This window comes from Cydia amplana, chromosome 20, assembly GCF_948474715.1.
Source record: "Cydia amplana chromosome 20, ilCydAmpl1.1, whole genome shotgun sequence".
In the NCBI taxonomy this organism is placed as follows: Eukaryota; Metazoa; Arthropoda; class Insecta; order Lepidoptera; family Tortricidae; genus Cydia; species Cydia amplana.
Window position 1 is genome coordinate 3141891 of NC_086088.1, and position 121896 is coordinate 3263786.

Here is a 121896-nt window from a genome sequence, read left to right on the forward strand (position 1 = left end):
TCTGAAGATATAAGACATTATAAGACGCATATAAGCAAATCTTCGGTCAGAGTATAGCAAAAGTGGCCCGATTTTAGGATATTCTAAGTCCTAAAATCGGGCTACTTTTGCTATACCCCAACCTAAACTGCACTAATTCTTTCTTACGGTGTAATAAATGGGAAAGTTACTTTGTCTGTTACCTCTTCACTCTTAGGTAAAGCACTTTAGACGTAATATTGTCTTCGATTACCGCAAAGTTACTCGTGAGATAAAACTATTAAAACGTATTATATCGCGTATATTGAATTTATACTACATCCCGACGCTTCGAACCCTTTACAGCGTTCGTCGTTAACAGGTGACTGAGGAAAAACTATAATGTGCAAAACTACCCTATAACATACAAAAATAATGAACCATGAACCGTCATAAACTATAAATCAATACGCGATATAATTCGTTTTAATAGTTTTATTTCACCTCAGATGTGTTATGAAGAGAACTTGTTAGTTCCGGGGAAGTTCGTAGGATACTTTTTATCACACAAATAACCATTTTAAAGGGGCCCCCTGATTACCAGTCCGCCGGACGATATCGGCCTGCCAGAGGGCCTACCGCGAACCACGTTCGACGTGTTACCTCCCTGTCACACTTACGTACGAATTTACAAGTGCGACAGAGAGGCAACACGTCGAACGTGGTTCGCGGTAGGCGCTCAGTTAAACGCAAAAGTTGGCTGTTCCGAACAGCTGACAGGCCGATATCGTCCGGCGGACTGATAATCAGTGGGCCCCTTTAGTTACCTAAATATAATAGTACCTACTTTCAACCGTTTGAGTTACCTAAGTATTTACAGAGATGTGAAAAATACTTTATAAAAAGTATTTAAATACAAAATACAAATACTTCCTTGATATACTATTTCAAATACAAAATACAAAATAGTTTTTGAATTTGTATTTAAAATACAAAATACGAAATAGGTATTTTCAAAATACTTTTTAAAAATACAAATACTTTGCGATAAAAGGTACTCTGAATAGTGAATACCTAGTCTGAATTAAAAAGTATTACTCAGAATATCCGAATTGAAAAGACTCTCTTTATTCTTTGAAAACAGTGTGTCAATCAGTCCTCTATCTAAAGTGCAAATTTCTAGTTGTTTGCTCATATTAACCGGAAGGATGGATCCGATGGATGATGGTTTATAACGGACAATTTTTAAAAGCATTAATTTAGATTTGTTATGTTTTACAGCTAGTATAATGCCTCTCGTTAGTGTGATAAAAACGTCTCGTTTGTGTTTCATCAGGGCAGAAAAGTTTGTTCTCCTCTCGTACCTTGAAACCCTCGTAACACTCAAGATTCCCCTTTTTTAACCACTCGCTACACTTGTGATCATGTGCGACGTTACTAAACAGATTCAACAGTTCCATGTTAAAAGAATGAGAGAGTTGCCAGGATTGTAAGATCAGAAGAGGTTGTAACTCCTACCTACATTACCTACTATAAAGTATTTTGTATTTTGAAAATAGAAAATAGGTCACAAAAACTATTTCAAATAAAATACAAAATAGTTTTCTTCAAAAGGTATTTAAATACAAAATACAAAATAGGTATTTTGCATTTTGTATTTGCATTTTAAATACAAGTATTTCAAATAAGTCACATCTCTGAGTATTTACCACTTTTACTTCGTCAGAAAGTTGAAATTGCTTGTGGTTGATAAGCGAGCAGAATAAACGGTCTGCTTAATGTGATGAAAATAAAAGTGTGGCTTTAATAGCTGAACAAAATCAACCACATAATGTGCCATATTTGAGACACTTTTGTGCAAGAAGGTGGAACTCGGTACTTAAACATAGTTATTATATTTTTAACGACATAGGTTGTTAAATTGAAACACGAATGTTTAGAAGTAATAAATTAAAGTAAGCAGCTATTATATCAAATTGTACTTACTGTTTTTAGTATGACTATAAAACGCTTTATTACTCGTATCTTTCGTCGCTTAAACTACGAGACACTTTGTAAGTTTTAGTACAAAAATAAGTGGTTGTAATTCACACGGACTTTACAATAATTGTAATAATTATTAGTACTTTTTATCCACGAAATATTCGGTAAAGAAAATACAGTTCACTTACCTAGTAATATTTATCTACTTATGTTTTCTACTTTAAATTCAATTCATCTTCCCGTTGAACTCACAAATCAATCAATAGTTATCATTTTCAGTACCTTCCCGAAAGCACTAGAAATTTTATTGTAAAATAAAACTAGTCATGTCTTCAAATAATTTAATTACAATAGTAATAAATAGAATAAATTAATCGTCGTTTCGTTTCGTTCGTTCAATCAACAAAAGAATTAAATACAGTTGAGAAATATATCATCCAGGATCTTAACACCTGAACTAGAAATGCACGGTGCTATACATTTTGCAGTTTAATCAGAAAATGGTACTTTAGTATAAGAAATGCAACAATCAATTTCATTGTCGAATTACAAAAAAGTACCATCATTGAAAGCGCTTGCTTTGACCGACTGTCAAATTACAAATAAAAGTAGATCGTTTTCGAGAGCATAATCAACGATAATCGGCTTTCCCTATTTAGTTACTTACTGCAAAATATACCGCGCAGCGCCATCTAGTTCAAAACCTCTCAACGATAGCTCTTCAAATGTTTGAAAGTCACCCACAAAACCGTCTTTTGAGCGTCGGCGTTTATGGAAAATGGCGTCGCTGCGCAGTTGTGCCAACATTGCGTGGCAGCCATAGAGTTGACTGGACGCTGACGCTCGGAAGATGCTAGTGGGGAGGGGGGTATTTGTCTTTTGTTTCATTGCTTCGCCCATCCTCTGTAAGGGAGAGGGGCCTCTCGTTTTCTCCTATGGTGTCCGTGGTGGGCGTAGATGACTTGGTGATCTTCGTGGTCGTCGTGTGATGACAGTTTCTTGACCCCGACGATGGCTGAGAGCATCAGGGCCAATGCTGAGGCGGCTAGGGCCTGGGGATAAAACAAGTAACCGTCAAAACTATTTTTTGACACACATTTTTATAGCCGACTGTTTTTTTCAACTTACTTCTCGAGACCTTTAAAATGAGCCTAAACTCTATGTGTTTGTTTTTCCATCGAAGAGTTCCTTTGGCTACTTTCCGACTGCATCATCAGATCAGCTCCATGTTACAACAAATATTTGCATGCTGTTTGTGGACGGTTGAATTAGGAGAAGCTTTATGTATATGTATATAACAACTGTAATCTGACCCTATTCACGCAAATAAATAATTTATGATTTATAATTTAGCATATTATTACATTATTGTCATGGGAAATATGGAAGTATGCGAAATTTCAGCTCAATCAGCCACCCAAAAGTGGTTCAAATTTAAGTTACAAGATTTGAAGCACCATAGGTTCAAAGAAATATAGGTACGCAGTGAAGCTAAATAAATAAAAGTGTGTAAAAAACTAAGTTTAAGTCTGGGCAAGTGTTCATTGCTGGACCTCCACTGTTTTAGAAGTTAGTACATAGTGCTTATAGGGCTTGTAAAGTTTATGAATAGGGCGGTTATTCACTACACTTTCCTATATCAATGAATGACAAAAATCTAGAACGGTATGGTTATTGTCACAACAATATCTAAAGTAAGTATCCCCACTTGAATTCCCTATTCTAATTAATAACAATGAACCCTCATAATACGGCCTATAAAAATAAAACCGAATTAGTATTCTATGCTGTTAAGGGCCTACTGCAGCCGCGTCTGGCGCTTCGTAAACCACGCCCGCTAGTTCTTCCCTCCCCGCTAACACGCACACATGGAAACGCTTCGCGCCCCACGTGAAGTTTGTGTGACCTTTTAGCACCATCTAACGTTACAGAAGTTAACTACCATTATACGCGGTCGCTGCGGTCGGCCAGAAACTTAAATTCGGAAAAAATTGAAACAGATGGCGTTGTTACTTGTTCATAATAGCAAACAATAAAATAATTAATTCATAAACCTGCATATTTATTGTTGTTTTGGAAGACGTTAACAGCATAGAAGCAGCAGCGTATATAGCATATAAGTTAAGAGTATTGATAATAAGAAAATAGCACAAGAACAGAAAAGAGATTATTTTTGATAAAATATGATGAAAACAGATTTACTTGATTACGCTCACCTGACTTTGCGGTCACTAAATGCAAATTTCAACCTTATTGTTATGGGGTTACAATACCCCTGGGGTTGCAGGCGTCCATAGTCGTTATTATTATAAATGCTTTGGTTGAAATACTTTTTAACCCTCGAATTTTTCATAGGTACAGTCACCTGCAATAATATGTTACTCTTCGACGGCCGCAAAAATATGTGACACGCTCTTATGGCTCTACAAATAAGATCTAACATGATCTACCGCAAAACGGCCTTCGGTGTGTAACATATTATTGCAGCTGACTGTACTCGTATTCATTGTTGTATAGGTAGGTATTAATATCTTTTATCCGATCGATTTGCATTTATTTGAAATAAATCACAGTGTTTAGTAATTATATGTTTTATTGAATAAGAGATTATTTAGTTATGTAAGGAATACAGGGTGCCTTTTTGAAACACTCATTTTTAGGGTTCCGTAGCCAAATGGCAAAATACGGAACCCTTATAGATTCGTCATGTCTGTCTGTCTGTCTGTCCGTCTGTCCGTCCGTATGTCACAGCCACTTTTTTCCGAAACTATAAGAACTATACTGTTGAAACTTGGTAAGTAGATGTATTCTGTGAACCGCATTATATTTTCACACAAAAATAGAAAAAAAAAATTTTTTTTGGGGTTCCCCATACTTAGAACAACTGAAACTCAAAAAATTTTTTTTCATCAAACCCATACGTGTGGGGTATCTATGGATAGGTCTTCAAAAATGATATTGAGGTTTCTAACATATTTTTTTTCTAAACTGAATAGTTTGCGCGAGAGACACTTCCAAAGTGGTAAAATGTGTGTCCCCCCCCCTGTAACTTCTAAAATAAGAGAATGATAAAACTAAAAAAAATATATGATGTACATTACCATGCAAACTTCCACCGAAAATTGGTTTGAACAAGATCTAGTAAGTAGTTTTTTTTTTAATACGTCATAAATCCCCTAAATACGGAACCCTTCATGGGCGAGTCCGACTCGCACTTGGCCGCTTTTTCTGGATAATTTTGAATTTCAATTGTCAGGGGAGCCTACATTATTTTTTAATACATTTTACAACGACAACAAACAAAAGTACAAATTCGCCGTATTTTTATTACCCGGGTCGATCGCAACAAAATAGAAAATCATGTTTTTCAAATCTAAGCGTTATTGTAATTTATCTCAAATAACCAAAAAGTCAATCTGACTAGAACTTAAAAACGAACTGAATTATTTTAATATGTCGATTTTTCTTGGTGACCCAGGAGAATTTTTTTTATCCCATACAAAAAGAGCGTATCCCAATCGCGTATCGGTTTTGGTTTTTACTTATAAGTGTGAAAAATATATTCTACCATATACGAAGGATGTGTGTTTTTTCATGTTTTATGTGTCTTTTTGTACAATAAAGTGTTTTACTGCTACTAATATATCATATTAACGATTAACTAAAAAGGTATTTACATCTAATTTAACTGGTAAATTATTAAAGTCCGCTAAAATTAATATATATTCAAAAAAATATTTGTTAATATGTCCCAAAATCATGGCTCATTTTTTAAGTCTCCTGACTTACCAAACATATCGCAACGAAGGCAAGGGTACAACGCGGCATCGTGAACCTAATAACGTAACGTTTCAGTTACTTTTTTAGTCGCCGACCATTTTATCCGGGGTACGAAAAGAGGTATTAGATCTATCCTGGGTCTAATATGTTATAAAAACATAGTTTTTTGAAAAATGTTCGTAGGTAGTACACAAAATTTACATTTTCTTTTAAATGTGATTTGGGTCATCGTTCTCCCTGGTGACTTTTCTGGTGACCCAAGAGACATCAATTTTATTATGACTCAGGAGACTTTTTTTCTATGCACTTTGATTTTTTTGATGCGCTAATTTTGTAATCTAAAATAACTTTAAACTGCTGATATACTTATATCACTTTGCTGATGAGTGGAAGTGGAATTTAAACTTAATTTATTGTTCTCTCCCTTGACATTTTGGCATACATTTGACATGCTGCAGTGCACTCCTAACGTTAATAAAGACATAATTTTTAGAAAAAGCTTTAGGAAAACTCACTCTTGAGCTTAAAACGATTAAGTCCTTATCATATTATGTTAGATTTTTAGTACAGACCCCAAATCAGTGAAAATGTGTCTTAGCCAACTAAATTTGTCTCTGGGAAAAGTACGATATCCCTAAAAATTGTACGTACATTTCGCATTTTTCTGAAGGAACGGAATTCATAAATTGGGTTATTATTATTTTTTCAGATTATTTGATTGCATTGACATATCACCAAGATAGATAGAACATTTAAGTTACCAGAAGAAAAGCATTTGTGTTCTTTTATACAGTGTGGAAAAAGTAGGTTCGATTCCCGGGCGCGACTAAGCGAATTTAAAAAAAAAAACAACGTGTTGCATTCCGGGAGTGCCGACAGAAGTGAAAACTCAATGACTAGTCCAAAATGTCTGCAGCACTATGTATAAATGACCCATCCTCCTTTCTATTGAAAACTTTTGGTTCCGAAATTGCTGGTCAGTGAGCTTGTTTAAAATTCGAAATTCAAATTTATAGCGTTAATTGTTTAAAATTCGAATAGAAATTGTAAAGTTACCTTGCAGACCTCGCATCTAAATATATTTGGTCATGATATTTTGAGTTTTATTCACCAGTACTAGAGTTCACTTTTATTAGCGATTTCATCAAGATGTAGCTTTATTGAATTATATTTGAGTGATATAAAGTTATAATACTGTGAGATCCTCGTATTTCAGCCCGTACAAGATTATAACCTTTTTCATGTAATGTCATTGAGTTTTTCTTTATTGATTTAAATGCCATCTAAACCTTACGGTCACATGATCGCCTTACACTGTCTCGAGTTTATCATTTTTTCCCCACCTCAAAAAGTGCCTAGCGCCGCTAAAGAAGTTTTCACTTCAAAAATCTTTGAATGCAGTTGTTTCTTTAAAAAACAATAATGTTTCATTTAAGTAAAATGAGCAAACTTAAGGTTTTAAGGCACTTTCCCTCCAGGGCCCATAATTTTTTTCCACCCGGTAGTAGACAACTATTTTTTTCGACTAAATGAAGTTTTATTAGATAAATCGTTGATCACATGGTTCGTTTCACACATCACATCAAATCGTTTGTCATCACAATCAAAATTTGTCAAAAGTAATGAAATTTATGCCAAAAAAACATAAATAAAACATATAAATTCAACACATTTTTTTAATAAAAATCTTTCTCGATGATATAAAAAAGAACATCGACAAATTATGTTCAAAGAATTAATATCAAAACAGATGTCATAATTAGGATTGGCTACTTTAAGAAAGGGACAGAGAGATTTAATCCTCTCGCTCTGCACGTTTTTCTCATTCCTCCTTGTCAAGCCAAAATAAACTATAAAATGATAGTAACACAGTACATTGTAATATTCACTTTTTCCACGGTATCATGTCATTGTAAATTACTTATGTGAAATTGTAGTGGCGTGCGACTTTCAAACCGGAGGTCACGGGTTCGAACCCCGGCCCGTGCAAGTGAGTTTTTGTAAGTAGGGACTTTTTTTAGTGGTACTTAAATATAATAACTTTTCGTATTATTGAAATAAAATATTTTATTCAAACAAACTTAATAATATAATAATTAAAACGAATAATATCAATTAGTTTATAATATTTATTCAATTATTTTAAATTATTTGAGCATGAAACATACTAGATTTATTTTTATCATTACAATAGAAAAAAAGCAAAAAATATATTCTTATAGATATTTTATTTTCAAACAAAAATAAAGCAAAAAGTTACGGTTAGATTCTGATGGCTATATACCAAACAGCTACCGATACATTTCAATATCTGTCGAAATTTCCTAACCCGTTGTAACTGACAAAGAGTATAGATTTCGACGTAGCATGACGTAGCTAAGCAAACACGCACACATGCGTAACATATAGGCCTGTAAGAAGGCACCATCATAGGTTTACCTCCGATTCCGTTACTACTCAATGGAGTTACGACTCAACGTTTATTGGATATTAAAATTTTACGTAATTCGGAGCGCTGCGCGAAGTGACATAGGTCTTACCTCTTTGAGGCACGACGGCCATCTAACATTACTGGCATAAAGGATGCATTTATGACTTTGACGCATGACAGAAAGAGAAACCGAACTGCGTAAAATGGGCGTTTGCTGTTGAATTCATGAAATCAAAAATCGATAATAAATCCATCGGTAAAGGATAATAAGTTAATATTTAGTTCTTTGAAAGTTAAGACGAGATGAAAACCTTTGCTGTAAGGTGGATTGTGCTGGATATGGATGTGTTTTCTAGTTGCACGAAACTAAAACCGAAAAATGAACACGTAAGTTTGGATTTATTTTCTATCGAGAAAATTTTAAGCATTCGTGTTTCGACTACTACGAAATCACTTATCATATAGTCAAGAAACATATATCCGAAAATCACTACTGTTTGTTTCCGGGGCTAGCCACTGCCACGTTTCTAAGATCCTGTTATTTTTCGATGCACGGCCTTAACATGTAATAAAAGTTAATACGACAGTAAATTGCAGTAGGCATAGCTGTCATGAAACAAAGATGGCAGTAACCATTCTGAAATATGACATATGAATATGACATTTAAAACTTTAGCGTTTGGAACACACATCATCACCACACCTTATAAAACAAAGTCCCCCGCCGCGTATGTCTGTTTGTGTGTTTGTTTGTTCGCGATAAACTCAAAAACTACGGAACGAATTTTCATCTGGTTTTCATCTATCGATAGAGTGATTCTTGAGGAAGGTTTGTGTATAATTTGTTAAAGCCGTGCAAAGCCGGGGCGGGACGCTAGTTAAAATATATTTAAAACTGGGTCTTTTTTTTATTATTAAAAATGGGCTTACTCATGGCCACAGACTAGCCGAGGCGAAGACGTGGCCTACGATGGAGCGAGTCTGCCCAGAAGGTGCCTGTTCACCCTTGATTTGAAGGTTGCCGGGTTATATGAGCTCGGAAATATAGACGCCGGCAAGGAATTCCATTCCTTGGCAGTGCGCATAAGGAAAGAGGAAGCAAAGCGCTTCGTGCGGATTCGTGGAATATCTACCAAGTAAGGATGGAAACCTGCCGTGCGTCTAAAAGTCCGATGGTGGACGGGGTGGTGGTTTGGTCTTTTCTTGGTCTATCGCGAATAGGAACAAACTGATGCGTTGCGTATTACAAGTACATAGAGTTAGACCAAGAAAAGTCTGCAGCGCTTTTGATAGCCCACGCAGTGTGTTATTTATACGTCATCATTTCATAGAAGTTTGACGTTTAAAATAACACTTGCATTGCGCGGGCTATCAAAAGCGCTGCAGACTTATCTTGGTCTAACTCTATGTTTATAAACATTCTCACTTTGACCCTACCTTTATTTCCGACGTTTCAACGCAGGGCTATAACCCGAAAATGAAAGTTCGCAAATTGTGAGCATTTTTCTCTGTCACTCTAAAAAGTTAAAAACGCCTCCATTGGAGTAAAAGAGAAAGATCCCAGCAATTTGCGAATTTCGGTTTTCGCGGTAGCCCCTCTGGTTTCACTGGTCGTGGCCGCGGTTAACTGACGTCCCAGCAAAATCTCAAAACAAATATTTGAGTAACTAACCGACGAAAAGTAAGAAAAAGTTGGTTTGTAAGATATTTTTCGAAAACTACCTACTATTTTAACAAAGTGGTTTCTCGTCAAAATAGGTAGAACTAAATCTACCTCTGCAATATAATTTGTGTGTTCGTAAAAGTCATATTGCTGGCCATTTTATTTACATATAAATAACATATATTGTTATTACGCCTGTTTAGGTATAACATCCTCGAGTGAACAATTTAGTTTAGTTGCATCATTATAATTATAGTTCATTCTGCTATTTATTTACTTTTTTTAGTAACGTATAAATTTATGTACTTAAGAGACCATCAACGTGCACACTAGCGCCACTGCTAAATAATCGTGATTATTTAAATTTAACGAAAGATATTTTAAAAAAGGGGGCCGCTACGTACTGTATCTTGTATTAAATTACCTTTTGAATACATCAAACTAGTTTCTATGTTGCTGGATTCATCAATCTATGAACTCAAAACAAAAACGGCCCTTTTAACTTTGGACGCATAGAGTGGCGAATCCAGCAACATAGAAACTAGTCTGATACAGTAGAGTCCAGTTATAACGACGCCCAAGGGACCGCTGACATTACGTCGTACTAACCGGACGTCGTACAAAACGAACTGCCAATTTTAATGTATTTTTTTAATCAAAATAATTATGTACGTCATTTTGTATGTATACTTATGCGACAATCAAAGAAAAAGAAAACATTTCCTTTAATATATTTATTTACGTTAGTATTACAACAGAGAGACTTGTGTGTTTATATGAAGCTACTTTTCAAGGTAGGTACGCGTAGTCAACTCACTCGTCATCCGCAAATTACTCGAATCCCGTAAAATAAAAAGCCGTAATTCTTGGGGATCTAATCCAGCTGACGTTGTTTTATCACAAAGTTCCTATGGCCATTTCCTGTGTCCATAGATCAGCTCGAAGGTATCTACCAAATTATTGCATTGTACCCACCCAACTTATGTACATAATTATGTATGTGAAGTTTAAGCTCAATTGAATGGTTTAATGTTTATGGTTTTAATAAAAAATGGGTTATTCAATAAAAAGTTCCTCAGTCGACGTTCAAATGCTTAAAAAAAAAAAAAAAAAAAAAATTGAATAATGGAAATTGGGTTTTATTTAGTTTTCAATATTACGAAAAGTCGTATGACTATCTCATCTTGCTGCGTATAGGCAAAAGGGGGAGGGGAGTTAGGTGCGCGGGACGGAGTAAGCTTCTTATTCTTACCAACTATTTATTTGTAAAAACTACGTCGCTCGTCGTTGTAACCGGACTTGACGGACGGATTTTGAGTCAATTTCCGTCGTTAAAAGCGATCGGTCGTTATAAGCGGAGTCGTAATAAACGGCTGTACTTTCATAGTAGCTCATACTAAAACCAAACAAGTGCCTATACTTACGTCGCTATAAGCGGTTGGTTGTTATATGCGAAGTCGTACTAAACGGACTCTACTGTATATTCAAAAGGAACTTTAATACAAGATACAGTACCTAGCGGCCCCTTTTTAGGGTTCCGTACCCAAAGGGTAAAAACGGGACCCTATTACTAAGACTCCGCTGTCCGTCCGTCCGTCCGTCCGTCTGTCCGTCCATCTGTCACCATGCTGTTTCTCACGAACCGTGATAGCTAGACAGTTGAAATTTTCACAGATGATGTATTTCTGTTCCCGCTATACCAACAAATACTAAAAACAGAATAAAATAAAGATTTAAGTGGGGCTCCCATACAACTAACGTGATTTTTGATCGAAGTTAAGCAACGTCGGGCGAGGTCAGTACTTGGACGGGTGACCGTTTTTTTGCTTGTTTTGCTCTATTTTTTGTTGATAGTGCGCTCCGCCTCCGTGCGCGAGTCCGACTCGCACTGGGCCGGTTTTTTTTTTAATATCTTTCGTTAAATTTAAATAATCACGATTATTTAGCAGTGGCGCTAGCGTGCGCGTTGATGGGCTCTTAATAATAATATTATAAATATTGTTATTTGTTTTACAGGGTGCCGAAGTTGTTGTTTATTGCTGCGTGCTAATATTGATACCCGATCAAGCGGAAGATTCCAAAATTTAATCACGACCGCAGTAAATGGTCCGAAAGTTGAATCAAGGCCCGAGGATTAAACAAACTTCCTCCCGAGTGAAACAAAGTTTTTCAACTAAAAACCAATTTCAAATGAATTTAAATATTTACTCGTATCATTCAAAATCAATCACTATACCTTAGACGATTACTTTGCCACTCTTGTGGATAAATTGCAACTCTTCTCATCAGTTTGTGAAGTATAAAGAGAGCTTTTGTGATTGGAATTCGTGAAAAAGAAAATGTTTCTATACCTAGTTATAAATCGGCGTATAATATATAAAACTTTCGCGTTTTGAACACAGAGAGAGAGAGAGAGAGAGAGATGTCAGGTAGCTGCACAAATCTTTGTTTAGACATTTTGCTGGGACATCAGTTAGCCGCGACCACGACCTGTGTCGAAACGTCGGTAAATAAAGGTAATAAAATAAATTTCGCGATAGACCCGTCTATAAATGTGAGTTAATATGGAATCAATCGGCAGTTTTTAACCACATTGTAAAAATCAATCAGAATCAAGCAGATGTAACAAAAATGAATAATATTTCATATCTAACTAACAAATGAATCGTGCACTGAGATCGGCCCATTTCACTCTTCACGCCGTCCGCGTAGGTAGGTCACCGCTAAACATCCCTTAAAAACGTCGTAACTCCATACAGAATCCTCCTGAGATATGTCCTTTTGGTGTTAAGTGTATGCAATTATTCACTCTTTCCAATTAAACAGCATCCCAGCGCTTCCACGCACGCGTAATGGCGTGCTGTGTTTCGTATTTGGAATTTCACTATTTTAAATTAATACCTAACGGTTTTATGAGCAACTGGTTACAAGTTTTAATCGATGTCATATCAAATACCGAATTTGTGGAGCGTGAAACTTTGCCTGGGCGCAGAATCAAAAGTTTTCGAACGAAACCGGATTTTTAACTGAAACCGAAGCCCCAGAATCGCATAACCTCTTGTATCTATCAAATAATATTAGCGAACTAACAACTTGTAACTAATAATATTAGCGGAAGTCTCTTCATCGTTGATCCGGCCCCTATTGCTTTAGCGTAAGGCCTGAGTGGAGGCTCGAAGCGGAGCGTTCGGTGGGGCGTGCAGCGTGGCGTCGGGCTCACAAGTGATGTGAGCAGCGTGCACTAAGGCCGCTCCTATACGTTTGCATTTGTTTAACATGCACGCCGCACGCCCCGCCCCGCTGCACGCCCAACTCGAGCGTCCACTCAGGCCTTACACTTATTTGATGCTGGTATAACATATTGACTGTTCTTCTTCATCAACATGTTGTTCTTCTTCTCTTCTTTACAAGCTTTGCTTAGTTTCGAGCTAGTTGATCTGTATAAGATGTCCCCTAAAATTTATTCTTTTTTTTATATTATAGGACATTCTTACACAGATTTACTAAGTCCCACATTTATCAAGAAGGCTTGTGTTGTGTGTACTCAGAAAACAATATATATAATATACAAATACATATATAAATACATAGAAAACACCCAAGACTCAGGAACAAATGCCCTTACCGGCTCATCACACAAATGCCCTTACCGGGATTCGAACCCAGGACCGCGGCTTCACAGGCAGGGTGACTACCCACTAGACCATCACATCAGTAGTCCAGTCATTTTTAGGGTTCCGTATCCAAAGGGTAAAAAACTGGACCCTATTACTAAGACTTCGCTTTCCGTCCGTCCGTCTGTCACCAGGCTGTATCTCATGAACCGCGATAGCTAGACAGTTGAAATTTTCACAAATGATGTATCTCTGTTGCCGCTATAACAACAAATACTCCCATACAACAAACACGATTTTTTTGCTCTATTTTTTGTTGATGGTGCGGAACCCTCCGTGCGCGAGTCTGACTCGCACTTGGCCGGTTTTTTATTTTATTTTATCTTTTGACTGCATTTCCACTGCTCCTCCTTCTTACGCTAACAATAGTATATCGTACCTTCATAGTCAAGAGAGCCACACCACCAAGGCCCACCGCGCCAAGAGTCTTGGCCATCATCAGGCCAAGAAGCGCGATCGAACCACCTCCGCCGCCCTTCCCTCGTCCAGTTCCTGATAAAAAAATCAGTCATGTTTATCCACAGTAAAGGATGACTCACGTTAGACCGGGCCGTGTCCGGGCCGGAGCTTCCGGCGCTTCGTTTTCTATGAAAAGCATCACGTGATCATCTGTCATAGAAAAGTAAGCGCTGGAAGCTCCGGCCCGGACACAGTCCGGTCACGGCCCGGTCTAACGTGAGTCATCCTTAATTCATCGTCATACATTCTGTAAATTGTAGTTCCTGGCAGGGATCGGAACCGGTTTTTTGCAAAAACTTAGAAATAACCATATTCTTCGAATTATTTTATACTCGAAATGTAGGACTCAGTTGTGTTTTTAGGTTACGATTTCGTATTATTAGATTGCCCAATTAGAAATGAAGTAATTAGCAAAGAACGAAAAAATACCGTTTCCGTTCCCATACAAAAAATACCGGTATCCGATCCCTGGTTCCTGGTAATAATCGGTTATGTTTATTGTCATGTCTACAATACATCGTCAGGTGACAACCAAAAATCATTTCTGGCGAAAAAATAATTAAACAAAAATCAACCAAGTTTTGGTAGTATCGTAAGGTTCAAATATTGCTCTGAAATTATTAAATAATAATTTCAGAGCTTAACTTAATTATTTCCTCGAGGTTCCCAATTGTCAAATACTTAGTGTGGACATGAAAAAGAGACCTTTAATTAACATACATACCAAGTTTCAGGACTGTTCTAGAGATTTCGAGGTTAGACCTAATCCGATTGTGCTATTAAGGTAGTACCTAACTAGAGAGTTGTCACCTGATGACATGCAGGCTAATTCGAACGTACCTACACTGACATCAGAACATAGAAGGTAGCATCCTATATAAGTGGTCTACGCGTGCCTCCGTGAGGGACAAAACATTGTAGTAATTAATTTACCTACTTTTAAGTTACATATTAACCAGAGACTGATGACCCCACAGTCAAACTCATTGTTGAGTTTTGCGGGGCTATGATTATAGTTAAGAATATCATTGTACTTTATTAATTAAATAAATAATAATAATACGCAATGCAGCGCTATGATTGGTCGTATTTATTTGTTTGGGTGGGCAACAAATAAATTCGACCAATCATCCATGCTAATTTACGGTGGGGAATAAAAAAAATGTGAGACTGAGACAAGGACAAACAATAATAGCGCTTTCGCTGCTACTCCTACTGAAAGATACAAAAGTAGTAGTAGTAGTAGTAGTAGTAGTAGTAGTAAACTCTTTATTGTTCAAAAAGACATATTAAAAATAACATATAAGTAGTGAGAATGAGAAGTACAAAGGGAAGTATAAGTTTATCCCGTTCTGTCAGTTATCCCCACCACTCATGTCCAATCCAGTTTAATACAAGATTCATGCATCAGAATAACATCTAACTGATATCATTCAGTTATCGTTTATCGTGCATTTCGCTCGTACTACTTCGTACATGAATTGGAGCGGGCAATAACTAAATAACATCGAATAAAGCATCATTCATTCATTAATTCACTCACTCACTCACTCATTCATTCATTAATTCATTCATTCATTCACTCACTCACTCACTCATTAATTAATTAATTCATTAATTCATTCATTCATCATTCAAATAATATATCATTCTGATGTAAGCAGTTTACGTTCGAATTGGCCTGCTGGTACTCGTAACTTACAATTGGTACTTGTTTTTACGAATCATTTACTGTGCGTAATTGACTGTTATAAATTATAACATAATTAAATAAAGTACGTGATAATGATAGTCAATAAACCAGTGTGCCAAACATAAATATTTTATGACATCTTTAATTAACATTTTTTACACATGCACACGGAAATACTGCTAAAGGTGACGTTCGGATTCAGACTGCATCAGCATTACTGCTGTAACAGCGTGACATTACTGCCGACGTCATTGCTGCCACAAATGTCAATGCTAAAGCAATATTTTTTGAAAATAAATAATTATAGTGTATAAAAAATTATAAATAAATTAACATACATTCTTACACAGATTGACTAAGTCCCACAGTAACTTGTGTTGTGGTTACTCAGACAACGATAATTATATAAAATATACAAATACATAAATACATAGAAAACACCCAAGACTCAGGAACAAATATCTGTGTTAATCACACAAATAAATGACCTTACCAGGATTCAAGGAAGATAATATGTTTTTTTAGTCAATGAATGACAGTGGTGTTAATTTTTATTACATATTGTAAAAGTTGTGTAAGTAAGATCAACATTATATTTGGGTCAACTAGTCCGTCCGCTTACTACCTTCTGACCCGAATTTTTGTCCACCGCCATAATTAAAAACTCATAAAATAATAATTTGCACAACGTGACAGGCTTTATTCTTAGATAATATAAATCTTGATCTCTACGATAAGAGATTACTATTTAACTACCACTTCGTGAGGGACAACGCCCCACAAATTGCCATAATCATACAAACATCACCACATTCACTTAAAAGAACATAAGTACCAATGAAAATCAACAAGAAAAATGTCATTTCTTGCGCATCAGAACTAGAAACATCACGCAATATTCTTTACACTATTATTTGCACTAAGCGAATTGCAATTAATTCCTTTGGATCTAACGCTGTCTTGAGTTTGAAAGTCGATTAACGAAATCAAACTTTATAACGATCGATTTTGAGTTGAAAATTAAACGGGAGAAATGCGGCTCTTACAACATTTTTCACCTGTCCTCTTCATTGTAACACGCGACTTTTTTCTTTCGATATTGGAAATCGTCATTGCCATGTTTTTACCCCAATTCGCAGAAATAGAGGATTACATGAGTTGAGGCAGAGTATTGACTTTAAAAGTGAATTGCTTAATTGTGGCAATCTTTGCTAATGTCAGCAAAAAACCTATTAGAAAATATAATGATCGTATAGATAACACGAGATTGAATACTAAGACTAAATTGGTGTTACATCGTTGCAATAATTCTTCTTGACACGATCATTTCGGAGTAAAGTGACGTTGTAAACAATCGTTAAATATTTATAGAGAACATCTTACTTTGTGATGAAAAGTTGACTCAAGTTTAAAATCTTTTAATATGAAACACCTAGTGAAATACTGCGAAAAACACTTGAGAATTGTTGTAGAGAAAGTTCTATATTTATTTAACAACTTTCTGCTTTTAACTCCTGCAAAGTTGGGGGAAAAGGCACTAACTGCCTATCACCACTATCACCAGTCATATTTTGTACAATATCTTACTCTTTATAGGACCCTGATGTAAATTATTATATGCTACAATCTTCCAAAACTAATGATTTTTGACTATGTATTTTTGCGGCTGGTTGTAAGTACATACATGAAGATTAGGCGCCGCCATATTAGTTTTCAATCCGCAGGGGTTTCAAACCCTGGCTCGTACTCAATGAGTTTCATCTAACCTTTGTGTAAAATTGTATATAATTCAGTCACTTTTAGCTGATGAATAACTAAATTTCTGTTAAAGAAACCAGAGAAAAATCTTATAAGGGTAATTTGACTTTACTAAGACGTGACGTCACGTCTTACTATTTCATATGAATCTCCATAACTAGTAGGTATTGTTTTAACCCTTAAATCACGGAATGAGTGACGTGACGTGAATTCAAACCTCCGCGACGCTCAATATTTACTTACTAGAAAAGATTGTGCTTAAGAGAAATAAAAAAATAAAGATGGTCTAAGTTTAAATTTTTTTAAAGTTAATATTTTGGCTTCGGATAACTATGCAATTAAAAATATCAAGTTGGTACTTTCCCAATCGGAGCAACCTATAGCATCAAAACTTTTAACAACTTGGCTACTCTATTCAGAGTTGATGGTGTAATGTGGTGAATGTCCACTTTTAGTGTTTAGCAGTAACGCTTTGGTTTACTGCGACATAAACGCATATTGCTTGTGTCAGCGCAACCTAACGTGTATAAAACAATAGGCATTTAGAGAATAAACGTTCAGAATGTTCTTATACTATCACACATAAGGTGTTTGACTTCTACTCCCATCACCCGCTCGAAACCATATATACAACAGTACTATCTTGTCATCTGATGGCGACCCAGACCAGTGAACCAACAAGGAACTAACACTCAAGAAAGAAGGAAAAATCAAGCAAGAAAAAAAAAGAAGAACCACTTTTTCAACACCAATCCACGAAGTCAGAACCAACCAGCTTATCAAGAATCAAGAACCAACCAACATCAAAAAGCGGAAACCGCGTTAAGAAAATAAATTAAGAAGAACGAAGAGCGCTGTCCAGGGTATCCCGGCTCGCAAATCAAGAGGTGTCCAGGGTTATCCCGGCCCATTTCAAGAGGAGTCCAGGGTTATCCCGGCCCACTAACATCGTCGTAAACAGAGCCAGCCATACGAAGCGTCAAGCGAGCGCCACATGGAGGTGCCAGCTCGCCAGGCCACGCCAGCAGCAGCAAGAATGCCGGTCGCGAACTCGCACCGGACCGGACGAAGACGAAGCCGAGGACGGCCAGCCACGCAGCAATAGGATGTAAATCCTACATGTAATTTATTATTTTAATTATTTTTCTCTAAAAGCCAGCATTTTTTTTCCAATGCAGTAGCAGTCATATTTAAATCATTCATAATTATTAAAGGTTGTCGCTAAACTCAATTTCGTCTCGAGCATAAAAAATTTTTCATAAGAAGTCATAATATAATATTAAATATAAAAGTGTCGAATAGTGTCCTCAATCATGTATGTTGCAATTTATAGCGCGTGCCACACTTTGTGCGCACGTCGACAGAAAACTTAACTAGGCCGCGAGACTTTGCCGCGAGTTAGAATATTTTAATAAGCGATGAATGAAATTTGATACATCGCATAACGATTAAATAATTAACAACTCAATTCAATAAAATTATTTTATTGTTTCTTAGTAATGATTGATACTTTAGCTACGTGTCGGACTGATCACCTGATATACAGCGAAAGTTTGATTTATTACATCATTTTTGGAATTTTGGAAGTTAAATAATAATGTTTAATTTATAGAAAGCTTACAGTACGGTACAATTTTGAGAAGTTTTAAGGAGTTTAGGCACATTTATTTATAAAATGTGACCTCATAGCTAGAGAGCACTAGTCCTTCGTACTTGATCATAGTGTGATATACAGTATCCTCCGTGAAAGTTGTAGGAGACTTATTGTCTTAATGTATTTGTGTCTCTAGGTACAGGCAGAGCCGTACAGCCTGGCCTGATATGCCATTTTATAGAGTTGATAAAGGGTGACCATGCCCTAGGTGTTTATTGAAGAATTGCTATGGATAGCATTGATAGGTGAAGGGTGCGCACAGAGGCGCAACCCAGTTATGTCCTTGATCATAGTCGACCTTATAGGTGTCCGTGAAAGGCTTAACATTTAATACGGCATTAGTTTATTTTATTATCAGAATTATGGGAGATACCGTAACTATAAACAGCGAGAGTGAATATTTTAAAGTTGAATACCAATTGTTTCTAAATGTTTTAAAGTTGAATAGTAAATGTTTTAAAGATGAAGAGTAGGTAAATGTTTTAAAGAAGGAGATTTATATTTTATGAGAAAAGGAAGTAAATTAATATTTTAACGTTTGAGAGATAATAACATTTTAAGTGAAGATAATATTTTCTTATTAACGATATTTTTTTACAAGGACTACGACATTAATACGACACATAAAATCAAGTTAAGTAAAGATTGTTTCCATTATACCTATACAATTTATTAACATTTTTTTTTATTGATTTCAGAAAAAATTGTAAACAAGTAACATGCGTTTAAATTTTTTCTTCTGCCACCCCGGCGGTGAGAGGAACTTTCGGGGGAGGTGTAATGTGGTGAATGTCCACTTTTAGTGTTTAGCAGTAACGCTTTGGTTTACTGCGACATAAACGCATATTGCTTGTGTCAGCGCAACCTAACGTGTATAAAACAATAGGCATTTAGAGAATAAACGTTCAGAATGTTCTTATACTATCACACATAAGGTGTTTGACTTCTACTCCCATCACCCGCTCGAAACTATATACATAACAATACTTATCCTGTTATCTGAATGGCAACTTAATTTTCTTCGACTGTTATGAGGTAAACTTGAAAACCACTGAACTCAAGTTGCTCAAGTATTTCTTGAGGTGAGTGCTCATTAAAAATAAATTGTTAGAGCCTTTCGTAGATTATTTCGGACAAGTAACGTGGCTGAATTGAGCCAAGTAACATGCCATATTTTTCATAGTTCGGTACTTAGTGGAATGTTGAGAGATTTTTAATCGCTATTTGACGCCACAAGCACCATAAGGAAAGTGCAAGAGTCTAGAATTAGGGCAAAATAATAATGAAAATAATGCTAACAGGTGTTAATATTATAAGAGATGTCTTTAAATACTGTGAATTGTGTGCTGTCTATACTATGATTTATACTTAAAATAATTTCTTAGATTTTTATACCTACATATTATTAAATTCGTTTTTAACCAAATTGTTACGTCACACCAGTTACTGTACCCATAGTTTGTGTTAGTCGTAATTATACAATATCATTAAAAATACGCTCTATTTAAAGCTATTGTCTTTTTATTACTCTTCCATATTCATATTCATTCCAGTTTCATGAAAATATGATGGCTATGATGGCTACAGTTCGACATGAAAGCGAGTTTTCGGAACATTTTCCAGTCACCAGCGGTGTCAAACAGGGTTGTGTGATGGCTCCAACTCTTTTTGCGTTGTATTTCTCCACAGTGCTTGAGGACTCACTTCTTGCGTGCTCTGGACAAATACAACTTAGCGTTCGTTCAGACAGAGGTGTATTCGACCTGTCTCGATTTAAGTCTAAAACGAAAACCACAAAGCTCTCCGTTCTCGAGATCCTCTATGCCGACGACGTTTGCTTGATGGCCGATAGCATGGAAGCACTTCAGTCCTACATGGATGCTCTGCAAAGGTCGTGCCTTAGATTTGGCTTAATAATAAGCATATCCAAGACTCAAGTGCTTAAACAACCAGCCCGTAATTGCGAAGTGGACACTTCCGACCTAACTATAGAAGGGAAACCCCTAACCGAAGTGTCCTCTTTCAAGTATCTTGGAAGCCAGATCAGAAAGGATAACAGACTAGCCTCCGAGATCCCGTCTAGGATTGCTAAGGCTGCGTCCACTTTCGGTCGGTTAACGCATCGTGTCTGGGGATCGCATGATCTAAAGCTGCGGACGAAGTTGTCGGTGTACAAAGCCATGGTTCTTCCGATTCTTTTGTATGCTTCGGAAACATGGTGTTTGTACAAAGGCGACATTCGCTTGCTAGACACGTTCCACTTACGTTGTCTACGTTCCATTCTACGTATAAAATGGCAAGATCGCGTTCCCAACACTGAAGTACTTCGTCGCTGCAAGATGCCTGGCATGGAGGCTCTCTTGATGAAGGGACAGCTAAGATGGTGTGGGCATGTTTGGCGTATGAGTGATTGCAGACTACCGAAAGCCGTTTTCTACTCCCAGCTATCAGCTGGTAAACGGAAGCAAGGTGGGCAGCACCTACGTTACAAGGATGTGCTTAAGCGCCACCTAACTGCCTGCGGTATACCACCTGACAAATGGGAGGAGCTTGCTTCTCAGCGGCCAGAATGGCGTTCTCGCGTTAAGTTGAGCGTAAAGAACTTTGAAGACGCGCGTCTCACTGATCTTGATGCGAAACGTCAGATACGTAAATCCCGGCCGAAACCCTCCTACAATTATACTTACAATAGTTCTGGTCAACTTTACTGCCCCACCTGCGATAGAGTTTTTAAAAGTAAGTTCGGCTTTGCCAGCCATATCAGAGCTCACGCTCGTAATTAGCTAGGGTCGCCGTTGCCGATTACGGCATGGATAACTATATATATATTCATTCGATAGAGACAGACATTATTTCAAATATATTAAAATAATTCCAACAATTTCGAAATGCAACCATACAGAATTCACTCAAAATGTTGTGTAATTACAATTACTTTCACTTATGTTACATTTTCACTTACTCGTTGTGCTAACACGTAACTTAATCACTAACACACCGTACAAAACTAAACTCACCTGCACTATTCCTGTAGGTCTCATCAACAGTCCTCAGCGATTCCTCAACAATCTTGCTAATCTTTTCCTTCTCGATCAAACTCGGCAACTTCATTCTCAACTCGTGCCCCTGCAGGAACTTCGCTACCCGAAACAGCGGCGAATCACCAAACCCCCGCCCTTCATCCTCCAAACTATTAGACACTGGTATACTAACTAACTTAACACCATCAGCCAAATCTATGTCACCGTCTAACAAAGCCCCATAAGTTGTCCCAAGGGCCAGCGTAACTAAGAATAATCGATACATTTTCGCCGGTGACTATCCGAGCAATAGGCTAGAAAGGGAGAATAAGACAGTTTTATAGTATAGAGCTTTCAAAAAATAGAAAAAGTCGAGCAGTCGCTGCGCCGTGGGCCTGGTGAGTGTAGAAAGAATAGCTGTGTCATTCTGCAATTTGTTGGTTACACTCTGATTGTGCGACATTGTTTGTGCTGTTAAAGCTTTTAATTGCACAGATTAACATCTAGGTACTTACTAGATTGTTACAGTGCTAGTACATATTACGGGTCAATACACAGTGTGACTATTTTCATTTGTTGTCCGTCAAAAAAGCATTTTATATTGCGATGGACAGCCTTTGCACCAGGAAAAACCAGGAACGGGTCAAGGTCCCTTTCTAACAGGCGACGACCCAGCTCCCGGAGGAAGGTCTTACCCTCAGCACACCAGAATTCCGAAGTATCGACAGCGAGGCCTTTAATGCAAATATAAAAGCTATAAAAGGCGGACTTAATGCCTCATGGAATGTACACATTTTTGTCTCTTTAGTTTCTAAACAAGTTCACTTATTTCGAAATAAATTAGAAACACGTCAATAATAGCAGCTTAATAAAGAATTTCTTGTATGTTTTCGCTAAGATTAATAGGAGACAATATTTTCCATCGCCTCATTAGTTGCCTTTTCTGAAACGGGCAACCATTATTTACTCAAGGCTTGAGTAGCCTCAAATGAAAAGTAACATAATATACGAGTATTGCGTTGTTGATATATCGCTAATTGCCATAATAGTTACCAGTAACAATTGATTTCTTATTAGAAGACATGATTTATTTGGAAATAATGTTTCTTATCTGTCAGAGTTGGTATACTAATAAAGAAAAATGATATAGTTATTTTCAGAAGTAAGTACAATAATTATGTACTTACTTAGCTTAACTGCTCGTGACATCGTCTGCGAAGACTATATATATGTACTTACTAAAAAAAATCTCTTTTAAGTAAAATTTTCCCCCCTTTTCACCCCCTTAAAGGATGATTTTCGGCACGAAAACTATCCTATGTCCTTTTCCGGGACACAAACTGTATTTGCACCTAATTAAATTTAATCGATTGCGTGAAGAGGTAATAGACAGACAGAAATACTATCGCATTTATTATATTAGTTGGGATTTTCAATACTCAAGTAGGTCCTATATTTTCATGCCGGCTCTTCGTGATACTCGTACTAAATTAACAGAGTATTTACAATAACAAATTTAGGTTAAATTGACGTTGCGTATCATAATAGTATTTTATGCAACCGTTGTTTAAGAGGGGTCAAAAAAGGCGAGTGGCGTGGGTAACAATTTGAGACGAAGCCGAAAATTGTTAATAAAGACGCCACGAGTATTTTTTGACTCAGTTAAACAACGTTGCATACAATACTTTTTCTACGACCAAGCACTTACTTTGAAAAAAAAATTGTAAATTTAACAAATATTTTTCATTCAACAAAAATAATACTTAACAAGTGGAATCATATTAGGACATATATGTAGGTAAACAAACCAAACCCGGCCACCGCGCCCCGCGCCCCACGGCTGGTTGGTCAGCGACACCTTCTTGTAACTCATGAGGCCCTGGTACTTGCTCTTAGTTATAGTGTGTCAAAGGACTGTCTTATTTCAAACATAGACAGAGATAATCATACTATCTTTGTCTTACACTAGTACTAGCACCCAAAAGAAAAGGATAAAAATAGTTTTTTTTTGTTCCTATTTACTGACAAATTGGTTTGACCAACTATAAATTACAATTTTGGATAGTTTTTTGGTCAGTGACACCTTCTTGTAACTCATGAGGCCCTGGTACTTGCTATTAGTTAAATTACAATTTTGGATAGTTGTTTTTCTCGATTTTGGCCACAGTAGCCTATGGAGCTACTAACAAGCAACGCTAAGCGGTGTTCGTTTCTATGGATCTTGCTATTACGGGTGTCACATGCGCGTTTCTGACTTCTGAAGCAATTTTATTGTTTCTACTATAGAACCTAATGAATATTTTGTAAATTGGCAGCAATGCACTTAGTACTCATCTGTCAGAGATCTTCTTCCTTATTGGCAGGTTGGCAACAATGTATTTCATACAATATTTTTTAAGTGGTGATTACACGAAGTATCGTAAAAGTACCATAAAGATACTGCGTGTATGCACAAATACTTTTTTGGGGAATAGACTAAAGACTTGTCTTGACAACTATAACATAGGGGTTTAAAGGTGTGTGTACGACCTTTTAAATGACAAATAAAGGTACGGGAGCAGAAAAAAAATAAAAAATGAATCTGACTTCACCTTTATCATTTCATAATTTATCATTGCTTCAGTTGCCAAGTTACTACAATGGTCTAAAACATAGACATATTGATATAAAACATCACCCTCCTTTTGGCTTTGTCGCGGCGTTAAAAATTTTAGAATGGCCCATAAAATTGACGGCAATGGAACCGCGAGCAAAATAATACAAAATGACACGATAGTTTACACTCTCGGATGGGCCTCGTAGAGTTACTGGAAGCGACATGACGGTTGACTGAACACGTAAAGTGTCATTCTATAGAACTTGCTAACTATGTAAGTAAACAAACCGCCATATTGAAACTGTCGAAAAATATGAATTTACTAGTCACTTTTGTTTACATAGTTAGCAAGTTCCATAGAATAACATTTTACTTCGTTAAACGATTGAATGTTTTTTTTTGTTATTGAGATTGAGATTGAGATATTTATTTATAAAATCATAAATAATTTTACACGTCACAAAGCTATATACATAATTATCAATTTATCACTAGATTAAATAATATCATTTTTGGACATCGGCAGTTCTCAACATAAATTCACTTATAGTGTAACAAGCCAAACCAATTAACATTTTCTTAAGTCTACTTACAAATATTGCCTCACTAGCTGAGTTAATGACCTCTTTCGGAAGTGTGTTATAAATTTTTACACCCATGACACCGAGTGATTTCCGCACCTTGGCCAGTCGGCAGCGCGGGACTAGCAGAAGGTGCTCGCCGCGCGTGTTGCGGCCGTGGTTCTGCCCACGAGTTGTATATAGCCCCAGATTAGACCTTACATATTTGCAGGCTGTTAGTATGTAAACACATGGTAGCGTAAGTATTTTGTGTTCTATGAATAATGACTTAGCTGGATAATCATAGGGTTTCTTTGAGATTATCCTTAGGGCACGTTTTTTTAATCTAAATAGTCTATCACATTCAGCTGCAGTAGCCCATAGTTCTACACCTTGAGTTAAAATTGAGTGGAAGTACCCATAGTATGCTATTCTGAGGTTTTGAGGCGTTAGGGATGGCGCGAGTCTGCCAAGGGCGAAGCACGCTGACGCTAGCCTGTCAGAGACCACATCTATATGGGGGGTCCAGGTTAGTCCCGAGTCTATAGTAAAACCCAGATATTTTGCTTGCTCAACCTGGGGGAGTTTTACATTGTTTACGACTATATCTAGTGGACATATACCAGTTTTACGAAGTTGAAAATGCATAATATTTGTTTTATCAATATTAAGTAGCATGCCGTTTGACGAGAACCACTTGGCAATGTTATTAATTACTTTATTCGTTTTTATTTTTAGGTTGTCAAAATTATCTGCGTTAACTATTATGCACGTGTCATCTGCGAACATAATATATTCAGGCTCAGGGCACGCCGTCATAATATCGTTAACTAGTATCAAAAAAAGGTTATTGCCCATCATCGATCCTTGCGGTACCGCACAAGCCCCTACGGGTTCGAGGTTTGACTTCACGCCAAGAACAACGGTGCTTTGCTGTCGATTGCTGAGAAAAGAGGCAATCGTGTTGAGAAAGTTGCCCTCGAAGCCGCATTTATTATGATAGTTTATCTTTTTGGATACCACACATCTTCCTACAAGCCGAAACTACGAGGGTTCGAAAATACGACGAAATGTGCCGAGAAAAGATATATGTACCGCCTTTTGCTCTTTGTCTTGTCCTGGCAGGGTCACGGCCGTGCCCACAAGATTAGGTACATAACTAACATAAATCCTTCGTGCTTTTAAGATAATTATATTATGTATAATACTTAAGCATAGACCAAAATTTCAGCGAAGTTATTTGCGTTACTTCACAGCTATGAATGAATTGAGCCGCTTGCCACATCCAGCGCGCTATGTAATGACGTATTGATAATTTTTGCCGCTGGTTTTCTTCTATTTGCCACCAGTGAGAGTGAAGTCATAGTACTTGCAACAGAAAGTTACCGGACATTGGAGGGACGTTGGAACAGGTGTTATGGTTAATAATCGGGCGAAAGAGGTGAAATAGTAATGAGCACTTACTTTTTTTTGCATTATGATTTTAATGTAAAATCAATTCGGGACTGACTTTTGCGACCAAATTTGTGGCAGCTGAAGTAGGGGAAGCATGTCGGTAGCAACTTCTAGACGATTGTGACTCTTTGCGCGATGATATGGGTAGGTATTTAAAGATATTTGATAAAAAAAGTAAATAATTTACATTCCCAGTTTTGCTTCTTGTTTTTCCATTTGTGTCTGAATTTACCGATTGTGAATAACTATTTTAATCCCAATTTTTTTTCTAATGTATACAAAATAAAATGTGTTTGCGCGTAGTCCGTGAAATGCCTCATTTAATTTATTTTGCTGTCAATTAACTCTTTTTCATTCAAGAATGCATCACTAATATCACTATAGTGCAACATAAAGTAGTAGACATTAAATAAAATGGATGTAATAAAAATCCAAACTAATTTGTTTCCATGTTTAAGCATTTTACATCAAAAATGTGACAGTTACGTAGGAAGTGGCGCCCTCAACAATTTTCTACAATTTCTTGTCGGACTATACACACTTTCATTGGTAACTCCTTCTAAAATAATAGTGTCAGCCATATTAGATGGTCTTGCTTGGTCTACCGCTTTTGATATTATCGGGCCAACACTGTGTAGAGATATTTGAACAGGATAGCATGGTTTCACTTTGGTGTTCATCGGTGCAAATAATTAATTAAAAAAATATCGTGGTACGCGGCCATGGAATTTAATTTCAGTTCCATTTCGTACTTTGTCACATTGACAATAGTATGAGGTCCCTAGCGAATTTAATATGTGTCACTGTGACATGGTTAAAAGTCTTTGACGGTACGATCAGACGATCACACAAAGCATGCAATTGTAGTTTTTAGGGTTCCGTACCCAAAGGGTAAAAACGGAACCCTATTACTAAGACTGCGCTGTCCGTCCGTCTGTCTGTCTGTCAACAGGCTGTATACTCATGAACCGTGACCATGGCAATTGAAATTTTCACCAGATAATGTATTTCTAGTGCGGCTATTATAACAACAAATATGTACTAATAACAGAATATAATAAATATTTAAGCGCGGCTTTCTGGAGATACTCTTTAACGATTTCCACAAGATATGGCTTAGAGATGCAATTCACATCTATTAGATATCTAACTCTATCTAACGTAAAAGTGACATTGGTTGCCCGAATTGCGCTGCAAAAGAGAACTAGTTGAAATCTAAACTATAACGTATCTAGAATAGATCTAGTACGTGTCGTCTCTTGTGAATATCTTGAAGTTCGAATACGGCAGTATGTCTTTCTTTGCCTAAGATCTAGATTGCTAGTCTGTAGCTCAATTAGCTTAGCGCGCCGGGTGCATTCGGCAGACGTACCATGCATGTAAATAGAATTAATAATTTAAATCTAGCCCCTTACTAATGTAAAGCTTGTAGTAGGGTAGTACTTATACACAACATAATATAGTTCTGAAAAAAAAAACAACGGGTTGCACTCAGGGAGTGCCGGCAGAAGTGAAAACTCAATCACTATTGCAAAATGTCTGCAGCACTATGTATAATTGAGGTTAACGCCATCTAGCGTTATTTCGTCGCATTACTTGAAACCCCTAACACATCACTGTTAGTACTCGAGTTATATTAATATCAGTTAGAGCGAAACTCACTAGATGGCATTTAAATCAATAAAGAAAAACTCAATGACACTGAAGTAACCGTTTTTCGATCAGGTCACGTGTCCGTCTTACGGTCACGTGACACCAGTTACGAGTTTGACATTTTTTCCCCATCACAAAAAGTGCACAGCGCCGCTAAAGAAGTTTTCACTTCAAAAACTTGATTTGAACACACAAATACTAATATCCCTTATGTATTAATATATTATGCAAATAGGCCCTTAACATTAAACCATGTTTTTTTTATACCACATAGGTGGCAAACAAGCATACGGGCCGCCTGATGATAAGCAGTCACCGTAGCCTATGGACGCCTGCAACTCCAGAGGTGTTACATGCGCGTTGCCGACCTTTTTTTAAAAACCTGTACACTCCTTTTTTGAAGAACCCCATACCGTAGACCCTCGGGAAAACCTCGGAAGGGAGCTCATTCCACAGCCGGAGCGTCCGCGGGAGGGGAGGGCGGGGGGTTTATGCTGTCTACAGATTACCTATTTGAAAAACATTAGGCACTAATTATTGTCCTCAGTCACGCCTATGTACGCAAAATAGGCTTCTTTTTGCACTCACGTACCGCAAGCCCTTATACATCAAATTTTTACGACTCTGTCACAAATGTCCAAGCAACGTGACCCAACGACTCAGGTAATCATCGTTGCCCAAATCTTGCCATTGCAAAACCGCTCTTACTACATGGTCCTAAAGTCTATCCCCAACACTATCCTTTACAGATTTAGTGGTTATATTGCCATTTCCTTGCCCATTTCCCGAGTGCTTGAGGACACGAGGTCGTCGATCATTTGTCATCGTCAAAATTAACCTCCCAGATTAAACATGCTTTCGTATCAAATGGCTTGGTATATGTAGATAAATTAAGAGGAAAGGGGACTGCCGCTACTCTATACAAACTTAGTCCCCATTTTCCTCTCTAGATATTGACTTTATGGAAAATATTATTTGTCATAATTTAATGTAGGTATATTAACCAAAGCTATGCAACGTTTGACTTTTTAGATTTTTTGATTATTGTAAAAATTAGGAAAACGAAAAACAAATTTCATACAAATTTTTATATGTTCCTAACTCTTATAGTATGTAATTAATAATTCAAAATAAATCAAACGTAGGCGCATAGCTGTGGTTGACATACCTACAACAAATTGCATAAAAATATGTTCAATAAGAAAATGAGGACTACGTTTCTATGAAAAAGATATTTCGCGCGGTCCCTCCACTTTCATCGAAAAGAAGAGCTCATAATATAAGTTTTTTTTTAAATTATAAGTACAACGAATGCTATTATTGATTACTTCAATGATAAAGTAAGGCAACACTACAACAACTACAACACACAAGAGGGGCTTACATTAACTTTATTATAGTTTAGAATATTCCACTTCGTAAAATCTTTAACAAGGAATGTTTAATTCAAGTCATTTATTAAGAAGGTATGGATCTTTTTTGACGATAAATAGGGAGTATTACTGCAATTTTCTGCCAACAAAGTGCAACACTAACACAAACCGTAAACCATAGAGTAACTCATATAGGTATACTATACCATAAACAGTTTTTTCGTAACGAATAAATATAACATTGAATGCATCAATGCGGTATATGTTTACCGGTTTTGGTAGTATGCAGAGTATTTCGCCACGATATTGGTCTAGAAATGAAACCTTTAATAAGAGTCATCGGTTAAGATAAAAAAAATAAAGTGGAATATCAAAGGAGACATCTGTTAAAAAGAATCTTAATTAGTAATAAAGGAGCGTTGGTCTTTAGTCATAAAGTTTGTGACTTACAGAATCTCAAGTAATTAATTTTGCAGAATGTCGTCTTAAATGATAATTTCCGAGGAAATGTGTTTCCTAGTCGAGAAATTGGGACGGGTACCACCCTGGCGGGGAGGCCAAGGGGTTCAAGGCGTTAGCCCGGATTGCTAAAGAATTCGGTTCGAATCCGGGCTTCACCACTTCGTCACTTTTTCTTTAATATATACCATCTATTTCAGTTTATAATTAATTTCCTCTAATAACTTATTTGCCCGACTCCTCTTCTACATGAATGATGCCATGACGCCCACTTCCACTTAATATTGGATCCCGAAAACTTATCTCGTGCGCTCTCACGCAACCGAAGCGGAATATATGGGCAGTTCGGTTGATAAAAGTTTAATGCAGCAAGATTGAGAGGTATTAGGTTTGACCCTTGAACGAATCAAGATTTATTTTATTCGAATCGGGGTCCAACTAAATATTATCTTTTTATCGCCGAGAAAGATACTATTTTTTTATTAAATAAAAACAAATGTTTTAAGATAAAAAAAAGTTAATCAATTATACATATATAATTGGACTAAATTTTGAAGTCTTGTATTTGTTATCATTTCCAAAATGTTTTCTTAGTGTCCAATTTTTTTTAACGCGTAATTATGTATTTAATATTTTAAAAGTAATAAAACAAATAAAAAAAGCCCTTAAAATAAAAATTACAAAGTAAAATTAAAAACTAGAATTAAAATCGAGGAAGCACCTTAAGGCTTTTTGTTATTTGTTTTATTACTTTTAAAATATTAAAATAGAGTGAAATAATTTATTTTGATAAATTGTACTTTTTCTCTACATAAGTGTAACTACATTTTTAGGGTTCCGTATCCAAATGGCAAAAAACGGAACCCTTATAGATTCGTCATGTCTGTCTGTCTGTCTGTCTGTCTGTCTGTCTGTCTGTCCGTCTGTCCGTGTATGTCACAGTCACTTTTCTCCGAAACTATAAGAACTATACTGTTGAAACTTGGTAAGTAGATGTATTCTGTGAATCGCATTAAGATTTTCACACAAAAAAAAAAAAAAACAATAAATTTTTGGGGTTCCCTATACTTAGAACTGAAACTCAAAAAATTTTTTTTCATCAAACCTATACGTGTGGGGTATCTATGGATAGGTCTTCAAAAATGATATTGAGGTTTCTAATATAATTTTTTTCTAAACTGAATAGTTTGCGCGAGAGACACTTCCAAAGTGGTAAAATGTGTGTCCCCCCCCCCCCCCTGTTACTTCTAAAATAACAGAATGATAAAACTAAAAAAAATATATGATGTACATTACCGTGTAAACTTCCACCGAAAATTGGTTTGAACGAGATCTAGTAAGTAGTTTTTTTTTAATACGTCATAAATCGCCTAAATACGGAACCCTTCTTGGGCGAGTCCGACTCGCACTTGGCCGCTTTTTATGTGTAGACACAGAGAAGCACCTCCCTTAAAGCAGGCGCGATTTCGTCGCATCGTTACAAGTAGGTACCTGCAAGTACATGCGGTACCAATTTTGGTGTCTAGCTATAGAAATTGCCGCGCACCGCTACGGAACGGACGCCTGCTCGCGCTTGCGGTCATATCTGTCGTAATAGACGCGTTTTGTTAGACAGTGAATCTTCTGTACCTACCTACATTATAGTACTATTCTTTATTATGTGCTAAAAGTAGATTACCCTGACAGTGCCCGGTAAGGTTTAATTTTAAACAATCAAAATTTAATATACTTATTTAATATGTCTGTGTCTCGCGGAAGTTTAGTTACTAAAATAAGAATTAATTGAGATATGCACAGATCACACTTGTGCTTCTTGTGGGGCCCAAGTGGACAGGCTTGGCCACCACGGCCTTTCCTGCTCCTCGGGCGCCGGCCGCCTGTCTCGCCACGCTGCCCTCAACGATATCCTTAGAAGGGCTCTTGTCAGTGCCGGCGTCCCCGCAGCTCTGGAGCCCCGGATCGCGCGGGACGATGGCAAGCGCCCGGACGGGATGTCGTTAATCCCATGGAGAATGGGCCGCGCGCTGGTGTGGGACGCTACCTGCGCCGACACGTTGGCAGCGTCCTACATTCAAGCAACCAGCAGAAATGCCGGGGCAGCTGCGGACGCCCGAGAGCGAACTAAGGCTTATAAATACAGCTGTCTCGGCGCCAACTACGAGTTCGTAGCTTTTGGCGTCGAGACACTTGGAACGTGGGGTAGAGGAGCGCGTGGGCTCCTTAAGGAGCTTGGTAAGCGGTTAAGGGAGGCAACAGGGGACTCTCGCGCAGGCAGCTCGCGCAAAGGATTGCCATCGCTATACAGCGCGGGAATGCTGCCTGCGTGATGGGCACCTTGCCGAGGGGCCTAGGTTTAGAAGGCAGGTTTTAGGGATTTTCATTTCTTTTTATTAGGTTTAGTTTTAGTTATTTTATTTTATAAGGTACTTAAGTATTAAGTTTGTATTTTTTACGTTAAATACACTTTTTTCCCCACTGCAAAATAAGAATTTAATTAAAACTCCAAATTAATCACATAACATTAAAGCCTAAGAATCTCTAAGACAAATTGCCACAACAACTCAAGTAAATGTATCTTACAAAGTAATAACGGGTTTCACTCCTTTGTTCATTCTTTTATCTTCGTTAAAGTTAGTTATTTAATATAATACATGAATTTGTTATTTAACAGAAAACAATTAGGTATACAGCTTAGGTAGTCTCGTCTGATGTTAGGTTTTCGTTCAATCTTAATAAGGCGTTTCTGTGTTGTGTTCGTCATATTTAATTAATATTCAAGAGTTCAAGAGTTCAGAATTTTCATAAAACAGTAAAAATCTTCGCTTTTTGTTCAAAGAAAATTAAATACATATTGCATAACTATTATTTATCTACAAAAGTGCGACTTAATCGCGTATTTAATTACGCTCTGAGGCTGTTAAATTTAAAAAAAACGCATACTTATTTGAAGAATATGTTTTATTTAGCAAAGAGCATTTCGTGCATACATCAAATAAAATTACGATTAAAACTATAATTAAACACTAAACTAGAAATAAAATAAGGTTAAATAAATCTTAAATAGCACTATAATACCTAATTCTAAAACTGGCCCCTTGCGGCATGCTACCGAAAACGCTGGCAGCATTTCCTCGCTGGATTGTTAAGCTGATACGTTGAGCGTGGAAGCTGCCAGCTATTTGGGCTCCTGTGGCGCAGAGTTCTTATAATGGATAATATAATATAAACTTTTCGGATGACAGAGAAAATTCTAATATCGTTTTTCACGGCAGGGCCTCAGTATTTATGCATGTTTATGATCATGTATTTGGCAATGTTTCAAAACTGAGGACATGTATGTAATATTATAATTATTTAGACTCTCTATAAATTTGTTTATTTAGGTCTTAGCTTCATACTAGAAACGTTATTGCTGCTCCTAACTACACGACGATTGCTTTCCCAAAATTATTGTTTTACAATCTCTATAAATTTTGATCTTGGCTACACGTTTCTGAGCTTGAGACCAGAAGGAGTTTAATTGTGATTTCGTGATTATACAATCATAGCTCATATTTTAAAAAGCTTACGGTATGAAATGGCTTGATAGAATCTGACGATAGCTTATCCCAGAGGATTAATAATGTATCACATTAATTCATATGATAATTATTATTGGTGAAAGATATGGACTATGTTTGATTTAGAGCAGGCTCTCTAGACATAAATAAATAAATAAATATTATAGGACATTCTTACACAGATTGATAAGTCCCACAGTAAGCTCAAGAAGGCTTGTGTTGTGGATACTCAGACAACGATATACATAATATACAAATACATAAATACATAGAAAACAACCAAGACTCAGGAACAAATAACTGTGCTCATCACACAAATAAATGCCCTTACTGGGATTCGAACCCAGGACCGCGGCTTCATAGGCAGGGTCACTACCCACTAGGCCAGACCAGTCGCTAGGCCAGATTGTCGTAACGTAATATTTAGATCGTCCTAGATTCTTGTAGTGATGTTTTTAGGAAGCCTAGGCTACAAGAAACCCGATGTAGTCAGGCTAAAAAGAGGTCTCGCTACCAACACCAGGTCATCAAATTTCTCCCTCAAGTACAATTCTCATGAATTCGCCGTCGAAAAAAAACACCTATGATGGGTGATCGTGATCACGTGATGCTTTCTATAGTGTCTGACGCGGACCGTTCTAAAGTGAACCTGGAAATCAAAAAGAAATCTCTTCTTTCTTTATTTTTTTGGTATTTTTTTATTATTTACTCGTAACGCATGTTAATTATAAGATATAATATTTTGAAAAGATGTGTCCCGCCGAGTTTGTTGCCGGTCCCATATTAGGATGCCCTCCTCTAATTGAGGGGGATTTAAATCTTCTCGAGGCCGAGGTGTAGGGTTGGAGCCGGTGTAGCTTTATTTGACGTTTATAAGCGCATTGTTATATGCCTAATTGAATAAATTATTTTTTATCTTTTTCTTATCTTAAATAAATAAATATTATAGGACATTATTACACAAATTGATTAAGCCCCACGGTAGACTCAAGAAAGCTTGTGTTGTACGTACTCAGACAACGATATATATAATATACAAATACTTAAATACATAGAAAACAACCATGACTCAGGAACAAATATTGCTCATCACACAAATAAATGCCTTTACTGGGATTCGAACCCAGGACCGCGGCTTCACAGTCAGGGTCACTACCCACTAGGCCAGACCGGACGTCAAATCTTATCTTTAAATAAACTTCCATTATTCTACAAGTGATCCAATTTAATACTACTTTATTACCAATCACCCGTATAAAAATGATCAAGTATACCGTCACACCTTGACAGCGAAACGTAAACAGCCAAATACTTTCGATTTCTATTAAAAAAAAACCGGCCAAGTGCGAGTCGGACTCGCGCACGGAGGGTTCCGCACCATCAACCAAGGTTCGCCCACACATGGAATACTGCTCTCATCTATGGGCAGGGGCACCCCAATACCAGCTTCTCCCTCTGGACCGCATCCAACGAAGAGCGGCTCGAATTGTCGACTGCCAGCGTCTTTCGGAACGGCTTGACTCCTTGGCGCTGCGTAGAGATGTGGCCTCGCTCTGCATTTTCTATCGCATGTATAACGGGGAGTGCTCCGAGGAATTGTTCGGATTAATCCCTGCCGCTTCTTTTCGCCATCGCCCTACGCGACAACATTACCATCTTCACCACTTAGATGGTTGGCAGTCCTCAACTGTGCGTTTCTCCAGAAACTTCCTGCCTCGCATAGCCAAACTATGGAATTAACTGTCGCCTGCGGTATTTCCGGACCGATACGACCTTCAAACCTTCAAGGAAAGAGCGTACTCCCATCTTAAAGGCCGGCAACGCGCTTGTAACCCTTCTGGTGTTACGGGTGTCCATGGGCGGCGGTAATCGCTTACCATCAGGTGATCCGTCTGCTCGTTTGCCTCCTATATCATAAAAAAAAATCAACAAAAAATAGAGCAAAACAAGCAAAAAAACGGTCACCCATCCAAGTACTGACCCCGCCCGACGATGCTTAACTTCGGTCTAAAATCACGTTTGTTGTATGGGAGCCCCACTTAAATCTTTATTTTATTCTGTTTTTAGTATTTGTTGTTATAGCGGCAACAGAAATACATCATCTGTGAAAATTTCAACTGTCTAGCTTCTAGCTATCACGGTTCGTGAGATACAGCCTGGTGACAGACGGACGGACGGACGGACAGCGCAGTCTTAGTAATAGGGTCCCGTTTTTACCCTTTGGGTACGGAACCCTAAAAAAGAACGGAATCGATACTTCGACTCGTTGTCTACTTTTTGCTGAAAAAAGTTAAGAAAATATTCGGGCTTTCTATACAGTTGTCAACATTGAAATGCGGTTGAAAGGAACTTAATGCCCTGATTTTAAGGTTGAAAGTTAAAGAGACAAATTATATTTATAGTTGCAAGCGCTACATGTGGTGACTTTGTTACACTTTCACTACAATTACGTAGATCTTGATAGACATATAGCTGTCTCTTTTTAACTTACGTAGATTAAGCATTAATAGCGAAATAATTCGGTTGTAGCTGCAGGCGTTTGAATACCTACATACTTATTTACATTGAAAAATATTCCTTCAATATTCTTTGTCTGTGTAATAAAGTTTAAATACCTAAAATTAATGCTTACTTAGAGGTAATATACAGATACATATTATATGTAGGTACAATTACGCATGAACACCAAATACTTTAAGCCACGTAGTGCATGGTAAACAGATCCTTTAAGGTTATTAAGTTTCCCTTTGTTATGATTTAAGTATCTCAGTAAGAGTTTCCTGTATTTTATGTCCAATTTAGTATATAGTTATACATACTTTAGGTATAATATTTAAAACTTTCGCGCTTTGAATACATAACAACATTAATTACTCACATTTATAGACGGGTCCATCGCGAATTTATTTTATTAACTTTATTTAACGACGTTTCGACACAGGTTGCACTGGTTGTGGTCGCGGCTAACTGATGTCCCTGCAAAATGTCAAAACAGAGATTTGTGCTACTACCCGACGAAAAGTGTATGAAAAAGTTTGGGGTAAACATTACATTTTTAAACCACCCACTTCACATAATGTTAATTATGACCACGACCAGTGAAACCTGTGTCGAAACGTCGGTAAATAAAAGTAATATAATAAATTCGCGATATACCCGTCTATAAATGTGAGTGATTATACTTTAGGTAGGTATGTGGATCTTGCAAAATTGTTAATTCTACAAAATCGCACAAGACTACCCACAAATTACCTTTACAAAAAATGACTGCATTCTTAAATCGCTTCAAGAAAAAAAATATCGAGAAACAGACCGCCAAATAGTAATGTATCAATTCAGCTCTCTCTACAATGACAGATATTGACACTTTACAAGTCATTTTACAAGTCATTAAATTGTGTCTTCAGATTTTCTACTGCTTTCTAAAGGTGCCTTTCGGATTTAGACTACACCACCATTGCTGCAGTATTGCGACAATACCACTGCCGCAAGCGTCAAAAATATTAGAATCTTGTTCTTGTTCTTGAATCTTGATTAATAGGTACCTACTTAAGTAACGGCATAAACGCGAGTGAAACAAGAGCGTTTGAATAACGGACAGCAACATCGATTTAAAAAAAAAACCAAAAATATTTATTTCGTGTGGTTTACACACATAGATATACAGCACAAACATACAAGCAAGCATTACACATAAAACACAAACATATACACATTATAAATTTATACATAGATAATTATTATAATACAGTGATATTAGGCAAACTATAAGCTAACTAACAGCTACCACTGTACGTATCACGCTTGTAGGGGAATGTAGTCCCTCACAGTGGAGCATTATGGGATTTTGACATTTGCGTCAGAATTTTAGTTAGCAGTAATGTTACGCTGCAATACTGCTGTATTCGACTGCATTACTGCAGAAAACGTCAAATTTCATGTCAATTTCTTGATAAGATTACCAGCATTACTGAATTTTATTAAAATTACCGGCATTACTGAATTTTATTAAAATTACCAGCATTCCTGAGTTTTATTAAAATTACCAGCATTACTGAATTTTATTTTTACCAGCATTACTGAATGAGTAATATTGCAGCGTGACATTATTTATTACTGTCGCAAATGTCGAAATAAAATTTGCGGCGGCAGTATAATCGTGCTGCAATACTGATGCAGTAATGCTGATATAATCTGAATACGAAAGGTAACATAATGTATCAAACACGTATTTTATACAATACAATGTATACAAACACAGTAATACTGGCATTAATTGTTTATTTACTGGGACAGTCGTGCTTAAAAAGAGGAACTGCATATAAACACGCAGTGTGGAAGAAGTGGGTATAGCAAACGATTTCCTGGACCAAAGACTATGATGCGCAGAAGCGACATGTAGGCATAGATGGTAGGATCCTAATAGATGTGGTATACACGTGCGTCCGTGAGGGACAAAACATAGGCAGTGCGACACTATGATTGGCCGAATTTATTTGTTGCCCACCATAAACCAGACTAATTTATGGTGGGGGATAAAAAAAATGTGAGACTGTGACAAGGACAAACAATAATAACGCTTTCGCTGCTACTCCTACTGAAAGATGTCTAAGTCCCGTTCGGTCATTTCCTCCCCTCATGCCTGATCCAGTTAAAGTCACTTTTTTTATTCCCCACCATAAATTAGTATGGAATTTGGTGGGCAACAAATAAATTCTACCAATCATAGTGTCGCATCGCCTATGTTTTGTCCCTCACGGAGGCACGCGTATACCACATCTTCTATTAGGATCCTACCATCTATGTAAGCGCCGGACACGGCCCGAGCCAGTGCCATGAGTCACTGACAGAGTGTCAAAACTGACATATACGCTATCGAGAACGTAATTTACTTTCTATACATCTCGTTCGCACTAATATGCGAGTACGAGCGAGATGTATATAAAGTAAATTACGTTCTCGATGGCGTTTATGTCAGTGCCAAACTGACGGTAGCCGTACCGGTCTAACGTGAGTCATCCTTTACTCTCTAAACATATTATATTCTTTGTGAACAGCGACAGCGCGTGACGCACACGCTTAATTGCAACCCTGACTTTGCCCGAGCGAAGTTTCCGTTACCTTACGGAAACGGCCACCGCGAGACAACACACACACACTCACACACTGTTTGTGTACCGGGTTCCGCACATTTAAAAAATGCGCTGTATTACTGCAATGTTCTGCCGCCACTGTGCAGCACTAGCACCCATCGTAAACTGTAGAGTTACTTATACATACAGTGCTGTAAACTGTTTTGTGACAAGTTTTCACAGACAATAAAATATGAATTTTAACTTTTAACAAGCAGATACGTCTGCAACCGATGCTATTAAGCTTAGAATAAATTTAAAAGTGGAAAAATGACTGTCTTTGGTGAGACTTGAACTCACGGCCTCTGGATCGATACTCCAGTGCTTTGCCATCTGAGCCACCAAGACCTCATCCATAGCCAGCAAATTTTTCCACCATATTATGGGTCTACGGGACCCTAGCGACATTTACCGTAAGAGCGTTACACTTCTTAAATTTATTCTAAGCTTAATAAAATATGACACTGATACATCATGGCGGTTTGTTTACAAAGGGGAAGGGAAACCCGAAATCTGCCTCTTTATCGATCGAATATGCAAGAGTGATAGAGAGGTTAGATAACAAATTTTCGACTCTCTCGTTTGCGGTAGACCCTCAAATTGTGAGTAATTATGGTAGTGGCGATGGCGCCTCCTACGCAGTGTATCGCGTAATATTCCCTATTCACCGAGCGTACCTAGGTGTTAATCACTTTGCATGTTTGTACGTTCCAATTTTGTTGAAAGATGGCTTGAGAATTAATTAACAAAGATTTATGAAATTTGGCAGAAATATGGGTCAAAAATAATAATAAAAAAATAAATAAAAATAAAAATAAAATAAAATAAAAATCATTTAGTTCAGACCTTGAGTCCTTACAACTAACTACAAACTAAATTTAACTTAAAAACAAAGTTTTGTACGGAACACTAATAATATGAGCTAGACTATAAACAGTGTTTGACAGGAGCCAGGCACATACACCGGTAATAACTACATACACTCATGTGTATGTAGCCACCACATAATATAGAGCAAAAAAAATATTTATCGAAAAATTTAATTGTTAATTGTGTAAAATAAAAATACACTTAACAATTATTTTACTTTTGTGTTTTATTAATCATTTAGAAATCTATTCGAGTGGAGTCGAAAGATGGTTATATTATAGCAACTACAAATTAAAACGATTTAACTCTATAGAATAGTGATCGCGAAAAATAGAAAGAAAAGTGGCCCGGCGATGGCCGCGATAAAAGCTTTCAAAGAAACTTGTAAAGGCTCTAAATGTGTTCATAGTGATTAAGATATTATTGGAAATGAGGGCTAAGCCAATGAAGACAAAGACTTTTTTATGAACAATTCAGTCAGAAATTTAATTGAAAAAATTTAGTTTTCTTATGAATATCGAGATATTGAAGGGAAAATAAATGCCAATGGATACTAAGCTAAGAGTTAACTCATACCTTAGTTAAGAACCATAATATATTTATATTTGTATGAAGCTATAAACTACTTTATATCTTGTATACATCATGAGAATTTAAAAATTATAGCAATAATTGTAACTGTAAGAAGAAATTCCAATTACATAAAAACATCGTTTTTTTATACAAAACCATTCATAATTTATGGTGACCAGAAAGCATGGGGTTCATAACCCGGTATTTTGTATAATGCAGAAACAAATGTGGTAAAAAATGAAAATAGTTATGTCTCTTGAAGTTACGATTTATGGTACACAGACTAGAGTTTTCACCCTTTTTACACGACTGCCCAAACAAAAAGAGTGTATTGTTTTCAGCGTTCATGTTTGTATGTATATATTTAAGTATATTTATGTGAGTTTCTTTATTCCACGATAACTTCAGAATGCCTTAACCGATTTAGATGTATGATATATCATTAGAATCCTTACGTCATCCCGGGTGACATAGGCTATGTGACGTCATTACAAAATCAATATGGCGGACTTAATACGTCATATTACGCACCCTTAAGAAAAAAAACATCTTGCAAACCTATCGAGTAGGGTATCAAAATGTAGAGCTTTGAAAGACGAGTAATAATATATATGCAACATGTTGGTTTAAGTCTAATTTTGAGAAAGTAAGAACTTTCAAAATATGTTAAGAAAAGCAAATCCCATTAAACCATTTATTATTATTGAATCGGATATTATTGAGGCGGACCCCGGGTCCTCGCGCCCTGCGCGGGGGCACAGCTGGGATTGACACCAGGATGATGATGATGATGAATCGGATAATAAAAGGAAGGTTTTCACCGCCGATCATAATAAAACATAATATAGTACATATTACATTATACTACTTAAAGTTTTTAACACATGTTTTAAAAGCAGCCAAATACCTATGTTCCAATTTGCGCTAATGGAATCGAAATGTGTACATATAACTTATATTTATTAATCGATACGATTGTAGAGTCCGTCTAAGCTAACTCTGCACCTACTTTGACAGAAAAAAGTGTGAAAGTGTCATTAATAACCTATTTTTTTTGTAAAAATCTACATTTCTTCAAAGGCCAAAGGCCGAGCTGCATACCCTACACGAAGGCCTGGGGCGTAAGACAGACCCGGTGCGCGCTTTATACAACATCCCCAAGTATTCTAATTGCAAAGGCCGAAAGCCGAGCTCCTCGCAGGGCCGAAGGACTGGAGCGTAACTAGCGTAAGGCAGGTGCGTGCTTTTTGTAACTTCCCCAAGTTTCTTAATTGCGAAGGCCGAAGGTAATTCTACAGTGTATTTGCAATGACAAAGTGTAAACATCACCGTCGACGGTCCCGTAGAAGGTCCATGAAAATATGACGTTTATAATGACACTAGCGACCCACCCCGGCTTCGCACGGGTTATCAAATTATACACAAACCTTCGCCTTGAATCACTCTATCTATTAAAATTGTTGTTGCGTAGTTTTAAAGCATATATAGGGACAGACAGACAGCGGGAAGCGACTTTGTTTTGTACTATGTAGTGATTTACTCACTTTGTTATGTTGAAGTCGGTGCGAAGTTAGCTTAAACGTATTCTAACTCAGCGCCACTTGCACCATCCCACTAACCCGGGGTTAGCCGGTTAAACTGTTAACCCAGTGTCAAATTGTACTGGCAACCTGGTAGCTCCTGTTTTAACCGGTTCTTTCTTTCAGCTATCATCTTAAGAATAACTAGAACGGTCCGGGTCTGGGCTGAGGCGTCCGTCACAAGGTTTTCTACTTACATAGAAAGCATCACGTTATTACCTATCACCCGTCATAGAAAACGTAGTGTCGGATAATTATGCCTCGGCCCGGATAATGTCCGTTCTAGTGTGAGTCATCCCTTAGGATGTGACGGCTACATGCCAAACTTGGACCAACTTATTACTATATTCTTTGTAACATACTTCAAGGATAATGTAACAGTATGTATAAATAGTCAATACCTATACTTTATCGCCGCGAAGCAGTTTCTCGTAGTTCGAAATAAGTTCAGAGAGGAAAGTTGTGTGCGAGCTAAAGTTCATAAAATGTTTATTTCCTACTTTATTTATTCACTTCTGGGAAACTGTTTAGAACTCGCTGTATAATGACAGTTTTTATTGCTAATAATGTTAGAGTTATGAAAAAAATAAGTTGCCTATATTTTACGGAACAATTTCATTCATTTAGGTACTCTTAGGTATTAATACGACAAATAGGGGTCACCCCCTATAACATTATCTTTTTGTATTTTTTTCTTAAATATGCAAAATTTCTGTGGGTTTCGGAAGAATTTCCAAGATGCTATCAGGTGCAGAACAAATACAGTAAGTTCCGATGGAACCAGTTAGATACGTTGTCTGAGGAACATTGTCGAACTACCTTCCGTTGCGCTCACGCACATTTGTCACGGTATTTTGCATGTGTACGAGTAACATCAGTAGAAAAGTTACAACCGACATTGTCATGGGTTGTTAATTCATAAACAAATGGGATAAACGGTGCGGTAATCAGCATCGTTTCATTTTAGTCTGGTATCACATGTGATGTCTATTTGCAGAACATTATGTGACATGTTTATTTAGGTCGGTTTCAGTCTCGACTAATTTACATTCGTTGCATGTTGATGTGTATTAAAACGAATACTAGGTCGTGTGTAACTACCTATTAATCGACAGAAAATGTACTACTACTACTTACTTGGCTGGTGCGATGATCCAAAATGAGTCTTGGCCTCCAACACAAAAGCACACCACTTTGCTCAGTTCAGCAAAGGTAAGCTAAGCTGGCGTGATACCACTCTGGACAAAAAATGTAGAATATAATATTCTTTTGATGTGATAAATGTAATAATAAAAGATAGTACAAAAAGATAGTAATGTGATTGAAAAACGATAAAAGTAAAATAGTCCATATTTGCTAACAGTACATTCGAAAGTAAAATATCATTCCTGCAGGCCTATTAACGAATCCGTGCGCTTATAACAATTTTTTCGCATAAATTTCGCTTCGATCGACGAGATTGCACCTTACGCACGCGCACTACGGAAAATAATTGATCGCAAACTCGCCCAGTGGAAAGAAAAGTGGTCTAATGTAAATCAACTAGAATACCAACACATGTGAAGGCACCGGCAAAAAAAAAATGCACACACGGACTGGCAGATGCAAGCACCGTGACCGTGGATAAAAATCATCAGCACTGCATTCGAAGACCCATTGACGAACTAACCACCGATGAAGGTGGAGCGGATCAAGGAGTCGTGACCCACAAATGGATTGGTGACTTTAGTGCTGAAGTGTAATGACATTGGTTCAAAATGACTGCCATATTGTTGATCGCTTGTATGGTGGTGGCGCAAGCGAGGGCCGGTATAGTTGAGTTGAACTGCAGTGATAATGCTACGTGTATTGAGAGTATGGCGAGGGAGTTTGTGAGGAGCATGCGACAGCAGCGGGCGGTGAGGGTGTTCGACGCGCTGACGATCGAACCGGTGGCGGTGAAGGGGCTGCGGCAAGCGAGGTCGAGGCAGGGTTTCCTGTCCAGGTTCCTCGAGAGTCACGCGTTCAGCTTCGACTGGAACGACTGGTCGTTCCGGTTGACCAAGCCTGAGGAGAGGAGCGGTGTCGTGGACTTGGAAGTTTACGAGAGCAGAACTGCTAAAGGTAAGTGTTTGAATATAGGTAGAAAATTATAAGGTCAGGTGGGGTAAAAGAAACTATGGGGGAAGGCGGACACTAAAATTGTAGGGAAAATAAACAGAGAATACTTAAATGATAATATTGATACCTAACTAAAAACAGCAATGCAGGGAACAGTAGGCAGCTAACATAAAGCAACAGAAAGAAACAATTCATCATCTATACGAGTAGAAGACAATAAATATTTAGGGCGCAAAGATAAAACAATTAAAATTTGAATCAGTTTCTAATGACTTTCCCAAGTCACAAACCGTGAATTTAAATCTTAATTAAATTGAGGTGTCTAGATAATTTCCAATTTTCGATGTAATTTCGAATTCAGAGAAAATGAGACTTAAATTAACAATACAAAGATTTGAATTAGTATAATATCCCAAAGTTTAACATAGAAAATAATAATTAGCAAATGAAAATACCGTGAACATAAAATATTAATCCGGCTTTGATTGAAAAATCATGCTTCGGTACACATGCCTTGTTATTAATTAAAGAAAGTAATAAATCAACTACACAACTTGTAGCAATTTAAACTTTAATGCATTGTAATAAGATTGTATTTAGATTGAAAATGTTGGTGGTTTAACTTTTTTATAATTGAATGATATTTTGTAAAGCCGGCTGTACATTACCAGATCGTTTTAATTGATATCGTGCTTAGATTTAGAGTTGGATTGGAGGTTTCCAGTTAAGTTTTAAAGACAACGTGCAACTGTCACTGTCGCACTAGTGTGGACGAGTGATAGAGAGAGATGCTACATACGATACGTTTTTGTTTGAAGAAACGTCACTTTTGACACTTGTTTGACACTGACATATCCGATCCATATTGTTTCTATATCTAAAGGGGCCCACTGATTACCAGTCCGCCGGACGATATCGGCCTGTCAGTTGTTCGGAAATGTCAACTTTTTGTTCTGACAGGCTGCTGCTGGAGTTATAATCAGTGGGCCCCTTAATATTTAACGTATCTTAAAGTTCGAATATGGCTGTTTGGAGCGTTAACGATTGGCAGGTTGGCTACGCGACCTGTAAATTGTCAAATTAAGCCAAATTCGGCAAATATTGTTTGCGTTTTTTTTTAGTGTTTTCCGCATACGACACCTTATTTCTTTTTACATATTGACGAAAAAAAAAACATTACAACGAATAAATAAAGTTTTCTTTTCCCAATCAACTAATGACAAACGATAATCATGAAGAAGTAACGCGTTTTTGTATACTTACTTAAATTTTCATAATTGAATGAGGGCTACCGTTTTTGTGCTCACCAGTTGGCGCCACTGTAGATCTAGGTCCAGAAAAACAGATCTCAAGATTCTTCTCTGCCTATTTTTATAAAATCAATACGTTCTAATATACACAAAGGTATTTTAACGTCTAAATTTGCCGTTTTTTCAAACTTTTTAATTTTGCATATATTTTAGTTGGCACTTTTTTTAAACCACTAACGTTTATCGAGCTATATCTATTGTTTACCATGATTAATCAAAGGTAGAGAAAGATTTACCACAATTATGAATGAGGAGTGAAAATTCGCGATAAAAAAAACAACGGGTTGCACTCCGGGAGTGCCGGCAGAAGTGAAAACTCAATAACATTGTAACAGTTTTTCGATCATGCACGTGTCCGTCTTACGAATTTTCAATCTGTCGAATCTGTCGGTCACGTGACCTGTCGGGAGTTTAACCTTTTTTCCCCACCTTAAAAAGTGCACACACGAAATTTTCACTTCAAAAAGCTTGAAACCCCCCGACTATGCGTTTGACATTTTGAAAGACCTCCTAGACTAGACACTAACGTCCCTATCGGCGAAAATAAACATTTCAACGTCATTATCCAATTCCTTGCCAGTTTCCGTGCAGCGCATTTCCTAAGTTTTTTACCTGTCATTAGGTTTCCGGCCCGTGTGTACGACGCTTTACCAATGCCATACCGATGAAATGCCATTCATGCCAACGGGTAATTAACTCAGTTTGCTGTGATATTAGTCTCCGGCTTTCCTCTTGAGGAATTTCCGTTATTACGGATTTTCTATTTCTGTTGTGATCAATTTCACGTGTCCTTAATTGTGCGACAGCTCCGTAATGATTTTGTCTTTTATTAGAAAATAATTATATAATAGAACTAGAGGATATTTATTTAAATAATTACAAATACACCAAATAGGATGCCGCTCAGAATGAATAGTGTCAGGTAAGACACGAAATTGGTTATCAATATACAGTGAAACCTGGATAATTGGAATCTCAAGGGACCGGCAATTTTTTGTCAATTAACCAGGTTTTTCATTTAAGCAGGTCGTGCCAATTAACGAGGTTCAAAAAAATCGTTGTGTCAATTATAGAGGTTCTCATTAATAGAGGTTGCGTTCTGAAAAATTGCTTTTATGGAGGTGCAAATAACCATTGAAAGTAGATTCTGGGGTTTCTGGTCTGTATATTATATAACTTGCACTTTTACACTACTTACATTAATTACTATGTATATTTTCTAAATCAAATACTATGTATATTTTCTAAATCAAATTTTTATTACACCTTATGTGTATAATTGCATGAATTCTATAGTAATTTAAATTGTATTTTTTTTTCCTTATTTTCTCGTAATGCATGTTAATTATAAGATGTAATTATTTTTGAAAATATGTGTCCCGCCGAGTTTGTTGCCGGTCCCATAATGGGATACCCTCCTCCAATTGAGGGGGGATTTAAATCTTCTCGGGGCAGAGGTGTAGGGTTGGAGCCGGTCTACCTAGCTTTATTTGACGTTCATAAGCGCATTGTAATTATGCCTACTTGAATAAACTATCTTTTATCTTTATCTTTATCTTACTGTTTATAATCATTTGGGTTTTTTAAATAATCCCTTGAATTGTAGAAAAAAGTTTTATTGGAATGTAAAAAACATATTATGTTTTTGATTTAGGTAATCAAAACTATTTCACCTCCTAGTCTGTGATAGATACCCAATAAATAAATTTAATTCTGGGTAAAGATTTAAAATAAAATTATCATTGCTATTAAAATATTGTTTCTGCTCTCTACAAGTCTACATTATTTCAATTACAGAGGTCATACTTATAGACTCGTTTCAATAATACCTACAGGTAATAAGAAGAGCTAAAATAAGGGATTTTTTTAGCACAGTGTAAATTATAGAGGTCTTAGTTGCGATGTGGTCAATTACAGAAGTAAAATTACGAAAAGCACTAAAATCTAAATTACAATTATAGAGGTTCAAAAATTTCAATTATAGAGGCCTTTTGGTCTCAAGGGACCGGGACCGGACCTTTGGTTGCAATTATTGAGGTTTTGCATTTATCCAGGTGCCAATTAACCAGGTTTCACTGTAGCTTATATAGGTTATAAATATAGCTTTGGTAAAAAAATCTATTGTGGGTGAAGTGTTACCATAGTACACATTTTAGTGAATTGTAAACACAAATATATACTAGATAAAACAGTATTCGACAATGGTTGAGCATAGTTAATTTTTCTCTTTCTTTAATTATTGTAAAAATATTATGAATGATTAATTACTGCAAATTATTAAAATCTTTTGCATTGCGCGTTATAAACAGTTTATCATTAATTTTGCATTTATTAAATTAGTTTATTAATCACACGTAATAACTAATTAATGTTGCATACCGATGCCAGATTAATTTTCAGTGTACTTACTTACATTTTTCACCAAAACCAAACACTAGTCTCATATAGTACTTACGACTACCCTAAAAATGAACTCTAATTTTTTAAGAAAATGGGTCAAAAACAAAACCGTGTTCGTGTCTTTCCTGTAGACATACACAAAAGTTAAGGGCAATAAAGGTTAATTTTCTTATTTAACCCCTATCCACATGAAAAGGTACTATTTTAACTCCTTTTATTTGGATAAGTATGATAAAATCATTACCTACATGTCCACAGGCTGTTAACTATTGTCCACAGGAGAGAAAACTTGTGTTTCGCGCGGACTGTATAGTTTTCTTCCAAATAGTGTTTGACTCAAACATTAAATTCAATTGATAAAACAAAAGATAAATTTGTACCGGCGCTCAACCATACACTTAGTAATTCTATTGAAAGAACTTTAACTTCAAAAGTCTTGTCTTCCTAGACTTTAAGTCCACAATGCTTGGTTATTTGTGCCAGTTAGTTGCCTATGTTAATGTGACTGTAATGATATAATCAAACATCAATTGAGCGGTTGAGCGGATTACGACCATCTGCCGTATTCGAACTTCAAGATATTCACAAGAGACGACACGTACTAGATCCATTCTAGATACGTTATAGTTTAGATTTCAACTAGTTCTCTTTTGCAGCTGCAAAAGAGAACTAGTTGAAATCTAAACTATTGAGCTCAATATGGGCAACCAATGTCACTTTTACGTTAGATACCTATAGGAAATCGTTCAAGAGTATCTCCAGAATCGCGGAAATGTCAATTTTGACAGGTTACATCTTAAAAAATATCGTTATCGTATCTTGGTGATGTCTAAAAGATGTTATTTCAAAATCCGAATCTGGCCCCATATCACGTGCAGTAAAGCTAACTACTATTTTTTGAATATTAGCCGTTTGCAGATCCGAATTTATAAAGTATTTTATGAGTCGATATTTATTATAGTGTCGATTTTTTTTAGTCAGATTTCGGGAAGTTTTAGTTTTCACTGAGTTACTAAAAAGTATAGTGTTTTCATAACTCAACAATAACGAAATTAATTTTATATCAAGCAGAAACGTCTGTTAACGATGCTATAAAGCTTAGAAAGAAATTAAAAGTGGAAAGATTCACTGTCTTGGCTGGGACTTGAACCCACGACCACTGGACTACTGGACTGGTCTAGCGATCCAATGGTCGTTTTTCCACTTTTAATTTGTTTCTAAGCTCAACAATAGCTTTTTTTCGCAACAACTAAGTGATCTTTTATTTATCCCGCCCAGAATAAGAAGTTATTCAAAGCAACCAAATTTGACTACAAAAGTTGACTACAAAATCAAAATCGCCCCAAAATGATAATAATCTAAAACGGCATAGAAAAGTATTTAATCATGCATTGTTAATCAATCAGTTAATCTTTAATCATCCGTGGAATATGGGTTGAATAAATAATTATCGATAAGCAATCAATTATGAACGAAGATAATAACTAAGTTCCCGTTGGAAGTACGAATTAACGTTCACTTTATTTCGCTCCACTACCCGGTATAAGTAAGTCCGCTGCCGGAACTACTGCTTTTGTATGGAGTCTTTTATATTGTATCACAAAGAAATGCTGTACTTGTAATTTTACAAGCTTTTTATTATTTACTACAGCTGGACTTAAGTTTAAAATTTTACCTAACGGGTAAGCGTCATTGGCCCATCGGCGGAAAGTCGCCAGTCTGCCGGTATTCTACAGGTTGCACTTCGGGGAGTGTGCTCAAGAGCTACACGAGCTTATTCCACCGTCCCCATTCTACCATAGGACTTTTAGACGCACTTGGTAGATATTCCACCAATTCGCACGAAGCGCTTTGCTTCCTCGTTTCTTATGCGCACTGCCAAGGAATGGAATTCCTTGCCGGTGTCTATATTTCCGAGCTCATATAACCCGGCAACCTTCAAATCAATGGTGAACAGGCAACTTCTGGGCAGGCTCGCTCCATTGTAGGCCACGTCTTCGCCTCGGCTAGTCTGGTGCCATGAGTAAGCCCATTTATAAAAAAAAATACCTCTGACGTTAGAAAGGCGGCTAGATATATGTTAATGTCAACTTTAGCCAGATTTCTCCGAGACCACGATGACAACAGCATTCCTCGAAACGTCGGAGTAAAATTTTAAAAATAATTTTACGCGATTAAGTGATATGTATTATAATTATGTACCTATGTTGCTACCTAAATTATGTACTTATGAGTCACACAGATACTTGAAATAAATGCTTTTTAGGGTTCCGTAGCCAAACGGCAAAAAACGGAACCCTTATAGATTCGTCATGTCTGTCTGTTTGTCTGTCTGTCCGTCTGTCCGTCTGTCTGTCCGTCCGTATGTCACAGCCACTTTTCTCCGAAACTATAAGAACTATACTGTTGAAACTTGGTAAGTAGATGTATTCTGTGAACCGCATTAAGATTTTCACACAAAAATAGAAAAAAAACTATAAATTTTTGGGGTTCCCCATACTTCGAACTGAAACTCAAAATTTTTTTTTTCATCAAACCCATACGTGTGGGGTATCTATGGATAGCTCTTCAAAAATGATATTGAGGTTTCTAATATCATTTTTTTCTAAACTGAACAGTTTGCGCGAGAGACACTTCCAAACTGGTAAAATGTGTGTCCCCCCCCCCCCTGTAACTTCTAAAATAAGAGAATGATAAAACTAAAAAAAATATATGATGTACATTACCATGTAAACTTCCACCGAAAATTGGTTTGAACGAGATCTAGTTAGTAGTTTTTTTTTTAATACGTCATAAATCGCCTAAATACGGAACCCTTCATGGGCGAGTCCGACTCGCACTTGGCCGCTTTTTTTTTTTAAAGTCCCGTTGTAGTAAAATAAGTCCCCTTGTAGTACCTAATCGTGAAAGTTTTAATTAATTATTGTGTTACAAGCTTTTATTTAACTTGCGATGTTAGCATGTTTGTACATATGTATATTCGGGTAAATTCTTGGCTTTCCAGGCCAACTATCCATTATTAAACGGAGCTGAAACTAACGTAAGTTGAGTGCGTGAAACTTGAAAGATCGCTCTAAGTCAATACACCCTTTCAAATATTTACTTATGGATCACGCTTGCTGTAGAACAGGCAAATCGGGTGTTTCGGCGGATCTTTTAATAAGCTTTTATTTAACTAGCCCTGTTCGGTATCCTATAAAAAAACAAATGTCGCAAAATTGTATTGAATCGACATCTGTCATCGTACCCTTCCAGTTTGAATAATACTATAGGAGTTTAGGCAAGTCTAGAACCCATAATTTCGAGGTTACACAACAACCACCAAGGTTTTACGAGGTTTAAGTTCTCACCTATTTATGTACCTGTGATGAACGAATAAATAATTGATTGATTGATTGAACATAATCAAATATCAATATTAAAAGTAGGTATAACACATTTTATTATATTCTTTGTTGCTTTTGTCAACAACTTCCCTAAGAAACCATATAAGCGACGTGACTCACGTGACGTAGTTACGTAATTAAGGGTTTTTGCACAGGACGTTATTTGATCGTTATTTCCTCTTTATATGTACAGTCTGCTGCTGCCGAATTTGCTAAGCGGGCAAGCTGTTCAAAATTACTTTGACACGCTCTTATTCTCTTAACAATAACGTCGCGTCAAGATCATTTTAAACATCTGGCCCGCTTAGCAACTTCTTCTGCTGACTGTACGTACTTGTTTTTGTTGTATTGCGAAGAAAGGGATCTCGAAAACGGCTCCAACGATTTCGATGAAATTTGGTAAGTATATGGGGATTTTGGGGGCGAAAAATCGATCTGGCTAGGTCTTATCTCTGGGAAAACGCTAATTTTTGAGATTTTATATGTTTTCCGAGCAAAGCTCGGTCTCCCAGATATTCAGGTTAAAATATAAATGCAGTATTCAATATACTTAGGGTCTTAGGTACTTAGTAGGTACAAAGGTTAATTTCTTAATACGAGTACGACCGCATAATCGTTACAGAATAATAAGCCTTTCACAAACAGATAACAATAAGTACCTAGGTTTTTTCTTGGGAAAACTTATGATTTAAATATCTTTTATAAAAAAAAAATATTCCCAATAACAAGACCAGATCGTTGCTATCTTTATTTTCCTGGAAACTAAAATAAAACATCTAGACACTTGTTTTATTATCCTTTGAGAAAAGTGTCCTACAAATGATTCGGTTAAGTTGTGTTCTAATGTATGGGGAAGACAAACAAATTATAGCCAGCCTTTTATGAATGTTGTATGATACCTTTAGGTATGGTGCTTTACGCACACTAGCGTCCCAAACCCTCCCCCTGCCGCAACCCCCCCTTTTAGTATATGTCCCGGTAAGGTATCATACTTCATTCATAAAAGGCTGGCTATAATTTGTTTTTCAAAAAACACAACTTAACCGAATCAAAAAATAAGGTTATAATTTATTCTAACGCCAACGCCTGAGCAACGAAGTCCTTTAAAAAGTACACATTTCCTTTTATCTTTAGTCTTAGTTTAATAACTGACTATTTTTCCTTTGACAAGCAATTTCGCTTCTGTTTAGATGAAAAATATGGGATTTGCGCGTAGAAAATTCCCGTAATATTTTTCTTACCCTCAGGGAACCTTTACATTATTGTGTTGGTACTTAACATGGCATAAAAATAATATCTGCAAAGATTACCTAATATTTTGTTAAGAAATTTTGCAATTTTTTTTATTACCAATAATAAAATTATAGTATATGTAAGTACTAATCTACTAGGGTATAAAATAAGGATCTTTATAAAAAAGAACAGCTATTTGGGTCATACACAGTCATTTTATTGTATTCAAGAGGATAGTGGACAACCTCTTTTCCATCTCCTATGAAAAATATTTTTACACAGTTTGTTATAATACTAACTTCGTTTACAATACTTCGTTTGATTTTTATTAGCGATTTTTTTCAATTAGGTATTTTAATCAGTTAGGTTTTTAAAATTTGTATGCAGCTTGTTTTCTCCTGAACTCCTAAAGATCGAAATAAGTCAAACGAAGAGGTGTATAGCTATGAATTGTGCACTTAAGTACTTACATAAAAAAAACAACGGGTTGCACTCCGGGAGTGCTGGCAGAAGTGAAAACTCAATCTATTGCAAAATGTCTACAGCACTATGTATAATTGAGGTTAACGCCATCTAGCGTTATTTAGTCGCATTACTTGAAACCCCTAAGTACTTCACTGTTAGTACTCGAGTTATATTAATACCAATTAGAGCTAAACTCACTAGATGGCATTTAAATCAATAAAGAAAAACTCAATGACATTACATGTAACAGGTCCGTCTTACGGTCACGTGATCTCTCGCGAGTTTAACATTTTTTCCCCATCGCAAAGAGTGCACAGCGCCACTAAAGAAGTTTTCACTTCAAAAATTCCATTATCTCAATATTCTGTGAGCAAAATGAAAACTACGTTTGTATCGAGAACCGATCGTCCACTCTCGTCTTAGGGCCACTTGCACCATTAACTAACCCGGGGTTAACCGGTTAAACCATGGAGTTAACATGGTTACCAGTACAATTTGACACTGGATTAAGGATTTAACCGGTTAACCCCAGGTTAGTGGACTGGTGCAAGTGGCGCTTAGTCGTCTTACTTTCTATCGCGTGTCCCCCGACTGTCAGTGAAGAGAGCCAAATACTTCAGCACAATACATCCTGTCATATGTAGTCTACAGTAATTAGTGGGCTGATATTGAATTGTTTAAGCGCTCTTACTGCGGCGCGACACGCGAGCGGTTAGTAGGACAGAAAATATCCGGTACGGCTACCGTAGTGGTATAGACACAGAATAAGTAATAGTATTATCATACACTACCACCTGTACCAGTGGGGAGACACTCCTGACTTCAGGCAAAGTCGGCTCCGTTTGGCTCAGCATTGCTCCGAGCAATAATTAGGGTTGACACAACTTGACGTCCGTGCCTTTCCGTGCACGACGACAGATAAGATAATGACTTGAATTTTGACAACCCTAAACAGCCGAAAGGGATAGTGTTATAAGTTAGAAAGGGATATCATGATTCAACTTCGGTTTTGTAGGAAGTGTCCTTTATGTACGGTAGTATTATTACTTATTCTGTGCCTGTACTGTACTGTGTACATTTCACTCGATAGCGTGACGTGACGTACGCGTTAAGTGTAATTTTGTATGGGATTTTGAGTTTTCAAAACGTCCCGCTTGGCGGGCTGTTCAAAATCCCATACATAAATAGGCATAACCGAAACGCGAACGCTCGTCACGCTATCGAATGAAACTTACACTAGGGGTTTGTATGGCTACCATCAGTTTGGCACTGACATAAACGCCGTCGAGAACGTAATTTACTTTCTATACATCTCGCTCGTACTCGCATATTAGTGCGAACGAGATGTATAGAAAGTAAATTACGTTCTCGATAGCGTGTATGTCAGTTTTGACACTGTCAGCGACTCATGGTACGGGCTCTGGGTTTCTGTTTGACACTGACATAACGCTAACGAATAGAAAACTAATAAACTTGTTCAAATTACTTTACATCCAGACAAATGAAATTGTCAGTGTTACAAGACTAATTCAATAAATCCAATATAAACTCTAAAACTTTCTATCGATACCTTCAAAAGAATTTCAAACCCTATCACATTTAATTTATTTTTCTTATTCCCTCGTAACGTTAGCGTTATTCTGATTTAATAATTTGATACAGTTATTTTTCCATCTTAGACTAGGTCATTTATAATATGAATATAAAAGTGAATATATATTTTATGAATGATACAACCTTGACAAGACTCGCTCTTATTGCCGTGAGATGCCTAATGATGAAAGTTTGGAGTTATGACTCACTGCTTTTCGAAAACACAAATCAGTGTTAATATCCATACCCTGGTTTAACAGGATCAATTTCGTTTGATGTTTAAAAAGTGCGAGGACAGGTGAAATTTAAAATAAGTCGATGTCGATGAAATTATGAAAAAAGACAGCACCGTTTAATCAGTTTAATAGTTTTTACAGTAAAATGAACTGAATTATTATATTTATTATTTTTCATTCTTGAAGTAGCAAGTAGCACGGGCGGGAAAATAATGAATGAAATATAAAAAAATAACATGTCTATGGTTCACTTGTTTGTCAGAGATGACATTTAACATAAGGTTGGCAACAATGTATTTCATACAATATTTTTTAAGTGGTCATTACATGAAGTATCGAAAAAGTGCCAAAAAGATACTGCGTGTATGCACAAATGCTTTTTTGGGGAATAGACTAAAGATTTGTCTTGACATCTATAAGGTAGGGTTTTAAAGATGTGTGCACGACTCTTTAAATGACAAATAAAAGTACGGGAGTAGAAAAAATAAATAATGCAATAGAAGATCCATGAAACGACTTAGCCATAGTTTTTAAACCAAAGTGTAGGGTTAGGAAAGTTAGGGCTTAGGGGCTTGGCTTTCGCCGAGGTCATATAACTTTTTACATTAAAATGTAAAGAGTTGCCCGCCAATACTACATGAAATATTTTTGGTTGGATTTTATTATATCAATATCAAACGCTTGATATATTTTAAAATCAGAATACCTATCTCGGAGGGCAAAAATTTGGCTCAGCATTTTCCCTTTGTACAATCAAGGGGCTTACAATATATTGATATAATATCCCAACTCTTTTCGCCGTCGGTGGGTATTAGAATGACCTTTTTATAGAACGCTAAAAATGTCATTAAAAAGTTTATAAGGGTATAAAGCTGGAGTAAGTATTTATATAATATTTTATGAATGTGTTAAAAGTCGTGCCTTTTTTTTACATTCGTTAACTGAAGAGGATCGTTCTATACATCATCACTGGCTCAGTGACCCAAAGAGGATCTTGGCCTCTGACACAAGAGAGCGCCACTCTGTCCTATTCTGTGCCACTTCGCGCCAGTTGGGTATTTCGAGGGATGACAGGTCTTTTTGGGTTTCGGATCGTTCTATAGCTGGATTAAAAAAAACGGTATTATTTTATATAAAATTTCAATTCGAAAATAAGAGAGGAAGGATTCTTTACAATCTAGAATATCCTCGAAGTCTATAATAAATTAAAAAATACGCCGGTTATCATTTTGTAATATTTGTTTAACCATAACATATTTTTTTATAGCCTATATTGTGTCCCACTGCTGGGCAAAGGCCTCCCCTGTCTTTCGCCACTCGTCACGGCTTTGTGCATGCTCCCGCCAGTCGCCACAGAATGAGTCCAGTCGTTTCGCCATCTCATTTTTGGTCTGCCTCTGCCTCGGGTGATCTGTGGTGCCCATTATAACCATAACATAACATAAATAAAATAACACAGGAATTTCTCGAAAAGCCCGAAATCGACTTTTAATTCAATTCAAGTTTCCACTGAAATTAAATAATAAAATTGCATCTCTAAATGGTTTTGCATGTATTAGAAGTAAATTACATTTTAATGCAATAATCTGAATCTTGTTTTACTACGTTATCACGTTAGAACGGTCCGGGTTTGAGGGCCTACCGCGAACACCGAAGTTCACAAATTGCGGGCATCTTTCTCTGTTACCCTAATTACGCCTTAATTGGTGTAAAAGAGAAAGATGCCCGCAATTTGATAACTTCGGCGTCCGCAGTGAGCGTTCGAGACGTCCGACAGTTCATATTCTATGATGGATGATCAGTAATCACGTGATGCTGTCACGGACTGTTAGACTCATAGTTCCGGAGGTCCGGACCTGAGGAGCTACCGCGAAAACCGAATTTCGCAAATTGCGGGCATCTTTCTCTGTCACCCTAATTACGCCTTAATTGGTGTAAAAGAGATAGATGCCCGCAATTTGAGAACTTCGGTGTTCGCGGTAGGCGTTCTTGACCGACTCTTCCGACAGTATAATCTAATCAATTCTTGTTTATTTATTTATTTATTTATTTATTTGTTTATATATATTTATATATTTCGGGGATCTCGGAAACGGCTCTAACGATTTCGATGAAATTTGGTATATAGGGGTTTTCGGAGGCGAAAAATCGATCTAGCTAGGTCTTATCTCTGGGAAAACGCGCATTTCCGAGTTATTATATGTTTTCCGAGCGAAGCTCGCTCACCCAGATATTTATATTATATGATGGATGATCGGTGAGCACGTGATGCTGTCACGGACTGTTGGACTCACAGAACAAGTTAGAATGGCGATGCGAGCAGGGTACGTGTCGCCGCCGGTTTTGAGCAAACGCTCGCATGCTACTCGCCCGCGCTGACCGAAAATGAAGTAAACATGCCTTTTTGCGCCACAATAACGTTCAGGTTAAGAAGCCAGACGTCAAATCTGTTTAAAGGAGGCGTATCCATTCACTAGGCACACACGTTTTTACTACCGTTGCGCGAGTGTTAGTAAATGTGTAGAGGAACGAGCGGCGACACCGGTTCCGATACTAACTGTGCGCGATAGCCATTCTAATCTCTTTAATATGTTCTGTGGTTGGACTCATAGGTCCGCAGGTTCGGACCGGAGGAGCTACCGCGAAAACCGAATTTCGCAAATTGCGGGGATCTTTCTCTACTCCAATGAAGGCGTAATTAGAGTGACAGAGAAAAATGCCCGCAATTTGTTAAATTCGGTTGTCGCGGTAACTCCTCTGACCGTTCTAGCGTGAGTCATCCGTTAATGTAGCACTTAATTACCTATGTGTATTTATGATCAATTGTGCCATTTATATCGACAACAGACAAATGTACCCTTTGGTTGAAAACGACACAATTAGGCAGTGACAGCAAAAGAGGCAAAATATATCGTAAAATACCTGTAATTTATTACCTTAGAAATTTTGAGATTTGTCACCTTTTTCTGTGTTTGATCCGGTTACCTATTGTGTTTTTCAAAAAAACAGACGAAGGGTAATGTCACGAAAAATGTGCACTGTTTATTCGGTTCAATGTGTCGCCAGAATATATTGTACAGTATAATAATAACGCGAATGTGGGATTTCGTCATATTGCGCACACAGTAAAGTATCAAGCAGTAGATAAATAAGTGCGTTTACAGTTGTAGTGCACACGAACGTGTCTTGCTATTTCAGGCATTCTCGATAGGTACAAAAAGTACTGACGTTGACTGAAATAGCATGACAAATATAAACGTTGCACTACATCTGTACACGTAAATTAAACTCGGCTCGTGAGGCCGATTCAGATTTAAGAACTTGTTACGGATTCGATCTTAGTTTAATACGACCTTGAAGATAATGCTGATTGGTGCATGCAAAAGGAAGAAAAAGTCGTGCATGACATACGCGCCAATCACCAATATTTTAAAGAATATGGCGTTGACATTTGACTTTTACTTAAGACTTGCCTACTTTATACAGCGAGTGATATCAATAAGTCATAAGTCAATATAACACTTTAAACTCTCCTTTCCGTGACCACAGCTGGTGAAACTCAGTTGAAACGTCGGAATTTAAGGTAAAAACAATTAAACTATATCGCGATAGACCCGTTTGTGTAAATTAATAAGTCATAAGTTATTTATTCATAAAGCTAAATTTACACGTCATAAAAGTGGAACATATTTAAATATGCCGTTACCAAATAAACAAAATCCATTTGAAATAAATATATATTTGATTTAAATCCACTAACTGTAATGCCATACGATAAATTATATCACATTTTTCTTTATTTCTTTATTGCACCATGGTAATTAAGATGTTAAAATATAAAGAGTATCTCATGGACCCGGAACGGGTATGGGAGTTGTTACAACTTAAAACTAGGACTAGTGCTATTAAACATGAAATTAATAAAAATTATAATAATTAACATACTTGGTAACTTTCGTTGGTACAAACATCGTAACCATTTTAAAAAAACCGGCCAAGTGCGAGTCGGACTCGCGCACGGAGGGTTCCGCGCCATCAACAAAAAATAGAGCAAAAAAATCGTGTTTGTTGTATGGGAGCCAGCCTTAAATATTTATTTTATTTAATTTTTAGTGTTTGTTGTTATAGCGGCAACAGAGATACATCATTTGTGAAAATTTCAACTGTCTACATGACATATAACTGGTTCATGAGATACAGCCTGGTGACAGACGGACGGACGGGCGGGCGGACGGACGGACGGACAGCGAAGTCTTAGTAATAAGGTCTCGTTTTTTACCCTTTGGGTACGGAACCCTAAAAATGATTCGTGGATGTAAACATTGTAAACGTGGAGCGCTGTTTTAAATTCATTCTTACTCTACTGTGTAACGCCTATTTGCTACGTTATACATTCCGCAATATACAAGTACAATTTGCCAGAACTTTCATCAGCTTCGACGTATATGTTGCTTCGTAAGATTATTTAATTAAATGAATATTTAGTACCTACAATGGCCCTAAGGGCTCATTTAGACGGTGCGAGAACTCGCATGTGAGTTTCATTACATTGCGTCATTTGATCGGTCGGCTGAATTGATGTCACCGCAACGGTCCGCAATGTAACTAAAATCGTTATACGAGTTCGCGCGTCGTCTAAATGAACCCTAAATGTAGCTTTGTAAGCAAGTTATAGTGTGCTGACTTGGGAGCAGTACGGGTATATATTTCAATCAATAAATAAATGAAATGAAATGAAATTTTGTGTTGCTTCTGATTAATACAATCTGTTATTTCATTTGAAATGTTTGTATGTGTTTGCATCAAATATTGCAAACTAAATAAAACCCACTTCCCATTATTAGGTATCACTACACCTAATAAAACAAAGCAAACTCCCTCGCCGTGTCTGTCTGTTTGTATGTAAGTATATTTGCGGTAAACCCAAAAGCTACTGATCGGATTTTCATGCGGTTTTCATCTATCAATAGAGTGATTCTTGAGGGTTTAGGTGTATAAATTGTTAAGGTTTTGTGTAACCGATGTGAAGCCGGAGCGGTACGGTTACCATCAGTTTGTCACTGACATAAACGCCGTCGAGAACGTAATTTACTTTCTATACATCTCGCTCGCACTCGCATATTAGTGCAAACGGGATGTATAGAAAGTAAATTACGTTCTCGACGGCGTTTATGTCAGTGACAAACTGATGGTAACCGTACGGGTCGCTAGTAATGTAATAATATCGTACCATCGAGCTGATCTGATTATGAAGACAGGAGGTGCCCGTAAGTACTTTGGGATAAAACAACGCAACTGTTTGTGTTTGGATTTATTTGAATTGCCTCGATGAGTATTAGTTGAATAAAACAACAGGCAATGTGTTTCCATATAGGTACATTTATTCTGAAGTTGTGCAATAAAGAGGATTTAGATAGATAGTTATAGTATTTTATGCAACCGTTGTTTAAGAGAGGTCAAAAAAGGCGAGTGGCGTGAGTAACAATTTGAAGCGAAGCCGAAAATTATTAATAAAGACGCCACGAGTATTTTTTGACATAGTTAAACAACGTTGCATACAATACTTTTTCTACGACCGAGCGCTTACTTTGAAAAAAATTTGTAAATTAAACAAATATTTTTCATTCAACAAAAATAATTTTCATTTTTTTCATTTTCGTACGCGACCCGGCCACCGCGCCCCGCGCCCCACGGCCGGTTGGTCAGCGACACCTTCTTGTAACTCATGAGGCCCTGGTACTTGGTCTTAGTTAAATTACAATTTCGGACAGTTTTTTTCTCGATTTTGGCCACAGTAGGCTATGGAGACTAACAAGCAACGCTAAGCGGTGTTCGTAGTCTATGGATCTTGCTATATTACGGGTGTCACATGCGCGTTTCTGACTTCTGATGCAATTTTATTGTTTCTACTATAGAACCTAATGAATATTTTGTAAACTTGCACTTGCACTTAGTAGGTACTCATCTGTCAGAGATGACAATTAAAATTAGGTTGGCAACAATGTATTTCATACAATATTTTATAAGTGGTGATTACACGAAGTATCGTAAAAGTACCAAAAAGATACTGCGTGTATGCACATATACTTTTTTGGGGAATAGACTAAAGACTTGTCTTGACAACTATAACATAGGGGTTTAAAAGTGTGTGTACGACCTTTTAAATGACAAATAAAAGTACGGGAGTAGAAAAAATCGTTTATTTGTTTGCTGCAACAACATACATTTTACAAATAGGTAGATTACAAACATAATGAAACTAAATTATGTACAAAATTAACTAATACAAAAAATAAAATAATACTTACACACGAAAAATGGGTTTACCTGCTCTACACTGTGTGCATTGCAGCAAAAACAAAAGGGTTCCGACTCAGCTATACGATTCACTCTACTGAGCATAGCACTGATGATATTCTGCCGGAACCCAGATCACGTACAGTTGTGTAAAAAGTGTGTAGTGTGTTATAAGTGTTCCGAAATAAAATACATAAATAAAACAAAAATAAGAAATACAGTAGCTATAAAATAAAATAAAAGTGAGAAAGTGCGTAGGGTTTGGCTCAAGATCTCCTAGAAAACCTCCGAATTACCGATTACTAGAGCCTGAAATCCGCAAACAAAAAGCCGTGTGGTATCCCTGTTTTTTGTTTTTCAAGCAGTATCTTTTTAGACTGGTGTTTAAAAATTAGCTTATTTTTGAGCCGTCTTACAGGTGGAGGGATATCATTCCAGCATTTGGTCGCGAGATATCGGAAACAATCGGTAAATGCAATCGTTCCCTCATAGAACATTTCTAAGAGACAGCGCCGAGTTGACCTAGTAAGTGCCATGACGGTTGTGAAATGTTGAAATGTTAATTTTGGAAAAGAGATATTCCGGAGTTTTAATATTTAAGACGCCAAAGAGATTTGTACCTATTGTATTGAATTGTATCATAAAAAAATAACATACTTCGCTTGTACTTGTACCTACATGTATTCGCGTGGACGACACTTGACACGTTAATGACACGATTCAAATATCATTCTGATATCACTGTACGTTCGAATTGGCATGTTGTTCAATAATGCCTACGTGCCGAGGGTTGCCTGATTATTGGGGTAAATTTACAATAAGTAGGTATACTCGTTCACTTTATAAATGTATCTGCCTTTTGAACCTACTTTAAAAACTTCTTTACTTGTTCTTAGGAGTACGTATAATATTATGTGGTTAGAAATGTACTTTATTGAACGCATTTTCAAAATATCATATCGCCAGTCATTGCCTTGATATTGCTAAGTAGCTTATATAAATGTTTATGAACTACAAAAATACGCCCTAAAAAGAATACTGAATTTCAAAAAATGTTTAATACTAATAATATTACGATAAATTAGAATATAATAATAATTATACACAATTAACATATTATAGACTTTAAATGAGTGAATCTTTATTGAACAGCAACATAAGTATAAACTAACAATAAAAAGTAACCTAAAATTAAAACTAAAACTACTTCTTATAAAAATAAACTATTACCCCCTTATTCATAAACGTCTGCTGCTAAGTTAATCAGCTGATGATCGTCGTTTGTCCCTCTCTATGGCATAACGACAGATAGGCACCAACGACGATCATCAACTGATTAAGTTAGCAACCGTTTATAAATGAGGCCATAAATCTATATCTAAAGAAGGCCCCGGGGCATAGTGCCAAAGATACTGGCAGCATTTCCTCGCTGAATTGCAACGCGTATACGTTGAGCGAGGAAGCTGCCAGCTCTTTTGTCCCCAGTAACTTCAACCAGACGTTTGGCCGAATATGTAAAGAAATGTAATCTATAGATTTTAAATTCGTTTTTGTTATAATTTCAGATGTTTCGGAGCAAGTACCGAAGAAATCCAACAGCAAGGTCGAAGAAGAAGAGGATAAAACCCCAAAACGAACCGGCCTAAGTAAGTACCATTTGAATTAAAACTTATAAATAAAATAAATAAATAAATATTAAAGGACATTCTTACACAGATTGACTAAGTCCCACAGTAAGCTCAAGAAGGCTTGTGTTGTGGGTACTCAGACAACGATATACATATATAATATACAAATACACAAATACATAGAAAACACCCAAGACTCAGGAACAAATATCTGTGTTCATCACACAAATAAATGCCCTTACCGGGATTCGAACCCAGGCCCGCGGCTTCACAGGCAGGGTCACTACCCACTAGGCCAGACCAGTCGTTAAACTTATAAATAATAAAATTGCCGTAAGACGTAGTTGCTCGGTAGAGTGCCACGAAGGATGGCCGCAATGCCCCGCTGGACAGCAATGCTGATCCGCTGAGCGAAATATTGGCCGGGCTTACCGCGAAAACCGAAATTCGCAAATTGCGGAGATCTTTTACTCCAATGAAGGCTTAATTAGAGTGACAGAGAAAGATGTACGCAATTTGCGAACTCCTTTAGCGGTTATAGCACAGGTCACAGTACAGTACTATATACGTACGCCAGTAGGTGTCGTCACTAATAAAATTGAGATCCCGCTGAAACCAGTGCCACGATTTTCCGAGACATTACGCTGAGTAGGGATCCTATTCTTGCGTTCAAATTTATGTTATGTCTGCACGTCTTTTTTTATGTATTTAGCCTACTCTTACTAAGTATGATATGGCATTAAATAATTGTATTTTCTTTCTTTCTAAAAACTAAACTGATTAAATATTATTTTCTTATACGTCAAGTCAAGGCTCAAGGTATTTAACTTCTTTATTGTAATATTATCAAATTTAATTTGTTGGATATGCTAACGTTACAGTAAATATTAAAATATTCCTCAAGTAAGTATACTAAAAGAAAATATCTACCATAAAATATTCAAGCCCACGTCTAACAATTTCATAACGAAAACAAAGAAATCTTTACAAAGTTTTCATAAGGGGAGGTTACAAAACTCTCGCCATTTTGAAACAAAAGACAATTTTTCTTTTCGACACCGATGACTTCAGAATAGAGTTTTGCGGACAATAGCTGACTTTTTTAAAATATAAATTATATCATAGAGAAATATAGTTAAGACAAGAGTGCTCACTCCATACATCAGTTTTGATACCAAAAAGACTATTAGCATATATAGCATCGAGTAGCGGAACTATCAGTACTGCTACATCTATTGTCAAGTAGCAGTACTGATAGTTCCGCTACTTGATGCTAGATGTAGACACTGAAATTAATAGTATTTTTGGTATTAAAACTCTATGTACTCTATGTATTTTTTTCTCTATGATTATATATATTTTAAAACGGCTTTTTTGCGTTTATTATATTTTCAATGCAAATTCATCGTTCATTTAATTCGCTGTTCGTATTGTTCGCTTCGCCAAAGTATCTATAGCCGTTTTGTAATCAAGAGGATAACGAAGCAAGGAGGGTTGTAGTTTAAAATAGATAACGGTCCCATCGTTTTAATTGGGTCATATGAAATAAGTAAGCACAGAGTGCTCACTCCATACATCAGTTTTGTTACCAAAACGCTTATTATTTGTAGTCGACATCTAGCGTCAAGTAACGGATTTATCAGTACTGCTACTAGCGCTTATATTATGAAAGTAGTTAAGTTTAGTTTGTATTTATAATTATGTGTAAGCTAGTTATAAGAAAAATTGCTACACCCCACCGGGGTCCATGTGCAACTTAACATAATTTGTAACATCTATGTACATACCATGGTTTGCAATAAAGTTTTACTTACTTACTTGACACCAGAGCCCGTACCATGAGTCACTGACAGTGTCAAAACTGACATTTACGCTATCGAGAATGTAATTTACTTTCTATACACCTCGTTTGCACTAATACGCGAGTACGAGCGAGATGTAAGTATAGAAAGTAAATTACGTTCTCGACGACGTTTATGTCAGTGACAAACTGATGGTAGCCGTTCTGATGTCACTGAAAGTGTATTCAACAATTTACACCTAATATTACAAGGAGTTGAAAATAGATTTACGGTTAATCCGGTTATATTCGCTGATAATTGTTGAGCATTAGTCATTTCGTTCGTCGCGACATCTATTGTCAAGTAGCAGTACTGATAATTCCGCTAGTTGAGGCTAGATATCGACTACGAAAATAATACGCGTTTTGGTGATAAAACTGATATATGGAGTGAGCATTCTATGCTTACTTATTTATCTATGATTGGGTTAAAGTTCAAGCCACAGGTCGGCGGGAGAACTTTGATTTAATTAATTGGGTATTCAATTCAGGGATCAGTTTACCTGAAGGTTTTTGAAACAGGTAACCGAAGAACAGGCCAATTCGAACTTACCGTCGTGTTCGAACAATGCTTATAAGATGTCACAGCGATACGATATCTGTCAATCATATCAGCACTACAACGAGTTGTAGTTTGACATGTTATGTTAGCGTCTTCGTGAAATCGATCGCATTCCCTCTTTATCGCACCAATTCATAAGTGCGAGCGAGATTGTCTGCGATCACGCCCGAGGGATTGTTTAGTTTTTACACGACTGCCCAAAAAAAAGAGTGTATTGTTTTCAGCGTTCATGTTTGTATGTATATATGTATGTGAGTTTCTTTATTCCACGATAACTTCAGAATGCCTTAACCGATTTAGATGTATGATATACGTATTGTCACTATTGACAAGGTACAAAATAGGGTCGAAATTAAAATGACTGTACCTATATCACCCACAAACACCGGTCCTACAATAAATCATTCACGATACACTCTGTGAGGCTATGGAACGCGTTGCCATCTCCGCTGAGGCAGTGTCAGTCTGTAGCGTCGCTGAAGGCAAAATTAAAGAGGTTATGGCAATAATATTAAATGTCAATTGAACGACACGTAGGTAGGATTGTGCGGTTATATATATTAATATATTTGTAGGTATTTAAATATATATATATATATTTATTTAAATGTATGTATTAATATTTTTATGGATATATAATTGTTTCGTATATTTATACATGTATATGCCTTTGCACCTAATGCATCGCATCGTATTTAGTTATGTTTCTAGGGTTAGCTACTTCTTTTAAGTCTCGCCGTCATGTACAGTTTATCTTAGTTTGACTACCATTTCATAATGTATCTCTCAGTTACTTAAAGGTTAGCTGGAAGAGATCCCTTAACGGGATAAGTTCGCCTTTGTACACATTTACTGGATTATCTCTGTGTTATGTACTTGTTTTGTGCAATAAAGTGTTTACTACTACTACTACTACTACTATATCACGGGCCCGTTTCTCAAAAGCTTGTAACTTGTAAGTACTACAAGTAGAAGTCCCTTTCTAAAAAGCTGTAAAAAAGTAACATCCGCTTGTATTACAAGTTACAAGCTTTTGAGAAACGGGCCCTAGGTACGTCCAATATAAAATAGCATATTGCACTAGAACCGATGCAAATATTGTACTTTTTCATTATTAGACAGGTAAGAAGTTACATTAGATAAAATAAATTACCTACCTTTTTTCTGGGCATTGTCATGTAAAAATAGATGTCTAAAATTAAAAGGTTATTAACGTACCTAATTTTCTATGCAAAAGAGATAAATACCTATGAAGGGTCGTTATCTTTTTTGTGACAGGAACCTAATTATTAACGTTGCGATAAAACCCTTCCGGGGTCTTTATCTATCTACAATGCTCATTTTGTAAAATTGTGTCGAACTTTTTTTTGAGAAGCCCGGGAGGCTAATTTGAACTGTCCGATTCGAACAATGCTTATAAGAAATCACAGCGGTACAATACCGATCTGTGTCAGGGTCAAAAGTGACTTTCTTCAACCAAAAAACATCACTTTTAACACTGACAGATCGGTATCATACCGCTGTTACTTCTTATAAGCATTGTTTGAATCGGGCCGTTGGGCGAAGAACCCACGTAGCGGCGTGGCACCGCTGCGCGGAAACCTTGTACAGTCAGCAGCAGAAGTTGCTAAACGGGCCAGGTGTTCAAAATGATCTTGACGGGACTTTATTGTTAAGACTTAAGAGAATAAGAGTGTGTCAAGGTAATTTTGAACACCTCGCCTGCTTAGCAACTTCTGCTGCTGGCAATCCACCTATAAAGACTGCTACACGCCGCGCCTCCGTTAATAAATGTCACAGCTGACAGATCACATTAAAAAAATCCAGATCAAATTCATGACCAGTTATTAGAATCAGAATAAGCCTATCTGTTTTTTTGTCGAACGCCTGTTTATATTTTCTTTGAATTTTCCAAGCATAGCACATTGCTCTTATATTTGCGCGGGCATTTCATTACGTTGGAAATTTAAAACTCGCTTATATTGGATTAAATATTTACAATACTTTTCATAAAGAATACATTGTTATTTTTATCATTTTTAATAATACGGAGCATCGTTAAAATAACAAAGTGTAATAAAATGAGATTTTTTTTCAACTTGGTAGGTACCGAATGATACGTAATAGTCAGCGACTAAATCATAAGTAGGTATCCTAAAGGATTAAGTAATGTTTTTAAGGGCCCACTGATTACCAGTCCGCCGGACGATTTCGGCATGTCAGTTGTTCGGAACTGTCAACTTTTTGTTCTAACTGACAAGCCGATATCGTCCGGCGGACTGTTAATCAGTGGGCCCTATTTGATTGTTTTTGGTTGTTTTTTCAACCTAATTAAAATTACATCGAGTAATAATTTGCGAATACATAAATGGTACAGTCTAATGTCATAATTTTATAGACATCGATTTAGACTTAGACTAAAATAACACTTACACAGTCTGTGCTATCAAGATCGCTGCCAAGTTAGCTTGGTCTAATCCTACCATATTTATAACTTTTATAAAATAGGTCCTGACTGAATGTACTGCCCTATAAATACGGTAAAATGTAATTTCCTAAAACTTTTTACGATTGATATTTTCATCTTTTTAGGGTTCCGTACCCAAAGGGTAAAAACGGGACCCTATTACTAAGACTCCGCTGTCCGTCCGTCCGTCCGTCTGTCACCAGGCTGTATCTCACGAATCGTGATAGCTAGACAGTTTAAATTTTCACAGAATATGTATTTCTGTTGCCGCTATAACAACAAATACTAAAAACAGAATAAAATAAAGATTTAAGTGGGGCTCCCGTACAACAAACGTGATTTTTGACCGAAGTTAAGCAACGTCGGGCGGGGTCAGTACTTGGATGGGTGACCGTTTTTTTGCTTGTTTTTTGTTGATGGTGCGGAACCCTCCGTGCGCGAGTCCGACTCGCACTTGGCCGGTTTTTTTATGGCAGCCAAGTTAGGCAATAACTGGCTTTTTACAGTTTCAGGAAATAAAGTTGTCGTATACAGTGCAGTAAATAAATGTTTATGACAAATGAATTTCCTTTTATATTACCTACTCATTTTAGTATGACCGCTGAGTGCGGAGATAAAATTTTAATAATATCTAAAAGGTTTATAAAAGAATATTGTTATTTATCATTTTTTGGAAATGTAATTTAAAAACCATTATGTTCAGCTAAACTTTGTTCCCATATAACACAATCACGTAGGAATTAAACAATTTTATTGTCTATAAGATTTAGATTTAGATTTATTTATTTCATAATATGACATTACATTATAAATTATTCTAAGCTAATCTATACGAATTTATATTATGATCGTCAACTAGGTATATATTATATTACAAATGTCAATAAGTACAGATAAAAATCATCATCAAATATCAATAGGTAGTAAAATAAATTCACCAGAAAGTCAAATAAATATACAATGTCAAATGATAGTATTATTACGGAAAAAGATGTCAATATGGCTACTTATACCTAGGTATCTCGTAATGATCGTCAAATTAAGTAGTTACAAATTACAATATAAGAATAGAGTAATAATTTTGATATCATTATATTAAAATCAATTCATAATATTAGATTATATATTTGGATGAAATTTTAATAATGCACAATCGTCGACAGCGCATCTATAATTAGTTGAGACTGGGGACAGTTGGGGAAACCGTAAACAATTTTTTTTACAATATAAGTAGGTACTACGTAATTTAGTTGAAAATGGACCCTACGACTGGTAAATCCCAATTCAAAGATTATAAAAATTACACTGCCACGTTCATATAATAATTTATTGGGGAATATTATATTTGTCTAATGTTACCTATCCCTCTTGACTTGTCACCAGTTATCCCACTCGACGGTATATTCTGCCGATATTTGGAAACAAAACTCATTCATCGACATTGCTATTAAGTTACATAATTAACTTCCCTCAAAACCATAATATTTTATTACCTGGAAATCGAATACAAACAGTGAAATTAACTTCACAAATGGAATTTGCCTCCAGCATCTTTTAGATTATCTGATGTATTAAGTCGGAATAGAACTGGTTATTCTTATTTAAGTTATTGGGACTGTGCGTATTGAAAGATCTGCCATCTTGTGGCCTAAGTCGGAAACATAAACTTTGACATACACTTCACCTTACTAATGCAGGTGCTGCACCCGGCTACTGTTAACGCACGATACCTTTCCCGTTACAGGTTCTGCCATCTTGTGACGTAAATTAGAAACTTAAGCTTGAAATTATATTTCACGCCAATACACAGGGGGCTCTTATGTCGCCACTAAAACAAATAATGCACGCTCCCTATAAAAGTGATAAATATAAATACATTACATGGAATGGAACTTAAAATGCTAGTAGTAACAACAAAATAAAAAGGATTTGTTCCCAATGACCTTTTATTTATGTAGACGTGTGACGTTCATAGTTGACAAAACTAAAATTTGATCCAACGATTTTGACAACTTGACAGGTTGGCGTCACCCATACGACTAACTAAATATAGGTTCCGTAACCTATACTTAATGGCTCACGATCGTGCTCCTGGTACCATATCTACCTCATTTTACTTACATCTATGTTTGTTCCCTTATCTTCTTCACACAATACGAAATAATACCGGAAAAATGTATTTGAATTATCACCTCTTTCACCTACGCACTCTAAAAAATAAATTGTCTACTTACTTGTTATGGGCGCGTGATAAATCCCTTGACAGAAAGATAACGATGAAATATTACGTTATTTTATTTCCCTTTATTTTATATTTTTGTTATGTCATATTTGGATGCTGATAAGCAATAACGTGTCAACCCACAAAAACTTAAAAAATGAGATGTTAATGCCATATTGTAGCTGGTCCGCTCGATTTCATTTTGCAAAAATGACCTTAGTGGTTTGAAATTTATAAATATTCCAAAAGAAGGAAAAAAGGTTAACACAAATCCGTTAACATGGGTTGTCTGTTTTGCATTAATGGGTTTAGTGCCTTAACTTATTGCAGTAATGGCCAGAACGCGTACTAAAATGTCAATAATGTCTTAAGAGAGGTTAACTCATTATTGCGGAAATCACATTCCATTAGTTCTGTTTTTCCAGAAGCGCTATGAAGGTAAATGTTGCTAAAAATGGCGTTTATAAAAAGTAATTTTACAAATTTAGTGCACAAATATGTTAATTGTTGCGGTTTTAAAGAGATAAATACTAATGCCGATCGAAATAATGTTTTGATTTTTGTTTTGAGGAAAGTTCGCCGAATTCAACTAAACAAAACGGCAGAGTGCTGTAGTTTTTCTAAGCAATTCATTTTAAATGCCAATTTGAATGTATGTGCATTCGTAAAATAATGTTATTTTTATAATTATAATGATTTTAAATAACTTGTTACACTTGAATCATTCTTGCAAATCGAAAAAAATATCATATCAATGCATTATGAGGCTTGATTGATTATTGTAAAACAAAATGTATAGTATGTTAGTATTTAACCACAACAAGTTATGTGCTATTGTGCTATAACATGTTGATTATAAGTTCAAAGGCAATTAGCAAAACTGTGTTAAGTATAATGACACGTTCTTGAGAAAGTTTGACGTCATGATGCAATTCGCAATAAACAAAAAGGGGATTTATGCGACAAATTTTAATTTGTTACGAAAATTATTAGTATGAATTACTAGTATTAATTGTATTTAAACTGACAAATACAACAGTTTAATCAAAATCTTTAATTTTTAGAACAAACACTCAAAAACTGCGAAAAAATCTTTAGACGCCATTTTCTCAAAATGGTGCTTATGTGGGTAAACACATTATTGCTTATCAGCATCCATTTATTGTTATAGCGGTATTACTCGTAGCAATATAATTATAAGTATACAGGATGGTTAAAAAAAGTTATCAAAAAATGACAAAAAATTTTTTTTTTGAAACAAATGCGAACGTGTGTAAAAAATATTAAAAACAATTTGCCGTAGTCAAAATAGTTAAGCACCGTTGTAAACTGTTCCTTTAGCATAATGATATTTGTTTCAGTTTATAAATTATCTAAAGTACTGTGACTAGTTACAAATACAACTCAAAATAAAATAATTGGTTTGTTTCCTAGAAGTTACCTAATATAAAGTTATGGGCGTAATATATATTAAAATTAGAAATAATTCAATAGAAATCCAATCAATCTTCTTGTTGTTTACCAGAAGCGTCCAGAAGTTTTGAGATTGCAAACAAATAAATTTGTTTTTTATCGTTTCATAATAGGTAGGTCTCACACTGTTACACACTCTACAGTTGGAGAGCTATGACGAGTCAAATTTTACCGCAGTACCTACATTTATCAATTTTTAGTGTTCCGTATAAAATTTTGTTCACGGAACACTTTTATGGAATCACTTACTTATATAGACTACTAAATAAAATTACCGACCAAAAGATATTTGAAGGAACTGTCATATGTCCCATCATTCGAAATGGAATCTAAGGTAACTAATTTAACCATCTTCCAAGGATCGTAGCGTCATGAAAATTGGCAGCTGTATGTAGTTCTGATGACATTACAATAATATGGTACGTCGAACTGATCTGATGATGGAGACAGGAGGTGGCCATATAGGAACTCTGTGATGAAACAATGCAACCTAATTGTGTTAGGGGTTTTTAGAATTGTCTCGATGAGTATTAGTTGTATGTCGTAAGAAAAGTACAGTCAGCGATAATAGCTTGTACCAAAAATTAATTTTTGCCAAAAACTTATTTTACAAGCTTTTATTTAAATTTTAAGTATGTAGTTATGTTTGTACGGGCCAAATCTTGCAAGTTAAATTTGAATCACTTCCCGACTTCCAATGAAGCTAAAAATTTGCATAGGTACCTACATATGTATTAAGTCTGGTGACAATGCAATATTATGGTACCATCGAGCAGATCTGGTGATGGAGACAGGAGGTGGCCATAGGAACTCTGTGATAAAACAAAGGCAACCTAATTGTGTTTGGGGGTTTTAGAATTCTCTCGAAGAGTATTACACATAAATTAGTTATTATTTATTTATTTATATGAGCCTAGAGTGTCCCACTGCTGCAAAGGCCTCCCTCCTCCCTTTCCACGTATCCCGGTCTTGACCCGTCTCCCACCAGTTCCTGTCAAAGGCGTCAAGGTCATCTCGCCATCGCCGTCGAGGTTTGCCGCGACCCCGGGTTTGATGTGGGAGCCAATTGGTTGTTATTTTAGCCCACAAATCATCCGGCATACGGCAAACGTGTCCCGCCCAGTCCCACTTCAGCTTGGCGGCTGTTTCAGCTACGTCCGCTATTTGCGTTTTGGAGCGTAGTACAGTCTTGATGGTTAAATTAGTTATTAGTTGCAATTTATTAGTTGCCTTTGGAAAGAAAAGTACAGTCGGCGATAAATTATTCTCAACATATTCTCAACAGCATTCGCACCATATCCACCCGTAACCGGACATAATAACATGCCTAGTTCTCTCGATATTCATACTTCATTTAACCGCTCTTACCCTACTTTCCTTTAACGGGAGCGTAGATCCGTTCGACCGTCACTAATAACTAGGAATATTTCTAGTGGAAATATTTATTAATGAGATAAAATTGTACAACGCGTTTCATGTGGTAGGAATTCGCGTGTTTTGGGACTTTCTGTTCATTAAATGACGGTGAGAATGTTAATAGCACGCTTAGCTTTGAAACTAGGTCAGTGTCAATAATTTTCAGAAATACTTTTAAATTTGCAAGACGAAAACACATGCTATTTATTATTATTAAATGGGTAAAAACTGCCATCATCATCATTTATATTTAAGAGTAAGACTCTTGTTGGTGGAGCAATTTCCATGTTTCTCGGTCCTCTGCCTTCTCTTTGACAGCCTGATACGACACGACGTTAAGTTTTTCCTATATTTGATTCATGTACGCTCTCCTTGGTTTTCCGTTCTTCCTCTTCGCTTCAACTTTCCCTTCTATGATGTTTTTAATAAATTCGTTATGACGTATCAGGTGCCCTTACCATCTTTCCTCTTTGAAAAGCTGCCAATTTATTTTTAAAATTAAGACTAAGACTAACTTGCGATTTGGTTATGTCAACCCTTGTAAATATTTGAAGCCAACGTTAACAATTTTTATTTGTTAGACCAGTAATGAACTGTGGGTTGGTAATGTCAAGCGACAATTATCAGCGTGGTGAAATAGGAAGCTGGTTAATCCAACACATGGGTCAATTTCTGAACACGATTTTTTTTCTGTCCGTGATGAAAATCGCGGGTTAGCATGAGATAATACTTACCATTTTTTTTTTACATAAAGAAGTCACACTTTCACACCGAGTTCCATATGAATTCACTGATTAGTTGGTTTTTAGTGTACACATAAAAATACCTAAAGGCTCAAATTACTACTCCCGTGCCCTGTCCGGAATCTACTTTTAAGCATAATGAAAAATCCTACGAAAAATTCTACATTAGTATCACTAATTTAGTGTCAAATACTTAAACCAGATGATATTTACTATCACTGAGCACATATACTATTAACTTAATTGTGGTAAATAACTTGTGATCGATGTTTAAATTTTGTCCGAGCGCGCGAGTAAAATTTCGTCGGCAAAACTCAAAGGGCTCTGAGAGCCGACGTTTGTATTTGAACCGCCTCGTGTCCCGCCTCACCTGTACTGGCAGTATTCGGCTGTCTCTCAAAGCAAGCGGATGTAAGTCAAGCCGCGGCGTGTTCGAGGAAATCGCGTAAGTATTTCGGAATCCGGGTGGGCGACAATTTTTTTCTAATTTCGATGCCCCTTATAAATTTTATTTTCCACATAGCTTTTCAATGACAATTGTCATATTTAGGAGCCCTTTATGTATCTTTATGTAAGCGATAACATATCAGTTTGGTCAAACACGATTTAAATTTTTGGCGAATTTTTTTATTACGAATTCTAATTTCCGTGCCCTAATTCCCATAGCAAATTTACCTAAAACAGCTGATTAAGTGGCACGGGAATTAGAAAGTATTACATATATTGTCAACAAATCTTTTATTGGGGGCACTGTAAGTTAATTGGCAATGTTTACGTCATATTATTATTACATATATATATAGTGGCATTGAATATGTATTATATGTAATAATAATATGACGTATATCTTTCTATTTTACATTTAAGGAAATCTTAAAGAATGCACAAAAATCTGTGAACGGTTTTTTAGTATAAGAACTATCAGTATAAGTATTATTGTACATACAGGGTGGACCCGAATAACCCGGGCAATTTTAATAGGTACGTAAGGTAAGGTGGGGAAAGACGACACCGGGATAAGACTATCACTTGTATGGAATCCGTGTACTGTTAGTCTTGCCCCACCTTACCTTATTCATTGATCATATTATACATAACATTAAAATATTATATAAACATAAAACTATTTCTGGAATTATTACATATACCTGTACCTAAGGTTACATGAAACAAAATGAATCAAATTTGCAATGTTTTTTTTTTGTAAATTTGACACCTGACAGCGTATGCCGTATAAAGTTTAAATATCTGGGAGACCGAGCTTTGCTTGGATAACATATACCTACCTAAAAACTCAAAAATGCGCGTTTTTCCAGAGATAACACCTAGCTAGATCGATTTTTCATCCCAGAAAACCCTCATATATGATCAAATTTCATCGAAATCGTTAGAGCCAATTCCGAGATCCCCGAAATATATACAAGAATTGCTCGTTTAATAGATTAGTTGTTATAAATTAGCTTTTCTAATACAAGAAAAATTAAATATATCCTATTCTTACTATATTATAAATGCGAAAGTATCTCTGTCTGTCTGTCTGTTATCTCGTCACGCTTAAACCGCTACCGCTGAACCAATATCATGTTGATGATATTTGGCATGGAGATAGTTTGAGGCCCGGGGAAGGACAAAGGATCTGGGGGCACGGCAGTGCCGCCGCCAAGTCGAGCAAAACAAGGTGGCACGGCCGTACCATCAAATCTCAATAACATTCTATCAAAATAACATTTAATTTGAACATGTAGTCTAAGAATTAATTCACTTTAAAATCCCTTAGTTTTGTCACTGGCACAATCACTCACGATAGTCACGATTATCATTATTCTAAGGTACTTCTAGCATACCCACAAGTTCCAAATTTGAAACGTAATTAGGTTTTAGCTTTTTAAGCCAATAAAAATCTAATAATACTGCAATATTAGTCACGTTCTAAAGATCTAATAACTGCATAAAAAAGTTTGTAATCCTATAGAAATATATGCGATAACAAATTTACCTTTTAGTTCTTACAATTAGTAGGGAAAGTAAAGGTACACTACGATGTACGATGTGAGTATGAATAAAGATGTGTATAGTTATGATATGTGTATACATAGTATCAGTATGGTATGGGTATGATTACCTGAAAAGAAGGACAGCCTACAAAAAGAGATGGGATCCTATCAAAAACAATGCATGTAAAAAGCCAAGTCGGTTATTTTAGTCAGTGCCATGGGGTATTAAAACCGTAATACTATTAGATACCTTATTAGGGTTCCGTAGCCAAATTGCAAAAAACGGAACCCTTATGGATTCGTCATGTCTGTCTGTCTATGATAGTCTTACCCCGGTGATAGTCTTACCCCACCTTACCTCATATGTGGTCAAACAATTTTTTGTGTTATGAATTTATGAAGGCATCATATTCGATTTCTTCAGATTAACTTACACAATAACTTCTCTCTGTGCCCCTATTTATTTCATAGTATCATTTCCTATACGGCCATATACCAGATCATACACCCTGTACTTATCTACATGCAGATACATAATGACACTTTTTAATGAATAGTTTTGTATGTAAGGCGGACATGTTTACGCAACTACTCAAAGTATTGTTTTGAAATATGTATATTTTACTAAGAAAGAGAGATTAGTTGCCATTAAAATCAAGGAAACGATTAGTCAAATACGTAGTTTTTAGTGTATCATACTTTCGTAGATTTGTTGTCCGAAACTAAAATTAAAGAAGGTAAATATGTTCGATGCCGCTTCAGTAATGGTTAAAGTATATTATTGTAGATTAAAATATACATAAATAAGAGTTTTAACTACCAAAATAAGTTAAGAAAACAATTCCTGTGCCATGTTCTAATTTCCGTGCTAGTAAAATCTAATTCCCATGGACACACTAATTCCCGTGCCCTGACCAAAATTTTAAATTGAAATAACTTTTATAGTTTTATGAATATTTTTACCCCATAAGAAAATTAATGTTTATTATATTTTTTACCAAATTATCAGCATAATTTTTTTTGTGTAATGTTGGTATTTCAAAATTCCATGGGAATTAGACAAAAATGCTCGTTTGGTGAAATTGACCCACATTGGACTCACTTTTGGTAAGCACTTGAACAAGGAAATCCTTGTGAAATTTATAGACCGAGTGTTAACGAAGGGCTCCGTTTTAGCTTGAGAAAAATGCTTTCATATGCCCGGATGTTTCACAATTCTCAACCGATTCTCGTGAAACTTTGTGAGCAGGTTCGATGATAATTTTTTTGCAGATTCTGTTTTTTTTTTTTTCAAAATGGCGGAGTCATACATTTGTTCAGTTTTAAGAAATGTTCGCGAGGTTCTTCAGCTTACAGAGCCACTAGTATTTATACGTTTTAAATTTATGTTACAGAAAGACGACAGAAGAAGAAGGTACTACAGGCAGTCATCCCACTAATGTTTGGCATGAAGTCAGCCGGCGCGGTCATATTCTCGATGGCCCTGGTCACTGCACTCACGCTGAAGGCCTACGTGGCTAGCAAGCTAGCCCTGATGGTGACTGTTGGCATGGCGATTAAGAAGCTGTATGAGGCTTACGGTCAAGGGTAAGTATTTTTGATAAAAAAAAACTAGAAAACTAGAGAGACAGGCCCACATGCCAATCACTATCGCTCCGTAGCGAACGAAACGCAACTGTCATTGTCACACTAAGGCTGGTTTTAGTGTCACGCGGACCGTCCGTGCGGATCGCTCCGCACCGGACCAATATGTATCAAGTTCAGGGAGCGTTTTAGAGTAAAGCTTTCTCATACAATTGGCGGGTGCGGAGCGATCTGCACGGACGGTCTGCGTGACATTAAAACCAGCCTAATATGGAAGAGTGATAAAGAGACACAAAGCGATTCGTTGTCGAAGCGATAGCGATTGTCACCTTGGCTAGGCCGCCAGGTTTTTAAGGTGCGTCCAAATGTGACTAAAATGTGTCGCGAATGCATTTTCTCGGTAACTACTTAACAAAGTACAGTCACAGATTTGAATTTTCGACCCATCTGGTACTTTATCACAATGATAATCAAAATGAAAGTCGCTATAGTTCGTTTTTTTAGCATTAGAAAAAAGGTAAACAATCTTGATGTGTCTTTTAATTGAAAAACATGTTTTAAAAATAAGTCAATAATCATTTATATTCTTCTGCTTTCATAAGTATAAGTTACCGATTTTTAAAAAGCGTTTTGGACAAGCTTTTATTAGGTCGACCTGTATGTAACTATGTAATGGAATCTTGCAAGTTAAATTTAATCCACTTCCCAGTTTCCGATTGGACTGAAATTTTGCATACACATGTAAGTCGGGTGACAATGCAATATTACGGTACCATCGAGCTGATCTGATGATGGAGACAGGAGGTGGCCATAGGAACTCTGTGATGAAACAACGCAACCTAATTGTGTTAGGGGTTTTTAGAATTTTCTCGATGAGTATTAGTTGTCTGTCGTAAGAAAAGTACAGTCAGCGATAAAAGCTTGTACCAAAAATGAAATTTTTGCCAAAAACTTATTCAATTAAAATACATGTCAAGATCGCTTACCTTCTTTCTAATGCTAAAAAAACCGGCCAAGTGCGAGTCGGACTCGCGCACGGAGGGTTCCGCACCATCAACAAAAAACAAGCAAAAAAACGGTCACCCATCCAAGTACTGACCTCGCCCGACGTTGCTTAACTTCGGTCAAAAATCACGTTTGTTTTATGGGAGCCCCGCTTAAATCTTTATTTTATTCTGTTTTTAGTATTTGTTGTTATAGCGGCAACAGAAATACATCATCTGTGAAAATTTCAACTGTCTAGCTATCACGGTTCGTGAGATACAGCCTGGTGACAGACGGACGGACGGACGGACGGACAGCGGAGTCTTAGTAATAGGGTCCCGTTTTTACCCTTTGGGTACGGAACCCTAAAAAACGAACTATAGAGACATACTATTTCAGTGTGACAAGGTACACATTTGTCTGCACAACGTAGAAAGGGACGACTACAGTCAGCAGCAGAAGTGAGCTAGCAAGGTGTTAACAGAACAAAATTTTGATTACAGAATAAATAAGAGAAAATGTTTTTTAACATCTGCCCCGTTTAGCGACCTACTACTGCTACGGACTGTACTTTATTCATGTCAATAACAAAAAAACCGATGTCACTATTGACGAAATCTTTTATTTTTTTAAGGATAGCAACTACAAGCGTAATACTTTTTGATATCAAAAAAAGCAAAATAAACAAAATAATTTCCAACATTTAATTTTTTTAAGAAATATAAACTAGGTAATGTTAAAATAAATGAACATTAGTCTAGGGCCATGTTTATCAGAGCTCCCGGTGCCGTTCGCTCCAGTCGCTAGCAGTAGGTATATAATTTACCATAAGATTTTTTCACTTTTTATGTACGTAGGTAATTACTCTGTTTATAAACAAGCGCATTAATATTAAAAACAAATCAAAACAACTTATCCCCATGGTGAGTTGCTGAGATGCTGGTCGCACTTCTTAGCTGTAGGTCTGTCAGTGTCAAAAGAGACGTTTCTGGCTGAAGAACTGTCACTTTTGAGATTGACAGAACATTATCCATAGCAAATCTGGATCAAATTAATAACCTGTTGAATACAATCAGAATACGCCTTTGTATTGCAATAGGTAGAACTCCACACTAAGTCTGCCCTGATTTTCATATCATCAAAATATAGAGAAAGACTGAGTCCCGTTTTTGTAAATAATCATGTTAAAAATCGTGAAAGTCAATCATGTTAAATCAGTATTTTGAGCTACATTTTATGTATGGTTTGCTACAAGGTAAGTACCTAATAGCAATGCCGTGTGTAAATGTAGCTCAGAGTAGTTATCATAAATAATCTCAAGACACATGAGTCTGTCAGAATGATGGAGCTAAATTCTTATTAGCGTGGAAACATAACATCCTTCTCACGTGTGCTCATCTGGAATTCGGTATCTCGTAACAATATGAAAAATTTGCATTACATCAGAATGAAAATAAGTTAATTTTTTGAGGTTGTAACAGAAATAACGTTAGAAAAAATGTTTCCGAGTGTGAAAGTAGAACTAGATGGCGTTGTATGGTGCAAACATAGAATTAGCATAGACAAGAACAACTGTCAATCTTCAAAAGTGCGACCAAAAATGAAATGCAAGTGTGTGCGTAAATTGTCTATGTGAGATCAAAAATAGTGATGTCATGTTACAACATATTAATAATCTGTCGGTGTTTGATTGCTTTATCGACTACTTTTTCAAATGTATTATTTTAAACGTTAAAATTCTACGACATTATGATGTATAAAATAAACTAGAAATGCCCCGAATAGTGGTTTTGGCCGAATACCCCTCTCTCGGCCGAATACCGAATATTCGGCATGACATGCGAACATTTTGAGTCACAATTATTATGAAACCTGATCGCTAACAAAGCTCAACCTTAGCTAAGATATATTTTTGTTGAAAAGCATTAATGAATAGAGTCAAACAAAACAGACTCATGATAAAAATGAAATGTTTTTTAATCAAGAAATGCTCAAAAAAGGGTGTTCGTATTTACCAACTTTCCAAGAACACATTATAAATATTCCTACATAGTTTTTGGTTATTTTTATTGTGCAATTGTTCTTTTTAAGTAGGTGCAACAGATATTCGGTATTCGGCCGAATAGTAGGCAACATTCGGCCTAATACCGAATATTCGGCAAAGTGGCCGAATAGGCCGAATACCGAATAGTTGCCGAATATTCGCGGATCAAAATCATTACAGCCTTATCTTAGTCTAACTCTTACTGTGTTGGAAAGTGAAGTTTAAATTTACTGCTAAACATCTGCACCTTCAAAATGGTATAACAATCGTTATTATTTGAAGTCGGTTATAAAGGTTAATATCTTAATTATGTCTCGTGAAGAAATGATTACATAGCTATTAATATACCGACAAGTTATCGATACTGTCATCTGAACATTTTGTCAAGCCCTAGCGTAAAGTAACAGTTTATGTTTTTACACAATATATTTTAAATTATTGAGTAATATGATAAAATATTAGCACACAAAGGAAGAAAAACTTATAATCAACTGTATAAACCGGCTTCTTACACTTTTTATGCTGTTAATTTGACAAAATATCGTTAAGAAAATTTCGCTCGGAATATCATTATTCCTCTGAAATGAGTATTTGCTAGGTTTATTTGGCCCCGTGACACTGAAATCCGGTACACTACAAGACACTATCTTCATTGTATTACTTTATCAAATAGTTTTCTTCCGAATTTGTGTATATTTTTCAAATTGAAAATTACGGTGATACGCTCTTGGCCGTCCGCGGCCGTCGTCAAATTCAAAAATGGTCACGTTTTCTCATTTGTAGTCTAACTCTTTCGCACTCATGCGATGTTCATATACGTGATGGCTTCCCTTTCGCACACTTCAGCTGTCTGTCAAGCGCGAGCGCGAAAATGACAAGTCTGTGGGTGCAAAGTATGTCGTGGGAACATAATTGTCAAAGAGTCACAACTTTTTTCTCGTTTTTTTCTCTTCTACTATTAATAACTCTTTGGTAGGTACGTACATACGTAACTTCATAGAAAAACTATACTGGGTCAACCAAATCTTGTCAGTAAATAGGAACAAAAAAAACTAAACTCATCCTTTTCTTTTGGGTGCTTGTACTCGTGTAAGACAAAGATAGTATGATTCTCTCATAGACTAGGAATCCTCTAGACTGAGCATAGTAACGCTACCCCCTCAGCCACTTATACGGTAGTTTTACTCCATCTTCGAGTCAATCCCGTGCCGTGATTGGTCCGTGTCTTTGAACGGACCAATCACGGCACGGGATTCGCTCTCCTCGTCCCCCCGCACCCCCGTATTTTTGGCAGCATCGGTTTCATGAAATAATTGCCATAAATTTGTGTTTTGTACAATAAAGAGTTTATACATACATACATACATAATTGCTCTAAACTCAGTCTAGAGGATTCCTAGTCTATGGATTCTCTCTGTCTATGTTTGAAATCAAACAGACCTTTGACACACTATATACAGCTAAAAGACAGACAATTATTTATTTTCAGGTGCAAATACCAATAATAATAAAATAGAGCCAAAATAAAAATTTATGAAAATGGGTATAATGAGCTCTCTTTGAAGTAACATATTTACAATAACATTTTAATTACAATTACAAACATCTGATGCCCGTAGCTTTCAATAAACTACAAAGAATATCTAAACATATTTTAATGCAATAAAATTCAGATAACTCGGGAATAAAAACGTATTTCATTGCTCTCATTTCTACGTAGGTAATACTGTTTAATTTATGTTCCTAAGTAGATATTCCTTCATAACTGGATATTTGTTTCAATAATAACTAAACTTTGCGGCTCTGAATACATTGAAGTACTTGTTTATCCCAAAAGTTAGGTAATTTCAAACGAATGTGCCTAGAAATTTCTTTTCTTAGTCTATTTTAGTAAGGATGTGGATATATATATGTATTCGGCGTCTGGGCTACAATAAAGTTACTAGACTTTACTTAGGGGTTAGAGGTTTACTTAGGGTATTAGAATCTGCAAAACATAGGCTAAATTTCTTACATAAAATTATGCAGTATTTAAAATTTCGGCTTTACTATTCGTGTATTATGGTAGAAAATGAAAAAGTAATAATTTAACGTATTGCTAACTAAAAATAAATTGTCTAGGTACGCAGACAAAATAAAAAACGGCATTTCAAACAACTTTTCATTGGCTTCATAACATTTTCGAAAAAAAAATCAAAATTGCTTTAGGACTGGGACCCTTATCTTAATATGTATCATGATATAAACAGCTTTCTCATCGATGTCATTTTACTATTGAAAATATTGAAATGCTACTAATATGTAATACATAAATGTGTCTGACTAATCAAAAACATCCCTGGAAACAATAACGGATCAGTTAGAAACAAATTAAGACATCAAAACTGCAAAAAATTATCGCACAAAAATACCGAAAACAAGGGCAGAACTTAAACTTTTCACCGGTACAGCTGTACCTATTTAACATAATTTAACAATTATTATGAAAGCAGTGCCGGCAAACCTGCATACTAGAATTATTCCCAACGCGTATTCGGAAAACAAGATCCGTTCTAGAGAAGAGAACGATACGATATGTACTAGATACCTGGTAGTTTAGATTTCAACTAGATATATTTTCCAGCTTAATTCGGGCAACCGTGACATTGGTTTTCGTTAAATTATCGTATTAAGATCGTTTCAAAATCGTTTTGAGATCTAAAAATACATAACGAGACGTTTTAGACATTGTGGACATCGTTCAAGAGTATTTCCAGAATCGCGGAAATGTCAAATTTGGCTAGATCTTAAAAATATCGTTGTCGTATCTTGGTGATGTCTAATAGATATCTAATAGACACCTAGTTCAAAATCCGAACCGGGCACTCATTCATTTAAAACAATGAAAACAGTTTATTAAACCTTGAAGTTATTTATTTAGGGGCTTCATTCTCTTACTCCTGAATAATAAACAATTTGTATTCAACACACCCAATTTTATTATAAATAACGTTGGGTAGAAAATACTAGTTATTACCTACATAGTTGCTATCCTTAAACAATGAACGATTTTTAGAAGTTTTCATTAGCTAAGACATTACTGGTAAATAATAATACTTACCACTTTTGATAAATTCTTCAGAATGTCAGCAAAGTAAAGTAATTTTTCGTTCAACAATTTATAATTATGTATAACTTTCATTTGAAAACAAAAATTGTTAATTTCTGATTTACTTTTTACCTTCTTGACATTCTACAGAAGATTTTATTTATCCTAATTTAATTTAGGTTACATTTTGATTGGGCTTTAGAACGATTTGTCTATAGAAATAATAAGACAATAAAAAATAAAGTAACATATGACTAATCGTTCTAAACCAATACAGTAGAACTGACTGACGTTTACGCACGACTGCAACTGATCTCAATTAAAAGACTGTCCTTACATTCTTTTCTTATCAATTTTCTATATTGTAAAGCAAACGTAGAAATATTAGACTGACATACACGCACTGACGCTACACATACATATTTACCAAGCGACTTCATCCAACGATTTCACTTGACGATAACGTGACAAACAGTTTGCTGGAATTAAAAAGAAAACTACTTTCAACTGTATCCATAATCTGTATTACGTACAAATTCCTGTGTGCATACCGTGACCATTGTCGTTCGAGAAAAGAAGAAAGTGAACTTATAATTCTCGAATCCATAACTTAACCTTTTTTCTAACAGAAAACAGTAATTTATTCCATATCGGTGTTAGACTTGCAAAATCGGGTAGTATCGATGATACGCGTTCTGCGTTCAATTTATTTTACGACGGACAAGATGGACTATTGAGTTGATGATGGGACTTAACAACGAGCTTGAACAACATTGACGTGACTAGACTTCTGACGATGACATTACTAGTTAAGTATCAGTTAATTTAATGCTCTTTCTCTCAAAAGAGCTTACGGTTACTTTAGTAATTGCGGAAGTAGTACCTAAGTAAACGAAGTTTAATTCTTTCACATTCCAGCGTCGGTTTACAAAACCATCCATACCTTTACTCGCAATACCCAATCGATTTCCCGAGCGCTTCATCGCAGCACACATACTCCGTCCCAGGGATGAATGCCCAATTCGGCCCGGAGATGTACAATCCAGCTTTAGCACCTCATTCTCATGAGCTGCTTCAGCAGAATGATGCAAGTGCACAGCAGTCTCAGCAACAGCCCACCTTACTCGTCAACTCCACCAGGGCGTCAGAAAGATGGGATGGTAAGTCTAAACTGCTGCAATTCATCGAACCAATCGTCGATGGCTTCAAGAACCTCATTGGTCCCATTGCTAACGTTTTCTACGATGCCATGCCAGCGACTTTCCGTGGTCTCACATCCGACGTTTCCACAACGAAGAGCATCGAGGACGTGAAAGAAAAGGTTAAAAAACCTAGAGAAATACTAGTGCCGCAACCAAGGAACATCGCACAACGAAAGATGACCTATAGAAAATCATTGAGCCAAAGGCCTAAGAAATATAACGAATTGAAACTCGACTTAGACAAGATGAAACATAATAAAGATTTCCACGATTATGTAAAAACTAAAAAGTATAAATATAACTATCCAAACACATATTACTACCCTAGAGTAAAATATTTTGTGAATCCTCACTCATTTTATAGCAAAACCAATAACACTAGATTGATCCCTTACAAGAAAGATAGTTTGAATACTAACATTGTGAATAATGATGTATTGTCTACTTTCAATGAATCTAGTGAATGGAAACCGATTGTTGTTGCTAATTTAGATACTACAATTCCCAATGATATTAATCATATTACTGAAATAACTCCACTAGTTCCTCTAAATAGAAAAAGGACTCGAGTAAAACGAGGAGTCACTGATATATACACAAACTCATTTCGTAATTCAAGCATCGCTATTGAAGGTAGGCAATATAACACAGCCAGGGGTTTTTTTGATTATATAGGCAGTATATTTTCTATGGATTCGGTATCACAACTTTTTAGAACGAAATCTAAAGGTCCACCACACTATTACACGATGGCGTATGATGCTCTTATGCTAACTCTTGAAGTACTAGACGGCATAATGGGCATATCTGATAATCTCGGCAAATTTTACATGCCACCCAAGACAAAACAAAAGAAGAAGTATAGGAAAAAGAAACCAATAACACAAGATGATCAGAACAGCCAAAGACGATACACAAGGAACATTCTCACTAAGCATTAACCTCTACAGCATTTTTATGTCATGTTATTTTAAATTGGTGGTGGTTTAACGCATTTAACGTTGCATTTATTTTTTATAATAGGTACACGGGTAATAAAGGTTTGTAAATATCAATGAAAATGTATATACTTATGCTAGCTTGATCACTATAAGATGACAGTTTACTTGTATTTTCTAACATGAATATTGTTTAATTTTTTTGTCATTGTTACTGTGATCTATTGTCTGATATTACTTTTAATCAGATTTGTTAACATAGACGCGTAAAGTTACATAAACCCCAAAATTACAGGCTTCAAATTTAACTTGCTAGGTAAGCTTTACTTTTCTGTTCATGTAAAAAGATTATAGAATTTAACGAATCTTTAAATTGAAAAATCAAATGACATGGGAATTAAGATCACGTATAGTTAAAAATAATTAGCTCAGCAGGTTTGCTTTTTGATATTAACGTCTTTATTTATATTTCCATATAAAAACGCGCCTGCTGTATTCAAAGTGTGTAAATTTTCTTATCGCATCCGTTTTCAGGCCAAAATGCTAGGTGCTGTGTCGGCCATTACTTCCAACTTGTGTCGCATAAATCAAATTTGGGAATATTTGGGACCCCCATATTTTGTGAAATGGAGTTTCCTTGTATAAATAAAATTGTACCAGGCAGTTACTTAGACCGAATGATCTGCTTTTTAGTGGTATTTAATGATATTATTGGGATGTCAATGATTATGTCGGATTTGCAAAAATATTATTTGTCATATTTAATTTTATAAATATTTCTAACGTGTCTATTTTACTAACAGATCTGGTTAGTTTTTAATGAATAATATACAACCATGGCCATATATGTCTTCTTATTTAGGTTAAATGTTACATAAATATTACTAATTATACTTAGATTTATTAACAATATTTTCTTGTTAATGGAAACGTGACTTGATAAAATAATGATTACGAGTCAATTTGAAAAAGTAATGAGTTGACACGTATTGTTTTTTTCGCACTTTTAAAACTGGCCGTGGCTGTAACACCATTTGAATTGATATTTGTAAAAATACTATATACTTTCCAATTGTGCAGGGTTCCGGAGACGTCCAATGTCCTATGGAACATCGCGCGCTACATCAAGAGCTTATTCGGGTTCCCAGACTTAGCACTCAGCGAACCATCCATGCCCATGCCCATGTACGTCATGCCCACGCCAATGGAGATGTACGGGCAGATGGGACAGACCATGGTCATGCCCGAGATGCATCAGATGCATCAAATGCAGATGGCAATGGTATAATTGGACATCTGGACGTTAGACAGCGGCTAAGCGATCAAGTGACGATTGATTATGTTAATAAGCTAAATGTCAGATCACCACGTCAGCTTGATCCGTTGCCTTATTGTGATAAACGTGGTGATCTGACATTTAGCAATTCTCTCAGCGCAATGTTTTAAATTCATTGTTCTTTTTCTTGATTTGAATTTCAAGCATTGCGCTTTCTGCCCAGACGTTTTTTCTCTGAAAGACTGATTTTTCTAAGTGCGAGCCCGTCGACTTATTCGAATTGATTTAGGTAATTTATTATAATTGTAAGAGTTGTTATAAGGCTTATTTATGCGGCACGATAAAATAAATAAGAGAAAGTTATTTGTTGTTTTATTTATCTTAGCTTTGTATTCTTTTAAAGGCGTATTCGTATTTTATTTAGCGCTTTGTTATTTGAACCTACTAAGATTAAATCTTTTCATAGAGATACATTTAATTAGGTCTAGTTAATTAATTGGCCTGGATCAGGCCTATGTCCACGTGGACGTATGTGGACGTATTTTGGCTGATAAGATGATGATGAATGAATTTGTCTTAAAAGTGAGGCTTGATATTCAGAAGTGATAAATCATTTTAAAAAATCAGTATTGTTTTAAATCTTTAATGAAGATAGAAATTGTGGAACATGATAATTATGTTAATAGTAAACGATAGATGAATTTCATTATGTTTGTTTGTAGGCCTTCTTATCGAGTCTTAGGATGAAAGGGGATTACGTCACGTAACCATCTCCATAAAACATAGTCATTTTCCTCTGTGGATATTATAATCAAGTATAGAAAATAAAACATTTGGTTCGTTTGACTTTTTCGTATTTTAATGTAAGTTAAGAGCTTTTCCACTACTTTATATTTTCTTTTTGGTTCAGCTTTTTAGCTATAGTTGGGGACTAACGTTTGTATGGAGAAGCGGTCGTCCCCTTTTTTCTTAATTCTTAAATAAAATTATCGTGATACCTACTTAGTTACCATCATTACTCATATACATGTATAACTAATTTTGGTAACACAATAGGATCAATTAGGTATAATTTTACACAAAAAGTTTTGCAACCCGTTTTACCCATTAAGAAGTAAAGTACTACGGGCAGCTGAACATTCGCCAAAAATTTTCGCTGGACGTAAGTAATTAACTCGAAATCATTTTCATTTTTAAAAAGGAAAGGTTAGTCCTAGAGTGTGTGCGGAAAGAGAAGTTTCGCGGAGTGTATGCGGCCCATAGTTTTCACCTTACATCTTACGATTTATTTGCATTTTGTGTCAAAATCATTTATAATAAAATAGCAAAATCAACGTCTGTTGTCAAAGAATCTCCTTGCCAGTAAAATAAATTGGTAGGTAACAGAAGAAATCTGTAATATGACGAAAGCCAAATACAATTTTGTTAGGGTAAACATAATGTCGAGACTGACATTTTGAATGACATAATAGCGAAAAGGGATTAAGCTTCCACTCCACGAGGCCAAGGGTAAGTAAATAATAAAGACTGGATACAAAAGCAGGCCTAATAAATATACATTTTTAAATGTTGAAATAAAGATAGGCGGGAAACATTAAACTAAATGCGCCCAAATAAAATCTTGTCAAGGCTTACATTTTGAATGACAATAGCGGAAAGGGATTATGCTTCCATTGCAATAAGTCAAGGATAAACTAAGTAATAAAAACCGTGCTATAGAAAGCCGTATAATATATATATATCTTTTAATTCTGAAATAACATAGAACATTTTATGCCAAAAATATAAATTTAAAATGAATAATCTAAGCAAAAGCTTCTACAGTCAAGTGTAAAATATGGTTGCACTCATCATACTCAAAAATATGTCCAATAGCTCTTATGACAGCGACTTAAGAGCTATGGGACATATTTTTGAGAAAGTTGTATGCACCTATATTTTACATGCCTTTAGTTCAAAAACAAGCGCCAAAAATACTCTGCCTTGGGAGCCACCTACGACTTCGTACCCGTCGCCGTCGAAATAGCCGGGCCCTGGGGACGGGAGGCGTGTGAGCTCTTCAGACTCTTCAGAGAGCTGGGCAAACGCCTAAGGGAGAAGGGGAATGACCCCCGTTCTGAGTCATGGCTTGTCCAACAGGTCTCCATCGCCATACAGCGGGGTAACGCTGCAAGTGTGATGGGGATTTTTGGAACCGGCATGGCTCAGAACGGGTTTTAGTTTCTTAAGTACTTATAAATTATATTGTATCTAATGAAATAAATCCTATAGTTTTGGATGTTAGTCTTTTTTATTTGGCGGGTCTCTGATGAGGCCATAAGAGCGAGAAATCTGATACAGATGGGAAACGAGACACATTGCGATATCATTTTTGTTATAATTATTATCATCTAAGCTAGCCCATCACGTGCAGTTTTGGCATCCCTAGTTATGCGGGAATACGATATACTTACGGCCCGAGTCGAACTTTAAGATAGATACGTAAATTAATAGATCTAGAAACGATATGGATTAGATGTCAGTATCAAATGTGACGTTTCTTCAAACAATACGTCACTTTTGACGCTGACACATCTAATCCATATCTTTTCTAGATCTATTAATTAACGTATCTTAAATTTCGAATCGGGCAGTTACTATTTAATTATTTTTCCAATAGCTCTTACAGAGTTTTAAAATAGACATAATCATGTAAGTAGTCACTTCGCACTCTAACATTACGATTACGACGAGTCCAATATACTCCTAGCAGTCAGAGTACTAAATGGATTATAATTATCTTTTATTATGATCCCGATATAAATATTATTTCGCTAAAAAGCACAAAGATAATAAAACAATTACGTGACCCTCAAAATTACCTGCAGTTTACCATGAATACAAAGTGTGCCAAGTCATAGAGAAAAAAATACATAGAGTGCTCACTCCATACATCAGTTTTGGTACACTCAGCAGCAGAAGTTGCTAAGCGGACCAGGTGCTCATAATTACCTTGACACGCTCTTATTCTCTTAACAATAAAGTCGCCACAAGATCATTTTGAACACCGCGCCCGCTTAGCAACTTCTGCTGCTGACTGTACCAAAAAGACTATTATTTTCATAGTCGACATCTAGCATCGATTAGCGGAATTATCAGTAGGTATACTGCTACTTGACAATAGATGTTGCACCGACCCAGAAGTCTAATGCTTAACAATTTTCAGCTAATAATATAACCGGATTTGCCGGGACTCTATTTTCAACCCCTTCTGCTTTAATATTAGTTGTACATTGTTGTTCAATAAAATTTTCGTGAGTGGCGACTCATTAGACATCTAGTATCAAGTAGCGGTACTGATAATTCCGCTACTCGATGCTAGATGTCGACTACGAAAATAATAGTATTTTTGGTACCAAAACTGATGTATAGAGTAAGCACTCTATTCTTACTATATTTCTCTATGGCCAAGCGTAGCAAATGCTTTTATCATTAGGGAGGGCCATCTGTTGCCACGCTCAAATTATTTAAAAAAACATGACTCAAGATAAAAGAATCATTTTTGTCATGGCTTTTAGAAGACCTTAATGGGATTTTAAGTAATTTGTGTTATGATGGCGATTCTTAGATGTTATTCTTCAAAGGGTAGTGTAATAAGTTACACTACCGTAAAACGGGGTGAGTAGGTTTCGCGGGGAGAGGTGGGTTATGAATGGGGAGAGAAGGTTTGAGAGGGGGGTGAGAAGGGATTTTAAGGCTACTGTTACAAAAATAATGTATTCCAATTTAAAATGGAGCTATAAAAATAAACGATCCAACAATCTTCCAAAATCACCTTTGTATGAAAACCCCTCTCACCCCAAATACGTGGCACTACGGGGTGAGGTGGGTTTTCCTCTTTATCGTCAAAGTTATGAAATGGAACTACCCAAAATAAAATAAAAACTAAAATACAAACGTCCGGAACACGTATTATATACACCATTCAGTTTTCATATGTAAAAATAAAATGTTATCGAGGTTTGAATTTCAGTTTTGACTCTACTCATCCCATTTTACGGTACCCTTTGCTGGGAAACTTATGAAATTGTTGCATCATATTCTATTATAGCACGTATGCTATAGTTGATTATGCTATAAGTGCATAAAGTCCATCCATCCATTTTGTCCATCAGTCCATTTTGTCTGAGGCAATTAAGGTCGACGATAAAACGGGCGTTTATGGCCGAGTAATATAATCTGCTGTTCATTTCGAACGCGAGGTACAGAAGTAACTATCAAATATGTAAGGTTATTTTACCAAATTTATTCAAAACCAAAGAAATACCAGACCAGACACAGCCGCGTCGAGACTCGAGAGCGCGTCGCGCCGCCCATCAGCTTGCAGACAGACAGTCGCAATTTCTATGGCAGGTTTTAGACTTCATAGCTTGACCAGAGCATAAAAATGAACTTTACGAAACTTACACGCGACTTAAACACCAACTTTACGAGCAAGAGAAGTAAAAATAATTAAAAAATATGCAAATATACATAATCAAAATATTTGATTAAAATATTTCATTAATTCCCAAAGTTGTGTAAGCATCTACCTTTTTACTTTCTGTTGACTGTTAATTTAAATTATAAACCAAAGAGTAAAATTAATAATTTATTATGATCTAGTAAAATTATGACTATACTCGTACGTATGTATTAAATCGTCTAAACTGCGCTTCCAGCTTCTCCAATGATGGTGAGAGTCGGTGAAGATCTCGTAAGTAACGCTCCTTGTCTGAAACAAAAATAGTATACGCACAACACAATACAGAAGGGGCTCTATTGTTTCCCAAAAAGTTTTAAGTCATAATGTATTGTTTGCCCGCATTTTCGTTAGTCATAATTCATTTGGTTCAGAAACGCGCCACTTTTCAGGATTGCCATAAAACAAACCTATCTATAGGATAACCTCCTGAAAAGTTAACGGTTACAGCTTTATGACTAATGATAAAAGAATACATTATGAAATGAAATGAAATGAAATATTTTTATTTAGAACATAAAGTCCATATAAATGGTTAGTATTACGATAACTTACATTCCAGTAATATGACTTAAAACTTATGTATTAGTACTTACTTAAAACTAATTACATAATACATAGTATTATGACTTAAAACTTTATGGGAAACAAAGGGACCCCACTACAGACACATGTATGGTATACCATCAACAGTCGTTTTTTTAATGATATAGAAATGATTGGTTTAGTTTAGTTTTTATATTGAATAAAATGGACCCTGTCCGTTTGGACAATTTGGCCAGTGTCAAGGTAGTAAGATCAAAATTATACGACGAATACAACAACAGTGTACAGTTAAGAACTCTTGTAAAGCGATAGTTGGACATTAAGGATGACTCACGTTAGACCGGGCCGTGTCAGGGACGAAGCTTCCGGCGCTTACTTTTCTATGACAGATGACAGGTGATCGCGTGATTCTTTCCATAGAAAACGAAGCTCCGGAAGCTTCAGCCCGGACACGGCCCGGTCTAACGTGAGTCATCCTTTAGTTAGTTTTGCTGGGCATTTCCGCAAATCGACACCCATTGTGCCTAGGTACTCGTATTTTGCGTGAAACGAGGTAGCGCTACTCAAACCACCCCAGCTCCTCCACGAAACCTAGTAAAGTCTTCAGTTTGCTCACTGCCTCCTTCAGTGTGCACGGATTCCCTAGATAGTTGCTCCTGTATACAGAAGTATACTGTTAACAGGTAGAAACCTGTTTACAGTCTAGGAGCAGTGTTGGCCCAAACGTAATCGTCCCTTACAGTTTATGGTTCAATTTATACTGGTAAATGGTCAATAAAATTGCAATTAATGTTCGGCCAACACTGTCTGTCTTCCATGCACGCTCTGCACATGGGGCTGTCTGTTTTACCTATATTATGTAAGAAATCTCATTCAATGTACCTAGGCATTCCTGTTATAAGTCCTACTATTTTACGTAGTGGCGGGCTATCTAAAAAGGCCGCAGGGTGATATGGCAAAATTCCTGGTACCTACTTATGTCATAAAAATTCAAAAATCCATTGTCTGGATTCCAATGTAACGATGAAATGAATTAATGTGTATCAAAGCATATTAATTTAGTGGCAGTCAAAATTAGGGCCATATTTCTATCACAGACTACGTAATACTGTTGTAGATACGCCACTCCAAAAAAATAAAAAAATGACTACTGTCTACATTTTATTATACTGGCAAAATTAAAATTGATGCCGTCATTCTTAGCTCCTCTTGCAAACATTTAACAATAGTTACTTATTATACATGTAAGTATCGTCAACCTATCCATTGAAAAACATTGACGGCAACACGAAATATCTGCATAATGAACTGCACCCCTCTTCGAAAGCCGCCAATGCCACCACTGCCTCCAATGCCACCAATGCCACCACTGCCACCAATGCCACCAATGCCACCAATGCCACCAATGCCACCATTGCCACCATGAAGTGTTCTCTGCGCATCGAACGCCTGTCAACACAAGGGCGTCGTTATTTTGGCAAATAGATGCACACAATGGAATTGACAGGTAAAACCTTGTGGAACTAACCATACAAATTTATAATTGAGGATGATTGAATCTAGCTGTGTTTATAGTTGGATTGAATTTAATGTGCTCAAAAAATTTACGAGACAAAAAATGCTTATTTGTTTGTTTCAATGAAGGCTGAAATTCTGTTGAAACACGGTATGTATTGTATTGTTATGTATATTCGGCAGCATCAGCACGAGGTTCTGCAATACAATATATTATGTATGACATTGACAACAATGAGGCTACTAATAATATAGTATATATGTCGCTTGAGAGTCGATGACTACCAAAAAAAAGTTATTTTAGAGTGGCGTATCTGTTGAATAATACATGTTATTGTAATCTATTGTTTTATGGCAGGATTATTAAAGCTATAGGTATGTTAGGGATTAGCAAGGTTGGGGGTTTAAATGAAGCATACAATAGCAATCGATTCATTTAATTCAATATATAATAAATAATTGTTAGTACATTATTAATAAATTATTAATATAAGAACAAATACCTAGTTTGTTTCATAAATGCGAAATAAGCTCTTGTACAAGTTAGTACAGTTTAATAAATTAGTGTTATTTACATTTATATAATTGTGTACTTAAATATAATTATCGAGTTTTCAAAATACATATCGAACATAACATCATTTTGGTTTATAACTGTACTAACTTAGTTTTTTTTACTCGATTCTGATTCGACTATTAGTTTAGAAAGAAATTTATCTGTAGCTTTAACCCTTTGAACGCCACGTGTATCGTGTGCGGCGCGTTAATGTGAACCTAGTCGGAATGCACAAAGGTGGATAATCGGCTGTAGCCGCGCGCGTCAATTGACGTCTTTGGCGGTAAAAGGGTAAAATTCTTACATTTCCGTTCTGCGTTGATGTTTTATCTTTTTTTTTCTATATATATACAGGCTGTTACTGTTCGATGTGTATTCCCTTATTTTTGGTATTTTGACAAGGATGAGGTAAGCTCCGTTCACCGCCTCCGTCAGGTCTAATGCACCACCGTGACTTAGTCCTTTTTGATGATAGCCTGGAAAGTGTTTGAACTTTTATTCTTTAAAATCTAATAAAATTTTATAAAATTTTGTGATTTTATTTTGGTAATTTTAAAACATGTTGATGGCAGCGTAAAGTATGACTCACGTTAGACAGGGCCGTGTCGGGGCCGGAGCGTCCGACGCTTACGGTACTTTTCTATGACAGATGACAGCTTAGGTGGTCACGTGATGCTTTCCATAGAAAACGAAGCGCCGGCAGCTCCGGCGCGGACACGGCCAGTTCTAACGTGAGTCATCCTTAAAGGTGACATTCGGATGGCAACTACAGTTACATTACTGCTGCGGCTTTAACGCGCTGTATCTGCCATTTTCGCTGATAAAATTAGTGACGGATTAAATGTCATAATTTCGGCAGTAATACCGCGCTGAACGTCACCCTTTTCATCAAGGAATTTAACAAATACTTTAAGAAAGATCAAAATATATTACATCGATGTTGAACAAAGTAAATTAGAAATACTGGAGACATAACAAGATAATTTAGCTTTGAACAATACAAAGTCACTTTTCTTTTGGAAATAGGTACCTACCACTTCATCCATGTTCCATGAAACAAACATAATTAATTTTACAAAGGACCGAATGAAATACCTACATGATTAAATCAACTAATATTTTGCGAATAAAACTAGAACTACATTTCAAACAAATATTAATAAATTAAAGATCGTTTTCAGCCAACTCTTTCTTTTGTAAATTAAATAAATTGGTTCTGTTATTTGCTCATTGATACAGAATAAAAAACAAGTCTAATAAGGAGTCTGGGTATTCCCAGGGTACTCTCTTGTAAAAATAAATTATGTTTTAGGGACCGACAGTGTACCTACGGAATGAATACTAGCTTATATAAAATACCGTTTCATATTTGGTGTAAGTAACAAAGCCGAGAAACTTATTACTTATATACTTGCTTATACTATATAAGTACTTGGAAAAAGGTATCTTCGTATAATATTCTTTATAAAGTCTGGCCAGTAAAAAACGAAAGTATGTCATACAAAAACCTGTAAAACGAGACTTGAATTAGAAATAGAAACTGTAAATGTGTTCAACTAACACATATGGCCCGATTCGGATTTTGAAATACACATCTGTTAGATATCTTTTAGACGTCGCCAAGATACGATAACGATATGTTTAAGATCTAACCTGTCAAATTTGACATTTTCGCGATTCTGGAGATACTCTTGAACGATTTCCACAAGATATGACTTAGAGATCCAATTCACATCTAATAGATATCTAACTCTATCTAACGTAAAAGTGACATTGGTTGCCCGAATTGCGCTGCAAAAGAGAACTAGTTGAAATCTAAACTATAACGTATCTAGAATGGATCTAGTACGTGTCGTCTCTTGTGAATATCTTGAAGTTCGAATACGGCAGTTAGCTCGGGTATAACATCTGCTACCCAAGAATTATATTCAATATTTAATATAATTATGTGCCCGATTATATCGCCTTACTTCCATGGATATTCAGGCACGTACGATGTACGTGGGGAGATTTTCACGACTTATAATTTACCCATAACCATGCATAAATGCTATAAATAAGTGAGTAATAAGTTGAAATGGTTTATCGATGAACAAGTGCTCGAATTACAAGATTTCTCTCTTAAGAGCCCATCAACGTGCACACTAGCGCCACTGCTAAATAATCGTGATTATTTAAGTTAAAAATTAATTAAAAATTAAAAAAACACGACTGCAGTTTAAAAGCGAACTGAAAAGCTAGAAATAATTTTTAGTTATGTTAGGTACTCAACTTAATGAATGTAAAATAGAATATAAGTGTTCAGTCAGGGTCATAAACAGCAATCGGAAAAGTTTAGGCTCATTTAGGATCGTGACTGTACCTGCATATTTTATTTCGATTGCAGTCGGGGACCTTGATATATTGAAATTTTTCCATTCACAGGTCCCCGACTGCAATCGAAATAAAATATGCAGGTACAGTCACGATCCTAAATGAGCCTAAACTTTTCCGATTGCTGTTTATGACCCTGACTGAACACTTATATTCTATTTTACATTCATTAAGTTGAGTACCTAACATAACTAAAAATTATTTCTAGCTTTTCAGTTCGCTTTTAAACTGCAGTCGTGTTTTTTTAATTTTTAATTAATTTATTTTATTTTATACATTTTAGTGACCATTTAAACCAACCACATTTTTTATGATTTAAGACAATTTAGTTGCTTCAAGGAGATTTCATCACATTGATCTTTGATATGTGAGCATAAAACGTGCTTAAAAACCTAACTAGGTCTGGTCTGACCCAAAAACCAGACGTATTGAAAAGTGCTATATGGCTTAATATCTCTGCAACTACATAATTATTTCCTATTAGTTGGCTTTCGGCCTTCGCAATTAAGATACTTGGGGAAGCTGCAGAAAGCGTGCATCTTTCTTACGCTCCAGGCCTTCGGCCCTACGCGAAGCTCGGCCTTCGGCCTTCGCAATTAAGATACTTGGGGAAGCTGCAGAAAGCGTGCATCTTTCTTACGCTCCAGGCCTTCGGCCCTACGCGAAGCTCGGCCTTGGGCCTTCGCAATTAAGATACTTGGGGAAGCTGCAGAAAGCGTGCAGTTTTCTTACGCTCCGGGCCTTCGGCCCTACGCGAAACTCGGCCTTCGGCCTTCGCAATTAAGATACTTGGGGAAGCTGCAGAAAGCGTGCAGCTTTCTTACGTTCCGGGCCTTCGGCCCTACGCGAAGCTCGGCCTTCGGCCTTCGCAATTAAGATACTTGGGGAAGCTGCAGAAAACGTGCACCTTTCTTACGCCCCGGGCTTTCGGCCCTACGCGAAGCTCGGCCTTCGGCCTTCGCAATTAAGATACTTTGCGGAAGCTGCAGAAAGCGTGCACCTTTCTTACGGTCCGGGCCTTCGGCCCTGCGCGAAGCTCGGCCTTCGGCCTTCGCAATTAAGATACTTGGGGAACCTGCAGAAAGCGTGCACCTTTCATACGCTCCGGGTCTTCGGCCCTACGCGAAGCTCGGCCTTCGACCTTCACAAATAAAAAACTTGGGGAAGCTGCAGAATGCGTGCACCTTTCTTACGCTTCGGGCCTTCCGCCCTACGCGAAGCTCGGCCTTCAGCCTTCGCAATTAAGATACTTGGGGAAGCTAAAGAAAGCATGCACCTTTCTTACGCTCCAGGCCTTCGGCCTTCGGAATTAAGATACTTGGGGAAGCTGCAGAAAGCGTGCACCGTTCTTACGCTCCGGGCCTTCGGCCCTACGCGAAGCTCGGCCTTCGCCCTTCGCAATTAAGATACTTGGGGAAGCTGCATAAAGCGTGCACCTTTCTTACGCTCCGGGCCTTCGGCCCTACGCGAAGCTCGGCCTTCGGCCTTCGCAATTAGGATACTTGGGGGAAGTTACAGGAAGCACGCACCTGCCTTACGCTTCGGACCGTCGGCCCTATGCGGAGTTCGGCCTTCGGCCTTCGTAATTAAAATACTCGGGGGAGTTGCAGGAAGAGCCCATCTGTCTTTTAAGTTTTACTTACGTACGTACTACGTACGGACACAGCTATAGGTACTACAGAATGAGAGATGAATATCATTATCTCATTCTAACAAATAGCTTTGTCCCTATTTACGTAAGTAAAACTTACAAGTGTATCTCGGGCTTTATATAAAAAATACGTATAAAAATATACGGTTATAATGACACTTTGTTCCGTCGGTGCAGAGTTGTATCTGAAGACGGACTCTACAATCTCAGACTCTCTTCAAAGAACTTATTTACACTTTTCTATTCCCTTAGCGCAATTTAGAACATATTGGCTTGGTTTCAAAACAAGTAAAATATGATTAATATAATTTTTTTTTATGATCAGCGGTCAAACCACATCCTTTTAATATCCCAACAATAGGATAATATTTGGTTTTATGAGATTGGCTTTTCTTAATATATTTTGTTAATTCTTACTTTCTTAAAATTGGACTTAAACCCTCATATTGTACATATATTATTGATCGTCTTTCAAAGCGCTTCATTTTGATGCCCTACTCGATGGGTTTGCAAGATATTTTTTTCTTAAGGTTGCGTAATATGGCGTATTAAGTCCGCCATATTGATTTTGTAATGACGTCACATAGCCTATGTCACCCGGGATGACGTAAGGATTCTAATGATATATCATACATCTAAATCGGTTAAGGCATTCTGAAGTTATCGTGGAATAAAGAAACTCACATACATATATACATACAAACATGAACGCTGAAAACAATACACTCTTTTTTTTGGGCAGTCGTGTAAAAAAGGGGGCCGCTACGTACTGTATCTTGTATTAAAGTACCTTTTGAATACATCAAACTAGTTTCTATGTTGCTGGATTCGTCAATATATGCGTCCAAAGTTAAAATAGCCGTTTTTGTTTTGAGTTTATAGATTGAAGAATGCAGCAACATAGAAACTAGTTTTATGTATTCAAAAGGTACTTTAATACAAGATACTCGTACAATACAGTACGTAGCGGCCCCCTTTTTAAATATCTTTTGTTAAATTAAAAGAATCACGATTATTTAGCAGTGGCGCTAGTGTGCACGTTGATGGGCTCTTAAGATTGAGATCATGAAGAGGCAGTAAATACATGTGAGTGCTATAATTATACGATACTTATAATACAAGAGAAATATCTTGATATTACCAGAGAGAAAATATGTAACCTTGAAAGTCCTCACTCCATACATGGCTATCCTTAATAATAAGTTGTATAGGTAGTTATATTGTTGCGGCACCCTAGGTTAGGTATTTTATAATCTCTCTTCTTCTTCCTCGCGTTGTCCCGGCATTTTGCCACGGCTCATGGGAGCCTGGGGTCCGCTTGACAACTAATCCCAGTAATTGGCGTGGGCACTAGTTTTTACGAAAGCGACTGCCATCTGACCTTCCAACCCAGAGGGTAAACTAGGCCCGTATTGGGATGAGTCCGGTTTCCTCACGATGTTTTCCTTCACCGAAAAGCGACTGGTAAATATCAAATGATATTTCGTACATAAGTTCCGAAAAACTCATTGGTACGAGCCGGGGTTCGAACCCGCGACCTCCGGATTGCAAGTCGCACGCTCTTACCGGCTACCGCTAGGCCACCAGCGCTTCAGTTAGGTTTTTTATAATGTGTTTTTATATTTTAATTTTATATGCATGTTGTAAAAATCCTAATCTAAGAAGAAAAATTAATAAAGGAAACATAGTTATAGGAGGTATGGTAAAGAATATCATTAATAGGTTTTTAAACTCGCACAAAACCTAATATTTAAATAAATAAATGAATTCCCGCTAATGGGTTATTTATCCATGTATTAATAGAGTGAGCATTCTAAGCTTACTTATTTCTCTATGGTATTAAATAAATTAATTTGGTTGTTTTTAAAATAACACATCGGCTACCGAATTTGGGTGCAAACATGAAAGCGGCTGTAACGTATATTGGTTCATTTTGAAAAGGGTTTTCGCTACGTAAACATCTGAATAGTCAACGTCTTGCCTGTGTGTTGTTGTGTTTAGACTTAAATAATATCTGGGAGACCGAGCAAAGCTCGGAAAACATATAAAAACTCGAAAATGCGCGTTTTCCTAGAGATAAGACCAAGCTAGATCGATTTTTCGCCCCCGAAAATCCCCATTTAGCAAATTTCAACGAAATCGTTATAGCCGTTTCCCTGAAATATATACATATAAATATATGTATAAATAAATATACAAGAATTGCTCGTTTAAAGGTATAAGATTAAAGGTGCAATAGCCATCAAATTCCTTCTTATTAATTAAATAATCATTCATTCATTCAGTCATTAATTCATTCATTTATTTATTAAGTCATTCATTCATTTATTTGATATCTGTAGCGTAGCTAAATAATAGTCAGTAGAAATTTTAGTAAATGATAATTTGTACATAAAATACCAACAAGGAGTCAAAAAACTGGTGGCCTAGCGGTAAGAGCGTGCGACTTGCAATCCGGAGGTCGCGGGTTCGCACCCCGGCTCGTACCAATGAGTTTTTCGGAACTTATGTACGATATATATTATCATTTGATATTTACCAGTCGCTTTTCGGTCAAGGAAAACATCGTGAGGAAACCGGACTAATCCCAATACGGGCCTAGTTTACCCTCTGGGTTGGAAGGTCCTAGTAGAAGGAACTAGTGCCCACGCCAATTACTGGGATTAGTTGCCAAGCGGACCCCAGGCTCCCATGAGCCGTGGCAAAATGCCGGGACAACGCGAGGAAGAAGAAAAAGGAGTCAAAAACTTTCCATTTACGATGGCGAAGGAATAAGAAATTAGATGCAGACGGATATATATTATCAGAATACCAGGTAAAGTAAAAGAAAGATGAACGTAATTGGGGGCTATTCATAAATTACGTCATTTCAAATTAAGAGGGGGGGGGGTTTGGACATCGGATGATGATTGATGGTAGCATGACGTAGGAGGAAACGGGGTCATTCGAAGCATGATTCGAAGCAAAAATTATCAAAAATAGATGACGTAATTTATGAACAGCCCCTTGGTTGTTACAAGAATTCCAAACAAACCTTTCATCAAGGCACTGCAATATTATAAGAGAAGTAAAAATTATTGTGAAGTCGTAATGAAAAGCAAAAACCTCAAGATTAGTCATACCTGTGAACCCATCTATGGATCATAATAAACCCTTCATAAGGCATAAGCATAAGGGTGTCAAGTAAAAGCAAAATTCAACCCTATCACTTTGCAATAACGTTCAAAATCAGGAGGAAAATTATTATCTGCCTTAAAAAGGCTTAAAAGCATGTAGGTAAAGAAAGAATGCTAAGCACGAAGAATTTCGTACACTGACCCGTCTATTCCCATCTCTATCGCAGACGCGTAATTATATTGCTGTCCCGCTCATAAAGCCGGCGGTCAATACCACTGTGCGAGCGGGACAGCAATATGATTATGCGCGTGCGATAGAGGTAGGAACAGGCGCCGAAAATCGTATTTCGTCAATTGCGGTCATTTTTCTCTGTCACTCTAATTACGTCTTAATGAGAGTAAAAGAGAAAGATCCCCGCAATTTGCGAATTTCGGTTTTCGCTGTAAGCCCCCAGAGTACGCAATTATTCGTCGCTTAGCTTGCTTAGGGCCACTTGCTGGTGCTTGCTGGTCCCACTAACCCAAGGTTAACCGGTTAAACCGATAACCCACTGTCAAATTGTACTCGTAACCATGTTAACTCCAGGTTTAACTGGTTAACACGCGGCTAGTGGGATGGTGCAAGTCGCGCTTAATTGATGAATCTAGTTATTTTTTATCACCTGAGGAGAGAACAGTTTCTTAAGCCCAATGATGGTAGCCAGCAGCAGCGCGATCTTCGAGATGAGGAGGGCCTTCCCGACCATCAGGGTCAGACCCTTGAAGGTCAGGGCGCCGAGCAGACCGAACTTCATGGCCGCCGCGGCGAGAAACGGGCCCATATTCTTGTTGCGGCTGCGGCCGCTCTCGAAGACCTTAGGGGACTTGAGGGCTACGCCTGGAATAATAGAAAACAATATTATTAAATTGGTGTGATAATTGTTTTTATCGCCAAAGTATACAACAGATGGCACTAGCGTGTCAGCACTGTATCAGTACGTAGCTTCAATACCTACTGTATGGCACCTGTATGGAATCTCAGATAGAACCATAGAGAAATATAAGTAAAGAAAGAGTGGTAACTCCGTACATCAGTTTTCTTACCAAAACGTGAGTTATTTCGTAGTCGACATCTAACGTCAAGTAGTGGAACTATCAGTACCGCTACATGACACGATGTCACAAGTTTCGCTACTGACGAAAAATTAGCTACTAAAACAATTTCCAAGTAATATTATAAGCAGAACGCGTTGAAAATAGAATTCCGGTGCATCTGCTTATAATGTTAGCTTAAAATTGTTGAGTTTTAGTTTGCCGCTACATCTATTGTCAACTAACATATCCTTGGTACAATGCCTCAAGGGCCTATTTTAGATTTAAGCTAGTTTTTATTTTCTGTATATATCTTGTTTGTAAATAAATCACATACTAGCAGAACTGATAATGTACGCTACTTGACAGACAGATTTCGCATTTATAATATGACTGTATTTGAGTATGGATATGAAATACCTTGACTGTAACTTTCATCAGAGTTTGCAACTTCCGACTAGAAGCTTCTAACTAGTAGGCTGTTGTTGTGTTTACTAACTAACTTGACTAACTTTCACTATACTTCAATCCTTAGACACAACATCAACCTCGAGAGAGAGAACTCGGTAGAAGTTCCTTCTTCGTACAGTGTAATTGTAGGTACTTATTTATCCTCCTGAGACCCAGAAGCAGTAGTTTTGTTATTTAATTAAGAAATTTATTTATTTAATTATTAGTTACTTTATTATAATTCATAATATATAGCAGAATATGTTCCAAAATTTGTACGACTTAGGTCTTAGGAAGATAGTGTACAAATAAAAACGGTTTGATACACCTTCTAGAACAAATGCTACGGCGCATTAACATTCGGTATAAATTAGACAAGCTATACTCTTTCGATAATTTTGCTCCCAGAATACTAAATTTACTTTAAAAGTAAACTATTGAAACGAAGGTTTTATGAAGCCACAGAACTATAACTAAACACAATGAACCAGATAAATGAAATGAGTTAAAATTAAATTTTTATAACAGATTTCGCGGTAGGTATATCTAGAATGAGCGCAGTTTACAACTATTTTCAAGTTTGATGATGGTGAAGGCCTAAATATTCGAGTACACATTCACCCATCGAAATTGGTTAATTTATGGCTTCAGTAATTTCACTCAGCAAATGAAAATCCATATTCATTGGAAATCGACTATGACTGGAAATAAATGAACGAGAAGAGGTATTGCAAGGATTCTACGGCGTTATTCGTAAACGTCTGCTAAGTTAATCAGCTAATGATCATCGTTTGTCCCTCTCTATGGCATAACGACAGATAGGGACAAGCGATGATCATCAACTGATTAAGTTGGCAGCCGTTTATGAATAAATACGACGTCACTATGGTGCTATGGTAGGCTTTCAAAGGTGGTTTTTATAAAAAAAACCGGCCAAGTGCGAGTCGGACTCGCATTCCAAGGGTTCCGTACATTAAGTCCGACTAACGGATGACTGTACATTTCTAATAGGGTTTCCTGTCATCTATAGGTAAAGAACTATTTTTTATGTATATTTTTCAAAATTTTAGACCCAATAGACATTATTTGGCTATTTTCTTAAATAACTTCTAACCTATGTAAGTATATTAAAATTATAAAAAAAATATATATATTTAATTTGGGGTTTACATGTCCGTCTTTGGGTCACTAATTTACATGTGTGCACCAAATTTCAGCTTAATTCCGAGAAAATAGGCTGTGACAGACGGACAGACAGACGCACGTGTGATCCTATAAGGGCTCCGTTTTTTTAGGGTTCCGTACCCAAAGGGTAAAAATGGGACCCTATTACTAAGACTCCGCTGTCCGTCCGTCCGTCCGTCCCTCCGTCCGTCCGTCCGTCTGTCACCAGGCTGTATCTCACGAACCGTGATAGCTAGACAGTTGAAATTTTCACAGATGATGTATTTCTGTTGCCGCTATAACAACAAATAAGTACTAATAAAAACAGAATAAAATAAAGATTTAAGCGGGGCTCCCATACAACAAACGTGATTTTTGACCGAAGTTAAGCAACCTCGGGCGGGGTCAGTACTTGGATGGGTGACCGTTTCATGGCTTGTTTTTTTTTGCTTTTTTTTGCTCTATTTTTTGTTGATGGTGCGGAACCCTCCATGCGCGAGTCCGACTCTTGGCCGGTTTTTTTCCTTTTCAGGTACTGACAAGCCTTGAAATATGAACTCACCGACTCCTAAGCTGCCGTCTTTCTCCTGAGCCCCGGACACGACAAGGTCCGCGTTCTCCAGCAGCCTGTACCGGAGGGACCTCGTGGTAGCGAATTTCCACAGCTTGTCCATGATGAGCTGCTGCGCCTGGTCCTCCAGGGAGGTGCCGGCGCGGGCCAGGGTCTCCGACTTCACTGGCGCGTCAGCTGCCGCTCCGTTGCTGGAAAAGAAAATCAAGTTTTTTTATTTTTTCTACTCCCGTACTTTTATTTGTCATTTAAGGGGTCGTGCACACACCTTTAAACCCCTACCTTATAGTTGTCAAGACAAGTCTTTAGTCTATTCCCCAAAAAAAGTATTTGTGCATGCAGCATCTTTTTGGCACTTTTTCGATACTTCGTGTAATGACCACTTAAAAAATATTGAATGAAATACATTGTTGCCAACCTTATTTTAAATGTCATCTCTGACAAATATGTGAACCATAGACATGTTTTTTTAATTTCATTCATTCTTTTTCCGCCCGTACCCTCCATTTTTGCTACTTCTAGAATGAAAAATATTTGTTAAATTTACAATATTATTTCAAAGTAAGTGCTTGGTCGACGACCAATCAACACCTTTTCTACGACCAATGGTCGTAGGAAAGGTATACTACGTAGCTCGAGCTCTAGTAATTATTGCCTAAATTCGTCCAAGCTAAACCCTTCACGTTTTTGCAAGTAATGTATTTCTTTGCACAAAAACCATGAATCAACAACCTAACTGGTTATAATTTGGTGAAAAAACGGTAAACTTTTAACGAAGCAGAAAACAAATTGCCCTTGTATCGCCACCCTTCGAAAACTCCTAAATTTCATTTTTTATAGATCAAATTTGGACTTTAACAGTACAAAATACGGTTGATTTTTGGTGGACGTGATGGTAATGAATAAGTAGTTAGGGAAAAATGACTGGCATGTTCTTCTTAAAATGTAACTGAAAGTTTTAATACACACTCGGTCTTAATATAAAATAAGTGAAAAATACTGTCTTGGTTAACCAACTCAGAATTTGAGTATAATTTAGTAGCACCCAGGTAACGAAGGAGGGGAAATATTATTAAAAAAAATCTTTTATAAGCATTTAAAATTGAACAATTTGTATTTGTACTTTGGTTGTGATAGGTTTTCGGCGTTTGAGTAAATAGTTAACTATTTATTTACAATCTATATTATTTACAATATTTACATATACTTCATCAATTTTCGACGAAACCTAATGTTCTATAAATATTATTGGACATTATTATTAGGAAATTACCTTTAAATGTTCCATTCTGTACATTTTAAAGGGTTAATCACAGTTACTGCGTTTTGAATTCATCACTAAACCACAAAGCGACGTTTCAGAATTTCTACATCAGCAAACATCAAGCTGAATTCTGAATTGGTTACATGAACATTGAACATAGGTAAGTCGAATTATTTATTAATGCAAAATAATTACTTACTCAATATTCATAAGACAGGCAAAATCCACAAAGCAATACGCATATTCATCAAATTTTGTTAAGCTACTACGAAAACTGAAAAGTCTTGGATTGAATCCCAAAGGGGTAAAAAGAGATTGATAGTGGACAAAAATATAAACGTCTGAAGGGCTAAGATGGCTGGCTCGTTATCATTTGTCACCAATCACCATGCCTGTCACATTCTAACAAGTTTCATCATCATCATCATATCAGCCCTTTATCGCCCACTGCTGAGCATAGGCCTCTCTTCTAGTACGCCACTTGTCCCGGTCCTGAGCTAATCTCATCCAGAAGTGACCCGCAATCTTCCGGATGTTGTCCACCCAACGAGCCAACGGACGCCAGGCGCTTCTTTCATCCGAAAACGGCCACCATTCTGTTAACATTTTAGTCCACCGGCCGTCACTCTGCCTAGCAACATGTCCTGCCCCTGCCCTAACAAGTATGCGATTGCGAAAGTGACGCATGAAATGACAGGTGATAAAAACGCGACCATGATACCGCTGCTGGATAAATTGAAACATTTAATTTATAAACCTTTTTGAAGTTTCTTACAGAAATACAATCGATAGAATTACCTACTACTGCAGTATTTTGGCGAGATATTACTGCCGACTGATTTTTGACATCAAAATCGCACCTCAATAACTGCAGCAGAAACGCTGGTGCGGTCTGAATCCGAACGATAAGTATCTTAGTGTAAGGCCTGAGTGGACGCTCGAGTTGGGCGTGCAGCGGGGCGGGGCGTGCGGCGTGCATGTGAAACAAATGCAAACGTATAGTAGCGGCCTTAGTGCACGCTGCTCAAATCACTTGGGAGCTCGACGCCCCGCCTAACGCTCCGCCTCAGGCCTTACACTTAGAGCCACCCCACTCTAGCGTCTTTTGAGCGTCGGCGTCTTGTCCGCGCTATGGAAAATAACGTCGCTGCGCAGTTGCGCCAACGTCGCGTCGAGCAGCAGCCACAGAGTTAACTAGACGCCGACGCTCGGAAGACGCTAGGGTGGGGTGGCACTTAAGACTGGCTCTTGAAAACGATCGACTTGGCAAGCGATTGTATGATACTCTACGATTCAAAGCGAAGCATAATACAAGTAGAAATCAGTTAAGCGGGAAATTCCTGCTTTGAAATGTGGTCTTACAACTTGTCTGCTTTTGTATTAGTGTACAAGGGTTTCCAGGTGGGTACCTTAACTTATAATAGGGTAGTTTTACATCTTACATATGTACCTTATGTTCTAACAAAGCTCATGAGAATAGTGAATATACCTACCCGCCATTCTCTTACCTAACTACCGAAAGAGGTATTGCTATAGAAACGTAGATGTAACATAATATCGTCAGGTGACAAGCAAAAGTCACTAATAGTACCACCACAAGCTCATAGCCATAGTGAACCATATTAGTACGAAAAGAAGGTTGATTTTTATTTAAATATTTTATAGTATCTAAATAATTAGTGACTTTTGCTTGTCACCAGACGATATTTGTTTTTGAAAATGTGTTTAGATGATTTTTATCTGACATCTCTTTTGCACAATTTTTACATCTTTATTACAAGATAAATAGTATTGAAATTACTAACAACAAATGAAATGAATTAGAAACAATTTAAAGAGTTTATTGGATTCTGTTGCTGCCATTTATAGTGACTTTTAAATAATTCCATTATCATGTTGTAAAGCTGTACATAATGTTACGATTGATCATTACTGCACTAAAATGTCTGTTTGTATGTTACCTCTTTGCGCTTAAACCGCTGAACCGATTTAGATGAAATTTTGTATGGAGATAGTTTGACGCCCGGGGATTAACATAGGGTAGTCAATAATAATGATTATTTCAACCAGACAAAGTTGCTCGCAGAAACTTGTGGTAAATAATAATTTATATTCAGCTGCCGTTCGCGGTCACAAACGACATGATTCATATGGATTCCGATATAATTCGTAGAATACGCCATTTTGTGGTATACGTATTGATATTTCGTGTCCAAAATTTAATATTGCAAAAGGATAATCCATTGGATTGGTTAAATGCTAATATTTACATAGGTATTATAGATCTCTAAAATCAATCATGCGAAATAATCATAAGTACTGGTAAATTTTTATTAAATTTTCAATATCAGATCATTTCATTTTTCTCACGTTATTACGCTTATCATCTCTTCGTGTATTTTTAAGGCTATAAAGTAAAACGTTTTTGAGAATTAAAACGACAAAAAATAAGCTTAAGATTGAAATAAATTTACATTTTCTCAAAACGTACGATATAATAACCATTGTGTAATAAAATAGAATCACAGGTGAAAATTAGGTATATACTTTGTTTGGCATAGACATTTTTCGTGATTATTAGGGTTCTGTACCCAAAGGGTAAAAAACGGGACCATTACTAAGACTTCGCTGTCCGTCCGTCCGTCTGTCACCAGGCTGTATCTCATAAACCGCGATAGCTAGACAGTTGAAATTTTCACAAATGATATATCTCTATTGCCACTGTAACAACAAATACTAAAAATAAAATAAAATAAATATTTAAGGGGGGCTCCCATACAACAAACACGATTTTTTTGTTCTATTTTTTGTTGATGGTGCGGAACCCTCCGTGCGCGAGTCCGACTCGCACTTGGCCGGTTTTTTACTGTAAGTAAGTATAACTATTGGTAAATATCAATTTTTTATCAATTTCAAATATTTACCAGTTTCATCACATATAATTTCTGTTGACCATAAATTCAGTGGTTACGTTAAATTATTAATGCAAAAATCTCGAGACACTAATGGGAAATTGATTTTAATGAACACAGTCTGAATTTGGATAATTTTGTTGTCATAATATGTAAATCCGGAAGGGTATGTGTTGTGTTTATGGTTCTCAATAGACTTCCACTCTCGATCAGCGATAACCCAGTTTTCCGGAGGTATTGTGTACCGTCTACGTCAATAATATGTATCCAATATTGCACTCTATTCCATTGTAATAAGATGGAAACGTGTGCATATATTTATGATGTTTTTCTGACAAGATTGATGGTCCCACACAAAGGTCGGGGTTCATTAACAGGGAACAAATAGCATGTTGCTGAAAGGCTGTTCTACTCATTGTTGAAGAATGTGTGTTGTAATTAACATGTTCAAATAATAAACTATACAATTTGGGGTCCCTTTGTTTCCCATAAAGTTGTAAGTCATAATGTATTGATTATCATATTATCATCACTACATAGTATAAAACAAAGTCGCTTCCCTGTCTGCCTGTCTGTCTGTATGCTTAGATCTTTAAAACTACGCAACGGATTTAGATGCGGTTTTTAATAGATAGAGTGATTCAAGAGGAAGGTTTATGTATAATTTGTTAAACCGTACGAAGCCGGGGCGGGTCGCTGGTTCGTTATAAAACTGAAACCGTTAACTTTTCAGGATTTTCGTCAGGTTATCCTATAGATGGGTTAGGTTAGGTTTGTTTTATGGCAATCCTGAAAAGTGACGCGTTTCTGAACCAAATAAATCATGACTAATAACGATAATAATGCGGGCCAACAAAAACTGTTGTGGGTTAAAAGTGAAACTTTTCACCGGACACATTTTGGCGCTAGAACGTAGAAAGAAAAGTTATGGACACTTACAACTCTACTTGAAAAGTAAAAGTGCACTTGTGGCCTTATCTAGCAATAAGGCCAAAAGTTTGGTTTTGTGTTTAGGTAATTGACTTTTGATTATTCGTCGCATAACAATTGATTGTCCTAATGTAATGTTACCTACGCATAAAACTCTTTTCGCGTAATTTTTCTCCAGCTGAAAGTATTTTCGAAAATATTTTGCATAGGTTGTGTAGAATAGGGTAGGTTAGGTTAGGTTTGTTTTATAATTTTTCAGAAATGTTAACAGTTTCAGCACAGTAACAATTATGCGAAATGAGTTTTATGCGTAACATTACATTAGGACAATCAATTAATATGCGACCCAATATAGACCCTTTTCATTTCGACTAATAGAAAAGCGTACTTTTAATTTTAATTTAGTGTATGGTGCATGCTAATTGCTATTAGCAAACAAACTTAATTTCGTATGCCCTTGGGTACGACATTTCTGTTTTTACCATCATATGCAATATCATGTTGTGTACACCTATCATCGACAAATAATGATGTTGTATTTGTATTTGACTTTCGTAGTGTGGAACAAGTTTGCTCACCTCTCATCAACAATCATGACGTCATCGCTGTGTATTTGACTTTCGTAGTGTGGAACAAGTTTGCTCACCTCTCATCAACAATCATGACGTCATCGCTGTGTATTTGACTTTCGTAGTGTGGAACAAGTTTGCTCACCTCTCATTAACAATCATGACGTCATCGCTGTGTATTTGACTTTCGTAGTGTGGAACAAGTTTGCTCACCTCTCATCAACAATCATGACGTCATCGCTGTGTATTTGACTTTCGTAGTGTGGAACAAGTTTGCTCACCTCTCATTAACAATCATGACGTCATCGCTGTGTATTTGACTTTCGTAGTGTGGAACAAGTTTGCTCACCTCTCATCAACAATCATGACGTCATCGCTGTGTATTTGACTTTCGTAGTGTGGAACAAGTTTGCTCACCTCTCATCAACAATCATGACGTCATCGCTGTGTATTTGACTTTCGTAGTGTGGAACAAGTTTGCTCACCTCTCATTAACAATCATGACGTCATCGCTGTGTATTTGACTTTCGTAGTGTGGAACAAGTTTGCTCACCTCTTGTCAACAATCATAACGTCATCGCCGTGTATTTGACTTTCGTAGTGTGGAACAAGTTTGCTCACCTCTCATCAACAATCATGACGTCATCGCTGTGTATTTGACTTTCGTAGTGTGGAACAAGTTTGCTCACCTCTCGTCAACAATCATGACGTCATCACTGAGCTGGATGGAGGCCGTCCGCAGCATGCGGTCGACGTAGCCTACCAGCTCTATAGCGATACAGGACGAAGGCTCCCGCGCACCGCATTTGTGGCTCAGCCCGCGTTTCAGGGATTCTTCTGTTGGCTCTGCCTGAAATATATAAATAATAAAAATAAATGAAAATTCCTTATTTCAGACCAAAAGCGATCCGATAATGAAGAAATGAATTGATTTAACTGTCACTCTAAGAGGCGGTTTCTAATAACACGATTTCCTATTGTATTAAATTAAATTATTAATTATTAAATAAATATAAGGGAACAATCTTACACAATCTATATCAACCTAGTCCCACTGTAAGCTCAATAAGGCTTAAATATTGTGAGTACTAGTCGACGATTATACAATACATTTTGTTTTCTTCCTCGCGTTGTCCAGGCATTTTGCCACAGTTCATGGGAGCCATGGGGTCCGCTTGGCAACTAATCCCAGGAATTGGCGTGGGTACTCGTTTTTACGAATGCAACTGTCATCTGTCCTTCTAACTCAGAGGGTAAACTAGCTATTGGAATTAGTCTGGTTTCCTCACGATAATTTCTTCCACCGATATAATATATTAGATAAATACTTATACATATAAAACATCCATAAGTAAGAAACAAATATATGAGATAAACATACATAAATGCTCATACCAGGATTCGAACCCGGGACCCCCTTTGTAGGCAGAGTCCGTATTGTTTTGATCTGTATATCATACGACCTTGACACTGCTCGCACCGCATCTCACACACACCAATAAATGCGAGCGAAATACCGAACGCGACTTACTCGCATCACCTGCGCGCGCGAAGACCAATCAATGTGAGCGGTTGACAAGGTCGTATTATCAAAATAAGATCATAAACCTTTCAAAAATTAACCTTAGAATAAATTTAAAAGTTTAAAATTACTATCTTGAGTGAGACTTGAACTCACGGACTCTGGATCAAAAAAATCTAAGAAAAAAAAGATGTCTCTTAAAAAAAATTATCAGTCGAAATTGGTCTCCTTGTCAGAGGTCAGATGAATGAAGAAATATTTGAAGAATATTTATAGAAGACGAATTTCCTTTAAATTTCGTGACAGGAACGAGGCGATTTCAAATTAAAGGGGTAAATTAAAGAGTTAATTAAAATGACGAATTCCATTTTACTCAATAAGGAAATTTCAGCTTGTGTAAGTTAATTAACATTTAATAATAGAAGGATTTCAAATTAAAGTTCTAAAGCATTTTACTTTTGTATTTTACTAGGTATTTGAAGGTTAATAAAATATTACGTAAACCTAATTAATTAATTTATTTAAACTTTATTGCACAAAATATATACAACAATGTACAAGTGGCGGACTTAATGCCAAATGGCATTCTCTACCAGTCAACCATAGGGCCAATCAGATACCTTCAATTGGTGCAGAGAGAGAAAATATATTGAGTGAGTTAAATAAAGCAAACTATACTTGTAAATTACATAAATAAATAAAATACACATATATAAACTACCACATATTTATAAAATACATAGGTACTATAATTAATATAATAATGATGGATATTATTCGAACTCTTGCTTTAGCAAATGCTTACGTAACAGCCGCTTGAAAGAAAACTTACTAGTAGCTTGTCTAATATTCATATTATTTAGAAGGCGGATTAAACGATTTCCACAAAGACGTTTGTAATCCTTGTAAGCTGATATTATCTTTTGATCTTAAGGGATTTGCTGCTCAAGTTAATAAATAATTATGCAAATTCAAAATATTTCTAAAGTAGAAATGCTGCTAATATTCGTTAATCTTATTATTTTGTATTTTTTTATATTTCGTATATGATCGTGTTGCATTAATCATATAGAATTATGGAATATATATTGTAGGTATAAGTATAAAAAAATACCTGTTTTTTCTGTGATGTAAATTATTAAATATTTATTATATTTTAAGAAAATATTGATTTACGTCGTTAAAACAAGTTCTATGGACGTGAAATTCCTAATGGAATTTCGTATAAAATAAGGTAAAAGTATTTTTTACATTGTGAAATAATGATGTAATATAATATCATGTTTTAATTAAACAGCAGTATTATTATAGAGTAGAACCACGATCCCTTTGAATATTTTAATATGAGATCTCTTGTTTCATGCCGCACAGTGGATCGAAATATGTCGTATTTACGCTAAATTATCATTAATATACCGTTAATGTATTGAAAATAAAAAAATAAAACACTAAGAAAAACGTTGTTTTTTTACTGAATTTTGACTGGACTATAAAAAAACGGGCACCTACCGAGATAAGCTGTTTACTATTTTCTACTGTTTTTAAGTAGGAGAATAATATTCCAAAGGTTAGAAAGCGGGATCGGTAACGGTTTTCTTATAATAAGATACCTATTTTTCAGTTTCATACAAAAATAAAAAACGATTTTATTTTTTTCTGCTTTAAATAAGCCTTATTTTGAAATTTTTATGTAACATTTTTTGTTACTTACACCATTTTCAACCGAAAATCATTTTTTTAAATAGGGTTTAAAAAAAATGCGAATGTCCACTTTTTAGTCATTTCGATCCACTTGCACTGTGTGCCGTGACGCTAAAGAAAATAATAAACGTAGGCATTCATGTGACTGTTTGTTGCGAGCTAGAGCTTTGTCACTGCCATATCAAAGAATCGCTATCAAATTGGAAACGGAATTTTTCTGCTTGCTACCTATATAATATTTATGTGGGTCGTAGTATACGTTACTGTGATGACTTTTTTTTATTTTTCATGCATAACGTTGCGAGTCGAGACAACATAACGTCGGGTGAGAATAATTTTGTGCCATACGCCACTTACATTGGTTTATATGAGAGTGAAAAGATGCAAAAACAATTGAAGGGATGTTTACAAAAACAACATAACTGCTTAGAGCGGTTGACACTTTTTTAAGAACATTGTTAATCGTTTCAGATGTCAACCAGTGTAGTCAGTTATTCGAAAAGTTTTACATTTAGGCAATATTGAACTTATTTATCATTTTGGCATATATGTGTTTCTAGTACCATACAAATATTGGGAATATAGTGGTAATCATGAAATAAAAACAGTTTCATGATGACCCCACAGTCAAACTCATTGTTGAGTTTTGCGGGGCTATGATTATAGTTAAGAATATCACTGTACTTTATTAATTAAATAAATAATAATAATAATAAGCGCACCGGGCCGTGCTCGTTGACATCACCATCCCTCATGATGAGAATCTCGTGAAAGCCGAGAAGGACAAGTCCAGTAAGTACCTAGACTTGGCTCACGAGATAACCGCCATGTGGGATGTTGATTCGACGATCATTGTCCCGATAGTTGTTTCAGCGAACGGTCTAATAGCGAAGAGTCTCGACCAACATCTTGAGAGACTCTCGCTAGGTGGTTGGATCAAGGGCCAGATGCAGAAGGCGGTGATCTTGGACACGGCGCGGATAGTCCGCCGGTTCCTCTCTCTGCGGCCCTGACCACCGGTAGCTTGGGCCTTGCCCCGCTGCCGGCGGCACCCTAGGTTAGGTTTTTTTATAATGTGTTTATATGTATTTTTTATTGTTTTGTAAGTGTTTTTATATTTTACTTTTATATTCATATTGTAAAAAACCCTAACTTAGAGAAGATAAATAAATAAAGGAATAATAATAATAATTGCCATATCCGTTGTTGATGAGTAAATGTTAAACGTACAATGTATATGATATGCCACGAAAGTTTGGATATGTCACACTTTTGTGATAATTTTCTGTTAACATAGTGACCAAAAATTACGTATCCTATATTAAAATGCGTATATGGCTCAACATTTAAAAAAAACATATTTCAAAAACTGATTAGTGTCAATTATAGCATATTTTTTTGTTATTGGAGTCATCAAATAAAACCGGCCAAGTGCGAGTTGGACTCGCGCACGGAGGGTTCCGCACCATCAACAAAAAATAGAGCAAAACAAGCAAAAAAACGGTCACCCATCCAAGTACTGACCCCGCCCGACGTTGCTTAACTTCGGTCAAAAATCACGTTTGTTGTATGGGAGCCCCACTTAAATCTTTATTTTATTCTGTTTTTAGTATTTGTTGTTATAGCGGCAACAGAAATACATCATCTGTGAAAATTTCAACTGTCTATCACGGTTCGTGAGATACAGCCTGGTGACAGACGGACGGACGGACGGACGGACGGACGGACGGACGGACAGCGGAGTCTTAGTAATAGGGTCCCGTTTTTACCCTTTGGGTACGGAACCCTAAAAACGATTTTGCTCATAAATGGATATGGGAACGTATTCTCAGCCGGCGATAAAGTTGTGTGGCAAAGGCATATAACGATTTAGGGATTTATCCCTTACTATCAAAAACTTATGCTTGGTCATAACAGAAGCCTAATCTAACGATCACGAACAAAAAGGCAAGTTCTGACCGTGACTCTTAAGAGGGCACTAAATAACTCAAAATTTAAGTTTTTATATAAAAAATATACTCGTGTTAATAAAAAGCAAATGACGTGAAAAAAATTATTGCATAAACTTAACTATATTTGCAAGTTCAGATTTCAACCAAAACCTTAGAAGCCTAAAGATTGTTTGATAGAAAAAAAAATCACGAAAATTTGTCTACTTTTAATTTATTTTCAATTGTACAGGTATCGTTACTCTGAATACCATGGCAGTATAGTGGTCTGTTACTATAAAATTGCTAGTGCGATAATGCCTTTAAGTAAACAGAAGTAGGTACCTATAGGTAATTTTTTTTTTGAGTAATCGAGATAAAAGATATAAACCCACGCAACGGCTAAATCCTTACATCGCGTGACTTATCATAAATATATTTTGTCACATTCTAATTTCTTGGCTATTCACCCCCTCTTAAACCAAAATCTATCAAATATTATAACATCATCAGTTACCTAAGTTTAATGGATAAAGGGCGTTTTGTTTTAAGGGAAAAAGATGCCCTGGATAGAGCTAGCGCTGTCATTAGTTACAGCGCTGAGTCAGCTGATCACAGACTAATAACATGTTCCAGATTTCATAGTTTATTTTACACCAAAGCCTTTTTGAAGAAAATAAAAAAGTATTTGAAAATATATATCTTTATTTATGAATTATTTTAGTCAACAAACTTTCGAATCAAAATCACAACACAAATTCAAATTCTACATAAACATGAATTCAAAAACGAGAAGTAAGTTTTCCTTTAGTGGAAAAACCTGGCACCTATATGGCTCACCAGTTTGGCACTGACATTTACGCTATCATCGAGAACGTAATTTACTTTCTATGCATTTCGCTCGTACTTGCATATTAGTGCGAGCGAGATGTATAGAAAGTAAATTACGTTCTCGATAGCGTATATGTCAATTTTGACACTGTCAGTGACTCATGGTACGGGCTCTTGTACCGGACGGACTATATTGCGACTACAAGGTTGCAAGTTGTTTCCCATTTTGGATAATCGTTTATTAGCTGTGCGCAGCTTGACCCAATAAAAAAGGCCAGTCAAGTTGAAATTGGTGATATTACAGTTTCCTAAAACAGTCATTTGATTAATGATCCAAATTACAACGCGGGTTTTCGTGTATATAGTTTTCGTATGAGGGATGAAATATTAACCCTTAGGGCCCGATTCCGATTTTGAACTAGACATCTACTAGATATCTATTAGACATCACCAAGATATGTCAGTGTCAAACAAGTGTCAAAAGTGACGTGTTTGTTTGAAGAAACATCACTATTGACACTTGTTTGACACTGACATATCCAATCCATATCGTTTCAATGTCTAGTATTTGATGTATCTTAAAGCTCGAATATGGCTGTACACTATTATACCTAGTTGTATTAATATTAACTTCACTTCAGTTAACGGAAATAGTTGCTCATGAAATACTCGTAAAAACTGGTTTCCACAGTTTTATACCAATACTGATATTAACACACACACACTTTGTAACACTGATGTTACATTAGTAAAACCTCCCTTAACAGAATCCTTCCTACTGGCTACTGCCGAGAAGCCACTTCAAACTTATGTCATATCAAATTTATATCTAAATGATGTCATTTTGTTCGCATTCACTTGAGTGTTTCGCTCGCGTTTTAATTTCAGTACCATTTCTACTACCTTGTCACAGTTACAGTCGAGTCGAAAGTCGCTACACTCACACTATTATTGTCACTGTGACGAGGTACGAATACTGAAATGAAATTCCTTGACCGCACGAGCGCAATGCACGCGCGAATGACAACTTATTGACATCATTTCTATATCATTTTGCTGTCAAGTGTACATTTTGTCTCCTAGTTCAATCGTGGAAATAGAAAATTACGCTTCAAAATACGCGATTCTAATACAAGCGCAATTGTAACTTGTAATACAAGCGGCACTTTTTGACAGCTTTTGTTAGTAAGGGACTTCCACTTGTATTACAAGTTACAAGCTTTTGAGAAACGGGCGCCAGGTCCACATCGTAGTAAAAGATGAGTACCTGCCTACAGTCGGTGCCAAAAATAAATTAGCATTTTCCGCCGTATTGCAAAGCAGTAAGGTGCAAAATATCTTTGACATTTCGTACAAAACGCGACACTAAAATCCCGCTGTTGACCGTTTTCCCAGCGCCCCCAGTGAAGCATGAACCGACTTTCCTCGGCACCCGACACTTAGACGAGCGCGTTAATTACACGAGTTAATAGGTCAGGGAAATGAGAGTGTGATTGTCAATTGTCAAGGTAACGTTGATACTGAGATTAACACACTTTACTCTTTCTCACTCACACTTTGACACTTTTTCACTTTACTCTTAAGAAAGGTTTTCTTGCTTTGTGTATAGAGATACGGTCTCAACAATTCTTAAGGGGCCCACTGATTAACAGTCCGCCGGCCGGTATCGGCCTGTCAGTTAGAAGAAAAATTTGACAGTTCCGAACAACTGACAGGCCGATATCGTCCGGCGGACTGGTAATTAGTGGGCCACTTTAGAGGTATCTGTGTGGCTACCACCAGTTTGGCACTGACATAAACGCCATCGAGAACGTAATTTACTTTCTATGCATCTCGCCCGTTTTCCATAACATTATAATACTGATTGTAATTAGTCCCAATAATCAATTACAACATCGATTTATTGTACGTAATATGAAGGAAAAATTATCACAATATATCTCAAATCGCAATTACAGTTATGCCAATCATGGCACTTATGAAAAACCTCTCCGAGCGAGAACTGCTCCGTCAGTTATTGAAGAAACTAGATGGATCGGTCCGCATTATTCCCTCGTTAAGATTACAGACCAATAAATAACAATGACTATCAAATACTATGTAAAGTACTGTGAACAATGGCTTGTTTCTCGTTATTGGTCGAATTTATACAATCATGAGTCATATTCGGTACGATTCAACTCGTGTATTCAGACCGAAGTGAAAATTGAGAACGAACTAATGTTTCTACGATAAATTAAATTTATACGCGATTAAGAACGAATAAAAAGCGCTGGTGGCCTAGTGGTAGGTAACAGCGTGCGACTTGCAATCCGGAGGTCGCGGGTTAAAAGCTTGTGTACGAAATATCATTGATAACCAGTCGCTTTTTGGTGAAGGAAAACATCGTGAGGAAACCGGACTAATCCCAATAAGGTCTTGTTTCCCCTCTGGGTAGGAAGGTCAGATGGCATTCGCTTTCGTAAATGTTAGTACCCACGCCAATTCCTCGGATTAGTTGCCAAGCGGACCCTAGGCTTCCATGAGCCGTGGCAAAATGCCGAGACAAAGCGAGGAAGATTACGATGACGCTATAAGAGCGATCCATGTAGTATGTACGAAGTACATATTAGCATTTTGACCTTTGCTTTATATCGTAGCACTATTTAGTGCGCTACGGTGCTACGCAGAGATTACTGGATCTTACAAAATATGCGGAAGTTATACCATTCTCATGTAACTTTACTCTAGGCCCGCGATTTCTTCAAACAATAACGTCACTTTTGACACTGACATATCTAATCCATAATCGTATCGAGACGTAATATTTGACGTATCTTAAAGATAGAGTCGGGCCTTATGTCCATGGTTAGGCGGTTGTAGTCTGGGAATTATATAGTACTAGCGACCCGCCCCGGTTTCGCACGGGTTAACAAATAATACATAAACCTTCCTCTTGAATTACTCTATCTATTAAAACAAAACCGCATCAAAATTCGTTGCGTAGTTTTAAAGATTTAAGCATACATAGGGACAGACAGACAGCGGGAAGCGACTTTTTTTTATACTATGTAGTGTTTTTGTTACTAAATGTACACCGGTAAAAGGGTCCATTAAGACTTTATCCGAAAAATTATTGGTGTAGGATTGAAGAGAACTTTAAGGCCCATCATCGTACGGATGGACACTTCGATCAAAACGAACTCTTAATTTCAGATACACGCGGAATTTTAATTAGAATAAAATAGTTTATATAACACACAGAGAATAGACATTTCACCAAAATAACATAGTGAAAATAAAGTGTCACGAAATGGCCCCATCGCAGCATGTTGCTGGCGACTTCCAGCGCTGATCTTCCGATGAGACCATCAAGTGAGAAATAATCACGGAAGGTACACATGGAATAATGATGAAGTGAGTAAGTGATTTTACAAGTCTATTATATTTACATGTCTCTGGTTACAATATAATCTAGCTCAGATGAAGACCACAGGTGCTCATAACAGAACGCACTAACAATACGAGTTCTTGAAGAATCTTTATCCGTTTTTACTTCTAATCTCCGTGTAATCAACGTCAAAGATATCTGAACACGTTTGCACCTTAACACATTGTAATAAGGAGCGAATCGTGTACATATATTTGACGTTACAGTCGTCTCAATCCATGCATAGAATGTATCACGCTATTTTGCGGTATTCCTTAACGATCTGATTAAGAAACATTGTAACTGTGATTTTAACAATTCGTGAAATTACGAGATTCCTTGTGATGATGTTTCTCCGGAAAATTAGTAGAAATGAGATTTTAGCTGTCATTGTTGAAATGTAACGGTTTACTCTTGTTAGAAATGTTCCAATTAGCGGGATATGTATCGGGCATCATTATGATTACATGATGGTATGTCAGTTATTACAGACGACCGCTCTGGCCTAATATTAGTGGGTAGTGACTCTGCCTGTGAAGCCGATAGTCCTGGGTTTGAATCTCGGTAAGGGCATTTATTTGTGCGATGAACACAAATATTTGTTCATCAGTCATGGGTATTTTCTACATATTTAATTAAGTATGTATTTATCTATACACGTATGTATATGGTCACCTAGCAGCCATAGTACAAGCTTTGCTTAGTTTGGGTCTAGTCTAGGTTGATCTGTGTAAGATGTCCCCTGATATTTAATTATTTATTATTATTTATATTTTATTATTTTGTACGGCTACCACAAAGTTTGTCACAGACATATTCGTTAGCGTGTGCGTAACTTACTTTCTATGCATCTCGCTCGTATATTAGTGCGAGCGATAATATATGTAAAGATCTTTTGAGGCTGACACATTTTATGTTTATGTAAATACTAAGAGCCTATAAGTGACATATAGGGTGACAATCTATTGTGCCTAACTTATTAATGTTTTGTTGTAACAAACGAGTAAATTTAGTTATTTACTACATAACTAATGTAAACACTTATTTTAAAAATGTTATCTAAAATTAACAGTACACGTGTGCCGCCCAAGCAATTACTTACCTTCTGTAAACAATTATTTTGGTACTTCAAAGTCTCCAGGTAAAGTTTAATTTACTGTGGAAATGCTTAAATTAATTAATTTTCATTTTCCACCTCGTAAACCAATATTAGAAGTATCTTGTAGATACAGTAAAACTCTTACTTACAGGTCTTTCATAAAACGACACTAATTTAACCGAAACAAAACGTATTATCTTCAAAACTTTGTCCTTTGGTTGTGTAAATACGCAAACGTTGTTTTAAAATTATCAACAATGTTCTTATTAAGGTCAGGTGGGGTAAGCAAACATACTTTATTTTTCTCGGAGTAAGAGAAATGCCAAATTTCTTGTGTGTAGGTTAAGTAGGTTTCAAGTTGTGAAGGGGTCAAAAGTAGCTCGAAATGGTTCGTGTAATATTACACACGGTTGCTGCGTCGCCTTTTTCTTTGAACTTGGCTGGACACGCTACCCTGTGTCTAGATCGTATGAGAAAAGTCCTTCTACGTCAATATTTTTAAAGTTAATTTTATTTATGAATTAGCTTTATTTTTAGTATTATCATTTAATTTAGTTTTTTAAATCTTTAAGTAGGTATCTCTAACTATTTATTTTCCCTACAAGTGTCCACCTTCCCCCATAGTTCCTCTTACCCCATCTGACCTTAGTAAAAAATCTTCAATATTTTTTGGGCCACCCTCTACATAAAACATAAATTTTCACCGTTCGGGCGTTACGATTGTCACAGATCACGCACACTAGACCGTCGATTTCATCATGTTCACTGAGATACTTCAAAACACAGAAACCTCCTCACCTCATTCTTCTCACTCCTCACGATCCCGACAAGGAGGATGGTCACCAGAATCGCCTTCATTGCTCACTTCACAACACAGTGCACGCACGGAAGGTTGGCACGGAGCGACGCAAATGCAGGCGTGCATGCGTGTTCACTTATATATGTAGGCGCGGTCAGCAGTGGGGCTGAGAGCATTATACACTTATGTGTTTATTTATTTTTAATTATTTCCAATAAAAAATAAAAAATAAAAACAAATATTGATCCACGTTTTTTAACGATAACTTAATTGTTAGTCACAGGTGTAAACGCCATCTTTGATGACGTTTTGTCGTTAAAATGTACAAAAATACAAAAACCAAAGTATTATGAAATACCAAATTTGTGTCAAGATTAGCGGAGGCATGGGAAGGGAGGATTTAGAAGAAGTCAGCAAATATAAGTGTGTTTTGAAACCATGAACAAGACTTAAAACGGGCAAGTGCGAGTCGGACTCGCGTTCCAAGGGTTCCGTACATTAAGTCCGACTCACGCTTGACTGAACATTTCTAATAGGTTTTCCTGTCATTTAAAACTACTTATATTCCCACGCAAACCTATCAAAAGACCGGGATTTACTGGCCCGTGAAATCCAAGGATCCAGAACCCAAGGAGATAAATATCCTTGACTTATATTACTTATCACGTCAAGTAAAATGTGTATTTAAATAGTCGCGTTATATATATTATTATATATTGACCAGATATATAATACGTTTTATTATATACAGCACCTAAATTCAACCCCGAAGTGGGTTAAAATGGGGTTGACAATTTTGTACTTAATAAGCTTTTTGCGAATATAGTGTCGGGTGGAGTCAATCTGCCAAATAACTTACTTTTTAGGGTTCCGTAGCCAAATGGCAAAAAACGAAACCCTTATAGATTCGTCATGTCTGTCTGTCTGTCTGTCTGTCTGTCTGTCTGTCCGTCCGTCTGTCTGTCCGTCCGTATGTCACAGCCACTTTTCTCCGAAACTATAAGAACTATACTGTTGAAACTTGGTAAGTAGATGTATTCTGTGAACCGCATTA

At 36.6% G+C, this 121896-nt stretch overlaps 3 protein-coding genes across 4 annotated transcripts; 1 reads left to right on the forward strand and 2 right to left on the reverse strand.

Moving 5' to 3' along the window:
- Positions 1–2818: 2818 nt before the first annotated feature.
- Positions 2819–22546, reverse strand: LOC134657585 (uncharacterized). Its single transcript, XM_063513162.1, has 3 exons — positions 22071–22546; positions 13869–13981; positions 2819–2993 (listed from the first exon to the last, which is right to left on the reverse strand). Exons 1-3 carry the CDS (start codon positions 22357–22359, stop codon positions 2826–2828), a joined length of 570 nt encoding a protein of 189 aa, XP_063369232.1. The 5' UTR covers positions 22360–22546; the 3' UTR covers positions 2819–2825.
- Positions 22547–43187: 20641 nt separating this feature from the next.
- LOC134657448 (uncharacterized) lies at positions 43188–86727 on the forward strand. 2 transcript variants are annotated; one of them, XM_063513006.1, is made up of 5 exons: positions 43188–43987; positions 62470–62550; positions 76643–76835; positions 83867–84108; positions 86169–86727. In XM_063513006.1, exons 1-5 carry the CDS (start codon positions 43642–43644, stop codon positions 86240–86242), a joined length of 936 nt encoding a protein of 311 aa, XP_063369076.1. In that variant the 5' UTR covers positions 43188–43641; the 3' UTR covers positions 86243–86727. The 2 variants fall into 2 exon arrangements, with proteins under 2 accessions (XP_063369076.1, XP_063369075.1); XM_063513005.1 differs by lacking the exon at positions 86169–86727 and having other exon boundaries at positions 83867–85306.
- A 7092-nt stretch (positions 86728–93819) lies between these two features.
- On the reverse strand, positions 93820–120946 carry LOC134657583 (uncharacterized). The gene is made up of 5 exons (XM_063513159.1): positions 120842–120946; positions 110243–110403; positions 103870–104069; positions 101285–101499; positions 93820–93958 (listed from the first exon to the last, which is right to left on the reverse strand). The coding sequence occupies exons 1-5, from the start codon at positions 120899–120901 to the stop codon at positions 93938–93940; spliced, it is 657 nt and encodes a 218-aa protein (XP_063369229.1). The 5' UTR covers positions 120902–120946; the 3' UTR covers positions 93820–93937.
- Positions 120947–121896: the final 950 nt, after the last annotated feature.

Bases quoted from the DNA above. Each gene is read 5' to 3' on its own strand.
- LOC134657585 (XM_063513162.1), bottom strand. From the start codon at position 22,359: ATGTATCGATTATTCTTAGTTACGCTGGCCCTTGGGACAACTTATGGG. The intron at 13,982-22,070 runs GTGAGTTTAGTT...TTTTTTTATCAG, and splicing joins GACCTACAGGAATAGTGCAG to GAACTGGACGAGGGAAGGGC. The intron at 2,994-13,868 runs GTACGATATACT...TTTTATCCCCAG, and splicing joins TGGCTCTCTTGACTATGAAG to GCCCTAGCCGCCTCAGCATT.
- LOC134657448 (XM_063513005.1), top strand. From the start codon at position 43,642: ATGACTGCCATATTGTTGATCGCTTGTATGGTGGTGGCGCAAGCGAGG. The intron at 43,988-62,469 runs GTAAGTGTTTGA...TTATAATTTCAG, and splicing joins CGAGAGCAGAACTGCTAAAG to ATGTTTCGGAGCAAGTACCG. The intron at 62,551-76,642 runs GTAAGTACCATT...TTTATGTTACAG, and splicing joins CCCAAAACGAACCGGCCTAA to AAAGACGACAGAAGAAGAAG.
- LOC134657583 (XM_063513159.1), bottom strand. From the start codon at position 120,901: ATGAAGGCGATTCTGGTGACCATCCTCCTTGTCGGGATCGTGAGGAGT. The intron at 110,404-120,841 runs GTGAGGAGGTTT...TATATATTTCAG, and splicing joins TGAGGAGTGAGAAGAATGAG to GCAGAGCCAACAGAAGAATC. The intron at 104,070-110,242 runs GTGAGCAAACTT...TTTCTTTTCCAG, and splicing joins GTCATGATTGTTGACGAGAG to CAACGGAGCGGCAGCTGACG.